A 144,179-nucleotide genomic window follows, 5' to 3' on the forward strand; every position below is an offset into this window, starting at 1 on the left:
TTCTCTCCTCCTCCCATTACTTCACACTCATACACATTCTTCCTTTCAATTGAATTTATGTCAGAAGAAGACCCTCCTATAATTATTTCACACATAGACGTCGTGGCCAACCTGGCCATAACCAACCTGGTTCAAGCACGGTTGAAGATTCAAATGATGTATTTAACCTGTATGCATCTCAGCCTCCATGGGATCCCATCATCATAGTGAAAATACACAATACAATAGAGCCGCACTTTTCCTATATAAGTTTTTCTTATACTATGTTACATTGTTTTGTAACATGTGTTTGTCTTCTCTTTCAGTTGTTGTAATTCTCTCTATTATATTATATTATTATGTATTATATATTTTTTTGTCTTCCTGTTATTGTAATCCTTCTTACTATGTTATATTTCTTTTTTATTTCTGTTAATATTTTTTATAATATATAACAACAGCTCATCAATCTCTCTAAAATTTTTTATCACTCAATGATTTTTTTTTTCCTCTTTTCTAAGTCCTCCTCTTTGAAGGCAATTGAATAATTTGGCTTACATATATTATTATTGTCTACTACGATTTTTTAATCAATAAACACATAATAAAATTATGTATACTAATAATGAGTATTAATATATATATATATATTAATGATATGTCATCATGTGATTTAATAATTTTAAATTAACGATAAAATAATAACGTCCAAAATTATATATATCATGTGTTACAAAGTTTTATCTCAATCTTGGACGACAAAAAGAGTGTACAAAATCGATAAAGTAGATAATCACATAGAAAAGAAAAAAAATGTGATTTTTTGGCTCGCTAAAAAATGTGGTTATATATGGCGAAATCAATATTATTTTAATAACTTCTCACCCATTACAATGAATGTATTTTCTAATGAATTGTTATATCACTCATACAAAAGAATAATGTATTTTAAGCATTTTATCCTTAAACCAAATCCTATTAGTATTATTATTCTTAAGAAAACTCGTATACTAAAGTTCTACATGGATTAAACAAGACCCAGTGTGAATATGTGTCACGTCTTATAAACAAAATGGTCATAAATTTCAACAAACCCTCTTCATGAAAAAAAAAAATTATATCAAATTTTTTCTCTTTTTTAATATGACCAAAATTTTTGTTTTCTTTACATAGAATATGTCTTTAAAAAAAGGATAGAAATATACTAATGTTTTTACAACGGAATCAGTAATCGAGCTAGTTATCTTACTGGTTTATGATTCGATTTATTCAATTAGATGGTTCAATCGATTCCTAGATTATAATAAGTTTCTTGAATACTATTAAATATTTATCAAATTTTTTAAATATAAATAATATGTATTTAAACATAATGATCTAATGTCACTTATCTAGTTTTCTCCTATTAAAAACACTTGTATAAATAATTAACTTATTTCAACCTATCAAAATCAATTTAATTCGATTATTCTCTCTAATTAATGTTTGTTTATTTTTAATAATTACTATTTAATTTTCAACCAATTAGTTAATGATACTCTTTTAATGTTATCTGCTATCACTTTGATTTTTTTAATAAATATATATATAAAAGATAAAAATCAATCTTTTTTAAAATAAATCAAATTAAACTAAGAGCTGATTTATAGTTGAACTGACTGGCCCGATTTGAATACCACTAAAATATACAAAAGAGATTCTTTTATATGTACTTGAGTGTGAGAGTAAAAAGATAACAAAAATAGTAGAAAAGTCACATCAAATAGACCAATTCTGCATTTTAATTTATCCACCTTCGCAAGATTATTACTCATTTGCAAGTCTTTTAGATCTAAATGGAGAAGTGTTTGCCACAGGTGAAAAAATGTAATTTACTCTTCCAGTAACAAGTAAGAACATGTATAATCTTACGCTCACTTGTTCATTCACTTTGTATCAAATTAATATTTATCCGACTTCCATTAACCATTATCATGTTTTATATGAACTTATAGTATTATTGATACCATATTTCAATTTTCGTATCTCATTAATTGGTTTACCCTAATTAATCTTTTTTAAGAAATCTTCCAAATGAGAGCTAACATTAAGAATTATTTTTGTTTAATAAAATTAAATAATCAAATAATCAAATGAATGAGTTTAAAGTAATCAATAAAGATAAGTATAATATAATACACCTAAAGATTTTGATTTAGGTAGAAAACATCAATGTCAACGTATTTATTAAACATTTAAAGGGGTTAAATACCCTACTATATTAGCTAGGTCCCTTGTTTGAATACTAGCAGAACAGTTATACCCATTAAAAAATAATCATTCAAGAATGTTTTAGAGTCACTCTTAATGAATCTAGAAAATATGGCACTTCAGATATTCATGTAACCTTAATCTAATTTAATTTAATATTTTATAATGTGTGTGTATGGTGAATTGGTCGATTTTAATTTGTTAATGTAAATTAAATCTTACATCTTTACCTATTAGTCTAAGTTTTTGAGTCGTTGGAGTACTTAACAGAAGAAAGGTGTTTTAACATTATCAAAGTGCATCTTGATAAAACTGTTCAGACTTGACTTTTTTGAGAAAAAAGGGATTTGCATGGACAAAAATGACATGTTTTTTGAGATTTAAGAAGCATAACAGTAGCTGTGTCGGAAGCCGGCTTCAGTTTGAATTAAACCTTTAATATTTAATTCAAACTAATTTAAATTTATATAATATCATTAAAAGATTATTATCAAGACAAATAATACTATCAGAAAGATTAATAATATCATTAGTTTGATAGATAATACTATTAGATGAATAAACAAATCGATCTTGAGTCGAATTGAAATTTAATTAATTTGAGGTTAACAATATTATTGATAGGATGGATAATATCACATCAATTGTTTAACCGAATCATAAATCATCACGTTAATTTATACAAATAAATCAGTAAAAAATCTTTGTATATATAACTTTATTCTATACTACCCATCAAAAGTAAAATAACTAGTGAGGGCTCAAACGCAATTTGGCACTTTTGCAAATGTATTGGAATGCACACTGTACTGCAGTGTGGGGCTCTAATATTGGGTAATTGAGAAATTATCGGTTTTGTGTCAAGCCCTACCCCAAAAGGGTGAAATGGATTTGTCGTAAGAAAATAATTATAATAAACCTATTATTTGATTGAAACTTTGGATTCAAATAACAATGTTTTGATTCTTTATAAGATTAAGGGTAGAATTCTAAAATTCGGATATCAAGTTAATATATATATATATATATATATATATATATATATATATATAGCAATGTGTTAATTATAAGATAATGTGACAAATGATTTATTTTGAATATTTTTTTCTAATATTAATTTTTAAAACTAGGATCAAATAGATGGTCTAATCTGTTTGATTGAGACCTAGAGGTATTTACGATTCGAATTAATGAATAAAATTACTTTAAAATATGTATCACTTTGAATTGTGGTTGAATTAGGCAAACTACATTAGGTTACAATTTAACCGTTGGTTCAATCTCAGTCCAAAAATCATTACATTGTTATGTCACCCTTACTCGCAATATTGATCGAGTGTGACTTGGTTGGATCTCTTTGATTTCATCAAGTCAAGAAATTTGGTCTCGCTAACACATGACATCGAGAGGAGAAGTTGTTGAGGGTCTTGGTTGTGCAATGACTCATACATTTGTTACCCTTATTGCTTGACGATGCATCCTGTCACCGCCTATGCAAGCCTTGAATACAAACAATCATCAAACAGTAAACTTCCCAAATCTGACCTACATCCTCATATGGAAGTTGCCACTGTCAGATCGCCAACTCCCTCTCAATGCAACCTATGCAACATCTACCTAGTTGAGGGAGAGTCGACCTTAGCCATTGTTGCAAGGTTCCAACTGTTGGAGGCACCAATAGATGCCATTAGACTTTTTTCTTTAACCCCAACCTTCTAGTTGATTACAATTTCCCCTGTCATTTTTCATCCAACTACACCTCCTACGATGATTGGGATTTGAATCTAATTTGACCACTTAAATCGAGAGTTGACTCAAACTTAGCCTTTGCTCAAGTTAAGGTCTAGTTCAATTATTAACATTGAATTTAGTATCACACCATTGAAATATCAGTTTAGCATTCATAATATTACAGTTTCATAAATAGGTTTTGATTTTTTATAGAGCAATATTAGAAATATTAAACTAATATCTCAAGCTTAAAAATCTTGATAAATATGAAACGCAAATTATAAAATAATGTGATAAATAATTTATCTTTCAATATTTTGATAGTTGATAACACAGTTTCGTATAAATTATATAACTGTTATATAAATAATATATTTTATCAACCATAATATCATTAAGCATAATCAAACAATCAATTTCATTATGTAAATTATTAAAAAATTGTCACCCAAAATAGGATTACATTATTTGGATTATGCAATAATATAGTGGACCAATGGACGATTTTTCACCTAATGATTGATAAATCAATAGAGTCATATCTTCTGAGTTTGAACATGTTATTTTTCTACCTATTTGTCAAAATCAATCATAATTTTAACGTTTAAATAGTATTTATATCATTTTGCCTAATGAATTGTTTTTTTGTCCTGGATATTTAAAATATAATAACACATTTGTCAAACTAGAATATGAATATAATGTGGAGCTATAAATGTAATTTTTTAGAACTTACGTGGGTCAAATGAACATTTTCCCTATATTATTTTAGAAATTAATACTCACCCAATATATTTTGAAAATATTTTATAATCTCAATAGTTTATAATATGATATTTACACTACAAATTGTTGTGTTAATTTAGTTATTTGGGGTGTAATTATCTTTTTTGAAACTATCAAGGGGCATATTAAAAGTTAAATTTTTTTAAAAACCTCAATTTTTTTTGAAATTTCGAAAACTCTTGAAAATTTTCATTAATATTCTTAACATTTTCAAAAATTATAATGTACACTCAAACATATGATTATACATCATTGATACTCTTATTTATATTTATACTAGTAAAATTTTTAATTATTTTTACTTAAACTTAAATATAAATTAAGGATACAAAAATTATTTAATAAAAAACTTGGGACAAAGTGTAATTTTTTTTCTTTTCAACAATTTTTTAAACAAATTAGCAGTTTTTTTTTAAACAAATTTAATATATAATAAAATTATACATATAAATAAATCATATAAACTTATTTATACAAACTGATATGATAATTTGTGATTAAGTAATATGATTATTTACTTTTTTATCACTTCAAAATTATCTAATCAAATACTATCACGTCATATTATATGAATAAATTATACAATTTATTTGTACATATATATTACTTTAACATATAGATGGGAAATAGTTTTTTTCAAATTTAAAAGATAGAAAAATGTTTTTTTACCAAACCTTATATCGGACATGGTCATTTGGCCAATATAAAATTACAAAGGCAGATATTCAAAATTCCCACAAACTCAAGCCCCCAGTCTTAGGCTCCTTGGAAAGACACAATCAAAAACATAATTATTAATATTTTATGATATATGATATGTATCCTAAAATACAATATAATATAAGTAAAAATTGATATGTTTCCTAAGGTATAGCAAAATTATACAATAACATATTACTGATACAAACTGATACACCTTTTAAAAACAATAAAAATATGAGTACACAGTTTGTGTACATAGATAATATATATAAAGTAACACTCAGTCATATGATAACACATCATCTATGAACTTAATTTGTATACTCAAAGTGTATACATATAATATTATTCTTTTGAAAAAGTGATGACATAGTGAGGTATATATAAGAAATTTTAAAATATTAGAAGTGTTTGTAATAAATTTTAAAGTATTGATGTGATAATTATATTTTTTATTATTATTTATAAAAAACATATATTTTACGATATAATATGATATATAATATGAAAAATTAAGTGTGTATATATATATATAAAATAGAAAAAATATATTTTATCCTCGATACCATATGGTTTGAGTACTATGATGAAGTAATGTGCAAAGCTGGAACAACCACAAAAGCTGCAGCCTTCAAAGAGGCCTTGGTCTCTTCCTAGATGACTCCAATTCTAGACCAGTCTCTAGACTCTCCATTGTACTTGTACAAAAACACGAAATTCTACACCCTAACAAACAAAGAGAAGATTGATTGAAACTACTTGGATTGATCAAAAGCAAGCTCAGAAGAGCACCCAACATCAATAAAACTTAATCTGAAAACTGCACAATGGCTGCCCTGGGAAGAAGTCAAATTGAAAGTCAAATTGAAAAATTTTTTTGTTGTTGAGGTGCTGGAGTTTCAAAGAAGCCATTTCTTTTTCTTCTTCTTCTTCCTCTTTTTTTTTTTTTTTTGAAGTAATTTGAGTAATAAAGATGAAGTGTTCAAATATGAGAGTATGGATTCAAAACTCAGTTATGATATTTTAAAATTAAACTCTTGAGATATCTAATGCAATAGTTGTGATGTTGGTTATTGAACTCAAGATGATTATAATCTTATACTTGAACAGAGTTTGAGCTTATTGTTTGGGTTGATGAGCTCATGACTAAACTTAAATATAATTTTATAAAACTTTAAAAATTTAAAATCTTGTACCCTTAAAATCTTATATTTACCCTATTAAAATTTTATTATTCGACTTTGAATATGAAAATATTTGATAAATATATAAATTACAAATTTATTTATAATTTTTTAAGTCGAGTTTGAGTTCATATTCAAACCTTAGGTGAACTGTGTTGAATTAAACTTGAGTCAACCAGAAGTGTAAGAAGTTAATTTATTTGAAACTTCTTTAATTTATGAAAAGTTTGTTGTGATATGGGAGAAATTTACAAGTTATTTGTTGGATTGACTTGACTGGTGAAAGGATATTTCTAACGAAGGAGAGTAAAATCTAGGTTGTTAAGCTTAACGACAATTTTACCCCTGAGCTATGACATTAATTGCAAAATGGGTGACAATGACATTTTCTTTCTAAAGTAGAAAGGGTGATTCGGTATTAAACTCATGGTGGTTTTGGGTCCAAAAGACTATTTTCCATCCATGGTTTGCTAAAATGATAAATTTTAATTGTTAAATTTGAAAATGTTTAAAATATATATTTTTTAATTTCTTAATAGATTATTGGATTAATGAAGGACTTTCAGATGAATTTAATGAACAAACGATACTCTTTTAACAAGAATCTTATGTATATGTGTTTATTTGAAGAGGAAAGTGATGATGTAAAGATGCATAATGAGATTTATTTCATGAATTACTTAATTATGTTGATATATTGTAGTAAGTTTTTGGTGATACTTTGATTTTGCATATGAATACCCCACCGTAGGAAAAGAAGGTTAAGATTTTGGTGTCGCAAATGAGCATCCCACCGTAGGAAAAACAGAGTAAGTTGTTTTTAGTGTTAACTTTGATTCCGCAGATGAGTATCCCACCTTAGGAAAAGAAGATTAAGTTTTTGGTGCTATTTTGGTTTTTGCAGTTGATTACCCCACTGTAGGAAAAAAAGATTAAAATTTTGGTACTACTTTGATTTTGCAAATGAATACCCCACCTTAGGAAAAGAATATTAAGTTTTGTGTACTATTTTGTTTTTGCAGATGAGTACCCCACCTTAGAAAAAGAAGATTCAGTTTTTGGTTCGCATCAATAGTGAATCAAAAACTGAATCTTCTTTTTCTAAGGTGGGGTACTCACCCGCACATTATTAATACTATTGATGCGAACGAGAAACTTAATCTTCTTTTTCTGTAGGTGATGACCAAAAGCTTAAACTACTTTTCCTAAAGCTACAAATTCTTCCATTCTCTTGAACTTCAGTATAAAGAAGCTCCACACTTATACATAGTATCCAACCCAATTATTACCAAGATGGTTCAAGCACAATTGAAGATTCGAATAATGTATTAAACATATATTCGAGCTTCGTGATGAAGATACAAATTCACTTTTCTTATATAAATTTTACTTATACTATATTATATTTATTGTTATATTATATATATGGTTGTCTTATCTTCCTGTTGTTATAATCAATCAAATCATACTTTATACTTTTATTTTTAATAATATATGTTAATAAGACTTATTAGAGTTTGGATTAAATAAGTTAAATATGAACTAATTCAAATCTAAAATTAAATTGTTTTTTAGTTAAATTCTAATCTTAACTAATCAATTATAAATTGAATTTTTTATATTTTGAATCGATCTTAAATTGTGTTTTATTCTAATTTGTCCCGAGTACCCTATTCATGGGTTTATACCTCATAAAGCTTAAAATCTGAACCATACGTAATGGTTATATTGACTTTTATATCCTATTCGGTCTGAGTGGCCTATCTTCAAAAATCATTGGCCAAAGGACTATTTCCCACCTAAGGTTTACTGTTTTTTCAAGTTTTTCTTCGTTAATTTTGAAAATCTAATTTGCCCACTTATGAACTGTTAAAATTAACTGTTTATAAGGAAAATCGTCATTTTATCTGTAATATTAAAAATAAATTAAAATTTAATCAAGTTTTCTCCTCTATCCCCTAAAAACTAATCATTTCCTCCTAGGCCAAGTTTTGAAAAATATATTCCCCCTCTAGGGTTTAGTTTTCAATCTCTGACATTAAATCTGGTGTCATTGCTGACGATGAAGCTTTATCGATGCACCACCATGCTTCAATAGCCTCTCTTCTCTTTTCTGGGATATCGATGGGCCCAGATCTGATGTCATCTTCGCCTGAAAAATTGAAGAACTTATTATTATTTGGTTTGATGAGTTAGTGGCTTGATTGAATATAATATTATAAATCTTTAAAAATTTAAAATCATCTATAGGAGCTTTTAAAATTTTATTATTTAAACTTAACTATAAAAATAATTACTAAATATATAATTTCAGGAATGTTGAGATCTTTGGGTTTACCCTATCGGCTTTTGCTCAAATAAAGTAATATTTGGTTGGGCTCCACTTTTTTGCCTCCGCTTTTCAAAGAAAGAGGTCTTTTGTGGTTTGATCATTATTTCCATAAAATTTCCAGCAAAATGTTGATCTCCCTTATCAGGACTTTAACGACTTCGCAACAGTTTTGTCAAACTTTTTAATATATAAAATGTTTGATGTGATATGAGGGGAATTTGATAGCTTATTTATAGGATTGATTTACGAGCAAAAGGATATTTCTAAGAAGGACAGTATGTTCTGGCTTGCTAAGGTTAATGGCATTATTACCCCTAAGGTATGACATTAATTGCAAAAGACAAATGGGTGACAAGGCATGCTGTTTCTGAAGGGCCAAGGGACTATTTCCCACCCAAAATATGCCTTTTTTTTTTTTTAATTTCTTTTCGTAAACTTTAAAAACTTATTTATTCGCCCATAGATTATTAAAAAAAATAGTTTTAAAGGTAAAATTATTATTTTATTTATAATATTAAAAATAAACTTAAATTTTATTTTATTTTTTTCTTCAAACCCTAAAAATTAACAATTTTTTTCGAACCCAAATTTTCAAAAATAACATTTTTTCCCCTAGAGTTTCCAAACTTTCAGATTAAATTTTTCGGCAGCGACCGACAAACTCTAGGTAATGCCTCTTCCTCCCCGAGATCTCCTCTTTCTGATCATGCGACGTCTTTCCCTCTTAGGCATCGTCGTCGACGAAAATAACACGTCTTCATTCAGAGAAGAAAAGACGTCTTCGTCTTCGTCAATGACAACACCACATGACATCGGAAGATGTACGATCAAAAGGAGGGGTCGTCGAATAGGAAGAGTAGATGCTTAGAGATCACTGGTCGTCATCAAGAAAATTAGATCTAAAGGTTTGGAAACCCTAAGGAGAAAATACAGTTTTCGAAAACTTGAATTGAAGAAAAATTGTTAGTTTTTAAAATTTGGAGAGAAAAATAATATAACTAATAGATTCAGTTAATTTTAATAGTCTATGAGTGAGTAAATGAGATTTTCAAAATTAAGAGAGAGAAGTTAGAAAAAACGCATACTATAGATAGGAAATAGTCCTTTGGCCTTTCCAAAGTAGAAAATAGTGATTTGAAATTGAACTCCCGGCCGTTTTTGGTTCCAACAGAGAGATGGGTGAAATATTAATTCTAGGCCAAATGACTATTTTTTAACCAAGCTGAAAAAAATAATAAATTTTTATCTATTAAATTTAAAAAGTTAAACACCCACAAATAAAATGTTTCCATTAATAAATTCTGTTAAAGATGAAAATACAATCATTATTATACTTAATATTAAAAAGTTTGGTTTTAAAATTATTTATAATTAATAAATATTATTTTATATATCATGTTGGGGTTAGAAATGAATGTTTAGTTTGAAATGGCAATGAAATAATAAATATAGTTTTAACATAGACCAATTGTATTTAAACACGTTATTAAATAAATGAATTTTATGCGATTTGAAATGGGTTTAAGTGAATTTATAATTTCAATTAGTGCATTTTTCCAAAATATAAGAGTTAAGCATATTTAATATAAGATATTAGTTAATATTAAATCAACGGTAAAAAGATTAATGGTCTCAAATTAACGGTATAAATTTATTCGATAATATAAATAAATGTAAAACTGACACATAAAAGATGAGATTATCATCTAATATATGACAAAACATATATTTAAATAAAATGATCAAATATTTTGGAATTCTTTTTGGATTCCATTGCATATTTTATTTCTTAATATTAAATAATTAAAAACTAATATTTTTTTCAAATTTCTTAATGGGTTATTAGATTAATGAAGGATTTTCAATAAATTTAATGAACAAAGGATACTTTTTTAACCGGAATCTTGTGTTTGCATGTTTATTTGAAGATGAAAATGATGATGTAAAGATGCATAATGAGATTTATTTCATGAATTATTTAATTATGATGATATATTCTAGTAAATTTGGTTAATTAGATTGATAAATTACCCTTAATCATATTGATAAAATTTCTTTTTTTTAAATAAAAAAGGATAATTTTCCACATTCAATTAAACAAAGTATAAATATGTAATTTAAATGTATATTAAATTATAAGGATGTTTTTACCAAGAGCAAATCCATAATTTATTTTGAAAATTATCAAAAGACGTGAAAAAAAAATTATATGATAAGTGGGCATTTGATTTTTTCAAAAGCAGATGGGTACAATTTTGTAATTTCAGAAAACTTTGGGTAGGAAATAGTATTTTGGCCTCACTTCTAAAATAAAAATAGAAGACATAATGTTCCAAAGCAGAAAGGGTGATTTTTTAACCAAGGGCAATTTTGGAACTCAACTCATGTCTCTTACAGACATGCTACTTTGCGTTTTTTTCCAACTTTTCACCTTTAGAAATACGAGTTCTATTTTTAGCGCGCAAAGTTCCGCAGAGTTCTTCTTTACACCTTTTTTCTGTCTTACTTTTGTCTTCTTTTCTCCAAAAAGTTTATCTTCTTGTGGTAATAATGAATATTCTTCACCACTTTCTCTCTGTTATATAATGGCAAGCCCCTCTGCATCTGCTAAACAAGAAACAATTTTTGAGCAACAATGCCTACTACTACTACTACTAGTAGGAGATTTGGTTTTCTTCTAGTATTTACATTGCTCCTTGCCTTTGTGTTAATGTTTTTCTCTCCTCCTCCAGTTACTTCATACTCTCACAAATTCTTCCTTTCATTTAAACTTCAGTATGAAGAAGCTCCATACTCACATACAGTATCCAACCTAACAATTATCAAAATGGTTCGAGCACAGTTGAAGATCCGAATGATGTATTAGACCTGTGTTCAAGCTTCATGATGAATATACAAACGTACTTTTCCTATATAAATTTTATTTATACTATGTTATTTTTCTTGTTATGTAATATAAAAGTTTGTTTTTTTTTCTTGTTGTTATAATCAATCAAATCATATTTTGTACTTTTATTTTTAATAATATAAGTTGATATGAGTTATTCGAGCTTGAATTGAATGAGTTAAATATGAATTAATTTAAATTTAAAATAAATTATTTCTGATTAAATTTAAATCTTAACTAATCAATTATTAACTGAATTTGTTATATTTTAAATCAATCTCAAATTGTGTTTTATTCTAATATGGCCCGGGTACCCTATTTATGGGTTTTTACCTTGTAGAGCTTAAATTTTGGACCGTACATAATGGTTGTATTGACTTTTATCGACCCGGCCCGGCCCGGTCTGACTGACCTATTTACAAAAATCATTTTGTTCTTTACTCTCTGTTTTTTATTATTATTATTTTTTTATGACCTTCTTGAAAAGACTACATCTATGGCGATATCGACGCCGTGAAGTGACTCACTACGCTCCCCCAAGCCGCTCATATCGACGCCGTGAAGTGACTCACTACGCTCTCGCCTCTCTGGAAACTCTTCGCTGTCACCCCAACCCCCTCCGTTCAATCCTTCTCTTCTCCCACTCGCTCTGGACCCCACCTTCTGGAATCTCCTCTCTCGCCTCCTCCAGCTAGTCCCCAATCCTCGTTGCGGCGACTCTCTCTAGCTCCCTTCACCTGCTCTCTGCGGGCCCCTCGGGGTTCGAGTTGCTGCACGCGGTGGACGGTATGGGTTTTCACGAGGGATCCATTTGGGGAAGACGGAGGGTCTTTGATGGGGAGGGTTTGGTGGGGTTTAACGGCGTTAAATGGGCGTCTCCGAGTGAGTTTATGACTGTTGGGTGTGGATTTGGACTTCAATAGTGGGATCTGAGACGCCCTGGTGAGCCGCTTTCGCAGTTTAAAGGAAACTGGTGAGCTTTGATCTTTGTTTTATATATATATATATATATATATATATAGTTTGCGATCATTTGCTATAATAAAGTTTACTCTTTTATATGTTAAATGATTTTTGTTAAATTTAGTGTAAGTTAATGGCAATGGAATTGTTCAATGAGGGTTATTTTTATTAACTTTTGCTGCTTAAAAGATGAGTTTTAAATGTTGCGTTAGTTTTAGCATAATTTATATGTTTGAGTTCATAAACTGGGTGGGAAGAAATGTTTGGGCTGTGAATGATCTAATGAACCTTTGCTTGTTGGTTTTTGTTTGTTACTTACATAAGCTTTCGATGGTTTTCGTTGATTGCTGTGGATTATGGGCTTTTCGTGGTGATTTTTGCACAGGTCTTAAGGAAAATCTTCTGGTATGGTACATTCAGTTGATATTCATCCACCAAGAAAACACACTTGTCTGGTAAGAACTTTTGCCTCTTTGAGTTTTCAAACTTTCAAAGCTTGTGTAAACATTGTAGTTATAGTCGGCTCAACTGTTGCCTCTGCCCTCTCTCTTATTTTATTCATGTGAAATCTCTGCTGTTTCCTGCTCTTTAGTTGTTAGAATGTTTCTGCTAGTACCCCTCCTGTTGCTCTTTGTAGATGCTAAAATATGCTGCAAGGATTGCCGTGAAGTCTAAAATGAATAATGAGACATGGCCTGGGGACATTTAAATGATCCTTCTGATCATAATATTGAAATATATATGTACCTGCTAAAATCCTGTATAATTTAGGTGCAACTGAATTACTAAAAATATTGAAATAAATATTTAACTGCTAGAGTCTTGTATGCTCGTATTACCAGTGGCTAAGCTTTAGTATGGTTTTATTATAGGAACTAAGGACAACCGTTGGTTTCCTTTGATTTTATTTTGGATCATGCAATGAGCTGGAACATTTGAAATAGAAATAATTGGTTGGTTGATGATGTATTCCTTTTAGTGTTTGCAAGAGAAGAGGCATTCTATAGTGAAAAACCAAGGAATTCTATGGTAGCATAAGTTATTACTTTTTTCGAGTCGAATTGTAATATCTTCATTCAAACTCTGGTTTTATAGCTTGATAAACATACTGATGTGAAGCCTTAATAGGTTGCCTTTTACAGCCCAGTTAATACAGTAAATGGGGACATCCAATTGATTTACTTGATGATTTTTATAGCATGAATCAGCTTTCTTAATGTGACCTAGTATGACAGGTATCCCTTATTTGCTTGAATCTTAAGGCTGGTTTATTAATTCTCTAGTATTTGTAGGCTGGAAGCTCATCAGGTACAATATTTGCCTGGGATCTACGATGAGAGCAACAACCGCTTGATCTTTCTTGTGTTGGGACTGGAGTGGCTGCTGTCCCTTCAATATCTGAAAGTGAGGCTTGGGAGGTTCAGTATGATTGCTATACAAAATCCTCAAGCATTTCATCTGCACAAATATTAACTGACATGTTCTGCTCAAGAGGATGGTCTCCTTGCTGTGGTTGAACAAGGTATAGTGTTCGTGATCCAGCCATTGCTTACTATCCGCGTCATTTCTGGCAACAATAAGCTCAGTTAGGCAAGTCAAAATCTTCATTATCCCTTTGCTGGATTGGATAACTATTTCTTTAAATACGTTTTGACTGATTATATATAAATGTCTAACTGTATAGGTGAAGAATCCACCAAGCTTATGGCCGAGCCTTGTGCAGTTAACAGTTTTGACATTGACCAGCAAAACCCCTCGGTAAGTACTTAACAAGATTTATTTATTATTTATTTTTGCATTTGGGAAGACTAGATAAAAGCCTTTTACTGAACTAACAAATATACATACTTTGGAGTGGGAATCTCTAGCAATTGTGATAAGACTGTGATGTTTAGTTTAGAATCAATTGTAAAGGGGGGTTAACCCCTCAGCTTTTAATCTGTTTCACATTCTTCCTTCTCAGCAATGTACCTAAGAATTAGAGAAATTCCCAGCATCTTGGTGTGATGTACTCCATTTTGGCCTTGGACAATGAGCGGAGCAAGTCCCTAACAGATAACAACTATGATGTCCTTGAAATGCAAAGTTGGAGCAATGTTATTGATAACTTCACATCCAGTTTATTCATGAAGGTAGTTTATATCGCAATTGAATCGCTAACAAGCTGTGGCTGTGGGTAATTTGATTATTCGTTTAACAGCATGTACTATTCTAACCATTTGATCATGCTTTAGTGAATGAGAAACTTTAACAAAAGTTCTTAAAAATGGCCGCATTGTTAATTTGGACTTGCAAATAATTGTTGCTCTTGAGCTGAGTTTTGTTTCTGTTTTCTATCATTTGGGTATTGTTTTGTGCAATTGCTATAAAAATCACGAATCTGAAAGATGAAAATCACATAATTGAGTTATATATTTTAAAGCGTTCTTCAACCAAGAAGTTCTTTAATCGAAATTGTCAAGATGGGTTTCACAACAAGTAATATTAACAATTAAGGTTGAATTCTACCTTAATTGAATTCAAGCAAGGATCTGTTTGAATTCTAATTTGAATAATTGTAGAAGATGAAAAAAATTGTCAGCAAAGTGAGTTTTGGTGTTAGATTGATTTTGAGTCAAGTTTGAATTCAACAAGTTAAAATTATTTTAGTTTGATTTTAGCTCATTTGAACCAAATATGGATTCAAGCTAGAGTAAACTCAATATCTTTCCACCTGTAATAACTACGGGTGTAAATTTTGTGTCACTTTATAATTGAATGTTATTTTATTTTTAATTCAACATTAGTCAATCATACAAAGACACCATGTCAAAGTTTATATTTGTGTTATTATCTTACACTTATTTTGTCACACTCGTAGGTACGTTCAAAAGTATTTTTATCTTTTTGCATTGATTATTGTGTTGATATGTTAAAAGTGTGTAAACAATGCTTGAGGGTTGGAATGTACATTTGTGTTTGAGAAAAGGCAAATCTATCATTTCGCATTGATTACATGAAAATAACTGTGGAATGATGAATGAGCATTCATAATAAGATGCACACTTGTTCATTAGTTTTCCAAATTCGAAATTGGATAAAGGCTTGTTTCGTGGTGATTTCGGAATTTGCATTTGAGTGAAAAATGTTGGAACGACCACTTCTGGAGGCAGACGATTGTTCGTGACATTATTTCTGAAAAAATAAAAGGATATTCGTAGTTGTTTGGCTCACATTCGCACATTACAATTCTAGAGCACAAAAAAGGTCAGTGAGAGGGAGATTTTAGAGTACCAAGACTTTGAAAAACTTGAAGCCACGTGAAGAACTTACTTTCGTTAGAAGAGAGGTAAGTAGATGATCTTCTCTTTACAACTTTAACTTAACAATTCACAAAACGTGTTTTGGTCCTTGATCTTAAGTATTTTGCATGATCGTGATTGAGGCATGCCCAATATTATATAACCTATATAATGGAGATGGTATGTGTGTGTGTGTGTGTGTGTATTGTGTTAATTTAGTCTGTTGGAAGAAATTGATATTCAGTTTACGATCCGGGATATAAATGTATGTTTGGTGGTTATTTTGAGATAGAAACATGTTTAGGTTTGCTTACTATTAATTCTAGGCTTGGACTTGTTGTGGTTGGTAGAAATGGTAAGGAACAGGTCAATCGACAATTTGTAAATAACAATGAATGGTCGTTCAAGTGTATGGTGACATCCATTCATCCCCTAAGTTACAGACAATAAACTTTATTCACCCTGGGAACCTGCATTAGGTAGAGAGACCACCAACGTCGTATGGGACAAACGTATGTTCATGGTGATCCATAATGAATGAGTAGTGTAGGGGCGAACGAATGTGACTAACACATTAGTCAAAAGTCTAGGTGAACAACCGTTCAAGCTAATGAGATGATGCCTATTCATGAGCAATATGAATTGAACATGAAGTAAGGGCAATGGACACATGTTCATCATAATGAAAATTGACAATTTTATCGCTATGAGTTGTGAATAAGGGGAATATAGTGATCTAAACCCTAAACTTTGTTTGTAACTATAGATTTGGATGAGGATATTATTTTTAATAATTATACATTTTTGTGATTGTGAGAATTTATTGTATAACCATGCAATTGTTATCTGTTGTTTGTGATTGGAGAAAAGTTTAAGTTAACACGTCTCTTCGGGTGCATATTCTAAGTAATGGTATATATCTGAAGAGGGGTATTACACTGCATTTTTCAAGCTTTGCCCATTTTGTAATGTTTTAACACTTACACCTTCCTTTGACATATTAATAATTCTAATTTAGATTTTTATCATTATAAAAACACAATGGAGTCCAATAGAAATCAACTTTTAATGCAAGTAAATGCATGCTAGAAAATAGGTGATATAACTTACATCCTAACATGGCGAGACGATTATGTGTATGAAAGATTAGGTGGTAATTGAATTTAAATTACATAATCGAATAACAAATGATATATTTGAAGAATTTAAGAATTTGGACATTTAATATGACTAGAAATTATATGATTCGAACTTATATTTGTATATTATGTATATAAATTGATTTGTATTATTTTAGATTTTTTTCCATATTGTATTATAATATTCCTCTCTCACAAGAGATTATCAATAAATTTTTCAAGCACATATCTTTGGTTCTATTAATTTAAAAATGAATTATATTTAATTTTATATAATTATTAAATAAAAAATATTTTATTATTTAATTAAGTCTGTGGGTCGGCCCATTAAGACTCCCACATGGCATGGCCTACTAAAATGTAGGTTGTGTCACAGGCCTTCAATGAATGGCAAGTTGATCAAACTAATTGACATGATAGGCTAGGCCAAGGCTGACATGGCATAACTTGACTTGACCTGTTGACACCTCTAAGTTAGCATCATTGAATAGTTTAAGTGATAAAGGTAAGATACTCAAGCATAAGAATATGAGTTTGAAACCCACAAATGATATATTAAGAGTAAACTTTTACTTATCTCGTGTATTAATTGTGGGATTGGTTACTAAACTTAGAGTCATTAGAATCTTGTACTTGAAATGAGTTTGATCTTATTGTTTGGTTTGATGTGCTAGAGACTTGAATATAATATTATTAGAGCAATGTAATATGTACTCATTTTTAATACATAATTTGTGTACACAGAAGATATGTCATTGTGTGATTGAATGTTGTTTTATCTTTAAGTTAAGATCATCAAATCACATTATGATATACTATCTGTGTACACAAATTATATACTACAAGTGTGCATATATAATTTTATTGATATTATAAACCCTTGAAAATTTAAAATCTTGCATCCCTAAAATCGCATGAATATATATTATAAATCCCTCAAAATTTAATAAATTATATTCACATCGTTAAAATCTTTTTACTTGTTTTAAATATGACAATAATTGATAAATATATAAATTGTGAATTTACTTATAATTTTTTTACTTGAATTTGAGTTCAAATTTGAGCCTTAAGTGGACTCTATCAAGCTAAGCCCTAATCAAGTAATGCCCAAGTTGGCTCAACTTTTATGCGTCTCAAGCAAAGGTAAAAGTATTTTGTATGATCATTACTTCTTATCAAATGTTAACTTCCCTTGGGATTTTGATGACTTATTAAACTGGAATGGCGCCATTGGTTTAAATAATGTTTTATTACTAAATATAAAATATTATCACAAAGATAAATTATTTTCAAGCGTATTAAATATAAATTATTATTATATTTAATAAAAATTAGTAGGTATAAATAATTATTGTATTTAGTTAGAGGTAATAAAAGAATAATATTATTTTACTTAAATATTCTTAGATATAATTATTTTAAAATATATTTCATATTATTTGTTATATTAATTAAAGAGAAATTAAAATAATTATCCATTTTTTTGGATAATATAAAATTTACCTCAAATTTTGGGGCTTAAGCAAAAATACTTTTATATTAAAGTATTTAAACAAAAATACCCCAAATATTTTCTTAAATATCAAAACTACACATCTTAATTAAATTATTATTTTTAAGGGTAATAAACAAATTTATCCCTAATGTTGGGGTTTAAACCAAAATACCTTTAATTTAAGGTATTTAAACAAAAATGTCTCAAAATAATACCAAAACTATCCTTCTTTTATTTCTATATAAACCACATATGTTCTTTCATTTTTAACATATCTGAGAGAGATTTCTAAAAAGAGAAAAAAAGTTCATGTTCAGGATTTCGGGCGAGAAAAGAAAAGTTCGTTATTTCGAGGTATTTATCCTTGCTATTATTTCAATCGTTATTATTTGATTAATAATGCAATTATATGTGATATTTTATATAATAAATTATAATTGTGTGTAATAAGTAAAATAATAAAAATTAGATAAACTATGTTGTAAATATTATAGTAGTATAGGATAAAATGATATTTGTTAATAAAAGGTGTTAGAGAATAGTTTTGAATAGATAATAATAGAAGGTAAAATGATATTTTACAATGAAGGGTGTTAGAGATATGTTAGATAATATTTAAGAAAATATGATATTATACAATGTAAAGATAAAGTGATATTTCCACAAATTAGTATAACATTAATTAAAATATTTAAATACTCATAATATATAATTAAATTATGGAATAGGTATAATTGTGCAATATATATCTGTAAATAGTATTTTCAGTCATATTATTTATGTTAATTATACATTTTATTATAGGATTAATCTAAATGGCTGGATACGCTTCAATTAGATATGAAGGAAATAGATAGAAAATGGTGACAATATTATAAAATATGTTAGAGATAATAGAAAATTGATTAAAATTTCAGAATACACATCATTCAAAGAATTAATCCAAATAGTGAGCGACAAGTGTAATATAGATCGAAGGATATTTAACATTCAGTTAAGCATGAAACTAAAGCATCTCGACGACGACATTCCTGTAGAAATTTTGAATGATAAAGATGTTGAGTAGGGGTGGATACGAGCCGAGCCGAGCCCGAACACTGTTTAGCTCGTTTTCGGCTCGTTTTTAATCAGCTCGTTTTTCGGCTCGCTTCGGGCTCGCCGAGCTCGTCAAAACTTATGTTCGTGTTCGGCTCGCTTTATAATTTAAGTGTTCGTGCTCGGCTCGCACCTAACTCGGGCTCGTCTCTAATAGCTCGGGTTCGCTCGGCTCGGGTTTGGGCTTGTATTCTAAGCTCGTCAGCAGTTAAAATACATATAAATTTATAATAGGAGCAAATATTTTCAGTGAAACAAAAAAATAGAATGAGTGTAATATATTTGCTGTTAAGTGACCACCAATATCCAGACTTCCGATCCATTTCCTCCTTCAATCAACAAAATTTTGATAATCTGAGTACACTTTATAAACATCTGCAAAAAAAAAAATAATAATAATAATAACACTGTTTGCAGTATTTTAATAATTGCCGTTTTATTTCTAAAAGCAGAATTTTATTTTCAAACTTAGCAACTCAAAGCAATAATAAATAAAATAAGAACTACTCAGATATAAACAAAATATACCAAGGAAAGTAAGGAGATTCAAATAAATTCTCACCTGAGCTATATACTCAGCAAGGGCATGAGTCTGCAATACAAATTAAAAAAAATAATGTCAAACTTAGCCGCCAGCATCATAACATAAATTGAAAAATTCAGAAATTAATTGTCTTAGCTACCACGGGATAGAGCAAACATAAAATCATAAGTGAACATAAACTATAAAAATTCCAAGCCATAAATCCAAATTTTTGTTGCAGACAGCCTTAAACACTCAGGCTCTTTACATTTTGCAGCTTATTATTACATTTTATAGAGTTTTCACCAAGAACACACTGACACACTTTATGCTCTATTAAAGAATTCTTTCAAGTTAATTATTATGTGGTTACAAAAAATTAAATTGGAAGATGTGACAGCAGAGAGTCAGAGCCAAGTTCACAAGAGCTTGACCATTTATTAGAACAAAATATCATACTTCTGGCCAAAAAAAATATATAAAGGTGGGGAGAAAAGAAATCTCTCTATATATATATAAGGTGCTGCTCTCCAACTACAATACATATATCTCCATTTATATATGGCAGCAAAAGAGATTGGAATGTCAATTTGAACACAAAAGCTTGAAAAAATAAAATTTAATATTAAAATGAGTGTAATGTTAACCCATATAGAGGAAGATATAACAAACATAAATGTTCAAATCATTATTGATGTTACACAACATGCTTGGAAGCAAATGGCAACAATAAAAAATAAGAAAATGAAAGACATATATATATCTGCTAAGTACACATATATGTGAGTCAAATGGGAATTTTCCAAAACAACCTGGATTCTTGAAAAAAAAAACAATATATTGCTTCAGTAAGCGTAAAAGAAAATCGCTTCTTATTTGTATACGGGAAATACTATCAGAGCACATCACGGTCTAGTAACATTACTTGAGTTCTCATACAAATAGCATCTAAAAGCAATTACATATTTTTAATCATGAGACATATATGAACATAATTTGCTCTTATTTGTATGAGAACATTGCATTACCTCCGATACGTGACTGTTTAAATGTCTAGCAATATGTCAATCTCAGTCTCTTCGTCCTCAATCTTCAAGAAAGCACATCACATCGTTTATTAAATCGATTGTAAAAGTCATAAATAAATAAGTATATGAAGTTAAAGTTATACCTGTATTGATTTTTTCACTCAATGTTTGGCTCGAATCCAATCACCTCCACACATAAGCATACTTACAGTTTTTGGTGCTAGAGATGCCCTATATGAGTCAATCACTCTACCCCCAGCACTAAAAGCACTTTCTGAAGCAACAGTAGAGATCGGAACTGCAAGAATCTCAGCCGCCATACGTGACAAGATTGGAAACTTGGTTTGATTAACAGACCACCAATGAAGTACATTAAATTTTTTTGTCTTTGCACCCTCTGATGTCTCAAACTCAAAGACATCGGATTCAAGGTACATTGTCAACTCTGACTTTCCGGCCGCTTCAGCTTGACTTTTCTTACGGTGTGCTTGCCATTGCAACACAATATCAGAATCATCTATCATTCCATGTGAAGATATGAAACTGGAATGTATTCCTACAATATTTTTTTATTAAAAACATGTGATTATAAATTAATCTAAAACTTTAAGAATTATGATATGACAATTAATATTAATATATAATGAAATTATATACCTGAGGTAGATGATTCCATCTGTGATATAGGGGTGAGGGATGGGTTGTCTGTTGATAAAAGTTCCACATACTCATGATATAACTCTTCCAATGTATGGCGTAGGTTGTCAAGCTCAATCTCCGCATCATATTCCCCATATAAAATGGGATAAGCAAACTTTATAAACTCTAATTTATACCTACAATAACAAAAAATTTACTTAGATCATTAATAATAACAATATATTAATAATCAAGATAATTACCTTGGATCCATAACGATTGCGACTGCCATGAGTAGGTTAACCTCTCCCCAATATTTGTCAAACTTTACTATCATCGATCTAACCATTGAGGCCACAACAGGATCAAATTCTTTATCCTTTAACAACTTTTTTACTTTGAAAACCTCCATAAAATACAAGTTAGCTGTTGGATAGTCAGTTCCTGATACAATCTTACTTACATTATTAAAAACTCTCAAAAAGTCACAAACTCTAGCCAATTTTTTCCATTCAATCTCATTTGGTAAATACTGCAAATAGTTTCCATCTTTAGCTCCGTATCGCGGCCATACTTCTCGAAATATCAATGCCACATTCAACATATTATATGTGCTATTCCATCTAGTGGGACAATCCAAGACCAATTTCCTTTCTTTAATCCCACAAATTTTAGCAGTGCTTGCAAAGTCTCGTTGTCTAACCTCACTTGCACGCACATATTTCACACTGTCCCTTACTTTATCAATAATATCCTTAATTTCATTAATACCATCTTGAACAAGAAGATTGATGATATGAGCCGTGCATCTAATGTGAAATAAATTTCCTCCAGAAACTAGAGATCTATCCATCTTAAAATTTTTCTTCAATGATTTGATACACTTGTCATTCATTGATGCATTGTCTACAGTGATAGTGAACACCTGTTAACATAGCATTAAGACACATATAAATTTAAGTGTTGTCATTTTTCATTGATAAGCAAAATAAACAAATTTCACCTTACCTTATTCTGAATACCCCAATCTTCGAAGCAATTGTACAAAGCCTGCGCAATAGTTTCCCCATTTCTTGGAAGAGGCACATGGACAAAGCTGATTATGCGTTTATTTAATGTCCATTCTTGATCCACCCAATGTGCAGTTATAACCATATATTCAATGTTTTGTGCATCTGACTTCCATAAATCAGTTGTCACACTTATCTTTCTTAACTCTTTAAAAAATTTCCTCAATTGTTTGGCTTCAGCTTGTACAACTCGATCACAGTCAAATTTTACTTGTTTTCTGCCTATTCTCTCATATAATGGTTGTAGAATACTACAAAAATAATTGAAGCCAATATGTTCCACAAAGGAGAATGGCAATTCATCAATCAGAATCATGTGAGCTAATGCCTCACGGATCTGCATATTGAATCACGATAATAGTTAATTATTTTAATAAAAATTAGTATGAAATCAATAGAAAATAACCAAACAAGTTACTTAAATATTTAAAACATACCATATCGTGATTATACTTTGCATTCGATCTCACAATGGGTGGAGTGAGGAGGCCTGGTTCTTCTATTGGTTGAAAGTTCAACAACATTTGTCCCTTCGAAGAACTCTGTTTCCCCATTGCCTTTTTTCGCTCGACACATTGTCCCATATGACGACAAAGGTGTGTTGTTGAATGTGTTTTCTGTAGTTTTAACCTTTTTTTACAAAACTTACATACAGCAAATCGTACATCCCCTACCATTATAATCATGTCTTCAGGAAAACACTCCCAAACAACTGAGGTCTTTTTTTTCTTGCTAGGCGGGATAACTGGAGGACTAGGTGAGCTAGATTTTCCTTCAGACATTATATCTTCCCGCTCACCAACATCTTCTTCAGACTTTTCATAATCTTCTATAAATGTAGTTTCTACTTCTTGATTCTCAACAGAATCACGCAAATGAGATCCCTGAATTGCTATTCCCTTCCCTTTTACCGACCTTGATGAATGGGAACGTTTCTTTCCAGTTGCAGTTGATAAATAAGAGGAACCTCGACTAATATTTTTTTGGTGCATCTACATTCAAGACATAGATAATTTAATAGCAAAAACAATTATATCACAATGAATAATATAATGAGTACCATAAGAAGTTCAATTGAGCTAAGATAAATTAAATTTGCAAGGAATTTGGCATGTTGAACAATAAACTTCATTTAATCCTTGCTGTATAGTGAATATAGAAGTGTAAAGTGAATAAGATCAATTACATTTTGTTTTTGATGTGTGTGTGTGTGTGTGTATATATATATATATATATTTGATTTTGTTGTATTACTAACAACCAAATGTAAAAAAAAGAAACAATCAAATTCCCAAGGTTTGTATGTGCTTCTGTAAATTACTCTCCAATTAATTTGCCTTTCATAAATTGATCTCCAATTAATTCCTAAGCCATTAATTTATATAAATAAAAAAAAAAACCCAAATGTTAGAAAAAGAAAAAAGCAAATTCCCAAGGTTTATATGTGCTTCTGTAAATTACTCTCTAGTTAATCTGCCTTTCATAAATTCATCTCCAATTAATTCCTAAGCCATTAATTTATATAAATAAAAAAAGAAAAAAAACCCAAATGTTAAAAAAAGGAAAAAGCAAATTCCCAAGGTTTATATGTGCTTCTGTAAATTACTCTCTAGTTAATTTGTCTTTCATAAATTCATCTCCAATTAATTCCTAAGCCATTAATTTATATAAATAAAAAAAGAAAAAAGCAAATTCCCAAGGTTTATATGTGCTTCTGTAAATTACTCTCTAGTTAATTTGTCTTTCATAAATTCATCTCCAATTAATTCCTAAGCCATTAATTTATATAAATAAAACTTTAAAAAATCAATAAAAAATAAAACTTATTATCGTCATGCATTTTTTAGGAATAATAAAATAATTATATGACTTAAAGTCGGTTCGAAATCTAGCAAGCCTAACTTGTTTTATAGGACACATCAGAATGTAAATTACTCTTGTTTGATAAATAATTAAATAGAGCAGCAGAGAAGAAAGGTGGAAAACCTTGTCGGCGGCTGAATAACAAAGAAGAAAGGTGGAAAACCTTGTCGGCGGCGGCTGAACAACAGAGAAGAAAGGTGGAAAACCTTGTCGGCGGATGAACAGCAGAGAAGAACAGCAGAGAAGAAAGGTGGAATGGAAAACCTTGTTGTCGGCGTATTTTAGTTTTGGCTAAATATTCTCGGCAGAGAAGAATGAAGAGCAGCAGAAAAAATATTAGGTTTGCTGCTTTAATTTCTTTAATTGTTTCCAACAGCCAATACGACAACGTTTTTTTCTTTTAATAGGAGCCAACCAGCAAAGCAAAACAAAGTCAACATAGAATAAGCCAAATATAATAAATACCGCCAGGCTCCAGGTCTCCAACCAACAATATTAATGACGAGCTTAACTTGGCTCGCCGAGCCAGCCGAGCCGAGCATTCCCCTGTTCGGGTTCGGGCTCGGGTTCGTTTTTTGGTTTTTGCTTCGGCTCGTGTTCGTGTTCGCGTTCACTTATAACAGGCTTGTTTCGGGCTCGTTCGAGCTAAGCTCGTTTCGAGCCCGAAAAAGCTCGCCTCGAATCCAGCCCTAATGTTGAGGTTCTTAACATTTTATCTAACTTTTTCAAAAAATGTGTTTTAATTTTTGTTATAATTACAGTTAATGATGATAGTTATGAGGCTCAATAAGCAGATGAAGATTTATAAGGTGGTGAACCTAGTAGTTATCTAGAAAATCAAACTATTGGTGTAGAAGATATTCAAAATATCGAGATCAATCCGAAACAAGAATTTTTAAAGGATGATTTTGCGTATATAAAATAAAGTTGATGTTGATGCATTGTATCGTACGAAAGAATTTCTTAATGGCTTAATAGCTATGAAAAAACTTTTCCAGAGTAGAGTGAATTTGACGGAAAGGTTGTACATAATATTCCAATCGAGGAATCGGAAGTTGAACAGAAGACCTACGTTAATAAAGATATTAGAGATACAAGTAGTTTTTCAAGAACAAATCCTACTAGTGGGAATGTTCGTACTGATGTATTTCATTGGTTACCACATTTTTCTGATCAACCATCTACATCCAGAAGCTCAAAAGTATCGACCGATAGTGATTCCCCAAAAATCGGTACATTATTTTCAAGTAAATAACATGTCATTGATGCGATATATCAAGACACACTTCGGAGGGAATATCAATTTTTGGTGAATAAATCAGACACGCTTAGATGAGTGGTTAAATGTTGTAACGAAAAATGTAAATGGCATGCACGAGCAGTTAGGGTGGGAGAAAGTGATAGTTTTGAATTACGTCATTTGGATAGTCGTCACACATGTTACAGAGATCAGATATTACCTCATCATAGGCAAGCAGGTGCCCAAGCTTTAGGACAAATTGTGAGGACCAAATTCATATTAGTTGATCGTGTTTATCGACCAAAGGAGATCATTGTTGATATCGCTGATCGATATAAAATTGATATATCATACGCACAAACATGGCGGGAGAGAAATTGGGCGCTTCAATCATTGAGGGGGACACCAGAAGAGTCGTTTATGTTACTGTCAGAATATTGCTAACTTAAAAATTCTTACACAAATTTGTGCGATAATCTATGCATTGACAAACGCACAAATCAATTCGACAATGTCACACATATGTGGCCAATGTATGTGCAACACCATCAGACCGATCTGTGTGTCTACGGATGCATAGATCGTTACACGGATCTATATGATTTTTACACAAATTTGCACACAAGAATCTGGATATTTTGATTAGATTTTCAATGGTTTTTGCACTAAAAAACTATCAAGGAAGGGGGAGATGTTACAGAAGAGAAATATCAAGAAGAACGGTAGTCGAAAAGATAGAATAAAGTTTTGGAAGTAAGTGCAATGTTTCAAAGTTTGAGAAGACAATTGTTCATTTTAAAATATAAAACTCTAAAACGCATATATGGTGGGGGTGATAGATTAACTTTTAAAATTAAGCTAAAAAAATGATTAGTTTTTAAATTAAAGGAGAAAAAAAATAACTTTTTTTATTTAAATAAAAATTCTAAATAATGATTTTACATTTACTCCTAATTGTAATAACCAAAATTAACGAATGAGTATATATTTGGATTTTTAAAAATTAGCAAAAATTACTTTAAATTTTCATTATATTTTTAGTGAAAATAAGTCTTTTGGCTGATAAATAATTTTAAAATTAGATTTTTTTAAGTTAGAGATAAACTCGTTATTTAAAATTTGTATTTAAACAAAAAAAATATTTTTTGATATATCAATACTTTGACAGCAACATAAACTACTCTTATAGTGTTTCCCTCAATGATTGAAGCCCCCAATTTCTCGCTTGTCATGCTTGTGCGTATGATATATCAATTTTATATCGGTTAGCGATATTAGCAATGATCTCCTTTGGTCGATAAACACAATCAACTAATATGAATTTGGTTCTCAAAACTTGTCTAAAAGCTCGGGCACCTGCTTGTCTATGATGAGGTAATATTTGATCTCTGCAACATGTGTGACAACTATCCAAACGACGTAATTCAAAACTATCACTTTCTCCCACCCTAATTACCCGTGCACGTCATTTATATTCTTCGTTACAACATTTAACCACTTATCTAAGCGTGTCTGATTTGTTCACCAAAAATTGATATCTCTTCCGAAACGTGTCTTGATATATTGCATCAATGACATGTTATTTACTTAGAAATAAATGTACCGATTTTTGGGAAATCACTATCGATCAATACTTTTGAGCTTCTAGATGTAGATGGTTGATCAGGAAAATGTGGTAACTAATGAAATGCACAGTACGAACATTCCCACCAGCATGATTTGTTTCCGAAAAACTACTTGTACCTCTGATATCTTTATTAACGTTGGTCTTCTCTTCAACCTCTGATTCCTCGATTGGAATATCATGTACAATTTTCCGTCAAATTCACTCCACTCTATAAAAGTTTCTTCGTAGCGATTAAGAAATTCTTCCGCACGATATAATGCATCAACATCAACTTTATTTATATACGCAAAATCTTCCTCTAAAAATTCTTGTTTCGGATTTATCTCGATATTTTGAATCTCTTCTACACCAATAGTTTTATTTTTTGGATAACTACTCGGCTCACCACCTTGTAAATCTTCATCTGTTTGTTGAGTCTCATAACTATTATCATTAACTATAGTTATAACAAAAACTGGAACACATTTTTTGAAAAGGTTAGTAGACTGTTAAGAACCTCAACATCTTCATCATTCGAAATTTCTACAGGAATGTCGTCGTCGAGATGTTTTGGTTTCATGTTTAACTTAATTATTACACTTGTCGCTTATTATTTGGATTAATTCTTCGAATAACATGTGTTTTGGAATTAATCAATTTTTTATTACCTTCAACATGTTTTATAATATTGTCATCATTTTCAATCCATTTCCTCTCATATCTAATTGAAGTATATCTAGCCATTTAGATTAATCCTATAATAAAATATATAATCAACATAAATAATATAACTGAAAATACTATTTACAGATGTGCATTACACAATTATACATATTTCATAATTCAATTATATATTGTGACTATTAAAATATTTTAATTAATGTTATACTAATTTATGAAAATATCACTTTACTTTTACATTGTATAATATCATGTTTTCCTAAATATTATCTAACATATCTCTAACACCCTTCATTGTAAAATATCATTTTACCTTCTAATATTATTATCTATTCACAACTATCCTCTAACACTTTTTATTAACAAATATCATTTTATCTTATACTACTATAATATTTATAACATAACCTATCTAATTTTTATTATTTTACTTATTACACACAACTATAATTTATTATATAAAATATCACATATAATTGCATTATTAGTAAAATAATAATGATTGAAGTAATAGTAGGGATAAATATCTTAAAATAACGAACTTTTTTCTTCTCGTCTGAAATCCTGAACACAAACTTCTTTTCTCTTTTAAAAAATCTCTCTCAAATATGTTAAAAATGAAGGAAGATATGTGGTTTATATAGAAATAAAGGAATGATAGTTTTGATATTATTTTGAGGCATTTTTGTTTAAATGTCTTAAATTAAGAGTATTTTGGTTTAAACCGCAACATTATAAGTAAATTTGTTTATTACCTTTAGAAAAATAATAATTTAATTAAGAAAGATAGTTTTGGTATTTAAAGAGATATTTGGGGTATTTTTATTTAAATATTTTAATATAAGGATATTTTTACTTAACCCCAAAATTGCCCCCAAAAAAAAGGGTAATTATTTTAATTTCCCATTTTAATATCTGCTAATTGTACTTGGAAGTGGTTAAACAAATGAGTTTTTATGCAATTTGAAATGAAATCTTAGTTAATTCTTAATTTTGGCTAGCATAGTTCATTTGTGTATTAACACAAAACATGTGAAAATACATAAAATAAAAAATCAACATGTCATTCTAAAAATATAAAAGTCAAACATATTTAATGCAATATATTATTCAATATTAAATCAATAACAAAAAATTAATAAGGGATATTGAATTTTTCACCATTTTTTTAAATTGTATATACATATTTGTCACCCATATCAAATTCTAAATAAAAGTATCACAACAGTAATATATTTTTCTAAAATATCTTCATCGATGAAATTCATGCAGAAATAAAGAAGTAATCTCTCTCTTTTTCCTTAACCTTTCAACAAAGAATCTCTACAATATGAAAAAAAAAAATTCTTCAATAAATAAGACTTTGTGATTGAATAATAAAACCCATGAGAGAACGTCATTGTAAAGGATTTAACTTAGATACAAGGGAGGGAGAAACGAAAATTGTCAAATTTTTTTAGAGAATTCACATATAAAATATAATAATATTGTGATTTCATATTTTTAGATTGTTTAATGTTATGATTTCATATTGTTGTATTAATAGTTAAAAAATACGAAAATTCAAGTTTAGATAAAAACCAGATGAAGAACAGGTTGGCAGCAACGTCGAGGGTTGGAGTTGCCGCCAACCTGTTCTTTGTCTGGTTTTTATCCAGAACTGAATTTTTATATTTTTTTTAACCATTAATACAATATTAAACAACATTAAATAATACAACAACGTGAAATCACAACATTAAATAATATAAACAATATAAAATTACAACAAAATTATATTTTACATGAATTAATAAACATGCATCTATTTTTAAATATTTGATTTTTAATTGTTGAAGAAGAAAACACAAAATATAAGGGTTTGAATTAAGACTGACTTGAATTTGGATGATTTTGTTATGAAATTTTTGTAAGAAATGTGAATTCTTTAAAGAAATTTTACAATTTTCATATCTTTCTCCGTTATGTTTATATAAATCTTTTATAATGGCTAACAATTTCTTTCTCTAAATTTCTTTCACAAGATTTATTGTTTAATCATATATGTTTGTTTCAATTATTTTTTAAAATTGTGAAAATTCTTTCCTTTGCTGAAAGGAGGATGAAAAAGAGAGAGAATCTCTCTGTATAGGTAATGTCAATGGGGGCATTTTAGAAACAGAAAATACTATTATGGTATTTTTGTTAAGTGAATGAATTGTGTGATATATATGTATATACTATTAAAAAAAGGTTAAAATATTTAATATCTCAATTAATAATCATAAATTGATAATGTAGATTTGTTTAGATAATATAAGTAAATGTAAAACTAACACGTAGAGGGTGGAATTGTCATTTAACACATAACAAAAATAAATTCAAAATAAAAGAATCAATATTTTGGAATTTATATTTGGATCGTATTGCATGTTTTATTTTTAATAGTAAATATTTAATAACCAATATTTCTTCAAATTTCTTAATAGATTGTTGGAGTAATGAAGAATTTTCCAATGAATTTAATAAACAAAGGATAGTCCATTATCACGGATGAATATGATGATGATATAAAGATGCATAATAAGATTTTTGTGGTGGGTTACTTAATTATGTTGATAAATTATAATAAATTAGTAAATTAAATTGATAAATTAACCATATATATATTGATTCAATAAAATTATGTATATCTATTTTTGATACACAATTTATGTACACAGATGAGATGTTATCATATGATTAGATGTTTCTTTATTATATAATGACACATATTTTAAAATCACCTAATTATATGATGACACATCACTGTATACATAAATTGTGTATAAAAAATAAGTACACATAACATTGCTCATATTGATTATAGAAATTAAAAACTGTTGCTGCACGCGGTGGACGGTGAGAGGCTTCAGGAGGGACCCATCTGGGGAATTGATGTGGGGGAGAGTGCTGGGGTCGTGACTGTGGGGGAAGACAGAGGGTCAATTTGGCAAATTTTGATCGTGGCGGTGAGACATGGCCTACATTTATTATAAGATTTTTGTTAAATTTAGGTGCGTTAAAGCTAATGGAATTGTTCGATGAGGGGTTTTTTTTTTTTTAAATTAACATTTTCTGATTAAAGATGTTAATTTTTTGCCTTCTTTTGAAGTATTTTTGGCATAATTTATATGTTTTTGAGTGCATAAACTCGGTGGGAAGAAATGTTTGTTTTTGATTGTTACTTACATTAGCTTCCGACCGTTGATTGCCGTGGTTTAACGATTTTTCATGTTGCTATTCACAGGTCTCAAAGTAAGCCTTCCGGGATGGTGCATTCTATTGATTTTTCATGGTGCTATTTACCGGTGCGATCCTGGTTATTTTTCCGGCAACTCTCAAGACACAATTCAGAATAAACTCTCAGAACAGAATTTGCAGAAAAAGACAGAATATAAATGGCTGCAATGGAGTAGTAAACCAAGAAAAATTAGACGAATAGGAGAAGTAATGGAACTCAAAACGTCATTACTCATAAACCATCCTTACATCCATTCATTCCTGAAATCCTAAGAAAACTGGAAAATATTCAAAAGGTAGTCACTCAAAAACTGGCTAATATGAGAGGCCAGTACTCTCGCAAAATATAACACTCAATCAATAGAAATTTTTTCACAAAACTCTTGCTTCTCCACTCTGCCTCAACACCCTCCTTTTAGACATGCTTTTGAAACAGAATTTGTGGTCCTCTCTATTCAAAGTTTGCCTCTTGTCAAATATTTGGGCTGCTGTGGATTCTTCTGGACCATTCTTCCCTCCAGTTACCATTCCCTTGCCCTCCCTTACCCTCAATCCTGCCAATGCTGGGTTCCTATCATCTTCCATCAAGAAAACACACTTGTCTGTAAGAACTTTTGCCTCTCTGTGTTGTACAACTTTCGAAGTGTGTGTATGAAATTGGACATTGTACTAAATACATGTGAAATCTCTGCTGTTTCCTGCATTAGTTGTTAGAATGTTTCTGCTACTACCCTCCTGTTGCTGTTCTTAGGTGCCAAAATATGCTGCAAGGATTGCAGTGAAGTGTAAAATGAATAATGAGACATGGCCTAGGGACATTTATACAATGCTTCTGATGATAATATTGAAATTTATATGTACCCACTACCTACTAAAGTTCGGTATGATTTAGGTGCTACTGAATTACTAAAAATATTGAAAAAGATGCGTACCTACTAAAGTCTTGTATGCTCTTATTACTTGTGGGGGGGGAAGCTCCAGTATGGTTTTATTATATCAACTAAGAACGATTGCTGCTTTCCTTTGATGTTATTTTGGGTCATACAGTGAGCTGGAACATTAGAAATAGAAATATTTGGTTGGTCAATGATGTTTTCCTTTTAGTGACGGCAAGAGAAGAGGCGTTCTATAGTGAAATCCAAGGAATTCTATGGTAGCATATTTTGTTACTTTTCTCAAGTCTAATCGTTATATCTTCATTGAAACTTTGAAAGCCCTGCTGATGTGATGCCTTAATGGGTTGCCTTTTACAGCCCATTTAATGCGTTAAATGGGGATGTCCAACTGATTGATTTACTTGATGATTTTTAAAGCCTGAATCAGCTTTCTTAATGTGACCTAGGATGACAGGTATCTCTTGTTAGCTTGAATCTTAAAGCAAATTTATTAATTCTCTAGTATTTGTAGGCTGGAGGCTCTTCAGGTACACTATTTGTTTGGGATCTACGATGGCAGCAACAACCACTCGTTCTCTCTGGTGTTGGGACTGGAGATGCTGCTATACCTTCAATATCTGAAAGTGAGGTTTGGCAGGTTCAGTATGGTTGCTATACAAAATCTTCAAACATTTCATCTTCACGAGTATTACCTGCCATGTTTGTGCTCAGAGGATGGTATCCTTGCTGTGGTTGAGCAAGGTATAGTGTTCTTGATCCAGGCATCCAGCCATTGCTTACCATCTCTGTCATTTCTGGCAAGAACATGCTCACTTTGATGAGTAAAAATCTTCATTGTCCCATTACCACATTGGATAACTATTTTGTAAAATAAATTTTGACCGATCATATATAAATGTGTTACTGTATAGGTGAAGAATCCACCAAGCTTATGGCTGAACCTTGTGCAATCAACAGTTTTGACATTGACCAGCGGAACCCCTCGATTGTAAGTACTTAATTTACAATTTTTTTTTAAAATCTATTTGCATTCGGGAAGTCTATATAAAAGCCTTTACTGAACACACAAACTTCGATGCAGGGTGTTGTTTGTAGTTTGGAGTGGGAATCTCTGGCGATCATGGTAAGACCATGATGTTTAGTTTATAATTGGATATCAAGGGGGGTTAGCCCCTCAGCTTTGAATCTGTTCACATTCTTTCTTCTCAGCTATATTAGACGTAAGAATCAGAGAAATACCCAGCCTTTTGGTTTAAGGTACTCCATTTTGGCCCTGGACAATGAATGGAGCAAGTTCCAGACAGATAACAACCATGATGTTCAAGAAATGTAACGTTGGAGAAGCAGTGTTATTGATAATTTCGCATCCGTTTTATTCATGAAGGCAGTTTATATGTCAATTGAATGGCAGACAAGCTGTTACTGTGGGTAATTTGATTATATGTTTAACGGCAAATACAATTCTAACCATTCAATTATGCTTACTGAATAGAAACTTGAACAAAAGTTCCGAAAGATGAAAGTCATGTAATTGAGTATTTTCAAGATTTGGTACCATTCAAGTAGCAATGAATTGAAACCTGTGCTGGATCAGTTGAATTGGTTGGAGCGAGGCCTGATGGTTAGTCCGGTCTATGTTAATGTTTAAACTTATATTACCCATTGAATTAAATTGACTAGTGATTGAATTAAACAGATCGTGTTGGGTTACCACTTGTCAGGAGACTTGAGCTTGAGTCTATTTGTATAATAATTTATTAATACCTAAGATAGGGATGGTAAGTGGTAATCAAATTACTCTTTATATTTTTTATCATATTTATTATTAGTAATATGATTTTACTGAAATTTTTTATTACATAATAAATCAAATAAGTAATATTAACAATTAAAGATAAATTACTAGAATAATTTTTTAAACACATCTAACCAAATGTAACTAAGGGGGAAAAAATAATTTATTCTTCAAGTAATAAGTGAGAACATATACTTTCTTACAAATTCTTGTTATTTGTATTGAATTTAATGACTACTTCATCCATAAGGTGTGACACAAGCATATATGGGTCTAGTTACTCGATCAATGGGTAGGGGCATTCTTTCTTGTGAGTAAGTGAGGACAGTGCCCCTATAAAAAGTCATTTTAAGATTTTTGTGAGAAATATGATTTTTTATAGAGTTTGTCTCAGAAATAAGAATTCTAATAAGTTTCTCTTAGGGTTAAAAATCTTTGTTTATAAACACATTAATATATTATATGTATGATATAACAATTTATTAGTAAATACATTCATTGTAACAAAAAAAATTATGAGATATTGAAATAATATTATGTTTGACAGATTAGCTCTCCTTTTGGTTATAAATCGCATGTATTCTTTCTCTCTACTATTTGTGTGTGAGATTGTTTACTTTATTGATATTTGACACTCACTTGTTCATCCACTTTGCATCAAATTAATATTTAACCAACTTCCATAAGTCCTTATCATGTTTTTTTTATGAACTTATTGTATCATTGTGATGTGGATTTTACCCATGATCAACAATTAAACTTCAACACTTCAAGCTTTACTAACTCAATCCAAACCTAATGAAATTACTTGTTTATTTAATTACATTTTAGTTAATCTTGTAGTAGATTAATCATGTGTTTTGTTATGCAAACCTTATTAGTTTTGTACTAGCTTAACATATGGAAGCTTAAATCAAGTCAAGTGTAGCAATTAATGGTGGAGGCCAAGGAAACAAGTGGGCGGCTCAAGAATTGCCCAAATCGGCAAAGACATGGATGGCTCCTTGTCCCTTATCTCTTCGAAAGATTTTTTAAATTATTATTTGTATTGCATTTTGAATTTGAAAATGTAATAGTTTAATAATATTTTGAGATCTATATAAGGACCTAATTTCTCCATGTAATATCAAAAGTTTGATTAATGAAATTGTTTGCTTTGTGTTTTTGAGCACAAGTTCTCCTTTATCCTTTCTCCCTTAGGCAAAGATTGGTGGTGGATTTGCCCTTGACCAATGGTTCTTTTCTAAGTCGTGGGTATGTCTTTATCCTTTCTCTTTTGACCAGAGTTAGGTGGTCGAATCCCTTGGTCAATGGTTCTTCTATAAGCCTTGGGTGTGTTTTGGTTATTTATCTCCTTATATTATCTTTTATTACTTGTGTACTTGTATCTTGAGTTAGTCAAACTTGACTACATATTTGTTTGAAATTTGCACTTATTAAACTCACCTTTAACTTAACACTTGGCACTTGGTTACATATCAACTGGTATCAACACTTTGGTTTTGTGAATGAGTTTGTTTGTGATTCCATTTTCATGATTGGCTAAAGTTACTGTTTACTCTTGATTTTACTATTCATTCACCGAAAAATTTCAACATATGTAGAAGATGAGAACCTCCTAGATTTAAGGACAAATCCTCCTCAACTTGGAGAGGATGATGTGGATTCGACCCATGATCAACAATCAAGCTCCAACACTTCAAGTTTCACTAACTCAATCCAAACCCAATGAAGTTACTTGTTTATTTAATTATTTTTTAGTTAATCTCATAGTAAATTAATTATGTGTTTTGTTATGCAAATCCTATTAGTTTTATACTAGTTCAATATAAGGAATCTCAAATCAAGTCAAATGTAACAATTAATAGTGGAGGCCAAGGAGATAAATAGGCGGCTCAAGAATTGCCCAAATCAGCAAAGACAAGGATGACACCATGAATGTCTCTTTGTTATCTATTTGAGAGATCTTTTAAATTATTATTTGTCTTGAATTTTGAATTTGAAAATATAATAGTTTAATAATATTTTGAGGTCTATATAAGGATTTAACTTCTTCATGTAATATCAAGAACTTAATTAATGAAATTATTTGCTTTATGTTTTTGAGCGTTAGTTCTCTTTTATTCGTCCTCCCTTGGTCGGAGATTGGTGGTGGATTTACCCTTGGCCGATGATTCTCCTTTATCCTTTCTCTCTTGACTAGAGTTAAGTGGTGGAATCCCTTGCTATTGGTTTTTTGTTAAGCCTTAGGTGTGTTTTTGATAATTTATTTTCTTATGTTATTTTTTATTACTTGTGTGCTTGTTTCTTGAGTTAGCTGTACTTGACTACATATTTACTTAAAATTCGTACTTGTTAAACTCACCCTTAATTTAATCAACACTTGACATTTGGTTATACATCACTTTGATACTATATTTTGATTTTCACATTGATTTAATTTGAATGATAAAGGTAAGATTTCCAAGCATGAAAGTGTAAGTTCAAAATCTATTAATCAAACTCTTGATTTTCTAATATAATAATTATGAGATTAGTTATTGAATTAAAGGTGATTAAAATCCTATACTTAAAGTGGATTTGGTGGGTTTAGCAACTTGACCGAGTATAATATTATAAATCCTTACCAATTTAAAAGCAAATAATATTCGGTTCGACTCAGTTCGACTCAACTATTTTGCATTCTTAGCAAAGATAAAGGTCTCTTGTGTGATCATTATTTCTATCAAATGTTGTCTCCCGTATCATGATTTTGACGACTTCGTCATGATTTTGTCAAACTTTTTAATAAATAAAATGTTCGACGTCATATGAGGGAATTTGACAAACGAGCAAAAGGCTATTTCTAGGAGGAACGGTTTGTCCTGGCTTGCTAAGGTTAATGGCATTATTACCCCTAAGGTATGACATTAATTGCTAAAGTAGAAAATAGTGATTTGAAATTGAACTCACGGTGGTTTTTTGGTTCCAACAGAGAAATGGGTGATATATTACCTCCAGGCCAAATGACTATTTTTTACCATGGTTGTAAAATATCTGTTAAATTTAAAGTTTTAAATATCCACAAATAAAATGTTTTTATTAATGAATTTTGTTAAAAATAAAAATACAATAGTTATTATACTTTATATTTAAAAAGTCTAATTTTAAAATTATTTATAATTAAAAATATTATTTTGTATATTGTGTTGGGGTCAGAAATGAATTTTTTTTTTTTGAAAGAGCAACGAAACAATAAAAATAGTTTTAAGATATACCAATTGTATTTAGACACGTGATTAAATAAATGAATTTTATGCAATTTGAAATAAAAATCTAAGTAAATTTATAATTTTAGTTACACGGTATATTTGCACATAAACATATAAAAGCTAAATATACTTAATATAAGACACTATTTAATATTAAATTGACAGTAAAAAGATTAATGGTCTCAAATTGACGGTGTAGATTTATTCAATAGTGTGAATAAATGTAAAACTGACATATGGAAGGTGGGATTATCATTTAATATATGATAAAACATATATTCAAATAAAATTATCGATATTCTGGTATTCTTTTTGAATTGCATTGTATATTTTATTTTTTAATATTAAATATTTAAAAACTAATATTTTTTTCAAATTTCTTAATGGATTATTGGATTAATGGAGGATTTTCAAATAAATTTAATGAACACAGGATACTCTTTTAATCGGATCTTGTGTCTGCATGTTCATTTGAAGATGAAAGTGATGATGTAAAGATGCATAATGAGATTTATTTCATGAATTATTTAATTATGTTGATATATTGTAGTAAATTTGATAAATTAACCTTAATTATATTGATAAAATTTATTTTTTTAAATAAAAAATGATAATTTTTCACATTCAATTTAACAAAGTATAAATATGTAACTTAAATGTATATTGATTTACAGGGATGTTTTTACCAAGAGTAAATTGATAATTTATTTTGAAAATTATCTAAAGACGTAAAAAAAAAATTAGGTCAAAAGACTATTTTCCATCCAAGGTATGTTACTTTCTCAAATTTTCTCTCTTTAACTTTGAAAATCTTAAATACTCACCCAAAAATAGTTAAAATTAATGAAACTAACATGTTAAAATTTTCTCTTTTTGCCCCCCTAAACTTTAAAACTTAAGAGTTTCTTCCAACCTAAATTTTAAAAAATGATAGTTTCCCCCTAAGGTTTCGTTTCTAAATCTTCAACGCCATTGTCGACGGTTTCTCCCTCCTAAAACTTTCTCTCTCTCCGACGGTCTCTCTCCACCTATTTAGAGGCTTGATCGACGTTGGAGGAGTCGGGGAAGACAAAGCTCTTTGTCTTCCACGACCCCTTCTGACATCGATCAGATACCCAAATGGGTGGAGAGAGACCGTAGGATGGGGAGGAAGCTTCGAGAGAGAGAGACCACCTGCAATAGAGCTGGAGATGGCGTTGAAGATATGAAAACGAAACCCTAGAGAGAAACTGTCAATTTTTAAAACTTAGGTTGGAGAAAACTTTTAGTTTTTAAAGTTTAGGAGAGGAAAAAGAGATTATATTTTAGTTTATTTTTAATATTATAGATAAAATGATGATTTTACCCTTACTATCATTAATTTTAACTGTTCATAGGTGGATATTTGAGATTTTTAAAATTAAAGGGAGGAAATTTCGGAGAATAGTATACCTTGGGTGGGAAATCGTCCTTTGGCCAAAAAATTGTATAATAAATGGGTATTTGATTTTTTCAAAAGTAATGGATAAAATTTTGTCATTTCAACAAACTTTCGGTAGGACATGGTATTTTAGCCTTAATTCAAAAGGAAAAATAGATGGCATGTAATGTTCCGAAGCAGAAAGGGTGATTTTTTAACCAAGGGCAATTTTGGAACTGAACTGATGTCTCATACAGACATGCTAGTTTACGTTTTCCACAGATGAGTACCCCACCTTTAGAAAAGAAGTTGAGTTTTTGGTGGGCAACGTTCCGCAAAGTTCTTCTCCAAAAATTTTCTCCTGTTATCCAAATGTTTTTATCTTCTTTTCTCGAAAAAGTTAGTCTTCTTTCCTCGAAAAAGTTGTGTCCAATTTTCTCCAAACTTTATTATTTTTGGTAATATTGAATAGTCCACCTTTCTATTTCTCTCTGTTATATAATGGCAAGTCCCTCTGCATTTGCTAAACTAGAAACAATTTTTGAGCAACAATGCCTACTACTACTACTACTAGGAGATTTGGTTTTCTTCTTGTTTTTACATTGCTCCTTGCCTTTGTGTTAAGGTCTTTCTCTCCTCCTCCAATTACTTCATACTTTTATAAATTCTTTCTTTCATTTGAACTTCAGTATGAAGAAGCCTCATACTCACATACAATGTCTAACCTAACTATTACCAAGATAGTTCGAGCCCAGCTGAAGATCCGAATGATATATTAAACTTGTATTCAAGCTTTATGATGAAGATGCGGACGCATGTTTCCTATGTAACTTTTATTTATATTATGTTATTTTTATTGTTATATAATATATATGTTTGTCTTCTCTTTCTATTATTGTAATCAATCAAATTATATTTTGTACTTTTATTTCTAATGGTATAAATTAATATGAGTTATTCGAGTTTGAATTGAATAAGTTAAATATGAATTAATTCAATTAAATTATTTTCTAATTAAATTTAAATCTTAACTAATCAATTATAAATTAAATTTTTTATATTTTAAATTAATCACAAATTGCGTTTTATTCTAATATGGCCCGAATACCCTATTTATGGGGTTTTACTTATAGAGCTTAAAATCTGGACCATACATAATGGTTGTATTGATTGACTATTGTCGACCCGACCCGGTCGACTGACCTATCTAGAAAAATCATTTTGCTCTTTGCTCTCCGTTTTTTTTTTTTTTTTTTTTTTTATGACCTTCTTTAAAAGACTGCATCTATGGCGATATCGACGCCGTGAAGTGACTCAGTACGCTCCCCCAAGCCGCTTATATCGACGCCGTGAAGTGACTCACTACGCTTTCGCCTCTTTCGAAACTCTTCGCTGTCGCCCCATCCCCCTCCCTCCAAACCTTCTCCTGTCCGACCCATCTTCTCCCGCTCTTTCCCCTTCCCACTCCCTCTGGACCCCACCTTCTGGAATCTCCTCTCTCGCCTCCTTCAGCCAGTCCCCAATCCTCGTTGCGGTGACTCTATCTGGCTCCCTCCACCTGCTCTCTACCGGCCCCTTGGGGCTCGGGTTGCTGCACGCGGTGGACGGTAAGGGGTTTCACGAGGAATCCATCTGGGGAAGACGGAGGGTCTGTGATGGGGAGGGTTTGGTGGGGTTTAACGCCGTTAAATGGGCGTCTCCGAGTGAGTTTGTGACTGTTGGGCGTGGATTCGGACTTCAATAGTGGGATCTGAGACGCCCTGGTGAGCCGGTTTCGCAGTTTAAAGGGAACTGGTGAGCTTCGATCTTTGTAATTTGAACATATATATATATATATATATATATATATATAGAGAGAGTTTGTGATCATTTGCTATAATAAAGTTTACTCTTTTATATGTTAAATGATTTTTGTTAAATTTAGTATAAGTTAATGGTAATGGAAACCTTTGCTTGTTGGTTTTTGTTTGTTCTCGATGGTTTTCGTTGATTGCTGTGGATTATGGGCTTTTCGTGGTGATTTTTGCACCGGTCTTAAGGAAAATCTTCTGGTATAGTACATTCAGTTGATATTCATCCACCAAGAAAACACACTTGTCTGGTAAGAACTTTTGCCTGTTTGAGTTTTTAAACTATCAAATTTTGTGCAAAAAATTGGACATTTTAGTTATAGTCGGCTTGACAGTAGCCTCTGCCCTCTCTCTTATTTTATAGATGTGAAATCTCTGCTGTTTCGTGCTCTTTAGTTGTTAGAATGTTTCTGCTAGTACCCCTCCTGTTGTTCTTTGTAGATGCTAAAATATGCTGCAAGGATTGCCGTGAAGTCTAAAATGAATAATGAGACATGGCCTGGGGACATTTAAATGATGCTTCTGATCATAATATTGAAATATATATGTACCTACTAAAATCCTGTATAATTTAGGTGCAACTGAATTTCTAAAAACATTGAAATAAATATTTAACTGCTAAAGTCTTGTATGCTCGTATTACCAGTGGCTAAGCTTTGGTATGGTTTTATTATATGAACTAAGGACAACCGTTGCTTTCCTTTGATTTTATTTTGGATCTTGCAATAAGCTGGAACATTTGAAATAGAAATATTTGGTTGGTTGATGATGTATTCCTTTTAGTGTCTGCAAGAGAAGAGGCATTCTATAATGAAAAACCAAGGAATTCTATGGTAGCATAAGTTATTACTTTTTTCGAGTTGAATTGTAATATCTTCATTCAAACTCTGGTTTTATAGCTTGATAAACATACTGATGTGAAGCCTTAATAGGTTGCCTTTTACAGCCCATTTAATAGAGTAAATGGGGACATCCAATTGATTTACTTGATGATTTTTAAAGCCTGAATCAGCTTTCTTAATGTGACCTAGTATGACAGGTATCCCTTGTTTGCTTGAATCTTAAGGCTGGTTTATTAATTCTCTAGTATTTGTAGGCTGGAGGCTCATCAGGTACAATATTTGCCTGGGATCTACGATGGCAGTAACAACCGCTTGTTCTTTCTTGTGTTGGGACTGGAGTGGCTGCTGTCCCTTTAATATCTGAAAGTGAGGCTTGGGAGGTTCAGTATGATTGCTATACGAAATCCTCAAGCATTTCATCTGCACAAATATTACCTGCCATGTTCTGCCGAGAGGATGGTCTCCTTGCTGTGATTGAACAAGGTATAATGTCCGTGATCCAGCCATTGCTTACTATCCGTGTCACTTCTGGCAACAACAAGCTCACTTAGACAAGTCAAAATCTTCGTTATCCCTTTGCTTATTGGATAACTATTTCTTTAAATACATTTTGACTGATTATATATAAATGTCTTACTGTATAGGTGAAGAATCCACCAAGCTTATGGCCGAACCTTGTGCAATTAACAGTTTTGACATTGACCAGCAAAACCCCTCGGTAATTACTTAACAAGATTTATTTATTAGTTAACAGTTTTGACAATGACAAGTTGTTTCTAATGTAGAAAGGGTGATTTGGAAATAAACGCATAGTTCTTTCCGGTCCAAAAGACTATTTTCCACCCAAGGTTTACTAAAATGATAAATTTTTATTGTTAAATTTGAAAATGTCAAATACTCATATATAAAGTGTTTTTGCTAATGAAATCCATTAGAGATAGAGACATAATAGTCATTAACACTTAATATTCAAAAGTCTAGTGTTAAAATTATTTATGATTATAAAGTATTATTTTATAAACCGTATGGGGCAAGAAATAAATAATTTTAAAAAAGGCAACAAAGTGATATATACAATTTTAACATTGACCAATTATATTTAGACACGTGGCTAAACAAATGAATTTTATGCTATTTGAAATGAAAATTTTAATGAATTTATAATTTCAATTAGTGCAGTTTAGGGATGGCAATGGGGAGGGGATATCAATCCCCGTCCCCGCCTTGTCCCCGTTAGGGGGATAAAAAATAATCCCCGTCCTCTCTCCGCGAAGGAAAATCCCCTCTATATCCCTTCCTCGTCCCTGCGAGGAAAAATCCCCTCCCCATCCCCGCTCCGTCCCCGCGGGAAATCCCCTCTTAATACCCGTAAATATAAATTTTAATTTTTTTATGTATTTCAATAAATAAAATAAATCATATTCTCCCAAAATATCACTTGCTACAAGAGCTACAAAATATTCATTATTATTTTAGTTCAAATACAAAGTTTTCATAAAATCTAACAATATGCAATAATCAATCTCTTCATTAGTAGCTCTTCATGTATGTGATTTAGGGTAATTTTATAATAACATTAAATTTAACACTTTACATTCACTTCAATTGATTTTATCAAGTTTATAATTTGTTTTTTTTTGTGTAAAACCTGGTGGATTGACTAACTAAGTTTTGAAGTTGAAATAAAATTAATTTGGTGTATTTGCATTTTATGATAATGAGATTCTGGGGTTTTTTTAATATATTAGATTAATAGTTTAGAAATTAATAAATGTTGATAATTGATAATTCAAAAATTAGTAAAATTAAAGTTATAGTTTTAATAAATCATAATATAAAATTTTCTAGAACTTAATAGTTTAGAAATTATTATATTAATATATTAGATTTAAGGGGTGGGGTGGGGTGGGGTGGGGTGGGGAGGGGAGGGGCGGGGCGGGGCGGGGCGGGGACATATGTATCCCCGTCCTCGACCCGTCCCCGACTACGGGGATTTTTTTCATTCCCATCCCCGTCCCTTTTTCTGTTTTTATAGGGGAATCTCCTCCCTGTTAGGGTCGAAACCCCTAAAATCAGGTTCAAATTATCATCTCTAGTGTAGTTTATTTGTACATTGACACATGATGTGTAGTTTATTTGGTGATACTTTGATTTTGCAGATGAACACCCCCTCCGTAGGAAAACCAGATTAAGATTTTGGTACTATTTTGGTTTTGCAAATGAGTACCCCACCTTAGGAAAAGAAGATTAAGTTTTTGGTTATTAATACTATTGGTGCGAACCAAAAACTTAATCATGTTTTTCTCAAAGTGATGGCCAAAAGGTCAAACTACTTTTCCTAAATGTGATGACCAAAGGCTCAATCATGTTTTGCTAAATGAATACCCCACCTTAGGAAAAAGAAGAATAATTTTTGGTGCTATTTTGTTTTTGCGGATGTGTACACCACCCTAGAAAAAGAAGATTAAGGGGTTGTTTGATTACGAGGATTTAAAGATTATCGTAGTAATTTTATTACTTATATTATCTTATTTAATTTATCAATAATAAAATATTATGATTATATTTTATTGCTAATGATAATGTGATAGGTAATATAAGTGATAATATGATTATTATATTTACTTTAGGTATTAAAAAATTATCAAAGTAATCTTAATTTTATTATAATTATCAAAATCATCATTGTCATTTCTTTTTTCTTCTCGTTCTGCTTCAATGGGATACATGTAACAAAAACTCAAATATATTTTTTGAAGTATTTAGACATGTCAATAAAACCCTCGACATCTTAATTATTTTCAATTTTTACAAGGTAATCTAGCTTGATACCTTTTAGCTTCATGCATAGTTAATTATCTTTATGATATAAAAAAAAAAAGTACATTAGGTTGTTGTTTTTTATGCAAGAATAGTAAGAACAAATATGATTCAACAATAAAATTCTATAGTAATCTGATCATTATGATTCTAAGATTAGCCCATAGCTTATAATATATTCTATAGTAATTTTAGTTAGTGCATTTATTTGCGCGTTAACATATGACATATAGGAACACACAAAACAAAAATCAATGTATTATTCCAAAATATAAAAGTTAAATATACTTAATAAAAGACATTATTCAATATTAAATTAACGGTAAAAAGATTAATAGTCTCAAAGTGACAGTATAGATTTATTTGATAGTATGAATAAATGTAAAACTAACACATGAAAAGTGAAATTATTATTTAATATATGATAAAAAGTATATTCAAATAAAATTATCAATATTTTGGAATTCCTTTTGGATTGAATTGCATATTTTATTTCTTAATATTAAATATTTAAAAACTAATATTTTTTTAAATTTCTTTATAGATTATTGGATTAATGAAGGGTTTTCAAATATATTTAATGAACAAAGGATACTCTTTTAACCGGAATTTTATGCATAATGGGATTTATTTCATGAATTATTTAAATATGTTGATATATTGTAGTAAATTTGGTAAATTAGATTGATAAATTAACCTTAGTTATATTGATAAAATTTCTTTTTTTAAAATAAAAAATGATAATTTTTCACATTCAATTAAACAAAGTATAAATATGTAATTTAAATGTAGATTAATTTACAGGGATGTTTTTATCAAGAGTACATCGATAATTTATCTAAAAAAGTAAAAAAAAAATTTATGATAAATGGGTATTTGATTTTTTCAAAAGTAATGGGTACAATTTTGCCACTCTTCAGCAAACTTTCTGTAGGACATAGTATTTTGGCCTTAATTCAAAAAGAAAAACAGATGGCATCTAATATTCCGAAGCAGAAAGGGTGATTTTTTAACCAAGGGCAATTTTGTAACTGAACTGTTATCCCATGCAGATAAGTACCCCACCTTTAGAAATTGCCTCCAGCCCTCGAAAAAGTCGTGTCCAATTTTCTCCAGACTTTATTATTTTTGGTAATATTAATAGACCCCCTTTCTATTTCTCTCTGTTAAATAATGGCAAGCCCCTCTGCCTTTGCTAAACAAGGAACAATTTTTGAGCACCAATGCCTACTACTACTACTACTACTACTGCTAGGAGATTTGGTTTTCTTCTTGTATTTACATTGCTCCTTACCTTTGTGTTAAGGTCTTTCTCTCCTCCTCCAATTACTTCATACTTTTATAAATTCTTCCTTTCATTTAAATTTCAGTACGAAGAAACGTCATACTCACATACAGTGGCTAACCTAACCATTATCAAGATAGTTCGAGCCCAGTTGAAGATCCGAATGATATATTAAACTTGTATTCAAGCTTTATGATGAAGATGCAGACACACGTTTCCTATATAACTTTTATTTATATTATGTTATTCTTATTGTTATATAATATATATGTTTGTCTTCTCTTTCTATTGTTGTAATCAATCAAATTATTTTTGTACTTTTATTTTTAATAGTATAAGTTAATATGAGTTATTCGAGTTTGAATTGAATAAGTTAAATATGAATTAATTCAATTAAATTATTTTCTAATTAAATTTAAATCTTAACTAATTGCGTTATATTCTAATATGACCCGAATACCCTATTTATGGGGTTTTACCTTACAGAGCTTAAAATCTGGACCATACAAAATGGTTGTATTGACTATTGTCGACCCGACCCGGTCGACTGACCTATCTACAAAAATCATTTTGTTCTTTGCTCTCTGTTTTTTTTTCTTTTTTATGACCTTCTTTAAAAGACTGCATCTATGGCGATATCGACGCCGTGAAGTGACTCACTACGCTTTCGCCTCTTTCGAAACTCTTCGCTGTCGCCCCATCCCCCTCCCTCCAAACCTTCTCCTTTTCCGACCCATCTTCTCCCACTCTTTCCCCTTCCCACTCCCTCTGGACCCCACCTTTTGGAATCTCCTCTCTCGCCTCCTCCAGCCAGTCCCCAATCCTAGTTGCGGCGACTCTATCTGGCTCCCTCCACCTGCTCTCTACCGGCCCCTTGGGGCTCGAGTTGCTGCACGCGGTGGACGGTAAGGGGTTTCACGAGGGATCCATGTGGGGAAGACGGAGGGTCTTTGATGGGGAGGGTTTGGTGGGGTTTAACGCCGTTAAATGGGCGTCTCCGAGTGAGTTTTTGTTTGTTACTTACATAAGCTTTGGATGGTTTTCGTTGATTGCTGTGGATTATGGGCTTTTCGTGGTGATTTTTGCACAGGTCTTAAGGAAAATCCTCTGCTAGTACCCCTCCTGTTGCTCTTTTTAGATGCTAAAATATGCTGCAATGATTGCCATGAAGTCTAAAATGAATAATGAGACATGGCCTGGGGACATTTAAATGATGCTTCTGATCATGATATTGAAATATATATGTACCTACTAAAATCCTGTATAATTTAGGTGCAACTAAATTACTAAAAATATTGAAATAAATATTTAACTGCTAAAGTCTTGTATGCTCGTATTACCAGTGGCTAAGCTTTAGTATGGTTTTATTATATCAACTAAGGAAAACCGTTGCTTTCCTTTGATTTTATTTTGGATCATGCAATGAGCTGGAACATTTGAAATAGAAATAATTGGTTGGTTGATGATGTATTTCTTTTAGTGTCTGCAAGAGAAGAGGCATTCTATAGGGAAATACCAAGAAATTCTATGGTAGCATAAGTTATTACTTTTTTTGAGTCTAATTGTAATATCTTCATTCAAACTCTGGTTTTATAGCTCGATAAACATACTGATGTGAAGCCTTAATAGGTTGCCTTTTACAGCCCATTTAATACAGTAAATGGGGGCATCCAATTGATTTACTTGATGATTTTTAAAGCCTGAATCAGCTTTCTTAATGTGACCTAGTATGTCAGGTATCCCTTATTTGCTTGAATCTTAAGGCTGGTTTATTAATTCTCTAGTATTTGTAGGCTGGAGGCTCATCAGGTACAATATTTGCCTGGGATCTACGATGGCAGTAACAACCGCTTGTTCTTTCTTGTGTTGGGACTGGAGTGGCTGCTGTCCCTTTAATATCTGAAAGTGAGGCTTGGGAGGTTCAGTATGATTGCTATACGAAATCCTCAAGCATTTCATCTGCACAAATATTACCTGCCATGTTCTGCCGAGAGGATGGTCTCCTTGCTGTGATTGAACAAGGTATAATGTCCGTGATCCAGCCATTGCTTACTATCCGTGTCACTTCTGGCAACAACAAGCTCACTTAGACAAGTCAAAATCTTCGTTATCCCTTTGCTTATTGGATAACTATTTCTTTAAATACATTTTGACTGATTATATATAAATGTCTAACTGTATAGGTGAAGAATCCACCAAGCTTATGGCCGAACCTTGTGCAATTTACAGTTTTGACATTGACCAGCAAAACCCCTCGGTAATTACTTAACAAGATTTATTTATTAGTTAACAGTTTTGACAATGACAAGTTGTTTCTAATGTAGAAAGGGTGATTTGGAAATAAACGCATAGTTCTTTCCGGTCCAAAAGACTATTTTCCACCCAAGGTTTACTAAAATGATAAATTTTTATTGTTAAATTTGAAAATGTCAAATACTCATATATAAAGTGTTTTTGCTAATGAAATCCATTAGAGATAGAGACATAATAGTCATTAACACTTAATATTCAAAAGTCTAGTGTTAAAATTATTTATGATTATAAAGTATTATTTTATAAACCGTATGGGGCAAGAAATAAATATTTTTAAAAAAAGCAACGAAGCCATAAATTTAATTTTAACATTGACCAATTATATTTAGACACGTGGCTAAGCAAATGAATTTATCACTAGTATTTGAAATGAAAATTTTAATGAATTTATGATTTCAATTAGTTTGGTTTATTTGTTCATTGACACATGATGTGTGGGAACACAGAATCGGTGCATCATTCTAAAATATAAAAGTCAAATATATTTAATAAAACATATTATTCAATATTAAATCAATTATAAAAATTAATGGTCTCCAATTGATCATGTAGATTTGTTCAATAGCGTGAGTAAATGCAAAGCTAACACCTTGAGGGTGAGATTGTCATTTAATACATAATTAAAAAATATATTCAAATAAAATAATCAATATTTTGGAATTCTTTTTGGTTTCTATTGCACATTTTATTTCTTAATATTAAATGTTTAAAAATTAATATTTTTTCAAATTTCTTAATGGATTATTGGATTAATGATGGATTTTCAAATGAATTTAATGAACAAATGATACTCTTTTAACTGGAATCCTGTGTGTGCATGTTTCTTTGAAGATGAAAGTGATGATGTAAAGATGCATATTGAGATTTATTTGATGAATTACTTAACTATGTTGATATATTGTAGTAAGCTTTTGGTGATACTTTGATTTTGCAGGTGAATACCCCACCGTAGGAAAAGAAGATTAAGATTTTGGTGCTATTTCGGTATTGCAAGTGAGTATCCCACTGTAGGAAAAAAAGAGTAAGTTTTTAGGAACGTTTGGTTCGACCAATATTTTATTATTAAAATTAAAAAATTAACTTAAAAATTATTAGATATAAATTATTATTATTATATTTATTAAAATTTAATAAATTGGATTGATATAAATAATTATTATGTTTGATTAGGATAATAAAATAATATTAATATATTATTTTATTTAAACATCTTTGAATATAATGTTATTAGTTATTTTAATTGAAAATAAGAGTATTTTTACACTAAAAAATTTAATAAATAACGATATAATTATAATAAAATAAAAATTACTTTTGTAATCTTTTAGTATTTAAGGTAGAGGTATTAATCAGATTATCTTTTATATTATTTGTCACATTTCACTTTAGGAAAAGAAGATTAAGTTTTTGGTGCTATTTTGTTTTTGTTGATGAGTACCCCACCGTAGGAAAATGAGATTAAGATTTTGGTACTATTTTGGTTTTGCGAATGAGTACCCCACCTCATAAAACGAAGATTAAGTTTTTGGTGTACACCAATTGTAAAAAACTTAATCTTTTTCCCCCCCAAAGGTAATGACGTTCATAATATTGAACAATCAGTCCACCTTCCTATTTCTCTCTATTATATTGAAGCTCCGAATGATGTATCCTTTCTTTCTTTCCTTTGAGCTTCAATACGAAAAAGATAAAAGTTTTTGGTGTACACCAATAGTATTAATATTATATATAATATTAATACTATTGACGCGAACCGAGAACTTAATCTAGTTTTCCCAAAGGTGATGATGACTGATAATATTGAATAATCAGTCCACGTTTTTATCTCTCTATTATATAAGGCAAGCCCCTCTGCATTTGCTTAACAAGAAACAATTTTTGAGCAACAATGGCCGCCACTACTTGGAGATTTGATTTTCTTCTAGTATTCACATTGCTTCTTGCCTTTGTGTTAATGTCTTCCTCTCCTCTAAATATTTCATACTCCTACGAATTCTTCCTTTCTTTTAAACTTCAATATGAACAAACTCCATAGTCACACATTATGTCCAACCTAACCACTATTAAGTTGGTTTGAGCACAGTTGAAAATCCAAATAATGTATTAAACACGTATATGATGTTCGTGATAAAGATACAATGCACTCTTTTTATATAAATTTTACTTATATTATGTTATATTGTTATTTAATATATGTTTCTCTTCTCTTTTTTTTGTTGTAATCAATCAAATCATACTTTATACTTTTATTTCTAAAAATATATATTGATATGAGTTATTCGAGTTTAGATTGAACGAATCAAATACAAACTAATTTAAATATAAAATTAAATTATTTTTAAATTAAATTCGAGTCTCAACAAATTAATCATAAACTAAATGTTTTATATTTTGAATCGATCACAAATTTAAAGCTGAACCCGAATTGCTTATTTATGAGTTTAGGGAGCTTTAAAATATGGACCATAAACATTGGTTGTATTAACTTTTATCGACTCGATCCAGTCTGACTGACCCATATTCAAAAAACATTTGTTCTTTACTCGTTTTTGTTTTTTTAATGCCTTTTTTTTACTCTGTTGCACCTCACAAAACCATGGTTTACAGAACCGGACCGGATCGGCCAGCTCATATAATCGGATCGTGAACCGGCCCATTAAACGGATATTATGATAAAAAACCGTTTTAAATTTATATTGGGATTGAACCGCAGCTAGACCAGCGGTTTATCACCGGTTCACGGTTTATCACCGTTCAAACAAATTCAGTTCATAGAATAAATATAAATTAAAGTGAAAAAAAATTTAGAAGACATTAAAACACAAAACGCATTCGATTTCTTTTTTCAGAATTGCAGTTGCGTCACATCGCCATTGCTCCTGCTGTGGCCTAAAGTAAACGAACCCAGACGACTTGCTGACGACTAGAAGCCTCAACTTCGACGAGGTTCGACTGTTCTCCCTCACCACGCATGAAGGCGAGTCGACAACAGAGGATAGCTTCTTCTTCAAGTTCAGTTGTTTCTTCGATAGACCGCTGTTTCAAGTTCGGCTATTCTTCCTCAGTCGACGACAACGTCTGTTGTTTCTTCTTCTGTTCTTCAAGGCGAGTTGACGTTTGGTATATCTGAATTTGTTTTGAACTTTTACTTTTCAATACTCATTCCATTACCCAATATTGCTTTATAGTTTATTATGTTTATTCCATTGCCCAATATAATTTCATTTACAGTTCACGAGCACCTTGTATTATTAATTTATTATATTTATAATTTATATTATATTATTAATAATAAATTTATTATAATTTATTAATGGCCAAAGACTATTTCCCACCCAAGTTTAATTTTATGTATGTTGTTATATTATGTCAGTAATTTGTTATGTTTGCTCCAGTTTTAAGCACATTCCAGTGTAAGTATAATTTGTTTGCGTTGTAATGATTGTGTTGTATAATTAATTTATAATAGTATTTTACACGTATTTTGTAGGATTTAAATAAAAAATTATGCATAGATTTAAATTAGTGTATAAAAAACATGTAATTAAATTAAAGTTTTTTTTTATTTTTATACAAAATAAAAAATTCGGTTGAACCGTCTGATCAAAACAGCATATCCGATTAAACCAAAACCAAACCTTAAAACGGTTCATGATCCGGTCCGATTTTTAAAACATTGCGCAAAACCCTCCAAAAAACTTCATCTATGGCGATAATGGGACTGGCTGTAGACGATAAGGGGTTTCACCGGGGACCTATTTTGGGAATTGACGCGACGGAGTGTGATGGGGTCCTGAGCGTGGGGGAAGACGGGAGGGTCAGTTTGGTAAATTTTGGTCGTGGCGGTGAGGTTTTTAGGAGGGTCTTTGATGGGGAGGGTTTGGTGGGCTTTAACGCCATTAAACGGGCGTCTCCGAGTGAGTTTGTGACTGGTGGGTATGGATTTGGACTTCAATCGTGGGATCTGAGACGCCGTGGAGGCCGGTTTCACAGTTTAAAGGGAACTGGTGAGCTTTGATCTTTATTTTTTGAATTAATTTCGTTTTGTGATCAATTGCTATAACAAAATTTACTGTTTTATATGTTATAAGATTTTTGTTAAATTTGGCGTATGTTAATCGTAATGGAATTGTTCAATGAGGGATTTTTGATTAACTTTTTTCGGATTAAAGATTATAATTTTATGCTAGCTGAGTAGTTTTTACTTGTTTTTAAAGTATTTTTGGCATAATTTATGTTTTGAGTGCATAAACGCTGTGGGAAGAAATGTTTGGGCTATGAATGGTTAATGAATCTTTGCTTGTTGGTTTTTGTTCATTACTTACATAAGCTTCCGATGATTTTCATTGATTGCTGTGGATTATGGGTTTTTCATGGTGATTTTTGCACAGGTCTCAAGGAAAATCTTCTGGGATGGTGCATTCAATTGATATTCAACCATCAAGAAAAAACACGTCTGGTAAGAACTTTTGCCTCTTTGTGTTGTGAAACTTTCGGAGTTTGTGCACAAAATTGGAATTGTAGTTATAGTCGGCTCGACTGTTGCCTCTGCCATTTCTCCTTTTTTATACATGTGAAATCTCTGTCGTTTCTTGTGCTTTAGTTGTTAGAATGTCTCTGCTAGTACCCCTCCTGTTTCTCTCCTTAGCTGCTAAAATATGCTGCAAGGATTGCAGTGAAGTCTAAGATGAATAATGAGACATGGCCTAGGGATATTTATATTCTAATGATAATATTGAAAGACATATGTACCTACTAAAGTCCTGTGCTGTATGATTTAGGTGCTACTGAATTACTAAAATATTGTTATATCTACGTACCTGCTAAAGTCCTGTATGCTTGTATTACTGGTGGCTTAGCTCTAGTATGGTTTTATTATATCAACTGAGAACAATTGTTGCTTCCCTTTGATTTTATGTTGGATCATACGATGAGCGGGAACATTTGAATCAGAAATTTTTGGTTGGTCGATGATCTTTTCCTTTTAGTGTCAGCAAGAGAAGTAGCATTCTGTAGTGAAAAACCAAGGAATTCTATAGTTTAGTGAAAAACCTAGGAATTCTATAGTAGCATATATTATTAAATTTTTTTGGTCAACAGTAATAGCTTCATTCAAACTCTGGTTTATAGCTTGAAAAACATTCTGATGTAATGCCTTAATAGGTTGCCTTTTACAGATCATTTAATGGCGTTAAATGGGGAGTGTCAATTGTATTTCTGCAAGATTTTCAAAGCCTGAATCAGCTTTCTTAATGTGACCTAGTATGACAGGTATCTCCTATTTGCTTGAATCTTAGGGCCAGTATATTAATTCTCTAGTATTTGTTGGCAGGAGTCTCATCAGGTACAATATTTGCCTGGGATCTACGATAGCGGCAGCAACCACTAGTTCTCTCTAGTTTTTGGGACTGGAGAGGCTGCTGTCCCTTCAATATCTGAAAGTGAGGTTTGGGAGGTTCCATATGGTTGCTATACAAAATTCTCAGACATTTCATCTGCACAAGTATTACCTGCCATGTTCTGCTCAGAGGATGGTATCATTGCTGTGGTTGAACAAGGTATAGTGTTCTTGATCCAGCCATTGCTTACTATCTCTGTCATTTCTGGCAACAACAAGGTCACTCAGAAGAGTCAAAATCTTCATTGTCCCATTGCCGAATCGGATAACTATTTCTTAACATAAATTTTGATTGGTTATATAAAAATGTCTAACTGTATAGGTGAAGAAACCACCGAGCTTATGGCCGAACCTCATGCAATTAACAGTTTTGACATTGACCAACAGAACCCCTCAGCAAGTACTTAGCAAGATTTTTTTACTGAACACGCAAACTTGCATGCATGATATTATATGTTGTTTGGAGAGGGAATCTCTACCGATCGTGATAAGACCATGATGTTTATTTTATAATTGGATGTAAATGGGGGTTAACCCCTCAGCTTCGAATCTGTTCACGTTCTTCCTTCTTGACTATATACCTGAGAATCAGAGGTATACCCAGCCTCTTGGTTTAATGTACTCCATTTTGACCTTGGAAGATGAATGGAGCAAGTTAATGACAGATAACAACTATGATGCTCATGAAATGCAAAGTTGGAGAAGCACTCTTTACTCCGACGGATAGAAAATTTGGGATGAGCTGTTACAATGTAAGGATTAAATAATAATTTTATCATAGATTAATTTAAAAAAAAATGAAAAATAACTCATTTACAATAGACTTAAACATTTTAAACATGACAATTTAACATTTAAAAAGGTTGGAAAATGCATAAATCAATCCCTAAAATCTTTTGGAAATCTTATAGGACACTATCGCTGTTTCAAAATTTTCTATTCAACTCTATATATTTTGAAAGTACTATTATGAGCTCCATAATTTGTAATGTGACACATACACCTTTAATTATTGCATTCTATTCAAATCTTTGGAAGGGTAAATGTTATATTTGAAACTATTGAGGGGTATAAATTAATAATACTGATATATTATTTTACTTAATTGTTTTTGACATATTAGATTAAATTTATTAAAATGGGTAAACTTGTAACAAGATTAAAATTTTCTTAATAATTTTTTAATAAAAAAGGATGGTATAATAGTATTACATTTTATAGCACTTATTATGTCAATTTAGTTATAAAAAATTATTGTAATATTTTATTAAACAAATTAAATGATGCTAGTAATAAAATAATATCTCATCGGAGCTAATCTCTTATTGTCCTGAACCAAAGACACTCTTAAGTTTAACTTTTGGGCAACATTTTTAAAGTTGACCCGAATGTTGACCTGATAAAAGGAGTGGTTTGATCTAACAAGTGATCAAACAAGTTAATAGTTTAATAGTCAAAATAATTTTGTATAATTAATTATTAAATATATAATTTGAGTTATTTAAAGGTGAAAGGACAATTTCTCACCCAAGTTTTAATGTAAAGACAAATTTATACCCACGGGGTTTAAAAAACCCAAACAATCATTTATGAATCAACTGTTATTAAAATTTTCCCTTCACGTTAAAGGTAAAATCATCATTTTATCAATAATATTAAAATATACATAATTTTACCTTGTTTTCCTCATAGGGTTTAAAAATTCATATTTCAACCTCAATTTTGAAAAGTTACTTTTTCCTCTCATATCCCTAAGGTTTTCTCCCTTCTCCAGTGATAGCTACAGATGTCACCACCGTCTCCACGTTTATCTCCCTTCTTGGTAGATGATGTCGACAGAGATGAAGAACTATCTTTACAAGAAGGAGTGTACTAACGCTCCACTAGATCTTGTGTCTCATAAGTGAAGGAAGTGTCCAAAACATGTTCTTTCAAACAACCTCAACTACTATTGTGTCAATGTGGATTTTATTTTAGATATAGCATTTCACTAAACACACGATATCACCTAGGGCTGGATTCGAGCCGAGCCGAGCTCGGCTCGCAGCCAGCTCGGGCTCGGCTCGGCTTTTTAAGGGTCGGCTCGAGTTTGGCTCATTTTCAGCTCGGCTCGTTTATTATATCAAAACGACACCGTTTTGTATATATATATGGATCAAAACGGCGCCGTTTTGTATAAAAAAATTTTTTTAAAAATATACCGAGTTAACCCGAGCCAGCTCGGGCTCGGCTCGAGTTCGATCGAGCCGAGCTGAGCCCGGCTCGTTTCGAGCTCGAACCGAGCCGAGCCGAGCTCGAGCTCGAGCTGGCTCGGCTCGAATCCAGCCCTAATATCACCTATGCTTGGAAGTGTTGCATCTCATCAGGGATTCTTACTTCTCTCCTCGAGTTCTCACATTTTCTTTTTTGGGAAACTTTCTATAAAAAAGAATAATTATTATCATAATAAATTTGATAAGAATTTCATAAATACAGATATAAAATTTGAAATCAATATGAAATGCATATCTATAATATATCGATTTCTACAATAATTAGAAAAAATAAACCTCAAATTCAAATCAAACAAATGGAAAAACCTGCAGATTGGGAAAAATTAAAAAAAAAAAGACCAAAAATTCCAGAACTACCTATTAAAAAACCACTATAATGCAAAAAATTGAAAAAGCATATATAAAATTGGAAACCATATGTCGAAAAACCTCTGCAATAGGAAAAATTGAAAAAAAAAACAGTCCTAAAATTCATAGTTAATTGTAATATGGGTCGAGTCAACCTGTCATTGGTGGGTCTAAACCCAACACTAACTCCTAAAATTTCATTATTTGACTCTTAAATATAAAGACAATTAATAAATATATAAATTATAAGTTTATCTATAATTTTTTTAGCAGAGTTTGAGTTTGAATTTGAACCTTAGGTAAACACCATCGAACTAAGTTTGAGTCAAACAATACTCAATTCGAACCAACTTTTTTCAATCCTTATAAAGATAAGTCCAAAAAACTTTTTTGCACCAAAAGTTTAGTCTATTCTTAAACTTCCGTTCGTCAATTTTTAAAAACTCAAATATCTACTTATTAGCTATTAAAGTGAACAAAATTTATTAAATCTAAGAGTATAATTGTCATTTAACTAAAAATATTAAAAAAAATTAACTTATTTTTTAACCTTAATTTTAAAAATTCATAATTTTCTTTAATTTAGGTTTTAAAAAATTACATTTTTACTTTAGAATTTCATTCTTTTCCCTTCCTTCTCCGATGCCCGTTCTTTGGCCGACCTCTCATCTCTACCGGCGCTATGCCTCTTGGACAATCGACATACTTGTCAGCATAAATCGCGTAAATCTGTGCAACGGATGGGTTAGACAGGCTTCATTGCTTGGCTCTGATGAACCAAGGGGGAGACCACCGGCGCGAGTAAGCAGGCTCAAGATTATCTAACTATAAACAGCCATTCACAACGGGCAGTGATATAGAAAGACAGAGGGGTTTGTGTTTGTTCAGCCGTTTTTCATAATATTTTCGGCTTTGGACCCTCCTGTTTTTCTGAGAAAACGGACTTGAACTGCGAAAACAAAGACAGAGAATAGTGAAAAATTTTGGATTTTAGTTCGTATTCATCTTCTCCTCCTGTGCTATTATAAAGGCACACTTTAGCAACAAAAAAGACCAATCCTTAATGGAAAAATTCTTCTCTTTTTCGCTATTGTAAAGATTGGTCTTATTTTCTTAACAAATGAAACTTGAAGATTATGTTTCTTATAATCTGATATATATAAATAGCAGCAGAATAAGAAACATGGACAAGAAAACAGTGACTGCTATCAAATTTTGATGATGAATTTGGACCTTAGGGAGGGCTGTCTGTCAGCCAGCTCCTGTCACTGAAAAGTGAAGACAAAAAATACAAACCTTACTGGAAAAAAATTAAACCTTTTAAAATATAAATAGGAGAAAAATTATGAGTTTTAAAATTAATATAGAAAAATAAAATAAAATTTTATTTTTTTAATATTATAAATTAAATAATAATTATATTTTTAGATTTAATAGATTTTATTAATTTTAATAATTGACGTAAATAAATATTTAAGTTTCTAAAGGTGAGTATAAGAAGCTGGAAAATTAACTAAACCTTAAGTAGGCATAAGTCTTTCGGCCTGGACATAAAGGTCTTTTGTGTGATCAATGACCACCATTTCTTATCAAATGTTCACTTCCCTTAGGATCTTGATGAGTTGTTAAGCCGGAGGAGTAAGAAGATAGTTTATGTCAAAATTGTTTGATATATGAACAGTTTGATGTGACATTAGGGGAATTTGACAAGTTATGTGGAGGATTGACTTTAATGGTAAAAGCATTAATTACAACCGAAAAACAAACAAAGCACATGTTCTCTTTAAACCTTAATGACTTTTTTACCCCTAAGGCATGACATTAATTACAGGCTGAAGGCCTATTTTCCGTCTGATGAAATAACAAATATAAACGTATAATAGATAAATAATCTAAATGTCTGCCTAAACTTTAGTCCGTTAGGATACATCTGTAAAATTTTTGTTAAAGTTAAGAGATAAAATAGTTATTTTATCAATAATATTAAAATAATTAAAATTATATCTCTTTTTTTAAGTTAAGTTTTAAAAAATTATTTTTTTTTTAAGATATCAAACCTAAAATTTGACCACTTCCGTCGTGGAATAGTGGCCCTATAGTGGACGAAAGAGACATTGGATGATGGAGCATCGTTAGCAAATTTTGGGGCCTCCAACCATCGCTAGTAGCTGAAGAGAGAGGTGAAGAAAAAACTAGGGATTTGTCGAGGAGAGAGAGAGAGAGAGTTACTTTTCAAAATTGAGATTTAGAGGTGAAATATCAATTTTCAAACCTGAAGAAAAAAATTAGATAAAATTATATATTTTTTTAATATTATTGTTAAATAACGATTTTATTCTTATATTTTATGAAGATTTTAATAAAAGTTTAAAGATGAATAAGTGTTTGAATTTTTCATCTATTATAGATATATTTTTTGAAATTGAAGTAAAACTTAGATGGAAAATAGTTCTTTAGCCTTAATTGCAAAAGAGAAACAATAAAACTATGTGTACCCACTTTGGATACACAAATGTATACACATTTATATGTGTCATCATGTGATTGGATGATTTTGAATTAAAAATAAAACAATAACCAATCATATGATGACATATATTTGTGTACCTAAAATAGGTACATATAATATTGCTCAAAGAGAAATGGGTGACATGCTCGTTTCTAAAGCAGGAAGTGTGATTTGTGGGTTGTTTCTGTGTCCAACGGGGAAATGGGTGACATTTTAATTCTAGGCCGAAAAACTATTCCCATGCCCAAGGGTTGTTGAAATGACAAATTATTGCCCATTAATTTGAAAAATTATTCAAATATCCAAATCATAAAGTGTTCCCAATCAAATCCATTAGAAGGAGGAACACAATAATCATTAAATAATATTAAATAATCAAAGTTTAAAATCATTTATAAATAAAAATTATTATTATATAAATCAAGAGGAGCCATTAATAAATATATTATAAAAAATGATAAATAAAAAACAGTTTTAATTGTATTCTGACATGTGATTAAAAGGACAAATTTTAAATGATATTCTTTCCGAAAACCTTGCTAACATTAATGATATTTCTATTCCAACCAACCTAAATTCCTCCAATCACCGAAATGGATATTTTAATGTTTTAGTTGGGACCATTCCTTACCAACTGAGTCAGTATACAAAGGTCATTCAAGTGAATATGAACTAATTTAAATATATAAATTTGAATTAAATCAATCAAATGTAAAATTAAATTATTTTCAAATTAAATTCAAATCTTAGTAATCAATTATGAATTACATCTTTTATATTTTGAATCTATCTTGAATTGAGTCTTATTTGAACTTAACCCAAATCACCCATATATCGGTTTATAGAGCTTGAAAATCTAAACCAGCACATTTGTTGTATTGGGTTTTATTGAACCCAACTAACTTACATTCAAAATGGTTCTTTGTCCTTTATTCTCTCTTGGTGCTTGTAAAAGCCTTCAAAAACTTCATCTGTGGCTATAACATATTTAATATAAAATTCAATTGTAAAAAATTAATTGTCTCAAATTGACAATATAAATTTATTCAATAGTGTGAGTAAATATAAAACTGACACATAGAGCATTGGATTATCATTTAATATATAACAAAAAAATATATATTCAAATAAAATAATCAATATTTTAAAATTCTTTTTTGGATTCTATTGATTTTTTATTTCTTAATATTAAATATTTAAAAACTATTTTTTTTCAAATTTCTTAATAGATTATTCGATTAATGAAAGACTTTCTGATAAATTTAATAAACAAAGGATACTCCTTTAATGGAAATCTTGTGTGTGCATGTTTATTTGACGATGAAAATGATAATGTAAAGATGCATAATGAGATTTGTTTAATAAATTACTTAATTATGTTGATATATTGTAGTAAATTTGGTAAATTAGATTGATAAATTAACCTTAATTATATTGATAAAATTTCTTTTTTTTAATAAAAAAGGATAATTTTCCACATTCAATTAAACAAAGTATAAATATGTAATTTAAATGCATATTAATTTATAGGGATGTTTTTATCAAGAGTATATGAATGATTTATTTTGAAAATTATCAGAAGATGTGAAAAAAATTAGATGATAAGTGAGCATTTGACTTTTTCAAACGTAATAGGTGAAAACTGTCATTTGAGCAAACTTTGCGTAGGACACCACATGTAGGTGTTCCAAGGGAGAAAGGATGATTTTTTCAGGGCAATTTGGGAACTCAACTCATGTCTCACCTGCGCAATCATGCAACTTTTGTCCTGCATATGAACATCCCACCTTGGGGAAAGAAGATTAAGTTTTTGGCTGGGCCAAAAGACATGTTCCCACACAAGGTTTAGGGTAAGTTTAGTTCTCCCCCACTAACTTTCAAAAACTTAAATATTTATCTGTTAACCATTAAAATTAACAAAATAAGTTATTTACAAAGATAAAATCTTTATTTAATTAATAATATTAAAAATATAAAAGTATATATTATTTTTCTCTCTTAGTTTGAAAATCTAACAATTTTCTCTTAATTGATCTCAAACTGTCCACTATTGGAAAACCACTTATGAAATCTATTGACACCGACTCCCATGGCCTCTCTGAATTTGAAAGGGGTTACAACAAACCTGCTTGTCACTTTCTCTCGGTTTTATCTAATTGGCACACCAAACATGTGCGCACATAGAGTTCCACGTCCTCTTCTATCTTTGGCCAGTAATAGTGTCTCTTTAGCAACGCTAGCATCCTTTCCATGTCTGGATACCCTGTCCATTGTGGCTCATGTGTCTCCTTTAATAAGTCTTGCCTTAATCCCCCTCATTTAGGAACATAAAGTCTACCCCCTCTAGCACAGAGCAAACCGTTGTCACGCCGATACTTCCAAACTATTCCTTCCTCAACTTTACATTTCTTTCCTAGGGTTTGCATTTATTTTTTTCATCTCCAGCAACTAGAGATCCTGCCTCGAATTGATGGCACATGAAGACGATGATGGGATGAAAGACAAACATCCGACAATAGAAAAAGCCAACGGAATAAAAAAATTGACAGAAGACAAAACTTTGATACATTAAATCGAAGCTCCCATAAGTGTTTTCCATCAAAATGACTCCAAGGAAGACAAGTCACACGACTAACTCCTCGATCAATTTCTCATTTTCTATCGATCAACTTCGTGGAAGATGAATCGTGCAAATTGCGATTCATCGACTAGGTCTTTGCCGATTGGATTTTTTGATTTTTCACTTGCAATGTCATTCTCTTCATCGATTATCTAAGTTGACAAAATCAAGCCACTCTTCTTTGGTGTCTTCATTGGTTGAAATGTACGGAGAAGTTGCAAAAGATGAAGGGAGAAAATGGTGAAAAACAGGGGTACAATGTGATGTTTCTAAACTTTGGGGTAGTTGGAGTGAAAAATGTGAAAAAATGATGAAACCTAAAACAGGGGAAAATGCCATTTTTCTAAATAATATGCCCTTTCATAAAATTTTATTTTCTTTGGGTATGTATATAGAAATATTTAAAAGGGTAAAAAAGTAATTTAATTATAAAATTAACTTATTTTAATCATTGATGGGGGGATATTTAAATCTTTGAAAATTAGCTGATGGGACATGGAGTTGCACTAAACCTTCGGTGGCTTTGGTTTGTGTCCGCGTAATGTAATCACGTTCAATACCACAAAACTTAGTCTTCCAGTCCATTCAGGTGATGACGTTCATAATATTGAATAACCCTTCCATTTCTCTCTATTATATAATAGCAGGCCCCTTGCGTTTGCTTAACAAGAAACAATTTTTGAGCAACAATGCCTACTACTACTAGGACGTCTGGTATTCTTCGCATTGCTCCTTGCCGCCTTTGTGTCGATGTCTTTCTCTCCTCCGGTTCCCTTATAATCTTACAAATTCTTTCTTGCTTTTAAACTTCAGTGTGAAAAAAGAAGTTTCATACTCACATACAATGTCCAATCTAACCATTATCAAAATGGTTCAAGCATAATTGAAGTTTCGAATGATATATTAAATTTGTATTTGAGCTTCGTGATAAAGATACAGACACACTTTTTTTATATAAATTTTATTTATACTATTTTATAGTTATTGTTATATAATATATATATTTATCTTCTTTTTTTGTTGTTGTTGTAATCTGTCAAATCATACTTTATACTTTTATTTTTTATAATATATATTAATATGAGTTATGCATGTTTGGATTAAATGAGTTAAATATAAACTAATTTAAATTTAAAATTAAATTGTTTTTGAGTTAAATTCAAATTTTAATTAATCAATTATTAACCATATTTTTATATTTTGAATCCATCTCAAATAGTGTTTTATTCTACTCTGACCCGAGTGCCTTATTTATGGGTTTATACCTTATAGAGCTTAAAATCTGGATCGTATATAATGGTTGTATTGACTTTTATCGACCCGACCCGGTCCGACTGGCCTATCCTCAAAAATCAGTTTATTCTTTACTCTGGTTTTTATTTTTATTTTTTATTATGACCTTCTTCAAAAGACTTCATCTATGGCGATAACGGGGCTGGCTGCAATAACCACCTCTTCGCAAATCCATAACCTCCCCCAAGCCGCTTTTATCGTCGCCGTGAAGTGACTCACTTCGCTCTCGCCTCTCTCGAAACTCTTCGCTGTCGCCCCGACCCCCTCCATCCGAACCTTCTCCTTTTCCGACCCATCTTCTCCCACTTTTTCCCCTCAACACTCCCTCTGGACCTCACCTTCTCGAATATCCTATCTCGCTTCCTCTGGCCAGTCCCCAATCCTCGTCGCGGCGACTCTCTCCGGCTCCCTCCACCTGCTCTCTACGGGCCCCTCGAGGCTCGAGTCGCTGCACGCAGTGGACGGTAAGGGGCTTCACGAGGGACACATCCGGGGAATTGATGTGGCGGAGAGTGCTGGGTTCGTGAGTGTGGGGCAAGACAGGGGGTCAATTTGGTAAATTTTGATCGTGGCGGTGAGACATGCCCTACATTTATTATAAGATTTTTGCTAAATTTAGGTGAGTTAATGCTAATGGAATTGTTCAATGAGCGTTTTTTTTTTTTTAAATTGAGATTTTCTGATTAAAGATGATAATTTTTTGCCAGCTGAGTAGCCTTTAGATCTTTTGAAGTATTTTTGGCATAATTTATTTGTTTTTGAGTGCATAAACTCGGTGGGAAGAAATGTTTGTTTTTGTTTGTTACTTACATAAGCTTCCGATCGTTGATTGCTGTGGTTTAAGGATTTTTCATGGTGCTACTCACCGCTCTCAAAGTAAGCCTTCTGGGATTGTGCATTCTATTGATTTTTCATGGCGCTATTTACTGATGCGATCCTGGTTATTTTTCCGGCAATTCTTAAGACACAATTCAAAATAAACTCTCAGAACAGAATTTGCAGAAAAAGACAGAATATAAATGGCAGCAATGGAGCAGTAAACCAAGAAAAATGAAACGAATAGAAGAAGTAGTGGAACTCAAAACGTCATTACTCATAAACCATCCTTACACCCATTCATTCCTGAAAACCTAAGAAAACTGGAAAATATTCGAAAGGTAGTCACTCAAAACTGGCTAATATGAGAGGCCAGTACTCTCGCAAAATATAACACTCAATCAATAGAAATTTTTTCACAAAACTCTTGCTTCTCCACTCTGCCTCAACACCCTCCTTTTATACAGTCTTTTGAAACAGAATTTGTGGTCCTCTCCATTCAAAGTTTGCCACTTGTCAAATGTTTGGGCTGCCGTGGATTCTTCTGGACCATTCTTCCCTCCAGTTACCATTCCCTTGCCCTCTCTTTCCTTCAATCCTGCCAATGCTGGGTTCCTATCATCATCCATCAAGAAAACACACTTGTCTGTAAGAACTTTTGCCTCTCTGTGTTGTAGAACTTTCGAACTGTGTGTATGAAATCGGGCATTGTACTTAATACATGTGAAATCTCTGCTGTTTCCTGCATTAGTTGTTAGAATGTTTCTGCTACTACCCTCCTGTTGCTGTTCTTAGGTGCCAAAATATGCTGCAAGGATTGCAGTGAAGTGTAAAATGAATAATGAGACATGGCCTAGGGACATTTATACAATGCTTCTGATGATAATATTGAAATTTATATGTACCTACTACCTGCTAAAGTCCTGTATGATTCAGGTGCTACTGAATTAATAAAAATATTGAAAAAATGTGTACCTACTAAAGTCTTTTATGCTCTTATTACTTGTGGGTGAGCTCCAGTATGGTTTTATTATATCAACTAAGAATGATTGCTGCTTTCCTTTGATGTTATTTTGGATCATACAGTGAGCTGGAACATTAGAAATAGAAATATTTGGTTGGTCAATGATGTTTTCCTTCTAGTGACCGCAAGAGAAGAGGCATTCTATAGTGAAATCCAAGGAATTCTATAGTAGCATATTTTATTACTTTTCTCGAGTCTAATTGTTATATCTTCATTAAAACTTCGAAAGCCATACTGATGTGATGCCTTAATAGGTTGCCTTTTACAGCCCATTTAATGCGTTAAATGGGGATGTCCAATTGATTGATTTACTTGATGATTTTTAAAGCCTGAATCAGCTTTCTTAATGTGACCTAGGATGACAGGTATCTCTTGTTTGCTTGAATCTTAAAAGCAAATTTATTAATTCTCTAGTATTTGTAGGCTGGAGGCTCATCAGGTAAAATATTTGCTTGGGATCTACGATGGCAGCAACAACCACTCGTTTTCTCTGGTGTTGGGACTGGAGATGCTGCTATCTCTTCAATATCTGAAAGTGAGGTTTGGCAGGTTCAGTATGGTTGCTATACAAAATCTTCAAACATTTCATCTTCATGAGTATTACCTGCCATGTTTGTGCTGAGAGGATGGTATCCTTGCTGTGGTTGAGTGAGGTATAGTGTTCTTGATCCAGGCATCCAGCCATTGCTTACCATCTCTGCCATTTCTGGCAACAATGTGCTCACTTAGATGAGTGAAAATCTTCATTGTCCCATTACCACATTGGATAACTATTTTGTAAAATAAATTTTGACCGATCATATATAAAGGTGTTACTGTATAGGTGAAGAATCCGCCAAGCTTATGGCTGAACCTTGTGCAATCAACAGTTTTGACATTGTCCAGCGGAACCCCTCGATGGTAAGTACTTAATTTACAATTTTTTAAAAAAAATCCATTTGCATTTGGGAAGTCTATATAAAAGCCTTTACTGAACACACAAACTTGGATGCAGGATGTTGTATGTAGTTTGGAGTGGGAATCTCTGGCGATCATGGTAAGACCATGATGTTTAGTTTATAATTGGATATCAAGGGGGGTTAGCCCCTCAGTTTTGAATCTGTTCACATTCTTCTCAGCTATATTATACGTAAGAATCAGAGAAGTACCCAGCCTTTTGGTATAGGGTACTCCATTTTGGCCCTGGACAATGAATGGAGCAAGTTCCTGACAGATAACAACCTTGATGTTCATGAAATGTAACGTTGGAGAAGCAGTGTTATTGATAATTTCGCATCCGTTTTATTCGTGAAGGCAGTTTATATGTCAATTGAATTGCAGACAAGCTGTTACTGTGGGTAATTTGATTATATGTTTAACCGCAAGTACAATTCTAACCATTCAATTATGCTTACTGAATAGAAACTTGAACAAAAGTTCCGAAAGATGAAAATCATGTAATTGAGTATTATTAATGTGGTAACGGGTCTGAATCGAGAAAAGTGGCAGACGGCTGGATTGAGATTGAACCATAAAAAAATAGGGTTTTCAAAAAAACCACAAATGATAGTTTATTGATAAAAATAAGATGATTCCCTTAAAGTAGTCGTTAGAGGCTATTTATACTAAAATTACATTGCTTATTAAAACAAACCTTAACTTAAATTAAAAGTCACATGCCAGTCACATGAGTGTTTTATTTAAAAAATAAATAAGTAAATAAATTAAGAAAGGAATGCTCTTGCATCAATCTCCCCAGGTTGGAAAAGAATTTGGCTCGGATGAAGAAGCTTGAATAATCTCAGCATACAACTCTGGATCAACCCTTTTAAAGTCATCTTCAGCAAGTCATGTGCTTTCACTAGTAGATTTACCTAACCACTTCACCAAAAATCTTCTATATTGATTGCCCCTTCTTGATGTCATTTCTTTGACGTCCAACACATCTTCAACAACATATGCTGGCACTTTGGGCAATTGACCAGCTTGCTTAGAAACAGAATCTAACTCCCCATCAACCCCATCGAAAGAATACAAATCAGAAACATTGACGATGGGGCTGATATTTAAATTAGATGGTAGCTCAATAACATATGCGTTAGAGCTAATTTTCTTTAGCACTTTACAAGGTCCAAATTTCCTGGACTTAAGCTTGCCATAAGTGCCTCTAGGAAACCTTTCTCGCTGTAAGTGCACCAACACCAAGTCACCTTCCTTAAATTCTTGCAACCGTCGATGTTTTTTTGTAGCAACAGAATAAGCCTCATTGTTGGCTTTCAAGGCTGATTTCACCTCTTGATGAACCCGCTGGATATGGTCAGCAAAAGCCTCTCCATCATCACTCACTCTAGCCTCCTGTGGCAATGGTACTAAGTCAAGAACATGTTGTGGCTTCAACCCGTAGGCAGCTTCAAATGGCATCTTCTTTATAGTTCTATTTACTGAATTATTATAAGCAAATTCTGCTTGTGGTATTATGGAATCCCAAGTCTTCACATTGTTCCGAACAAGACATCTTAACATATTACCCAAGCTTTGATTTATGACCTCTGTTTGTCCATCCGTTTGGGGATGACACGTACTAGAATACTTCAATTCAGTCCCAAGTTTCCTCCATAGAGTCCTCCAAAAATGCCCCACAAATCTAACATCTCTATCCGATATAATAGAAGTAGGAACACCATGCAATCGCACTACTTTTTTAAAAAATAATTCAGCAATATATGTTGCATCTGAAGTTTTGGAACATGGGATAAAATGGGCCATTTTCGAAAATCGATCCACCATAACAAAAATGGAATCATACCCCTTAAAGGTCTTAGACAGTCCCAATACAAAATCCATGCTCAAATGGACCCAAGGTGCTTCTGGTTCAGGTAAAGGAGTGTACAACCTTGTGTTTTGCGAGCTTCCTTTGCCAAATTGGCAAGCTGAACACCGTTTCACCAACCTCTCCACATCCCTTGACATTTTTGGCCAATAATAACGCTCAGCCACCATTGCCAAAGTCTTATCTCACCCAAAATGTCCCCCTAAACAAGTACCATGAAGCTCTCGAATAATTTGTTCACGCAAAGACCCTTCAGACATGCACAATTGATTACCTTTAAACAAATAGTCATCATGCATTCTGAACGACAAGGTTGTTGCATTAGTTGAAACTTGCAATTCAGCTATTACACTACTGAAATATGGATCAGCTTTGTATTGTTCTTTTAGCTCTTCAAAACCCACCACTTGAGTACTCATTATGTTCAACAGCAAAGAGCGTTTACTCAACGCATCTAAAACAATATTTAACCTACCAGATTTGTACTTCAAGGAATAATTAAATTGATCAAGAAATGCACTTCATCTCACATGTCGATCAAGAAGCTTCTTTTGTGAATTTAAATAACGCAAGGCTTGATGATCAGAATAAACCATAAACTCCCTATAAGCCAAATAATATTGCTCTCACCAGTGTATAAACTCCAAGTCATAAGTGGAATATCGCCGTTTAGAATCAGATAATTTTTCACTGAAGAACTCTATTGGCTTTCCATCTTGACTCAGAATAGCTCCAATTCCAGCCTGTGATGCATCGCATTCCACCACAAATAATTTTTCAAAATCTGGTAGTGCAAGGACTGGCACTTCTGTCATCATAGTCTTGACACGTTCAAAGGCTTTTTGGGCAGTAGGTGACCAATCAAAACTATCATTTCTCAAGCATTCAGTTATAGGGCTCATAATGGAGTTGAAATTCTTGATAAATCTCCGATAAAATGAAGCTATTCCATGAAATCTTCGAATATCCTTAATGGATTGTGGCATTGGCCATTCTGTAATGGCACGTATTTTCTCTGAATCTGGTTTTAAACCTGCTGCAGAAACAACAAAGCCAAGAAATACCACTTCGGGGCACATAAAAGAACACTTTTTCAAGTTTATGTAAAGCTGCTCTTTATGAAGCACCTCAAAAACTTAACATACGTGCTTTAAATGTTCCTCTTTAGTCTTACTAAAGATCAATATGTCATCAAAATAAACCATAACAAAAGACTTCAAAAAAGGTTTTAGTACCTCTAGCATGACTTGCATAAAAGTGTTAGGCGCATTAGAGAGACCAAACGGCATTACCAACCATTCATAAAGCCCATCTGATGTTTTAAAGGCTGTCTTCCACTCATCACCGCTTTTTAATCTGATTTGATGATAACCACTCTTCAAATCAATTTTAGAAAATACTTTCGAGCCAGATAGTTGATCTAACATATCTTCTAAACGAGGAATAGGGAAACGATATTTGACCGTAATTTTGTTAATTGCGCGACTATTCACACAATCCTCCAAGAGCCATCTTTCTTGGGTGCAAGTAAAGTTAGACAAGCACATGGGCTCTTACTCTCTTGCACTAGCCTCTTTCGAAGTAACTCTTCCACTTGTCTTTGTATTTCAGCTCGCTGTATAGGAGGCATTCTATAAGCTAGTTGGTTTGGCAATGGTGCTCCTAGCACTAAGTCGATAACATGTTGTATGCTCCTCATAGGTGGTAAACCATGTGGCAAGTCTTATCTAACCAATTATGCATATTCATTAAGTAGTAATTTCACTTCAGGGGGAAATTGAATTAACTCTTCAACCTTATCACTGTTCACTAACTTGCTAACCAAAGCATACATAACCCCAAGTTTTTGGCTTTCAGCTTCAAACTTCTCAGTAGACAAGTACCCATTCACCTTACTGTTCATTGGAAGAGTATTTGTTTCCTTAGCTTATTCCTTAAGAGGGTGCAAAGTGTACCTTTTATCGGCTTTATAGAAGGAGTAGGAATTAGGCTTGGTACGATGTTCCATATCATGGTCGTATAACTAAGGTCGACCTAAAAGGATGTGACCAACATCTATAGGAACAACATCACATAAAGCCTCTTCATCCAGACTAGAACCCATGTTAAATTTGACCAAACACCGTTTCGTAACTGGAATCTCATTACCCTTCTTTAGCCATCTAACTTGATATGGATGCTGATGTTTCTTTATAGGTAGCTTTAATTTTTGTACTGCCTCAGTTGAAATAACATTCTCCATGCTTCCTTCGTCTATAATTAAGTTACACACCTTACCACCACATAGAACACGAGTTCGAAATATGTTACATCGCCTCTAATCTTCGCCCTCTTCCGTAGTTGTTGTCGTCATCACTCTTCTAACCACTAAGGACTCCCCTTGAACTGGATGAACATCAATCTCAGTCTCTTCATCAATATATTCATCATAAACAGGTTTAACATCCTCAATAGCATCATCAAACTCTGCAAGGTTCATCGTTCGTCGTGGACAAGAATAGGAATAATGTCCCCATTCTCCACATGTAAAACATGAAGGTTATGAATTGCTACCTGCCTTGGAACCACTAGAACCAGAATTATTTTGAACCCCATATCGCATAACACTCTTTCCTTTTTCGTTTCTATCCACGTTACTCACACCTCTACCTCTGGCTTTAATGGATGAAACAATCCCTCTGTTATTACGTTGAGCTGCTTAATCGCCCTAAAAAGTCTGATTAATGCTGGGATTGCTTGTTGTTCTGCCCAATAAAGGTCTTCTTGCACCATAGCGCAACACCCTCCTTTCGACCATTAGAGCATATTGATGAGCATCTTTAAGATTAAACAAGCGAACCACACCCATTTCATCTCTAATAGTTTTGTTCAACCCTGTAAGATAACGTGAAGTCATCTGTTCATTTGTCTCACTTAAATCAATATGAATAGACAAATTGTTAAACTTTGACGTATACTCTTCGACGGACATGCTGTTTTGCTTCAAGGAATGGAATTTCTCATATAATTCCATAGCATAATCAGCTGGCAAAAAATTTTGCCGCAACTTTTTCTTCATGTGCTCCCAAGTGCTGATTTTTGCCTTGCCTTGCCTTGCCTAGCACATTGCTTTTCAACTCTTTTCCACCATTGAAGTGCAGTGCCTTTTAATTTGAGCTTAACAAACAACATCTTCCTATTTTCAGCCATTGGTTTCCACTCACAATGTTTCCAAGCTAGCCTTCCAATCTAAATAGTCTTCGGCATGCGTCTTCCCATAAAAATCAGTAACTTCCACCTTGACTCCCCCACTATTCAGATCAAGAGCATGGAGTAACCGATCTTTCAATCTGCCTCCCACCAGATTATTTACGGCTCTAACACATGAAAGGGGTTTTCATTTTCTACATCATCAAAATCATCCTCCAAGCCACCTTTCGGTATGTCAAAGGGGTCACGGTAATCTTCCGGAGTCTCCATACGGGCTACTGCAGGTTCTTGCCGCTGTAAAGCTTGTACAGCCTACGACAAATCTTCAATCATACGACGCATCTCAGCAAGCTCTGTTTGTTGTACTTGATTGCCTCTCCCATGACCTCTACCACGTCCAACCATTGTGAAGGAAACAAATAGAAACCCTGAACGACTAAGGATCTCAATAAGCTCTGTTGGCTCTGATACCAATTAATGTGATAACGGGTCTGAATCGAGAAAAGCAACAGAAATCTGTCCTGAGATGGCTGGATTGAGATTGAACCATAAAAAAATAAGGTTTTCAGAAAAACCACAAATGATAGTTTATTGATAAAAATAAGATGATCCCCTTAAAGTAGTAGTAAGAGGCTATTTATACTAAAATTACATTGCTTATTAAAACAAACCCTAACTTAAATTAAAAGTCACATGCCAGTCACATGAGTGTTTTATTTAAAAAATAAATAAGTAAATAAATTAGGAAAGGAATGCTCCTGCGTCAATTTTCAAGATTTGGTACCATTCAATTAGCAATGAATTGAAACATATATTGGATTAGTTGAATTGGTTGGAGTGAGGCCTGATGGTTAGTCCGGTCTATGTTAATGTTTAAACTTATATTAGCCATTGAATTAGATTGACTAGTGGTTTAATTAAACAAATCATGTTGGGTTACCACATGTCTGGAGACTTGAACTTGAGTCTATTTGTATAATAATTTTTTAATACCTAAGATAGAGATGGTAAGTGATAATCAAATTACTATTTATATTTTCTATCATATTAATATGATTTTATTGAAATCTTTTATTACCTAATAAACTAAATAAGTAATATTAGCAATTAAAAATAAATTACTAGAATAATCTTTTTAACACATCTAACTAAATGTAACCAAATGGGAAAAAAATAATTTATTCTTCAAGTAATACGTGAGAACATATACTTTCTTACAAATTCTTGTTATTTGTATTGAAATTAACGACTACTTCATCCATAAGGTGTGACACAAGCATATATAGGTCTAGTTACTCGATCAATGGGTAAGGGCCTTCTTTCTTGTGAGTAAGTGAGGGCAGTGCCCTTATAAAATGTCATTTTAAGATTTCTATGAGGAATATGATTTTTTTATAAAGTTTGTCTCAGAAATAAGAATCCTAATAAGTTTCTCTTAGGGTTAAAAAATCCTTGTTTATAAACACATTAATATATTATATGTATTATATAACAATTTATTAATAAATATATTCATGGTAACAAAAAAGATTATGAGATATTGAAATAATGTTATGTCTAATAGATTAGCTCTCTTTTTTATTATAAATCGCATGTATTCTTTCTCTCTACTATTTGTGTGTGAGATTGTTTACTTTATTGATATTTGGCACTCACTTGTTCATCCACTTTGCATCAAATTAATATTTATCCAACTTCCATAAGTCCTTATCATATTTTTTTAATGAACTTATTGTGTCATTGTGATGTGGATTTTACCCATTATCAACAATTAAACTCCAACACTTCAAGCTTTACTAACTCAATCCAAACCCAATGAAATTACTTGTTTATTTAATTATGTTTTAGTTAATCTTGTAGTAGATTAATCTTGTAGTAGATTAATCATGTGTTTTGTTATGCAAACCCTATTAGTTTTGTACTAGCTTAACATATGGAAGCTTAAATCAAGTCAAATGTAGCAATTAATGGTGAAGGCCAAGGAAACAAGTGGGCGGTTTAAGAATTGCCCAAATCGGCAAAGACAAGGATGACACCATGGATGACTCATTTTCCCTTATCTCTTTAAAAGATCTTTTAAACTATTATTTGTATTGCATTTTGAATTTGAAAATGTAATAGTTTAATAATATTTTGAAATCTATATAAGAACCTAATTTCTCCATGTAATATCAAGAGTTTGATTAATGAAATTGTTTGCTTTGTGTTTTTAAGCATAAGTTCTCCTTTATCCTTTCTCCCTTGGGCGAAGATTGGTGGTGGATTTACCCTTGACCAATAGTTCTTGTCTAAGTCATGGGTGTGTCTTTATCCTTTCCCTCTTGACTAGAGTTAGGTGGTCGAATCCCTTGGTCAATGGTTCTTCTATAAGCCTTGGGTGTGTTTTGGTTATTTATCTTCTTATATTATCCTTTATTACTTCTGTACTTGTATCTTGAGTTAGCTAAACTCAATTACATATTTGTTTGAAATTTGCATTTGTTAAACTCACCCTTAACTTAACACTTGACACTTGGTTACATACCAATTGGTATCAACACTTTGGTTTTGTGAATGAGTTTGTTTGTAATTTTATTTTCATGATTGGCTAAAGTTATTGTTCACTCGATTTTATTGTTCATTCACCGAAAAATTACAACATATGTAGAAGATGAAAACCTCCTAGATTTGAGGACAAATCCTCCTCAACCTGAAGAGGATGATGTGGATTCAACCCATGATCAACAATCAAGCTCCAACACTTCAAGTTTCACTAACTCAATCCAAACCCAATGAAGTTACTTGTTTATTTAATTATGTTTTAGTTAATTTTGTAGTAGATTAATTATGTGTTTTGTTATGCAAATCCTATTAGTTTTATACTAGTTCAATATAAGGAATCGCAAATCAAGTCAAATGTAACAATTAATAGTGGAGGCCAAAGAGATAAATGGACAGCTCAAGAATTGCCCAAATCAATGAAGGCAAGGATGCTACCTAGATGTCTTTTTGTTATCTCTTTGAGAGATCTTTTAAACTATTATTTGTCTTGAATTTTGAATTTAAAAATATAATAGTTTAATAATATCTTGAGGTCTATATAAGGATTTAACTTCTCCATGTAATATCAAAAACTTAATTAATGAAATTATTTGCTTTATGTTTTTTAGCGCTAGTTCTCTTTTATCCGTCCTCCATTGGTCAGAGATTGGTGGTGGATTTGCCCTTGGTCGATGGTTCTCCTTTAACCCGCAGGTGTGTTTTTATCCTTTCTCTCTTGACTAGAGTTAAGTGGTGGAATCTCTTGTCAGTGGTTCTTTGTTAAGCGTTAAATGTGTTTTTGATCATTTATCTTCTTATATTATTCTTTATTACTTGTGTGTTTGTATTTTAAGTTAGTTGAACTTGACTACATATTTACTTCAAATTTATACTTGTTAAAGTCACCCCTTGGCATTTGATTACGCATCACATTGATACTATATTTCAATTTTCATGTCTTATTAATTAGTTTAGTTTAAATGATAAAGGTGAGGTTTCCAAGCATAAACGTGTAAGTTCAAAATCTAATGATCAAACTCTTAATTTTTTAATATAATAATTATGAGATTACTCATTGCATTAAAAGTGATTAAAATCTTATACTTAGAGTGGATTTGAGTTTGTTGTCATTTGTCTTGGTGGGTTTAGCAACTTAACCAAATATAATATTGTAAATCCTTACCAATTTAAAAGCAAATAACATTCGGCTCGGCTGAACTATTTTGCCAGCTCGGCAAAGATAAAGGTCTCTTTGTGTGATCACTATTTCTATCAAAGATTTTGTCAAACTTTTTAAAAAATAAAATGTTCGACGTCTTATGAGGGAATTTGACAAACGAGCAAAAGGATACTTCTAGGAGGAACAGTTTGTTCTGGCTTGCTAAGGTTAATGGCATTATTACCCCTAAGGTATGACATTAATTGCTAAAGTAGAAAATAGTGATTTGAAATTGAACTCACGGTGGTTTTTTGGTTCCAACAGAGAAATGGGTGATACATTACCTCCAGGCCAAGGCCAAACGACTATTTCCCACCCAATGTTTGATATTTTCTCAAAAATCCCCTTTTTAATTATAGAAATACCAAATACCCACTAATGACTGGTTAGATTTAACTAAACCCTAATGTCTGAAAATTTTATCTTTTTTTACCCCCCTAAACTTTAAAAACTAAAATTTTTCCCCAGCCTAAGTTTTAAAAAATGACAGTTTCACCCTAGAGTTTGGTTTTGAAATCTTCGATGACCGTTCCGACTCCATTGCCGATGGCCTTTGCCTCCCGAAGCAGCCTCTCCTTCTGGTGAATGCTTTTCTTCCATTTGGAGGCTCGATCGGCGTCGAAAACGCCTTGGGAGACGAAGAACTTCATTGGATCTCAGGACTTTATATTATGAGACAACGGAAATCTTTTTCTTGCATCATTCTCTCTATGAAAAAAAACATATGACAATATCATGGCATACCTTTAGTTATGATCATGATATCCTGGTGATGAATGGTGGAATTATCTGTTGTGGCCATGCCCAGAGATTTGTTAATAAAACCATTCATATCAACTTTTAATCTTAGTCCCTCACGTCTTTCAGTCAATTCTAATTTCAAAGGTTTGTCTTAATATATGGTCACCATCGGGGCCAGTCGAAAGTTGCTTTGATTCATAGGATGTGACAATTATATGTAATTGAGGCTGTGCTTTTGTCGCATTTAGTAATTGATGAGGCTCTTTCTAACCAGGGGCCACAATTATCTCATATTTTATATGTTCTGCACAGTGCATTTATTGATAAATGACTTAATTTCTTTGCTGTCCCTAACGTTTGGTCTAAAACTGTTTCCCCCCTCAAATTTTAAAGTCATTTGTTCCAAAACAGCCAATCTAGCTATTCATTTAAAATTTTAATTTATTTAGTAAAAAACTTTTAAACTACCATTTATATCATTTTAAACAAATACATTTGAAAGAGCAATGAAACAATAAATATAGTTTTAAGATATACCAATTATATTTAGGCACGTGATTAAATAAATGAATTTTATATAATTTAAAATAAAAATCTAAATAAACTTATAATTTTAGTTAGTGCATTTATTTGCACGTTAACATATGACATATAGAAACACACAAAACAAAAATCAATGTATTATTCCAAAATATAAAAGTTAAATATACTTAATATAAGACATTATTCAATATTAAATTAACGGTAAAAAGATTAATGGTCTCAAATTGACAGTATAGATTTATTTGGTAGTATGAATAAATGTAAAACTAACACATGAAAAGTGAAATTATCATTTAATATATGATAAAAAGTATATTCAAATAAAATTATCAATATTTTGGAATTCCTTTTGGATTGCATTGCATATTTTATTTCTTAATATTAGATATTTAAAAACTAATATTTTTTTTAAAATTTCTTAATAGATTATTGGATTAATGAAGGATTTTCAAATATATTTAATGAACAAAGGATACTCTTTTAACTGGAATCTTGTATGGGCATGTTCATCTGAAGATGAAAGTGATGATGTAAAGATGCATAATGGGATTTATTTCATGAATTATTTAATTATGTTGATATATTGTAGTAAATTTGGTAAATTAGATTGATAAATTAACCTTAATTATATTGATAAAATTTCTTTTTTTTAATAAAAAATGATAATTTTTCACATTCAATTAAACAAAGTATAAATATGTAATTTAAATGTAGATTAATTTACAGGGATGTTTTTATCAAGAGTAAATCGATAATTTATTTTGAAATTTATCTAAAAACGTAAAAAAAAATTTTATGATAAATGGGTATTTGATTTTTTCAAAAGTAATGGGTACAATTTTGTCACTCTTCAGCAAACTTTCTGTAGGACATAGTATTTTGGCCTTAATTCAAAAAGAAAAACAGATGGCGTATAATGTTCCGAAGCAGAAAGGGTGATTTTTCAACCAAGGGCAATTTTGGAACTCAACTCATGTCTCTGACAGATGAGTACCCCACTTATAGAAAAAAAGCTGAATTTTTGGTGGGCAATGTTCTGCAAAGTCCTTCTCAAGTCCTTCTCTTTAAGATTTTTTCATCATTCCTCGAAAAAGTTTTGTTCCAGTTTTCTCCAAACTTTATTATTTTTTGGTAATATTGATTATCCGCCTTTCTATGTCTCTCTGTTATATATAGAATGGCAAGCCCCTCTGCATTTGCTAAACAAGAAACAATTTTTGAGCAACAATGCCTACTACTACTACTACTACTACTAGGAGATTTGGTTTTCTTCTAGTATTTACATTGCTCCTTGCCTTTGTGTTAATGTCTTTCTCTCCTCCTCCAATTACTTCATACTCTTATAAATTTGTCCTTCCATTTGAACTTCAACTTCAGCACGAAGAAGCCCCACACAGGTTCTTCCTTTCGTTCGAACTTCAACAGCGGCATGAAGAAGCCGCACGCAGGTTCTTCCTTTCGTTCGGACTTCAACAGCGGCATGAAGAAGCCGCGCGCGGGTTCTTCCTTTCGTTCGAACTTCAACAACGGCATGAAGAAGCCGCGCGCAAGTTCTTCCTTTCTTTCGAACTTCAACAGCGGCAGGAAGAAGCCGCGCGCAGGTTCTTCCTTTCGTTCGAACTTCAACTTCAGCATGCAGGTTCTTCCTTTCGTCCAACCTAACCATTATCAAGGTGGTTTAAGCACAGCTGAAGATCTGAATGATATATTAAACCTACATTGGAGCTCCACGATGAAGATAAAGACACTTTTCCTATATAAATTTCGTTTATATTATGTTTTCTTGTTATCATAATTAATTAAATCATATTTTGTAATTTTATTTTTAATAATAATAGTTAATGTAAGTTATTCAAATTTAAATTAAATTAGTTAAATATAAATTAATTGAATTATTTTTTAATTAAATTCAAGTGTTAACTAATCAATTATTAACTGAATTTGTTGTAATATGAATAGATCACAAATTGTGTTTTACTCAAATCTGACCCGAGTACCCTATTTATGGGTTTATACCACATAGAGCTTAAAATCTGTACCATACATATTGGTTGTATTGACTTTTACCGACCCCACCCGGTCTGACTGACCTTTTAAAAAACATTTTGTTTTTCACTTTCTGTTTGTTTTTTTTTTTCTAATTTATGACCTTCTTTAAAAGACTACATCTGCGGCGATAAGGGGGCTGGCTGCAACAGCCACCTCTTTGCAAATCCATAACCTCTCCCAAGCCGCTTATATCGACGCCATGAAGTGACTCACTACGCTCTCGCCTCTCTCGAAACTCTTCGCTGTCGCCCCAACCCCCTCCCTCCAAACCTTCTCCTTTTCCGACCCATCTTCTCCCAGTCTTTCCCCTTCCCGCTCCCTCTGGACCCCACCTTCTGGAATCTCCTCTCTCGCCTCCTCCAGCCAGTCCCCAATCCTCGTTGCGGCGACTCTCTCTGGCTCCGTCCACCTGCTTTCTGCCGGCCCCTGGGGGCTCGAGTTGCTGCACGCGGTGGACGGTAAGGGATTGCGCGAGGGATCCATTTGGGGAAGACGGAGGGTCTTTGATGGGGAGGGTTTGGTGGGGTTTAACGCCGTTAAATGGGCGTCTCCGAGTGAGTTTGTGACTGTTGGGTGTGGATTTGGACTTCACTAGTGGGATCTGAGACGCCCTGGTGAGCTGGTTTCGCATTTTAAAGGGAACTGGTGAGCTTTGATCTTTGTAATTAAAAATATATATATATATAGTTTGTGATCATTTGCTATAATAAAGTTTACTCTTTTATATGTTAAATGATTTTTGTTAAATTTAGTGTAAGTTAATGGTAATGGAATTGTTCAATGAGGGTTATTTTTATTAACTTTTGCTGGTTAAAAGATGATGATTTTATGCTAGCTGAATAGTTTTTAAATGTTTTGAGTTAGTTTTGGCATAATTTATATGTTTTGAGTTCATAAACTCGGTGGGAAGAAATGTTTGGGCTGTGAATGGTTTAATGAACCTTTGCTGTTGGTTTTTGTTTGTTCTCGATAGCTTTCGTTGATTGCTGTGGATTATGGGCTTTTCGTGGTGATTTGTGCACCTGTCTTAAGGAAAATCTTCTGGTAAAGCACATTCAGTTGATATTCATCCACCAAGAAAACACACTTGTCTGGTAAGAACTTTTGCCTCTTTTAGTTTTTAAACTTTCAAAGTTTGTGTAAAAAATTGGACATTGTAGTTATAGTCGGCTTGACAGTTGCCTCTGCCCTCTCTCTTATTTTATACATGTGAAATCTCTGCTGTTCCCTGCTCTTTAGTTGTTAGAATGTGTCTGCTAGTACCCCTCCTGTTGCTCTTTGTAGATGCTAAAATATGCTGCAAGGATTGCCGTGAAGTCTAAAATGAATTATGAGACATGGCCTGGGGACATTTAAATGATGCTTCTGATCATAATATTGAAGTATATATGTACCTACTAAAATCCTGTATAATTTAGGTGCAACTGAATTGCTAAAAATATTGAAATAAATATTTAACCGCTAAAGTCTTGTATGCTCATATTACCAGTGGCTAAGCTTTAGTATGGTTTTATTATATGAACTAAGGACAACCGTTGCTTTCCTTTGATTTTATTTTGGATCATGCAATAAGCTGGAACATTTGAAATAGAAATATTTGTTTGGTTGATGATGTATTCCTTTTAGTGTCTGCAAGAGAAGAGGCATTCTATAGTGAAAAACCAAGGAATTCTATGGTAGCATAAGTTATTACTTTTTTCAATTCAAATTGTAATATCTTCATTCAAACTCTGGTTTTATAGCTCGATAAACATACTGATGTGAAGCCTTAATAGGTTGCCTTTTACAGCCCATTTAATAGAGTAAATGGGGACATCCAATTGATTTACTTGATGATTTTCAAAGCCTGAATCAGCTTTCTTAATGTGACCTAGTATGACAGGTATCCCTTATTTGCTTGAATCTTAAGGCTGGTTTATTAATTCTCTAGTATTTGTAGGCTCGAGGCCTCATCAGGTACAATATTTGCCTGGGATCTATGATGGCAGCAACAACCACTTGTTCTTTCTTGTGTTGGGACTGGAGCAGCTGCTGTCCCTTCGATATCTGAAAGTGAGGCTTGGGAGGTTCAATATTATTGCTATACAAAATCCTCGAGCATTTCATCTGCACAAATATTACCTGCCATGTTCTTCTTAGAGGATGGTCTCCTTGCTGTGGTTGAACAAGGTATAGTGTTCTTGATCCAGCCATTGCTTACTATCCGTGTCATTTCTGGCAACAACAAGCTCACTTAGAGAAGTCAAAATCTTCGTTATCCCTTTGCTGGATTGGATATCTATTTCTTTAAATAAATTTTGACTGATTATCTATATATATATATGTCTAATTGTATAGGTGAAGAATACACCAAGCTTATGGTCGAACCTTGTGCAATTAACAGTTTTACATTGACCAGCTCGGTAAGTACTTAAAAAGATTTATTTATTATTTATTTTTGCATTTGGGAAGTCTAGATAAAAGCCTTTTACTGAACTAACAAACTTGCATGCAGGATGTTATGTGTAGTTTGGAGTGGGAATCTCTGGCAATCGTGAGAAGACCAGGATTTTTAGTTTATAATCAATTGTAAAGGGGGGTTAACCCCTCAGCTTTGAATCTGTTTCACGTTCTTCCTGCTCGGCAATGTACCTAAGAATCAGAGAAATTCCCAGCATCTTGGTGCAGTGTACTCCATTTTGGCCTTGGACAATGAGCGGAGCAAGTTCCTGACAGATAACAACTATGATGTTCTTGAAATTCCAAGTTGGAGCAGTGTTGTTGATAATTTCACATCCGGTTTATTCATGAAGGCAGTTTGTATCGTGGTTGAATCGCTAACAAGCTGCTGCTGCGGGTAATTAGATTATTTGTTTGACAGCAGGTACTATTCTAACCATGTGATCATGCTTTACTGAATGAGAAATTTTGAATTTGAACAAAAGCTTTAAACAATGGCCACATTTTTAATTTCGACCTGCAAATGATTGTTGCACTTGAGCCGACTTTTGTTTCTGTTTTCTTCGACCAAGAAGTTTTTTCATCGATATTGTCAAGATGGGCTTTGCAACAAGTAATATTAATAATTAAGACTGAATTCAAGCTTAATGAATCTAAGCAAAGATTAGTTTAAGCTTTAATTTATTCGAAATGGTGATAAAGAACATTAAAAAAGAAAGAGCCGTTAAAGAAAAACAATTGTTTGAAAAAAAAATAATAGAAGATGAAAAAAATTGTTAACAAAATGAGCTTTGGTGCTAGATTGATTTTGACTCAAGTTTGTGTTTAATGAGTTGAAATTATTTTTGTTTGATTTTAACTCATTCAAACCGAATATTAATTCAAATTTGAGTTAACTTAATTTCATTTCGCCTCTAATAACTATAGGTATAAATTTGTTGTGCTATATTGTGATTAAGTATTATTTTATTTTTACTTTAATATTAATCAATCATACAAAGAAACCAAGTCAACATTCTCTTAGACTTATTTTGTGACATTTATAGGGACATTTAAGAGTATTTTTGTCATTTTGTATTGATTATTGTATTGATGCGCTATACTGAATGGACATTTCCCATAAAGGTGGGCGGCCATCAATGTGTTGAGAAGAGCAAATTTGTCATTTTGCATTGGTTATATGAAAATGGCTAAATGTGGAAAGATCAACAAGCTTTCATGATAAGATGCATGCTTGTTCATCAGTTTTCCAAATTCAAAATTGGATAAAGGTTAATTTCACGAGACTTTTGGAATTTACATTTAAGTGAGAAATGTTAGATCACAACAAATGGACATTCATCTTATATTGAACAGATATTTGTCTCATACTAAACAAACGTTTATGGTCTCTCTATCTAATGCACATTTCTAAGGTTAATAGAGTTCATTGTCCCTAACTTACAGGATGAATAGTCATCCAACAGACATCACAATACGCTTGGATGATTGTTCATTGTTATCTGCAAATTGTTGATCAACCTGTTTCTCACCATTTCCAGCCAACCACAGCAAGTCCAAATCCAAAATCAATAGTACGCAAACCTAAACATGTTTCTATCTCAAAATAACCACCAAACATATTCATATCTTATATCATAAATTGAATATCAATTTCTTTCAACACACTAAATCAACACAACTATATACATATACATCCCATCTTCGCTATATAGATTATGTAATATTGGGCATGCCTCCATCACAATCATGCAAAATACGTAAGATCAACACAAAGAATAGGACGAAAAGATGCTTTGTGAACTGTCAAGTTAAAGCTATAAAGAGAAAATCTTCTACTTATCTTTCTTCCTATGAAAGCAAGTACTTCACATGGCTTTGAGTTTTTTAACATCTTGATGCTCTAAAATCTCCCTCTCATTGCCCCTTTTTGTGCATTGGAATTGTAACATGCCAATGTAAGCCAAACAACCACGAATATTCTTTTATTTTTCAAAAATAACGTCACAAATGGCCATTTTCCTCCATAAACAATTGTTCTAGAATGAATGAGTAGTGTAAGGGCGAACAAACATGTGTGAAGTAACGATGTTAGTCAATTGTTAGTTAAAAGTTTAGGTGAACAACCGCTCAAGCTAATGAGATAACACCCGTTCATGGGAAATGTGAATTAAACATGAAGTAAGGCCAATGGACACTTGTTCATACATTATGGAAAACAACAATTTTACCCCTATGAGTTGTAAATAAGGGGAATATGGTGATCTAGACCTAACCAAGGCAAATTGAGTTAGCTAAACATTTTGGGGGTGTTCAACTAAATGGATGACAATATGAACCTTGACCAGAGTAGATTTGAGTTGAAAATAAAAAAATGATGTATGTCCTTTTTACCCATGAAGCTATGTCAAGCATTTTGGTTGTAACTATAAATTTCAAATACACTTTTTATGGATTTGGATGATAATGTTAATTTTTATAATTATACCTTTTTGTGGAAATTTATAGTATTACCATGCATTTATTTGGAAAAAGTTAAAATTAACAAGTCTTTTTAGGTATATATTTTGAGTAGGAATATGCATCTAGAGATAGATGTTATACTTCATTTTTCAAACTTTGTTCATTTTGTAACGTTTTAACTTAGATTTTTATGTTAGCAATTATATAACTTAGATGGTATATATAATTCCTTGGATTTGTTAGCAATTATAACTTAGATTTTTATCGTCATCAAAATAGATAAGGGTTCAACAAGAATTGATTTTTAGTGTAGGTGGATGCATATTGGACGACAAATGATCGAACTTACACTCTAACATGGTCAAGACGATCATGTGTATGGAAGATTAAATGACAGCTAAATTCAAATTACATAATCGAGTAGCATAGGATATATTTGAAGAATTCAAGAATTTGGGCATGTAAGATGATTATAAATTATATCATTCGAACTTATATTTGTATATTATGTAAATGAATTTATTTGTATTATTTTAATTTTTTTTATCATGTAACCACGATATTCCTTCATTACAAATGAGAGATTATCAATAAAATTTTCAAACACTTATTCTTGTTTTTATTAATTTGAAAATAAATTTTATTTAATTTTATATAATTATTAAATAAAAATATTTTTTATTTAATTAATAACCCGCTAAAAGCCAATGGGTCAACTCATTAAAGTCAAGACTCACAAAAATGCCAACTGTGTTGCAGGCCTTCAATGAATGGCAAGACAAGCTAAGTCCATAGAGTGGCTTAAGTAATAAAAGTGAGGTAATCAATCATTAGAGTATTGATTCAAAATTTATTGATGATATATTAAAATTAAATTTTTGAATTACCTAATATAATAATTATGAAAACGGTTATTGAGTGTGTTAGAATTTTATACTTGAAATGAGTTTGATCTTATTGTTTGGTTTGATGAGCTAAAGACTTGAATATGATATTATAAACTTCTAAAAATTTAAAATTTTGCACCCGTAAAATCTCATGAACATATATTATAAATTTTTAAAAATTTAAAATATTATATTTATATTTTTAAAATCTTATTATTTAATTTTGAACATAAAGATAATAAATAAATATATAAATTATGAGTTTATCTATAATTTTTTTAACTAAATTTGAATTTAAATTTAAAGCTTAGGTGAATTCTATCAAGTCAAGCTTAAATCAAACGATACTTAACTCGACTCAACTTTGCATCTCAAGTAAAGATAAAAGGTCTTTTGTGTGATCACTATTTCTTAGCAAACGTTAACTTCCCTTAGGATTTTGGTCCGGAAGGGTAAGAAGATAATAATTTATTTCAAACTTTTTTAATATATGAAAAGTTAGACGTGATGTGGGGCGAATCTGACAAGTTATACCGGTAAAAGGATACCGATTGAAAATTTGATGACATTTTTACCCCTAAGGGTTGACATTAATTTCAAAAGAGAAATAGTTAGACGTGCTGTTCTACGTGTTTAATGACATTTGTACCGCTATTGTATACCATTAATTGCAACAGAGGAATGGTTGGACTTGGACGTGCTGTTTTCAAGAAGATTAATGACATTTATACCCCTAAGGTGCAACATTAATTGCAAACAAGTTGTTTATAAAGTAGAGAGAGTGATTTGCGGTGGATTTTGTTTCCAAAGGAGAGATTGGTAGGGCCAAAAGCACTATATCCCACCCAAGGTTTCCTGAAATGACAATTCCCACCCATTAAGTTTGAAAAAAATTAAATACCCATCTATAAAGTACTTCCGTTAATAAAATCCTTTAGAAATAGCTACATAATAATCACTGTACTTAACATTAAAAAAAATCTAATTTTAAAATTATTTATAAGTAAAAACTGTATTATTTTATAAATCATGTGGGATCAAAAATATATTTTTCTTAAAAAGTGATTGAGCAATAAAATAGAGTTTTAATATCAACATATTGTATTTAAACATGTGAATAAACAGTCGAGTTTTTATATGATTTGAAATAAAAATCTTAGTGAATTCATAATTTCGGCTAGCATAGTTCATTTGAGCTACAAATAAAATAAAAAATTAGCGTGTTATTCTAAAAATATAAAAGTCAAACGTTTTTAATATAATACATTATTCAATATTAAATCGGTAACAAAAAATTAATAATCACAAATTGACAATGTAGATTTTTCTAGATAGCATAAGTAAATATAAAATTAACACGTGGAGAGTGGAATTTTTACTTAAAACATAGCAAAAATAAATTCAAAATAAAAGAATCAACATTTTGTAATTCATGTTTGGAAGCAAATCTTGATATTTTGTGAACCCTTGCAGTTGATTTGGACGTTCAGATTTAATTTTTGAATTCTGCTTTCGTCATTTCACGTGTCCACACTTAGTCAGCATCACAAAATTTTCATATTAATAGGTCTGCTCCAATTTTTCATCTTTTTGACCTAACTTACTCCAAAAATGCTCAAAACTTTCTAAATACAAAAAGATAAGTAATTTCATTAGATTGAATTAAATTTTCACACAACATATATATATATATATATATATATATATATATATATATATATATATATATATATATATATCTTTATCTTTTTGTAATTATAGTATATAACACATACACATACATTTCAACATATACATTTAAAACTGGAAATTGTGGTCGATGTGTCCTCAAACAAAAACATCATTGCCAGTAGTCGAGAGGGTAAGAAAATAAATTCTAAGTTGTGAGGGGAAAATGTTTCTTTTTAAAATTAGAAAACTTTAAACAAAAATAAAATTATTAGTTTTTAAAACCTAATGAGAAAACTTAATGAAATTTATATTTTTTTAATATTATTAATAAAATGATGATTTTACCGTTATTTCTAATATAAAATTTTAACATAAGTTAGCTCATAGATAGGATTTTGGGTAAAACCATCTGTATTTTTTTTTTTTTTTACATTAAAACTTGGGTGGGAATAGTCCTTTGGCCTTTTACAAAAATCATTTTGTTCTTTGCTCTCTATTATTATTATTATTATTTAAAACTTGGTTAAGGTTAATGACATATTTTGATGTGTTTCAAGATCAATTGAAACTTATAGTTCAAGGTTTAGGTGAGTTTATGCAAGAATCAAGTTAGTTTCCAAGCTGAACAATTCGACCATGTGAGAAAAATGACTACAGATAAATAACATGCTCATAAATAATAAGCATATGAAAATCTCTTACATAAAACAACTATATAAATCATGAGTAAATCACTTAATCTGAAAATAATGATAGTCTTTTGGGCTACTGTCCTTTCGGCAAAGTGGCTGGATCATCTCTATTCTCAAAAGCCTTCTTGCTTACAACACGATAGATCTGGGTCACAGAAGTGAAGGCACTCTCAACATTCAGGGACTAGAGCGCAGGTGTCTCCATGAAGAAGGTGTTCTCCGGTTCTGCAAAAGCAGTAGCATCTTCGATAGATACTGCTCGAAGGTGTCGCAGGTTCTGCCTTGTTAACTGCAAGCGTGACCACAATGTTGGAATCTGTGTGATCTCTGAGCTCCCTAAGCCATCGTTCCACATTTCCAAATGTAACATGGCGTGTGACATCATAGAGTACCAAAGCACCCACAGCCCCTCGATAGCCTGCGCTTGTGATTGCACGGTATCTTTAGAAACAAACATAAAAATGAACATTTTCAGCATTAACTCCAGAGAGCCAAAAGTTGAAAACATTTCATAATATTGTTAAAAGATTTAAAAAAAAAAAAAAAAACTGTTTAGGATAAGAATTACAGTATTAAAAGAACAAGATACAACACAATGAGAAGGGAGAAAGGGAGAAAACTTCAGGGTCTGAATAGTGCTATAAGAGGGTGTACTGATACGCCAAAATGAAGGGGAACGATTGCGAAAAACCTCCCACAAAGTCTTACGGCCATTTTTTTTGGGCTACTGGCCAGGCCTATAGCCGTTGAAAATTGAATTTTTTTTTAAATTTTTTCTTCTTCTTCCTTTTTATATAAACTCACCTTCTGCCACTCTCCGAGCCACACACATCCAATCCAATTTCTTATTCACTCTACACATTCTCTTCTTTCGATCCTTTTAACATTCAACATTTTTTTTATTTAATTTTTATATTTCAATTTTTCTCTACTATCTATTCACTCAATTTTTGTATTAATTTTTTTGTCTTTAATTAAAAAATTTTAAATAATTATTTCAATTTACTAATAATATTAATTTTCTTTCAAATTAATACAACCAAAAAACTTAAATTGCAAGTCGATCTTCCAAATCATAGTTTATTAATATTTTCAAATTATGTAAAATCATTTTATATTATTAATTATCGTATCTAATTAAAAAAATTATTTAATTTGTCGATTTCACTACAATGAACTTACTTTTTGTAACTATGTTTTCATGGCTTACCCTATACTTGAGTCAGAATAACTATATTTCATACACTCCACTAACAAGAAGAATCAACTAACTCACACATTTGGCCTTTAGACAGTGTCACTTGTAATTTTTTTTATACCTGTTATTGTCACTATTTCCTTAATGTCTATTAACAACATAATTTCATTTTGTTTTCACAATTTTGTTAATTATTATTTTTCTTTAAACTATTATCATAACAAACAAACTTAATCTACTCTAAACAAAAAAAATGTGTGCAAGCAATTTGGAAAACTTAACTTTTGTAAACTTAGTTGATCGAGAATAAGTTCAATGTAAACACTGTGACAAAGAACATGTAAGGTTTATGTTACATAATCTTTGTTACAGTGTTTACACTGCATCCATTCTTAATAAATTGATTCTACAAAAATGAAGTCGTCTCAATCGTTTAAATACTTTTTTCGTTTAAAACATATTAAGTATTTTCATTATCAAAATATTTTAAAAAAAAATAATAATTAACAAAATTGTAAAAGAAAAATAAAAATTAAGTTGTTAATAAACATTAACAGAATGTTGACAATAACGGATATAGAAAAAATGCGAAAGACACTATCGAACGACCTCCCATGCAAGTTATTCGAGTCTTCTTGGTGGTTAGCATATGAAAAATAGTTGTCTCTACTTAAGTGTCTGGTAAGTCAAGAAGACATAATTAGAGAAAACAAATTCATTATGGCTCCATTGATAAAATAGAGAGTTTTATTTAATTAGATAAGACAATCTGTAATAGAAAATGATTTAACATTATTTAAAAATATAAACAAAATATGATTTAGGAGATTGACTTATAATTTGTGATCTTCAGTTGTATTAATTTGGAAGAAAATTTATATTATTAAATTTAAATAATTGTTTGTTTTTTTAAATTAATATATAAACAAGTTAGGCCAACCCTATATACATAGGGTCGTGTCATGAGCTTTATATATTTGTAGAGTTGCCCAACTCGAGAGCCCATAACTGTTTGGGTCTAAGGCCTAGCATAACTCCTAGGCCAAATAAGTCATGCCAAAGCCAACCCAAGCCAACCTGACCCATTGATGCCTCTACCCCAAGGGGTGATAAGACTTCGTATAAAAGAGAGTATGAATTCAAATCTCTTTTGAAAATATATCAATTTACCTGGTTTAGTCAGAACAAACAAAGTTTAAATATGGAATACTCAATCCACCACAAGTAATTCTTCTTTCTTCTTTAAGTGAATGACATTTTCCCACCCAAAGATTGGCTCAAAAACACTTTTCCAATGTTAGACGAGATAAATAACTCTCTCTTACCTGAAACATTCTTGGGCTTTTGAGTCCCTTCCTATATGAAGAAACTCAAATTTATTTAATAAAAAAGTTTGATCCACTATATTCATAAATTAGGTCAAAATAAGAGTTCAACATATACTTATAAAAAACACACTAAAGTTAGAATAAAGAGAAGAGAGAAAAACACTGTCTTGGGTTTTTGGAGCGCGTCTGTGGAAAATTTTCTTGTTCTCTCAATTTCACCGTTGGATCACTTTGGTTTTTAAACTGCTAATAGAAAACTCATTGTTATTCATTCTAAACGGTGAAAATCACCGTTTGATTTTCAAGTAGGCAGATATCTATGCTAAAACGTGACTGGTTGTGTTGTACAGTTTTGTTTAGATGACTCTTAGAAAAACTTCATTTCCTTTTTGCCTAATGTCATATTTTGGATAGTAGAGATTTGTTTTGTATGTCTGTAATGTGAGATATAGACTTTCAACTTTGTTGTGATATTCATTATTTTTCTGCAATTGTGTTTTTTTTTTTTTTTGCTTTAGAGAGTTGTCTACTCATTCGTAGGCTAAAAATAGTGTACTATTTTTTGGTATAGTGGATTGGTTTATTTGGGCAAGACTCCTTGGTTTTATCTTCACATTGAAAAGGTTTCTATATTAAATTGTGGTGTTTTTTTTTTCTACTATATTTACTTTTAATTTTTTAGTATGATAAAATCATATTTTGATTGATTATTTGTTATTGTATAGTTCAATCAAATAGGACAAAGTTTAATTTTGGTATTTCTAATTTAATTGTTTTCTTCCCAACAAACATTAACACTTGTAACTAAAAAACCTTTATCATAACTTCAAACAAATAAAATTACTAAATCATCCCATTTTCACTCTCCTCTGTTTCTTCTTTGTTTTTGCCCAGCCTCAATTTTGAGTTCAAATTATCACAGACCTGGTCAATCAGATTTGGATTTGACGATGCCCAATCTTTCTTACCATATGCTTCAGGAACCTCCTTACAAGAATTACTACATTCTTCATCTGTATGCAAAAATTTTAAAAAAATATATTCCTAAGGAATAGAAAGAAATTCTCTTGGATTAACATACAAAGGTTATCTTCACTCCATCTTTATAATTAACCATATGAAGAGACAATCGAGCAACATTCAACAAGACTCCCCACAAAGCCATCCATAGTGCAGCAATAAGAGGTGAAAGTTAAAAAAAAGAACATAATAAAATAGACGTAAAACGAGAACAAAAAATATTGCAAATCACACACAAATTATAAAAAATTTTAGGTTTGAGTTTATATCTCAATTTAGGTTTTTAATTCGGGATTTCAAGGTTTTTAATTATGGATTGGCCAAAGGACTTATTACCATCTAAAGATTACTCTTTTCTCACATTTTTATTTATTAACTTTAAAAAATTCAAACACTCATCCAAATGTTAATTTTGATTATTATTATTAATGATAAAATCACCATTTTAAAATTTTATTTAAAGAAAGAATAATTTATCTTCATTTCTCACCTTAATTTTGAAAATAAACAATTTTCTCATAACTTAATTTTAAAAAATTACTTTTTCACCACCATCAATTTGGGTTTCTAGGGTTTCCATTTTAAAACATTACATTTACATCCTCTAAAAATTCATTCCTTCTTTTCGACGACTATTTTCATAGTTATTCCCTCCACCATCAATAAGCTTTCTCTCTCCTCGGTGGTTTTTCGATGTAGAAACTATCAAAAAGCTAGATTTGTCGTGTGAATCTGTACAACAAAATCACATATATCTATGTGACAAAGATGTGTGTTAGCCGATGCGTAGCTCAGTTGGATAATGTCGCATAGAGCTTGAGGGAATTGTTGGGAAGAAAAATCGTCGAAAAGAGAGAATCAATTTTCGGCGATATAAATGCAATGTTTTGAATTTTGAAAAAGGATGATTGTTAACATCAAAATATAAAAACTCTAATTGGTGGGGATAAAAAAGTAATTTTTTAAAATTAAGTTAAGAAAAAATTATTAGTTTTCAAAACTAAAATGGGAAATGACAATAAATTATTATTATTTTAAATAAAATTTTAAAATAATAATTTTACCCTTAACAATAACAACCAAAATTAAAAGACAAATAAATATTTAAATTTTTTAAAGTTAATAAATAAAATTAAGAAAAAAATAATCTTTAGATAGGAATAAGTCCTCCCGCCTTCAAGACTTTGATAGTTAGAGTTTGACTTCAAATTTTATTAGAGAATTTTAATTTTAAGTTAGATTTAAATATGGATTTGACACAAATCAAATCTGATTCAAATTACTTTTAGGGGGCGTTTGATTTGGATAATGTTTGATTACTAAAATAGAAAGATTACCTTGAAGATAGATTACTTAGAAGATTACTGGATATAAATGATTACTATGTTTGATAAAATTTGATAGGTATAAATAATTATTGTGTTTGGTTAAAGGTAATAAAAAATTACTAGTAAATTATTTTGCTTAAATGCCTTTAAATATAATTATTTTAAAATATTTTTTATATTATTTGTCATATTAATTAAAAATAAATTTATTTTTATCTCAAAAAATTAATAAATAATAATTTTTCTATAATAAACTCAAGATTACCCCAGTAATCTTTAAATACCTAAGGTGAAGGTGGTAATCAGATTACCACCTATATTACCTGTCACGTCAGTATTGGTAATAGAAGATTACTGTAATCTTTTATTACTGATAAACCAAACAAGGGAATTTATTTTTATCTCAAAAAATTAATAAATAATAATTTTTCTATAATAAACTCAAGATTACCCTAGTAATCTTTAAATACCTAAGGTGAAGGTGGTAATCAGATTACCACCTATATTACCTGTCACGTCAGTATTGGTAATAGAAGATTACTGTAATCTTTTATTACTGATAAACCAAACAAGGGAATAAAAAATAGATTACCAAGGTAAACTTAAAAACCGTCACCCAAACGCACCCTTAGGTAAATCTAATATCACATTAGGACTGAGAAAACGTTTAAGTCTATGAATACCTACCCATTCTTAATACCTACCCAATCGGAATATGGTGGCTCTAGTCCTTTTTAAGTGCACCTGAACGAGGGAGAGAAGGGTTAAATTATTTTTGGTATGTGAAAAAGGTTACGCATGATGGCCAATTATATATATTAATTAAAGGCCAAAGGACTATTTTCACCCCCAAGTTTAGTTGTATTCAAAAGTTATACTTGTAGAGTTTAAAAATTCTAAAGTCTCACCTATTAACCAATTGGAGTTAAAATTTTCTGTTAAAAACAGGAATAAAATTGTTATTTTATTAATAATATTAAAAAAATAATAAAATTTGTTATATTTTCCCCCTAAAGTTTTAAAACTAATATTTCACATTTCTTAAAGTTTTTTAACTAAGAAAAGTCATATTTTCCCTGCAAAACATTAGAATTTTTTTCTTCTTCTCTAATTGCTATATCCGACGATCTAGAAAGGATGACAACAAAGTCTCTTCTTCAATGAAGAGATTCACAACCCAAATCTCTTCTTTCTTTTCACCTTTATCGTCAGATATCTATTCCAAATTTCTTCCTGTGCGTCGACCAATGGTTTAGGATGGAGAGAGGAGATTGTCGGCGTCGGAGAGGTAAAGAAACAATTTGGGGGCAAAATGTGATTCTTCAAAGTTACAAAACTTTAGGTAGGGTGAAATTGTTAGTTTTTAAAATATAAAAGAGAAAATATAATTAATTTTGTATTTTAAAAATATTATTAAAATAACAATTTTATCTTTATCTCTAATAGAAAATTTTACTGGCAATTACGTCATAGGTGAGATTTTAAATTTTTTAAGCTCTGCAGATGTGATTTTGTAAATGCACCTAAACTTGGGTGAGATATAGTCCCTAGGCTTAGTTAATTCACTGAAAGTTATACATTTGAGAATAATCAGTCCACTTCATTTCCCTTTATCTATATAAGACGACCAATTTTATATATATTTTAATGAAATCACTGAAAGTTACACATTTGAATAATTAGTCCACTTCTCCATTTCTCTTTATCTGCATGAGATGACCAATTATATATATATTAATTAAATCACTGAAAGCTACACATTTGAGTGAATAATCAGCCCACTTCTCCATTTCTCTTTATCTGCATGAGATGACCAATTATATATATATATTAATTAAATCACTGAAAGCTACACATTTGGACTGATTATTCTCAACTGTGTAGCTTTCAGTCAAATGTGTAGCTTTCAGTGATTACACATTTGAGAATAATCAATCCACTTTCTCCACTTCTCTTCCTCTATATAATGGAAATCTCCCTTTCTTAATTTCAGCAAGAAAACATTTCTTGAGTAACAATGGCTACTACTAGGAGATTTTGTGTGTTTCTAGTATTCACATTGTTCCTCTCCTTTGTGTTTATGCCTCCTTCTCCCGCTGTTACTTCACTCCCATACAGATTCTTCCTTTCAATTGAGTTTATCAGTGGAGAAGATGAAACCCCTTTTATAATTTCTCCACACATAGACATCAACAGTAATCTGATCATACCTAACATGGTTCGAGCATGACTGAAGATCCGAATGATGTATTGAATTGTATGTTAACCTCAATGGGATCCCATGATCCTGATGGACATACACAATGACACTCTTCTTATATAAATTTTACTTATACTATATTATATCATTATATAGTATGTGTTTGTTTTGTATTCCTTATGTAATCCTTGTTACTATGTTATCTTGTTGTTATCTTATATACGAAATATATGCTTATTTTATTTTCTTGCTGCTGTAATCCTCCCTTGGTGAATCAATAAAATCATATTTTCTATTTTTATTTCTAATAAGATATATGATACGAACTTTTTAAGTTCGAATCAAATAAATCGAATTTAAATATTATTAAAGTTTGAATTAATTTAATTAAATCTAAAGTTAAATTATATTTAAATCAAATTTTAGTATTAATTAGTGAACCTTAAACTAAACCTTTTATATTTTAAATCGATCTTGAACGAAGTCTTAACCGATCCGAATCAAATTAGGTCTACCTATAGATTTCTAAGGCTTTAAAACATGGGCCATGTACAATCTTTGTATTTGCTTTTATCGACCGACCCGACCCGACCCAACTGACCAATATTCAAATAGCATTTTCTGTCCTGTAAATCGACGCCGTGAAGTGGCTCCCTCCGCTTTCTCCTGTTTCGAAGCTCTTTGCTGTCGCCCTCTTTGACACCGACGCTTCCACCCCCTCCCTCAAAACCTTCTCCTTTTCCGACCCATCTTCTCCCACTCTTTCCCCTTCCCACTACATCCGGATCCCATCTTCTTGAATCTCCTCTCTGGCCTCCTACAGCCAGTCCCCGATCCTCGTCGCGGCGACTCTATCCGGATCCCTCCACCTGCTCTCTGTGTACCCCTCGGGGCTCGAGTTGCTGCACGCGGTGGACGATAAGTGGTTTCACGAGGGACCATTTTGGGAATTGTCGTGGCTGAGAGTTCTGGGATCGTGAGCGCGCGGAAAGACGGGAGGGTCAATTTGGTTCATTTCGGTCTTGTCGGTGAGAGTTTTAGGAGGGTCTTTGATGGGGAGGGTTTGGTGGGGTTGAACGCAGTTAAATGAGCGTCCCCGAGTGAGTTTGTGACCGGTGGTATGGATTTGGACTTCCATGGTAGGATCTGAGACGCCTGGTGGGCCGGTTTCGCAGTTTAAAGGGAACTGGTGAGCTTTGATCTTTAATTTGAATTAAATGTTTTTTTTGTGATCAATTTGCTATAATAAAGTTTACTCTTTTATATTTTATAAGATTTTTTTTTTAATTTAGTGTAAGTTAACGGTAATGGAATTGTTCAATGAGGTTTTTCTCTCTTATTAACATTTGCTGATTAAAGACGATAAGTTTTTGCTAGCCGAGTAGCCTTTAAATCTTTTGAAGTATTTTTGGCATTATTTATATGTTTTTGAGTGAATAAACTTGGTGGGAAGAAGTGTTTGGGCTATGAATGGTTAAATGAAGCTATGCTTGTTGGTTTTTGTTTGATACTTAGATAAGCTTCAATGGTTTTCGTTGATTGCTGTGGATTATGGACTTTTCATGGTGATTTTTGCACAGGTCTCCAGGAAAATCTTCTGGGATGTTACATTCAATTGGTGTTCATCCATCAAGAAAACACACTTGTCTGGTAAGAACTTTTGCCTTGCTGTGTTGTAGAACTCTAGGAGTTTGTGTGTGATATTGGACATTGCGGTTATAGTGTCTCTGCCCTTTCTTTTATATTATAGATGTGAAATCTCTGTTGTTTCCTGTGCTTTTGTTGTTAGAATGTTTCTGCTAATACCCATCCCGTTGCTTTTCTTCGCTTCTAAAATATACTGTAAGGATTTCAGTGAATTCTAAAATTAATGAGGCATGGCCCGGGGGACATTTGTATGATCCTTCTGATGATAATATTGAAATATATATGTACCTACTAAAGTCCTGTATGATTTAGGTGCTACTGAATAACTGAAAATATTGAAATATATGTGTACCTACTAAAGTCTTGTATGCTCGTATTACTAGTGGCTGAGCTCCAGTACGGTTTTATTATATCAACTAAGAACAATTACTGCTTTCCTTTGATGTTACTTTGGATCATACAGTGAGCTGGAACATTAGAAATAGGAATATTTGTTTGTTCAATGATGTTTGCCTTTTAGTAACCACAGGAGAAGAGGCATTCTATTGTGAAATCCAAGGAACTCTATAGTAGCATATTTTATTACTTTTTTCGAGTGTAATCGTAATAGCTTCATTTAACTCTGGTTTTATAGCTCAAAAACCATACTGATGGTAAGCCTTAATAGGTTGCCTTTTACAGCCCATTTAATGCTTTAAATGGGGACGGCCAATTGATTTACTTCATGATTTTTAAAGCCTTAATCAGCTTTCTTAATGCGACCTAGTATGACAATTATCTCTTGTTTGCTCGAATCTTAAAGCCAGTTCATTAATTCTCCAGTATCTGTAGGCTGAAGGCTCATCAGGTACAATATTTGCTTGGGCTCTATGATGGCAGCAACATCTGCTTGTTCTCTCTGGTATTGGGACCGGAGAGGCTGCTATCCCTTTACGATCTGAAAGTGAGGTTTGGGAGGTTCAGTATGATTGCTATACAAAATCCTCAAACATTTCGTCTGCAGAAGTGTTACCTGCCATGTTCTGCTCAGAAGATGGTATCCTTGCTGTTGTTGAACAAGGTATAGTATTCTTGATCCAGCCATTGCTTTCTATCTGTCATTTCTGGCAACAACATGCTCACTTAGACAAGTCAAAATCTTCGTTGTCCCATTGCTGGATTGGATAACTATGTCTTAACATATGTCTAACTGTATAGGTGAAGAACCCACCGAGCTTATGGCTGAACCTTGTGCAAATAACAGTTTTGACATTGACCAGCAGAACCCCTCAGTAAGTACTTTACAAGATTTTTTTTTTTTTAAATCTATTTGCATTTGGGAATTCTAATATAAAAACCTTCACTGAACTCACAAACTTGCATGCAGGACGTTATATGTAGTTTGGATTGGGAATCTCTAGCAATCATGATAAGACCATGATGTTTAGTTTATAATTGGATTTAAAGTGGGGTTAACCCCTCAGCTTCAGATCTGATCACGTTCCTCCTCCTTAGCAATTTACCTAAGAATCAGAGAGATACCCTGCCTCTTGATGTAAGGCACTCCATTTTGGACTTGGACGATGAATGGAGCAAGTTCCTCACAGATAACAACTATGATATTCTTGAAGTGCAAGTAGGATGAGCAGCGTTTTGATAATTTTACATCTGGTTTATTCATGAAGGCGGTTTATAAGTTGATTGAGTCGCAGACAAGCTGTTGCTGTGGGTAATTTGATTATATGTTTAATGGCAATTACAGTTCTAACCATTTGATTATGGTTACTGAATCAGAAACTTAAACAGAAGTTCCAAAAGATGGAAATCATGTAATTGAGTTCTGTATTTTCAAGATTTGATACCATTCAAGAAGCAATGAATTAAAACTTATACCGGATCAGTTGATTGGATTGGTTGGAACAAGGTCTGGTGGTTAGTTCGGTTTATGTTAATGGTTAAACTTATATTAGCTATTGAACTAGATTGACTAAAGGTTGGATTAGACAAATCATGTTGGGCTACCACTTGCCCGAAACTTGAACTTAAGAGTCAATTTGCTTAGTGATAAATCTGTTAAAAGGTTAAATTCCTTTTCTGTTGTATTAATTTTGTATAATATATATGGAAAATTTTAATTATTTTGTTAAAGTTATACTGACATCATCACTTAGACTGATTGGATCATCCAAGACTAGAACTTGCCTTTTAACGAAGTGAACTTCTAGGTCTGAGTTTGCCACGAAGAAGTTCTTTAATGATGTTGTGAAATTGGGTTTTGCAATTGCACCTGAAATATATTAAATGTTACGCTTCATTATAATTTTGAACTTTTTATTCACTTCTACACTCTTAAAAAATTTTAACATAAAATTATTAATTCTTGAGTAGAGATGGTGGTGGACCGTGTTGCGTTGGTTGGCTTTGGCATGATGCACTGTGCCTAGAGATCTTTATGGCAGGTCTAACGGGTTGGGCTAACGCATTAAGATTGAAGGGCTTGTGACATGACTTAAGATCTCTTAGATAATGGCTTCACAGGCCCTTAGTGGACGGTCCACATGCTTTTATAAATTAACCTATTAATTTATAATATTTTAATTTTATATTAATATTTAATTTTTTAATTTTTTAATAATTTTTGTAGGTCATGTCAAGTTAACTCGTGAGCCTCATCCCAAGGCCTCGGCACAACCCACTCCCTTGTAGGCTATGCCAAAAAAAGGTATCAGGGGTTGTACTGTAGACCCTTTTAATATGTCAATACCTGAGTAAGCGAGTGTTAAAATCAATAAGAAAATTTTTTTATATATTAAAAATTTGAAAAAAATATTATTTTGGAGCAAAGATTAAATATCCAAGACTAAAGAGAGAACTTCGAAAGTGGTCACTATGTCAATTTTCATATATTCGGTTGAGATTCTGATAGTCTTGGATTGAGGTAAAGATAATTTGGGTTTGAATAAAGAAAGAAATTAAATTCGATTGAGAGATGGTAGAATTGAAATTATTCATATTTTGTATTTTATATTCATTCTGGTCTTTTACATTTTACGGTTAATAGAATTAAAAATGATGATGGGGAGGCGGCGAATCAGTAATAGAGTATAGTATGAACAATAGACTCATAAGCATAAGTTATTACTAAAATTGAGGGGGTGTTTGGTTTTGAAAACACTTTATTACTAAAATTGAGAATTACCTTGAAGGTAAATTATTTTGATAATTATTATATGTAAATTATTATTATATTTTATAAAATTTAATAAATTGGGTAAATATAAATAATTATTATATGTACTTAGAGATAATAAAAGAATACTAATATATTATTTTATTTAAATATTCTTAGATATAATTATTCTAAAATATTTTTTATATTATTTATTCGATTAATTAAAAATAAAATTATTTTTGTTATAAAAAAATTAATGAATAAAGATATAGTTAAAATAAAATATAGTAATCTTTTAATACTTAAGATAAAGAGGATAATTAGATTACTTATTGTATTATTTATTATATCATTATTAATAATATAATATTATTAAAATATTTTATTATTTATAAATTAAATTAAATAATATAAATAATAAAAAATAAATTATTTTTAATATCCCTAATCCAACACAACCTTGTTATTATTTTATTATTTAAAAGGTTGGCGGTTAGCAATTCTAGTGTGCTTTAGGATATTATTATTCTATTATGTTGAGATTGGCGGTTAGCAATTTTAATGGGCTTTAGGATATTGATAAGACTTTGGTTTTATTATTTTTATTAATAAAGATTTACGAGGAATTATTCAGACATGACATAAATGCATGCATGTTGACTGGTAACACTTCATACAGAAAGATAAAATATTCCTCGTAAAATGTGATAGTAATAGTATAATAATTTTATCATATATTAATTTTGAAAAAAAAATTAAAATAATCCTTTTATATATCACATTTAAACAATTTAAATATAATAATTTAATATTTAAAAAAAATTAAAAAACTCATGGATTAATTTTTAAAATTTTTTGAAAATCCTGGACAATAGTGTTGCTTCTTCATAAATTTTATTCACCATCATATATTTTAAAAATGTTATTATGACTTCAATAGTTTGTAATGTCACATTTACACCCTAATTTGTTGTACTCTATTCAATTCTTAGGGAGGGTAAATGTCATATTTAAAACTATTAAGAGACATATTAAAATTTTAAAAATTAAAAAAAAAAACCCAAGCTTTTTTTAATTTCCAAAGACCCACTAAAGATTTCATTAATGCCTTTAGCATTTAAAAAAAGTATATTTTGCTTCAAATATACAATTATATGTCATTGACAACCCATTTATACTTATAATAATACAATTACTATTATCACTTGTTGTTATTCTTGACTTGGATACGAAAATAGGGGAAGAAGGAAAAAAGGGAGTGAGGGTAAAAATCAAAGGAAAGTAAATGTGTTTTTATGTTATTTAGATATTTAAATGATTTATTTTTAATTTTTGTTATTTAGGGTTATATGATAATTTTGAAAACAAATAGTAATGACAAAATGGTACTTACTTTCTAACGGTGTGTTAGAGTTTTTTTTTTATTAACAGAGTTTGATTTTAGGTGAAAAATATTATAATAAATTTATGTATATATTTTTGACATACAATTTAGATATACAGATAATATATCATCATATGATTATATAATTTTAAATTAAAAATAAAAATAATATTTAATTACATAATGACATATTATTTGTATACTCAAATCATATATAAAAAATGTGTACATAAAGTATTACTCAAAATATTATTCATCATGCCACTTATATATGGAAAAAGTTATTCATAAGATTGACCTTCCTAGTAAAAAAATATTAAAAACAAAGGAAAGTCTATTCTCCTTAATGGTTAATGACATTTTTACCCCAAGGTATGACATTAATTCCGAAAGAGAAATGGTTGACACATTGGTTAAAAAAAAGAGTAAATTGTATTTTCCAACCAAAGGTTTGGTTTAAAAACATTATCACTTCTGGATGGCATAAATAACACTTTTTACATTAAATTAAACTCTATTTATAAAAAATAAAACCTGACACAATGTTAAGAAGTAAAATTATTATTTTACCTTTATTATTTTATTTTACAAAATTATTATATTATCACAAATTGAAAATAAACTCTTTAATTATTCAAATTATATAAGAACTCACTTATATATATATTTTTTTACCATTACTTCCATTCTTCCTCTATTCTTGATCCCATGAATGATGACAAGTGATAATGATAATAATTGTCCTCATTGAAGTATAGAGGTGTAAATGACATATAATACTATGTTTGGAGTACAACTTGTGATTTTCAAAAATCTTATGAGTGTTAATGAAAAGTTTTAGGGACTTTTTTGGAAATTTGAAAAAATTAGGGTTTTTTGAAATTTTAAAAATCTTTAATATATATCTAGATAATTTCATAAATAACAATTATATCGCAAATAATTAAACAAAATACAATAAATCAAGAGTGTATATGTTATATTATAAACTATTACGACTGTAATAGTATTTTCAAAATATATAAAAATAAAAATGATCATTTTCACAAAAGTGTTGTTGCACATAAAGTTTTTCAAAAATTTATAAGATTAATTTATAAATTTTTAAAATTATTTTAAGAATTAAATTATTATATTTAAAAAGGAGAGTTATTTTTTAATTTTTTGAAATTTAGAGATGGCGCATTAATTATTTTTTTTAAATTTTGGTGGAAGTGTTTTATATATTCCATCCAGGATGAAAAAGTATTTTTAATCCAAACGGGAGAAATGTGTTGAGGAAATAACCCAGGACGTGTTACGTGGCCACTGAGGAGGCTGCTGTGTTGGCTCTGCTGAGCTGGCGCCGACCATACTGAAAAAACCTGAAAATAAAGATGGCGCTCGACCCCACATGCCTCCCCAGAACCCTGCCGGCGCTCGACCCCACATGCCTCCCCAGAACCCTGCATCCCCAGACCCACAGGGCCAGGCCTTAATCTATAAATACTCCCACTCACGCAATTTCCTTAATGTCAACAATAGAGGATTTGTTTTTTGGAACAACAGTGCCTACTGGTAGACCGGGTGTGTTTCTAGTATTCACATTCATCCTTTCCTTTGTGTTTATGTCGTTCCCTCCTCCTCCATTTGCTTCACACCCATACTCGTTCTTCCTTTCATTTGAGTTTTTGGGTAAAGAAGAAGTTCTTTTTATCAATACTCGATAAATACACATCATCACCAACTTAATTATAGCTAATTTGATTGAAGAGACACAGTTGAAGAACGAAATAATGAGTAAAGAAGAAACTCTTTCTATCAATACTCGACAAATACACATCAAGGCTAACTTGACCATAACCAATTTGATTGAGATACGGTTGAAGATCGAAATGATGGATGAAGGAGAAGCTCTTTTTATCAATACTCAGCAAATATACATCGTGGGCAATTTGACCATAACCAACTTGATTAAGACATGGTTGAAGATTGAAATTATGGGTGAAAAGAAAGCTATTTCTATCAATACTTGACAAATACACACCGTGGCCAACTTGACCATAACCAATCTAGTTGAGGCACGATTAAAGATCCGAATGATGTATTGAATTTGTATGTCAACCTTTATGGGAGCCAAACTAATCATCGTGATAAACATGCAGGGTTGAATATCTGAATGATATATTAAATCCGTGTGTCAACCTTCATGGGAGCCAAGCCCATTATCTTGATGAACATGCATGGTTGAAGATCCGAATGATATATTAAATCCGTATATCAGCATTCATGGGAGTCAAGCCAATCATTTTGATGAACATGTGCAGTACAGCGAGGCACTTCCATCTTCTTGTATTACGTCATATTATTATGTAATATAATATGTGTTTATCTTGTATGTCTATTGTTGTAATTTTTCCTTATTTTTCAAGATGAAGAATCAATCAAATTGTACTTTTTATTTTTATTTTTAATAATCTAAGTTGCTACTAATGATTTGTGTTTGAATTAAATGAATCAAATATAGATTAATTTAAATATTTAAATTTGAATTGATTCAATTAAATTTAAATTTAAATTAGTTTTACAGTAAATTCAAGCTTTAAATAATTAATTTTAATCTGAATCTTTTATATTTTGAATTGGACATGGACATTCTTTGTGTTGACCTCTAAGATCCGGCCGGAACAACTTTTTCTGTCCTTAAATCTCTCTCTTGCACCTGACAAAACCCCTTCAGAAACTTCATCAGTGGCGATAACGGAGCTGGCTGCAACAACCACCGCTTCACAGATCCATAAGGTCCCCCAAGCCGCCTATATCGACGCTGTGAAGTGCCTCCCTCTGCTCGCGCCTTTCTCAAAGCTCTTTGCAGTCGCCCTCTTCGACACTGACGCTTCCAACCCGTCTATCCAAACCTTCAACTTTTCCGACCCATCTTCTCCCACACTTTCCCCTCCCCACTCCATCTGGATCCCACCTTCTCTCTGGCCTCCTCCAGCCAGTCCTTAATCCTCGTCGCGACGACTCTCTCCGGATCCGTCCACCTGCTCTCTGCGCCCCCTCGGGGCTCGAGTTGCTGCACGCCGTAGACGATATGGGGTTTCACGAGGGACCCATTTAGGAATTGACGTGGCTGAGAGTGCTCGGGTCGTGACCCTGGGGGAAGACGGGAGGGTCAATTTGGTAAATTTCGGTCGTGTCGGTGAGAGTTTTAGTAGGGTCTTTGATGGGGAGGGTTTGGTGGGGTTTAACGCCGTTGAATGGGCTTCTCCGAGTGCGTTTGTGACTGGTGGTTATGGACTTGGACTTCAATGGTAGGATCTGAGACGTCCTGGCTGTCCGGTTTCGCAGTTTAAAGGGAACTGGTGAGCTTTGATATTTGTTATTCGAATTTTGTGATCAATTGCTATAATAAAGTTTACTCTTTTATATATTATAAGTTTTTTTTCTTTTTTATTAACATTTGCTGATTAAAGAGGATAATTTTTTGCTAGCCGAGTAGCCTTTAAATATAATTTATATGTTTTTGAGTGCATAAACGCGGTGGGAAGAAATATTTGGGCTATGATTGGTTAAATGAACCTTTGCTTGTTGGTTTTTGTTTGTTACTTACATAAGCCTTATGGTTTTCGTTGATTGCTGTGGATTATGGGCTTTTCATGGTGAATTTTGCACAGGTTTCAAGGAAAATCTTCTGGGATGGTACATTCACTTGATATTCATCCATCTAGAAAACACACTTGTGTGGTAAGAAATTTGGCCTCTTTGTGTTGTAAAATTTGCAGAGTTTGTGTACGAAATTGGATATTGTAGTTATAGTCGTCCGTTGCCTCTTCCATTTCTCTTATTTTGTACATGTGAAATCTCTGTTGTTTCCTGCATTTTAGTTGTTAGAATGTTTCCGCTGGTACCCCTAGGGACATTCATACATTGCTTCTGGTGATAATATTGAAATTTATATGTACTTACTAAAGTCCTGTATGATTTAGATGTTATTGAATTACTAAAATATGCTAAAGTCTTTTATGCTCGTATTACTAGCGGCTTAGCTCCATTATGGTTTTATTATATCAAATAAGGGCAATTGTTGCTTTTCTCCAATTTTATTTTGGATCATACAATGGTATAGACCATTTGAAATAGATGTTTTCCTTTTAGTGTCTGCAAGAGAAGAGGCATTCTATGTTGAAGAACCAAGGAATTCTATAGTAGCATAGGTTATTACTTTTTTTGAGTCTAATTGTCATATTTTCATTCAATCTCTGGTTCTATAGTTAGAAAACCATACTGATGTGAAGCCTTAATATGTTGCCTTTTACAGCCCATTTAATGCATTAAATGGGGAAGTCCAGTTGGTTTACTTCTTGATTTTTAAAGCAATAGTCAGCTTTCTTAATGTAACCTGGTATGACAGGTCTCTCTTGTTTGCTTGAATCTTAGAGCCAGTTTATTAATTCTCTAGTATTTGTAGGTGGGAGGCTCATTAGGTACAATATTTGCCTGGGATCTATGATGGCAGCAACAACCACTCGTTCTCTCTGGTGTTGGGACTGGAGATGCTGCTATCCCTTCAATATCTGAAAGTGAGGTTTGGGAGGTTCAGTATGATTGCTATACAAAATCCTCAAACGGTTCATCTGCACAAGTATTACCTGCCATCTTCTGCTCAGAGGATGTTATATGTAGTTTGGAGTGGTTGGGAGGTACGATATTTGCCTAGGATCTATGATGGCAGTATGATTGCTATACATTGACCAGCAGAACCCCTCTGTAAGTACTTTACGGAGATCGACCAACCCAACCCAACTGACCAATATTCAAATAGCATTTTCTGTCCTGTACTCTGGGTTGCACCTCTCAAAACCCTTCAAAAACTTCATCCACAGCGATAACAGGACTGGCTGCAACAACCAATTCCTCACAAATCTATAAGCTCCCCCAGGCCGCCTATATCAACGCTGTGAAGTGGCTCCCTGTGCTCTCTCCTCTTTCGAAGCTCTTCGTTGTCGCCCTCTTTGACACCGACGCTGCCACCTCCTCCCTCCAAACCTTCTCCATTGCCGACCCATCTTCTCCCACTCTTTCCCCTCCCAACTCCATCTATATCCCACCTTCTCGAATCTTCCTGTTAGCCTTTCTCCAGCCAGTCTCTGATCCTCGTCGCAGCGACTTTATCCGGATCCCTCCACCTGCTCTATGTGGGCCTCTCGGGGATCGAGTTGATGCACGCATTGGATGATAAGTGGTTTCACGAGGGACCATTTTGGGAATTGTTGTGATTGAGAGTTCTGGGATCGTGAGCGTGGGAGAAGACGGAAGGGTCAATTTGGTTAATTTCGGTCGTGTCAGTGAGAGTTTTATAGGGGTCTTTCATGGGGAGGGTTTGGTGGGGTTTAACGTTGTTAAATGGGCATCTCCCAGTGAGTTTGTGACTGGTGGGTATGGATTTGGACTTCAATGGTAGGATCTGAGATGCCCTGGTGGGCCGTTTTCGCAGTTTAAAGGGAACTGGTGAACTTTGATCTTTATTTGAATTAAAAAAAAAATTTGTGATCGATTGCTATAATAAAGTTTACTCCTTTATATGTTATAAGATTTTTTTTTTTAATTTAGTGTAAGTTAATGGTAATGGAATTGTTCAATGAGGTTTTTCTTTCTTATTAACATTTGCTGATTAAAGATGATAAATTTTTGCTAGCCGAGTAGCCTTTAAATCTTTTGAAGTATTTTTGGCATTATTTATATGTTTTTGAGTGCATAAACTCAGTGGGAAGAAATGTTTGGGCTATGAATGGTTAAATGAATCTATGCTTGTTGGTTTTTGTTTGATACTTACATAAGCTTCGATGGTTTTCGTTGATTGCTGTGGATTATGGACTTTTCATGGTGATTTTGCACAGGTCTTCAGGAAAATCTTCTGGGATGTTACATTCAATTGGTATTCATCCATCAAGAAAACACACTTGTCTGGCAAGAACTTTTACCTTGCTGTGTTGTAGAACTCTAGGGAGTTTGTGTGTGAAATTGGACATTGTAGTTATAGTGCCTCTGCCCTTTCTTTTATATTATACGTGTGAAATCTCTGCTGTTTCCTGCGCTTTTGTTGTTAGAATGTTTCTGCTGATACCCATCCTGTTGCTCTTCTTAGCTGCTAAAATATGCTGCAAGGATTGCAGTGAATTCTGAACTGAATGAGACATGGCCGGGGGGACATTTGCATGATGCTTCTGATGATAATATTGAAATATATATGTACCTACTAAAGTCCTGTGTGTGATTTAGGTGCTGCTGAATAACTGAAAATATTGAAATATATGTGTACCTACTAAAGTCTTGTGTGCTCGTATTACTAGTGGCTGAGGTCCAGTATGGTTTTATTATATCAACTGAGAACAATTACTGCTTTCCTTTGATGTTATTTTGGATGATACAGTGAGCTGGAACATTAGAAATAGAAATATTTGTTTGTTCGATGATGTTTTCCTTTTAGTAACCAAAGGAGAAGAGGCATTCTATAGTGAAATCCAAGGGATTCTATAGTAGCATATTTTATTACTTTTTTTGAGTGTAATCGTAATAGCTTCATTTAACTCTGGTTTTATATCTCAAAAACCATACTGATGGTAAGCCTTAATAGGTTGCCTTTTACAGCCCATTTAATGCATTAAATGGGGATGGCCAATTGATTTACTTAGTGATTTTTAAAGCCTTAATCAGCTTTCTTAATGTGACCTAGTGTGACCATTATCTCTTGTCTGCTTGAATCTTAAAGCCAGTTCATTAATTCTCCAGTATTTGTAGCTGGCGGCTCATCAGGTACAATATTTGCTTGGGATCTATGATGGCAGCAACATCTGCTTGTTCTCTCTGGTGTTGGGACCGGATAGGCTGCTGTCCCTTCAGTATCTGAAAGTGAGGTTTGGGAGGTTCAGTATGATTGCTATACAAAATCCTCAAACATTTCGTCTGCACGAGTATTACCTGCCATGTTCTGCTCAGAAGATGGTATCCTTGCTGTTGTTGAACAAGGTATAGTATTCTTGATCCAGCCATTGCTTTCTATCTCTGTCATTTCTGGCAACGACATGCTCACTTATACAAGTCAAAATGTTCATTGTCCCATTGCTGGATTGGATAACTGTCATAACATATGTCCAACTGTATAGGTGAAGAACCCACCGAGCTTATGGCCAAACCTTGTGCAATTAACAGTTTTTACGTTGAGCAGCGGAACTCCTCGGTAAGTACTTTACAAGATTTTCTTTTATCTATTTGCATTTGGAAAGTCTAATATAAAAACCTTCACCGAACTCACAAACTTGCATGCAGGATGTTATATGTAGTTTGGAGTGGGAATCTCTAGCAATCATGATAAGACCATGATGTTTAGTTTATAATTGGATTTAAAGGGGGGTTTAACCCCTCAGCTTCTAATCTGATCACGTTCCTCCTTCTCAGCAATTTGCCTAAGAGTCAGAGAGATACCCTGCCTCTTGATGTAATGTACTCCATTTTGGCCTTGGATGATGAATGGAGCAAGTTCCTGACAGATAACAACTATGATATTCTTGAAATGCAAGTAGGATAAGCAGTGTTTTGATAATTTTACATCTGGCTTATTCATGAAGGTGGTTTATACGTTGATTGAGTTGCAGACAGGCTGTTGCTGTGGGTAATTTGATTATATGTTTATATGGCAAATACAATTATAACAATTTGATTATGGTTACTGAATGAGAAACTTGAACAGAAGTTCCAAAAGATGAAAATCATGTAATTGAGTTCTGTATTTTCAAGATTTGGTACCATTCAAGAATTGGTTGGAGCGAGGTCCGGTGGTTCGTCTGGTTTATGTTAATGTTATTGACTAGTGGTTGGATTAGACAAATCATGTTGGGCTACCACTTGCTGGAGAGTCTATTTGTATAGTGATAAATCTGTTAAAAAGGTTTAATTCCTTTCCTGTTATCTTAATTATGTATAATATATATGGAAAATTTTAATTATGTTGTTAAAGTTATACTGACATCATCAGTTAGACTGACTGGATCATTCAAGACTCACAACTTGCCTTTTAACCAAGTGGACTTCTAGGTCTGAGTTTGTAACCAAGAAGTTCTTTAATGTTGTTGTGAAATTCGGTTTTGTGATTGCACCTGAAAAATCTTAAATGTTACACTTCATTATAATTTCGAACTTTTTATTCACTTCTATATCTTTTAAAAATTTTTAACATAAAATCATTAACACTTGAGTAGAGATGAGGGTGGACTGTATTGCGTTGGTTGGCTTTGGTTTGATGCACCGTGTCTAGGGATCGTTATGGCAGGCCTAGCAGGTTGGGGTAGCCCCTTAGGGTTGAAGGACTTGTGACATGACCCAAGACCTGTTAGATCATGCCTTCATGGGTCTTTAGTGGACAGCCTGTATGGTTTTACAGATCAACTTATCAAATTATAATATTTTAATTTTATATTAACATTTAATTATTTTTAATTTTTTAATAATTTTTATCAATCATATCGAGTTAACCCGTGAGCCTCATACTGAGGCCTCGGCACAGCCCGCTCCCTTGTAGGCTATGCCAAAAAAGGGTGCTATGGGTTGCACCTTAGACCCTTTTGACATGCCCATACCTGAGTAAGTGAAAATGTTAAAATCAATGAGAAATTTTTTTTTATATATTAAAAATTTGAAAAAAAAATATTATTTTGGAGCAGAGATTAAATATCCAGGACTAGAGAGAGAACTTTGAGAGTGGTCACCATGTCAATTTTCTTATATTCGGTTGAGATTTTGATAGCTTTGGATTAGGGTCGGAATAATCTAGGTTAGAATAAAGAAAGAAATTAAATGCAATTGAAAGATTGTAAAATTGATTATTCTTATTTTGTGTTTTATATTCATTCTCTTCCTTTACATTTTATAGTCTATTGAATTGAAAATGATATTAATTGCTATAATATATAGTCATTATTACCCCTAAGGTATGACATTAATTGCTAAAGTCGAAAATAGTGATTTGAAATTGAACTCACGGTGGTTTTTTGGTTCCAACAGAGAAATGGGTGATACATTACCTCCAGGCCAAATGACTATTTTTTACCATGTTCGTAAAATATCTGTTAAATTTAAAGTTCTAAATACCCACAAATAAAATTTTTTTATTAATGAATTTTATTAAAAATAAAAATACAATAGTTATTATACTTAATATTTAAAAAGTCTAGTTTTAAAAGTATTTATAATTAAAAATATTATTATATATATCGTGTTGGGGTCAGAAATGATTTTTTTATTTTTAAAGAGCAGCGAAACAATAAATATAGTTTTAAGATATACCAATTGTATTTAAACACGTGATTAAATAAATGGATTTTATGTAATTTAAAATAAAATTCTAAGTAAATTTATAATTTTAGTTAGTGTAGTTTATTTGTACATTAACATATGGCATATGAGAACGCACAAAACAAAAGTCAATGTATTATTTCAAAATATAAAAGTTAAATATAATTAATATAAGACATTTTTCAATATTAAATCAGCGGTAAAAAGATTAATGTTCTCAAATTGACAATATAGATTTATTTGATAGTATGAATAAATGTAAAATTGGTACATAAAAGATGAGATTATCATTTAATATATGATAAAAAGTGTATTCAAATAAAATTATCAATATTTTAAAATTCTTTTTTGGATTCTATTGATTTTTTATTTCTTAATATTAAATATTTAAAAACTTTTTTTTTTTCAAATTTCTTAATGGATTATTCGATTAATGAAACACTTTCCGATAAATTTAATAAACAAAGGATACTCCTTTAATGGAAATCTTGTGTGTGCATGTTTATTTGAAGATGAAAATGATAATTGTAAAGATGCATAATGAGATTTGTTTCATAAATTACTTAATTATGTTAATATATTGTAGTAAATTTGGTAAATTAGATTGATAAATTAACCTTAATTATATAGATAAAATTTCTTTTTTTAAAATAAAAAATGATAATTTTTCACATTCAATTAAACAAAGTATAAATATGTAATTTAAATGTATATTTGTTTATAGGGATGTTTTTATCAAGAGTAAATCGATAATTTATTTTGAAAATTATCTAAAGACGTAAAAAAAATTATATGATAAATGGGTATTTGATTTTTTTTCAAAAGTAATGGGTACAATTATGTCATTTCAGCAAACTTTCGGTAGGACATAGTATTTTAGCCTTAACTTAAAAAGAAAAATAGATGGCATATAATGTTACGAAGCAGAAAGGGTGATTTTTTAACCAAGGGCAATTTTGGAACTCAACTCATGTCTCGTACAGGTGAGTACCCCACCTTTAGAAAAGAAGCTCAATTTTTGGTGGGCAATGTTCCGCAAAGTTCTTCTCCAAAAGTTTTTGTCTTCTTTCCTCGAAAAAGTTTTGTCCAGTTTTCTCCAAACTTTATTATTTTTTGGTAATATTGATTAGTCCGCCTTTCTATGTCTCTCTGTTATCTATATAATGGCAAGCCCCTCTGCGTTTGCTAAACAAGAAACAATTTTTGAGCAACAATGCCTACTACTACTACTAGGAGATTTGGTTTTCTTCTAGTATTTACATTGCTCCTTGCCTTTGTGTTAATGTCTTTCTCTCCTCCTCCAATTACTTCATACTCTTACAAACTCTTCATTTCATTTGAACTTCAGTATGAAGAAGTCTCATATTCACGTACAGTGTCTAACCTAACCATTACCAAGATAGTTCAAACCCAATAGAAAATCTGAATAATACATTAAACTTGTATTCAAGCTTTGTGATAAAGATGCAAACGCACGTTTCTTATATAAATTTTATTTATACTATGTAATTTTTATTGTTATGTAATATATATGTTTGTCTTCTTTTTCTGTTGTTGTGATCAATCAAATCATATTTTATAATTTTATTTCTAATAGTATAAGTTGATATGAGTTATTCGAGTTTGAATTGAATAAGTTAAATATGAATTAATTCAAATTTAAAATTAAATTGTCCGCTAATTAAATTTAAATCTTAACTAACCAATTATAAATTGAATTTTTTTATATTTTAAATTACTCTCAAATTGCGTTTTATTCTAATCTGACCCGAATACCCTATTTATGGGGTTTTACCTTATAGAGCTTAAAATCTGGACTATACATAATGGTTGTATTGACAATTGTCGACCCGACCCGGTCTGACTGACCTATTGCGATGTCGACGCCGTGAAGTGACTCAGTACGCTCCCCCAAACCGCTTATATCGAATCCGTGAAGTGACTCACTACACTTTCGCCTCCTTCGAAACTCTTCGCTGTCGCCCCATCCCCCTCCCTCCAAACCTTCTCCTTTTTTTTTATGATCCTCTCCCACTCTTTTCCCTTCCCACTCCCTCTGGACCCCACCTGCTGGAATCTCCTCTCTCGCCTCCTCCAGCCAGTCCCTAATCCTCGTTGCGGCGACTCTCTCTGGCTCCCTCCAACTGCTCTCTGCCGGCCCTTTCGGGCTCGAGTTGCTGCACGCGGTGGACGGTAAGGGGTTTCACGAGGGATCCATTTGGGGAAGACGGAGGGTCTTCGATGGGGAGGGTTTGGTGGGGTTTAACGCCGTTAAATGGGCGTCTCCGAGTGAGTTTGTGACTGTTGGTGTGGATTTGGACTTCAATAGTGGGATCTGAGAAGCCCTGGTGAGCCGGTTTCGCAGTTTAAAGGGAACTGGTGTGCTTCGATCTTTTTAATTTGAATATATATATATATATATATATATATATATATATATATAGATATATATAGTTTGTGATCATTTGCTATAATAAAGTTTACTTTTTTATATGTTAAATGATTTTTGTTAAATTTAGTATAAGTTAATGGTAATGGAATTGTTCAATGAGGGTTATTTTTATTAACTTTTGCTGGTTAAAAGATGATGATTTTATGCTAGCTGAGTAGTTTTTAAATGTTTTGAGTTAGTTTTATGTTTGAGTTCATAAACTCGGTGGGAAGAAATGTTTGGGCTGTGAATGGTTTAATGAACCTTTGCTTGTTGGTTTTTGTTGCTTGTTAAATTTCTTTTTTTTAATATATTTGCATTTGGGAAGTCTAACATAAAAACCTTCACTGCACACACAAACTTGCATGCAGGATGTTATATGTAGTTTGGAGTGGGAATATCTAGCAATCATGATAAGACCATGATGTTTCGTTTATAATTGGATTTAAAGGGGGTTAACCCCTCAGCTTCTAATCTGGTCATGTTCCTCCTTCTCAGCAATTTACCTAAGAATCAGAGAGATGCCCTGCCTCTTGATGTAATGTACTCCATTTTGGCCTTGGACGATGAATGGAGCAAGTTCCTGACAGATAACAACTATGATATTCTTGAAATGCAAGTAGGATAAGCAGTGTTTTGATAATTTTATATCTGGTTTATTCATGAAGGCAGTTTATGCGTTGATTGAGTCGCAGACAGGCTGTTGCTGTGGGTAATTTGATTATATGTTTAATGATAAGTACAATTCTAACCATTTGATTATGGTTACTGAATGAGAAACTTGAATAGAAGTTCCAAAAGATGAAAGTCATGTAATTGAGTTCTGTATTTTCAAGATTTGGTACCATTCAAGAAGCAATGAATTAAAACCTATACCGGATCAGTTGATTGAATTGGTTGGAGCGAGGTCCGGTGGTTCATTTGGTTTATGTTAATGTTAATTGACTAGTGATTGGATTAGACAGATCATGTTGGGCTACCATTTGCTGGAGAGTCTCTTTGTATGGTGATAAATCTGTTAAAAGGTTAAATTCCTTTCCTGTTATATTAATTATGTATAATATACATGGAAAATTTTAATTATGTTGTTAAAGTTATACTGACATCATCAGTTAGACTGATTGGATCATTCAAGACTCAGAACTTGCCTTTTAACCAAGTGAACTTCTAGGTCTGAGTTTGTCACCAAGAAGTTCTTTAATGTTGTTGCAAATGTTACACTTCATTATAATTTCGAACTTTTTAATCACTTCTACACTCTTAACAAATTTTAACATAAAATCATTAATACTTGAGTAGAGTTGGTTGTGGACTGTACTGCGTTGGTTGGCTTTGGTGTGATACACTGTGCCTAGAGGTCGTTATGGCGGGCCTAGCAGGTTGGGGTAGCCCCTTAGGATTGAAGGACTTGTGACATGACCCAAGACCTATTAGATCATGCCTTCACAGGTCTTTAGTGGATGGTCTGCATGTTTTTACAGGTCATCTTACCAAATTATAATATTTTAATTTTATATTATTTTTTAATTATTTTTAATATAATAAAACTATGCATATATATATTTTTGTACATAATTTGTATACACAGATGAGGTGTTATTATATGATTCGATATTTTTTTATCATATGATGACACATATTTTAAAATCATCTAATTATATGATGATATATTACTATGTACATAAATTATGTACCAAAAATAGATACACATAATATTACTCTTTTTAATATTATACCGAGTTAGCTCGCGAGTCTCATCCAAAGGCTTGGATAGAGATAAAGGTAATCTGCGTTGGAATAAAGAAAGAAATTAAATTTGATTCAGAGATTGTATAATTGATCATTCATACTTAGTACTTTGTATTCATTCTCTTCCTTTACATTTGGCAGGTGACAGAATTAAAGATGAAGATGGTGAGACGGCGGATTAGTAATAGAGCAGCGTGTGAACAATAGATTCAGAAGCATAAGTTACCTTAATTTGAGATTTGATTTATGATAGGTTTTAAAAGGTGTTTGATATGAGGAATATTTTATTATTAAAATTAAAAAATTAGTTTAAAGATAAATTATTTTAATAATTATTGGATATAAAGTATTATTATGTTTGATAAAATTTAATAAATTAAATAAATATAAATAATTATTATGTCTGATTAGAAATAATAAAAGAATACTAGTATATTATTTTATTTAAATATCTTTTGGTATAATTATTCTAAAATATTTTTTATATTACTTATTATATTAATTATAAATACGATTATTTTTACTCTAAAAAAATTAATGAATAAGAATATAGTTATAATAAAATAATGGTTACTTTAGTAATTTTTTAATAAAATATTAATATAGTTATAAAAAAATTCATGCATGCATGTTGACTATAGAATATTTGATTTTATTTTGAGATAAAACACACACATATTAGATTATAGTAGCATTTTATATAGAAAGATAAAATATTCATAGTGGAGTGTTATAAGGTAAAATAATAATTTTATTATATACTAATTTTTATAAAAATTTGAGAGAATTCTTTCATATATCATACTTAAACAATTTAAATATAACAATTTAACTTTTAAAAAACTTACCAATTATTTTCTAAAATTTTTTGAAAATCCTGGACAATAGTGTTGCTCCTTCAAAAATTTTATTCACCCTCATATATTTTAAAAATATTATTATGATTTTAATAGTTTGTAATGTCACATTTACACCCTAATTTGTTGTACTTTATTCAACTTTTGGGGAGAGTAAATGTCATATTTGAAAATTATTAAGAGACATATTAAAATTTTAAAATTTTTTTAAAAAAACCCCAAATGTTTTTTTAATTTTCAAAGACCCACTAAAGATTTCATTAATGCCCTTAACATTTTAAAAAATTATAGTTTGCTTCAAATATACAATTATATGTCATTGACAACCCATTTATACTTATAATAATACAATTACTATTATCACTTGTCATTATTCTTGACTTGAATACAAAAATAGGGGAAGAAGGAAAAAAGGGAGTGAGGGTAAAAAGAAAGGAAATCAAATAATTGAATAAAATACAATAAATTAAGAGTATACATGTTATATTACAAACTATTATGACTATAATAGTATTTTCAAAATATATAAAAATAAATATGATCATTTTCACAAAAGTGCTGTTGCACATAAAGTTTTTCAAAAATTTATAAGATTAATTTATAAATTTTTAAAATTATTTTAAAAATTAAATATTATATTTAAAACGTTTAACTCATTTATAGAAAAGTTATTTTTTAATTTTTTAAAATTTAGGGATGGAGCATTACTTTTTTTTTAAATTTTTGGTGAAAGTGTTTCATATATTCTATCCAGGATGAAAAAGTATTTTTAATCCAAACGGGAGAAAATGTGTTGAGGAAATAACCCAGGACGTGTTACGTGGCCACTGAGGAGGCTGCTGTGTTGGCTCTGCTGAGCTGGCGCCGACCATACTGAAAAAACATGAAAATAAAGATGGCGCTCGGCTCGACCCCACATGCCTCCCCATAACCCTCATGCCTGCCCAGAACCCGGCATCCCCAGACCCACAGGGCCAGGCCTCAACCTATAAATACTCCCACTCACGTAATTTCCTTAAGATCAACAATAGAGCACTTGTTTTTTTGGAACAACAGTGCCTACCGGTAGACTGGGTGTGTTTCTAGTATTCACATTCATCCTTTCCTTTGTGTTTGTGTCTTTCCCTCCTCCTCCATTTGCTTCACACCCATACACGTTCTTCCTTTCATTTGAGTTTATGGGGGAAGAAGAAGCTCTTTTTATCAATACTCAATAAATACACATTATAGCTAACTTGATCATAACTAATCTGATTGAGATACAGTTGAAGATTGAAATGATGGATGAAAAAGAAGCTATTTCTATTAATACTCGACAAATACACATCGTGACCGATTTGACCATAACCAACCTGATTGAGACATGGTTGAAGATCAAAATGATGGGTGAAGAGGAAGCTCTTTTTATCAATACTCGACAAATACACATCGTGGCCAACTTGACCATAACCAATCTGGTTGAGGCACGGTTGAAGATCCGAATGATGTATTGAATCTGTATATCAACCTTCATGGGAGTCAAACTAATCATCGTGATGAACATGCAGGGTTGAAGATCCAAATGATATATTAAATCCATGTGCCAATCTTCATGGGAGCCAAGCCCATCATCTTGATGAACATGCACGTTTGAAGATCCAAATGATATATTAAATCTGTATATCAGCCTTCATGGGAGCCAAGCCAATCATTTTGATGAACATGTGCAGTACAGCAAGGCACTTCCATCTTCCTATATAAGTTTTATTTGTATTACGATTATATTATTATGTAATATAATATGTGTTTATCTTGTGTTTTTGTTGTTGTAATCTTTCCTTATTTTTCAAAGTGAAGAATCAATAAAATTGTATTTTTTATTTTTATTTCTAATAATCTAAGTTGATACTAATGATTTGTGTTTGAATCAAATGAATCAAATATAAATTAATTTAAACATTTAAATTTGAATTGATTCAATTAAATTTAAATTTAAATTAGTTTTACGGTAAATTCAAGCTTTAAATAATTAATTTTAATCTTAATCTTTTATATTTTGAATTGGACATGGACATTCTTTGTGTTGACCTCTCTCTCTTGCACCTGGCAATTGAGTTGGTATTCTATAAACATTTTGTGGCATGTTTTATCTGTAATGTTCTAAATAAATAAATGCTTTTAGAATTATAGTATTATGATAAAAAGAATAATACATTTAAGCTGATAATAAAAATCTTATATTAGTATTAGCTTTAAAAATTATATATAGCCCACCTATCTTACCCAAAAAACTTTGCCTTCGGTTTTTTTTAATCTTCTTTTCACTCCTACCACTTTTACTAGAAGAAATTTTAAAATTTTGAATTCAGATATTGAAAAAAAGGAAAAATACAATGTAATGAGATATTTATTTATTTGGATTAAGATGAATTTGTTAATAGATTTAATTGATTTTTAACTAAAATTTAGATGAAATTGTAGATAAAAAATTGTTTGAGGATTAGAAATCTTAAAGTTAGAGATGAAGGTAAAATGAATATTAATTTAGACTCTTGGCTATATTTATATAATCCTACAAATATTAGATAGTATCATTTAGACCCTTAAAATTTGTTATTTTAATTTATTTCCTTTTAAATTTGTTAAATCATAGCCCAAATTTTGACAACTTAATTCATAATAGAACATGAAAGAAAGAGGTCAGAGGTCCTGAAAACCCTCTGTTTACTCGTGAAGAAGGTTCACTTGAATTTTTCCCTTTTGCAAAACTATCTCCTGAAAACGCCATAATTCTCTCTTTTAGAAGCTTCTTTTTAAAAAATAATAGCTTTGCAGTTGAAAATTCTTGAATACTGGCTCAAGGATAGGAGAAGCTGAGGTCAGAATCCCTGACCTTTTGCACTTGGATCCCTGCCACCAAAGAAAATGGACCAATTTTTGTCTTGTAGGTTAAATTATGCATAGAAAAACCTACTCTATGTTGTGATTAGGGCGAACATGATCAGAGTTGTATCAATGTTTGGATTAAATGAATAAAGTTTGTACAGAGATATTTTAGATTTTAAATTCAAGATAAATCCATATTTTTTAACAATTTTTCATCTTCTTCCATCAATCTTTTATCGCCTCCTACTTTTTCATTCTCTCTAATAACTTTTTCAATGAATTCATTGTGAGTTGAATAAATTGAATTTAACCTCAAATTGAATGACAAAACCAGCTCTTGAACCTGTAACCTTTCAGATGTGCTAAAAGGTTGAATACCGCCAAGATAAATTCTAAGAGCTAACTTACTCTATCTTGTGATTAGGGAGAACATAACCAGAGTCGTTTTAATGTTTGGATTGAACAAACTAGACTCCAACAAAAGTAATGTGGACTCTAGATCAAGATCAAGGTAAATCCATTTTTTTAATCATTTTTCATCTTCTTCAATCAATCTTTATCTCCTCCTACTTATTCATCTTCTCCAATAATTATTTTGATGAATTTATTATCAATTAAATAAGTCAAATTTAATTTTAAATTGACTTTTCTATACTCAAATTGAGCTCAAATCAATCCTTAGTTGAGCTCCACTTGAAATGTGTCATTTACGGACACAACAACTAAGGACATTATTTCTACATCATACGTTTGTATGGCATGTACATAAATAGTATTTCTCAAACCAATGAAGCCAATAGAATAGTCCTGGCCATGGGACGGTTTGGCCTGTGAACCAGATCGAAACTATCAAAATCGGAACCAGTATGAACCGAAATCAAAACCAGATTTTGACGGTTCGATTCTGGTTTTAATATTTGCAAACCATAGAACCGTCGGTTCATAGCTAGTTTATGAACCGACGGTTCAAAAAATTCATAAACCGGCTTTTTTATTTTTTAAATTTAAAAAAATTTACATGCCCCTGCAAATGTTTAAAAATGGCTACTGTTTGGCTTTTTTTTTTGAATTCTTTAATATAAAATTTTACTTATAAATATTATTCAATCTTTCAACTCTCTTATTTCTCATTCTCTCCATTCTTAATACCCTCTCAATCCTTCAATCAAATTATCTCAAATTTAATTAAATTATCTCATTATTTTTATCAATTCTAACTTTAATTTCTATAATTTAATAATTTTTTTATTATACAATTTCATAATTAATTATTACTCTTGAGATTTGGAAGAATCAAAGACTATGTAGTTCTATTTACTATTTTTTTATAATGAATAAAATAAATTATATAATTAATTATAAAAGATATTAAAAAAATAATAATAATAGATGATAAATAAAATTAATTATAAAAATAATAAATAGAACTATATAAACTTTAATTCTTTCAAATCTCAAGAGGATATGTAAAAAACTTAATTGAAAAATTAAGTCTAAGCTTTTTTTAAAATTTTTTATTCTTAATTATTATAATTATTAATTAAAAAAATAAATCGGAGTCATGAATCAGAACTGACAATTTAATGTCAGTTTCAAATCAGGGTTATGAATCGGAATTGTTAGTTCCAAACCAATTACGAACCGTCCTATAATGGTTCCGATTTAGGATTCTTATTTTTTTGAATCGTGAACTGACAATTTTAAATCGAAATCATCGATTCATGAACTGTGATAGGTCTACATTAGAATGATTTTTCTTTCCTTCTACTGAAGCCCAGTCTAATTTTGTTCATGATGGAAGTCGTTCCACATGTTATAAAAAGTGGTTTCATCAAATTTAAAAATTCCATATACCCACAGGTGAAGTGTTTCCGTGGAAGAGGCACAATAGTCGTTATACTTAATATTTAAAAAAAATCAATTTTAAAATTATTTATAAATAAAAATATTATTTTATAAATTGTGTGCGGCCAAAAATAAATGTTTCCTTAAAAAAAGCAGTACAACAATAACATACAGTTTTAATATCAACCAGTTATAATTAGACACGTGACTGAACTAAAAGGACAAATTTTATGCAACTTGACAGGAAAATCCCAATGAATTTGTAATTTTTTTTTAGGACAAATGAAAATGGAAAACACATAAAAGGAAGATTCATTGCATGATTCCAGACTGTCAAAGTGAAAGGTATTTAATGGAATATATTATTTAATGAAATGAATTATTCCGAGCAGTAGAGACAGACTTATAAGGAGTGTGAAGGGAGACATTTTGAGGGCCTATTTATAGGCGGCTAAGCCCTATTTGTAGGCGACTTGAAAGGTGGGTTTTCCATCCATGTGCATATTAAATTAAAGTACGAGACTCTAACTATAGGCTATTGGATTAGTTAATGATTTTTTTTTTTAAACGAAAATTTTATCCGAGGGAAAATTAAATACATGGAATGGAACAGATTAAATTTTAAATATTATAATTAATTTTATAATGATTAAACTAATTTTAAATATTCAAAATTTTCAAATATCTGATCTTTAATTTAAATCTCTTCAAAAGAGAGCACTCAAATTTCACGTTGAGGTTTTAAATCAGTACAAAGTAACAGTTAAAAGAGGATGATGCCATTGTTCTGGAAGATGTCTGCTTGAGAGAATCTCTCCCAAGACCTGTGGATCCAATCAGCGTTTAAAGTTAGCGCTTGACCTCAGCATAGCTTAAACTGTATATGTGGAGACCTCAAGTGGTCCCGCTTAGCTTGCTTTAGGCAAGTGGCATCACTAAAAAGCATTTTAAAAATTTCCGAAAGTGGCGTTGACTGATGTTGGATTACTTGTTAGCTACCTTCAATTAGAATAGCCTTTTTTGTTTTTTCCAAATAATAAAGGCAGTCGTCGAAGATTGTGAGACTTTTTTCCTCGTTGATGGCTACATACAAGTTTTTGTACTCCGGATAAGTGTTTAGGTTAAATAATATTTTATTATTAAAATAAAAAAATTATTTTAAAGATAAATTATTTAAAAAATTATTAGATATAAATGATAAAATTTGATAAGTATAAATAATTATTATGTTTGATTAAAGGTAATAAAAAATTACTAGTAAATTATTTTACGTAAATATATTTGAATATAATTATTTTTAAATATTTTTTATATTATTTATCATATTAATTAAAAATAAATTTATTTTTGTCTCAAAAAATTAATAGATAATAATATAATTATAATAAAATCAAGATTATCTTGATAATCTTTAAATATCTAAGATGAAAGTGGTAATCAGATTACCACCTATATTACCTGTCACGTCAGCATTGGTAATAGAAGATTATTGTAATTTTTTATTACTGACAAATCAAATAAGAGAATAAAAAATAGATTACCAAGGTAATCTTCAAAAACTGGAACCAAACAACCCCCGAATCCTTTTATTTCTTTTAAAAGTATCTTCAAAGCTATGTTCCATGGTGCAACTGAAATTTATTAAAAATCTAGGAGGGTAACTGTATTAGAAAAAAAATAAGAGTTTAAAATATTTCAGTTTTTAAACTTAAAAAATATAAAATAAAAATAAAAATAAAAATTTTAAAATTTTACAATAATCTAAAATATGAGTTTAAATAAAATTTTTAAATAACGATTTTATATTTAACAGTAATAATAAAATTTAAAAGACAAATAAATATTTAAATATTTAATAATTAGTAAGTAAAAAATTAGGTTTACATTAAATCTTAAGTAAGAAATAGTCATTTGGCCTTTTCATTATAAGAAAAGTTTGATGTTGGATGGTTTCCGGCCCCTCTTTGACGTGGGATGATTTTGTAATTTGGTTTGTTTTGCTAGGCTGCATGTCTTTTGGTTTTTTCATCCTTCGATCTTGAGTTAACTTCCCATGGGATGACTTTGTTGTTTTGTTTGTTTTGTTAGACTGCATTTCTTTCGGTTTTTTCGTGCTTGGATAACTTCCCACCTTTGTAAGGACTTTGATAAACATTTAAGGGGAGAAGACTTTTTATCCTTCACCTAAACACACTGACGGTGACTCTGATTTTATTTTTGTTGAGATCCAATTCCCCTTGGATTGACTTTATTGTTTAAAATAATGTTACTTCTGAAAATGACAAAACTGGCAAAGGATATCGAAGTGTTTTTACAAACTGTTATGATATCTTTGTTTAAATTTTAAAATGAGTGATATATATATAAAAGACTAAAAATTTCAATTTTTCTTTATTATTTCTTGACCAAATGATGGTTGTCGATTTACAATTTGCATTTAGTAAGTTTGACGGATGAATTTTATGTGATTTGAAATGAAAATCTCTAGTGAATTTATAATATTAGCTTGCATAGTTCATTTGGGCATTTATACATGATAAGTGGAAACACATAAAACAAAGAAATCAAACATATTTAGGAGACATTTGGTTAGAGTAATATTTTATTACTAAAATAGAAAGATTATTTTGAAGATAGATTATTTAAAACATTACTGAGTATAAATAATTACTATATTTGATAAAATTTGGTAAGTATAAATAATTATTGTGTTTGGTTAAAGGTAATAAAAGATTATTAATAAATTATTTTACTTAAATACCCTTGAATATAATTATTTTTAAATATTTTTATATTATTTATCATATTAATTAAAAATAAATTTATTTTTGTCTCAAAAAATTAATAAATAATAATATAATTATAATAAAATCAAGAGTACCTTTGTAATTTTTAAATATCTAAGGTGAAGGTGGTAATCAGATTACCACCTATATTACCTGTCACGTCAATATTGGTAATAAAATATTATTGTAATATTTTATTACTGATAAATCAAACAATAAAATAAAAGATAAATTACCAAAATAATCTTTAAATACAGAAACCAAACGCCCCCTTAATGTAATACATTATTCAATATTAAATTAATGGTTACAATTTAACATTATAGATTTGTTTAGATAGTATAAATTAATATAAAACTAACATATGAAGGTTGGATTTTGAAGTAAATGTAAAAACTAACATATGATATATCATTGTGTGATTAAATAAAACTAATTAAAATTAATTTTTGTTTTGCAATATCTAAAAGGGTTCGATTGTAACATTTAAAAGAGTTGTTTTTTAAATATTTTTTAATTTTAAAATGATAAAATTGCTATTCTATTCTTATAGTCTTTTTAAAATATAGTTAAATTACGGAGAAAAATATATTATTTACATCATATAAGGTGGAAAGTGTTGTATGTATCATTTTCAGCACTTATTAACGCTTCTACCTTAATTGAACTTCATTTATTTGTAAATACACCCCAATCTTCTCCTATTTAAACCCTCAACTCACAAGCCACAGCACGCAGGCGCTCATTTCTCGTTTCTCATTTCTTCTTTCCTATAAACCATCAAATTTGCCCTTCACCGGCGAATTTATCCAGTATAAATCAAAATCCATTTCAATTTTCGCCTACTTAGTCTGCCCTACATATTATTTTCACTTGGCCCTTGCAGGTCCTACTTCTTTTTCAAGTTTCTTTACTGGGAGAGTCAGTTCTCTGTGCGTGTGTTTGCTATATGAGCGCAGACACCCTTCCCTTTTTTAAGATCAACAAGAAGGCTTTACTGTTTATAAGCGAAAAATGCCTACCGGGAGATTCGGTGTATTTCTGGTATTCTCATTTATCCTACCCTTGGTGTTACTGTATCTGTCTCCTCCTCCTCCAGTTACTTCATACAGAGTCTTTCTTTCATTTGAGTTTCCGTACACAGACATAATTATTACTCTAATCATACCTAACTTAGGTCAAGTACAACTGAAGATCCCAATGATGTATTAAGCTCACATGCATGTCACCTTCCATGAGAGCCAAGCTGATCATCCTGATGAAGAAGATATGTAGCAGCACAATGATACTCTTTCTACATAAATTTTACTTACCCAGTGTCATATTGTATGTAACATATGTTTGTTTTATCTTTTTACTATTGTAATCCTTTTTTGACCTTTTTTAATAAAATTATATTTTCTGCTTTTATTTTTAATAATCTAAATGATTATGAGTTATTCAAATCTTGATTAAAATATTTAAATTTGAATTAATTCAATTGGATCTAAAATTAAATTATATTCAGATCTCAACTAGACAATCTTTAACTAACTATTTCTAATTATTGAAATGTTTCTTCATAATTTTGAATCAATCTTTGAATTGATTCTTGACTGGGGCACAACCCAGATCAGCTTTGGCTCATGGGTGGTTTCCTAGGGCAAGAAAATCTTGACCATCCAATGATCTTTGTATTGGCTTTAATTTTCATGGCCAAATGACTATTTCCCTCCCAAACTATGCTGAACTCTCAAAGTTCTCCCCAATAACTATAGAAATATCGTTTATCCACCCATAAACAATTAAAATAAACAGCAGTAAGGATAAAATCGTTATTTTATATTTAATATTAAAAATAAACTTAAATATGATTTCATTTCCCCCTCTTAATTTAAAAAACTAACTTTTCTTCCCTAAGTCAAGTTTGAAAAGATCACATTCCCTCCCCTAAGGTTTAGTTTCCAAACCCCTTCACTTTCTCCTACGTTATCGCCGGTTGTCTCTCTCTCCTGACGGTTTCTCTTCCACCGACGACCCCCCTCAACTCCACCCTAACCCATCCGACGTCGAGAGATGACGTTTCGGAAGAGAAATAGTCTTCTCAGATGATGAAGATGAGATCGATCTCGTCTTCATCATCTGGGATCGTCTTCATTTGGGAAGACGATTCCTCTTCCCAAACGTGTTATTTCGACATCGGATGGGTTGGGGTGAAGTTGAGGGGGGTCGTCAGTGGAAGAGAAACTGTCGGGAGGGAGAGACGGTTGGTGATGACGCCGGAGAAAGTGAAGGGGTTTGGAAACTAAACCCTAAGGGGGGAAATGCGATCTTTTCAAACTTAGCTTAGGAAAAAAATGTTAATTTTTAAACTTTTAGGGGGGGAAAATGAAATTAAATTTTCAGGGGTTAGGGTTCCGTTAAATTTAACCGGCCGTAGATGGGTAAACGGTATTTTCATAGTTAATGGGGGAAACTTTGAGTTTTCAACATAGTTTGAGTGGGAATAGTGCTTTGGCCTAACTTTCATTGACCCGACCCTATTAATTGACCTGACCCGATTGATTTGTCTTCTAAAAGGCTGTTTCTGTCCCTGTATTCTCTTTTTTCTCGCCAAACCCTTCAAAAACATCAGCAATGGCGATAACGGGGCTAGCTGCAACAACCACCTTTTCGCAAATCCATAAGCTCCCCCAAGCAGCCTATATTGACGCCGTGAAGTGGTTCCCTCCGCTCTCACCTCTCTCGAAACTCTTCGCTGTCGCCCTCTTTGACACCGACGCTTCCACCAAACTCTTCGCTCGAGCTTCTGCACACGGTGGACGATGAGGGGTTTCACGAGGGACCCATTTTGGGAATTGACCCGGTGGAGAGTTCTGGGGTCATGAGCGTGGGGAAGACGGGAGGGTCAATTTGGTTAATTTCGGTGGTGTCGGTGAGAGTTTCAGGAGGGTCTTTGATGGGGAGGGTTTGGTGGGGTTTAACGCCGTTAAATGGGCGTCTCCGAGTGAGTTTGTGACTGGTGGTTATGGACATGGACTTCAATGGTGGGATCTGAGACGCCCTGGCGGTCCGGTTTCGCATTTTAAAGGGAACTGGTGAGCTTTGATATTTGTTATTTGCTAGCCGAGTTGCCTTTAAATCTTTTGAAGTATTTTTGGCATGATTTATATGTTTTTGAGTGCGTAAACGAGGTGGGAAGAAATGTTTGGGCTATGATTAATTAAATGAACCTTTGCTTGTTGGTTTTTGTTTGATACTTACATAAGCTTCGATGGTTTTCGTTTATTGCTGTGGATTATGGGCTTTTCATGGTGATTTTTGCACAGGTCTCAAGGAAAATCTTCTTGGATGGTTCATTCAATTGATATTCATCCATCAAGAAAACACACTCTTCTGGTGAGAACTTTTGCCTCATTGTGTTGTAAAACTTTCTGAGTCTGTGTACGAAATTGGACATGGTAGTTTTAGTCGTCTGTTGCCTCTTCCATTTCTCTTATTTTGTACATGTGAAATCTCTGCTGTTTCCTGCACTTTCGTTGTTAGAATGTTTCCGCTAGTGCCCCTCCTGTTGCTCTTCTTAGATGCATAAATATGCTGCATGGATTGCATTAAAGTCTAAAATAAACAATGTGACATGGCCTTGGGACATTCATACAATGCTTCTGATGATAATAATGAAATTTATATGTGCTTACTAAAGTCTTGTATGATTAAATGTTATTGAATTACTAAAATATACTAAAGTCTTGTATGCTCATATTACTAGCGGCTTAGCTCCATTATGGTTTTATTATATCAACTAAGAACAGTTGTTCCTTTCCTTTGATTTTATTTTGGATCATACAATGAGATGAACCATTTTAAATAGATGTTTTCCTTTTATTGACTGCAAGAGAAGAGGTATTCTATTGTGAAATCCAAGGAATTCTATAGTAGCATATTTTATTACTTTTCTCGAGTCTAATCATTATATCTTCATTCAAACTCTGGTTTTATAGTTCAAGAACCATGCTGATGTGATGCCTTAATAGGTTGCCTTTTACAGCCCATTTAATGTGTTAAATGGGGACCTCCAATTGATTGATTTACTTGATGATTTTTAAAGCCTGAATCAGTTTTCTTAATGTGATCTAGTATGACAGGTATCTCTTGTTTGCTTGAATCTTAAAGCCAGTTTATTGATCTAGTATTTGTAGGCTGGAAGCTCAGCAGGTACAAATCTATGATGGCAGCAACAACCACTCGTTCTCTCTGGTGTTGGGACTGGAGATGCTGCTATTCCTTCAATTTCTGAAAGTGACATTTGGGAGGTTCAGTATGATTGCTATACAAAATCCTCAAACGGTTCATCTGCACAAGTATTATGTGCCATCTTCTGCTCAGAGGATGGTATCCTTGCTGTGGTTGAACCATGTATAATGTTCTTGATCCAGCCATTGCTTACTGTCTCTGTAATTTCTGGCAACAACATGCTCACTTAGACGAGTCAAAATCTTCTTTGTCCCGTTGCCAGATTGGATAACTATTTCTTAACATAAATTTTGACTGATTATATGTAAATGTGAAGAACCCCCTGAGCTTATGGCCAAACCCTGAGCAATTAACAGTTTTGACATTGACCAGCAGAACCCCTCCATAAGTACTTTACAAGAATTTTTTTTGATCTATTTGCATTTGGGAAGTCTATATAAAAGCCTTTACTGAACACACAAACTTGCATGCAGAATGCCATATGTAGTTTGGAGTGGAAATCTCTGGCGATCATGATAAGACGATGATGTCTAACAAAATAGTTTTATCCCTTGAAAATTATCATTCAGAAATGTTTTAAACTCTCTCTTTATGAATCTAGAAAATGTGGTGTTTTAGGAATTCATGTAACGTTAATGTAATTTAATTAAGCATTTTATAATATGTGCAGAAATCCGGTAATGTGGTTGTATTTTTTTGTTCAGGTAAATTAAATCTTACATCTTCACCTACTGGTCTGAGTTTTTGAGTCCATAGAGTACTTAATAGATTAGGTGTTTTAACATGATCAAAGTGCATGCAGATGAGAACTGTTCAGACTTAACTTTTTTGAAAAAAAAAAAAAAATTCATTGAACTTTTCTTAAGTGGAACCCATTAAAGGAAAAGTGATGAATTAGCCGCTGCTGACAAGAGTGGTAGGAGGATAGTTATCTGATTTTCCTCGTAATTACATATGCTTAATTAGTAGTTAAGCTAACTTTAAGCCTTGCATGATCAACTGATTATCCGTGAGATCAGAGATGAAGAAAGAGTAGAAAATGCTAGTGTACTTAGAAAGTGTGCATTGGAAACCAACAGAGTCGGTAGCCATTCTAGAATACACGGATGAGGCCTGGAAATATAATCCTATCATGCCTGAAGATCCTTATGACATAGCCATGGCTCGCTTTTGGGCTAAACCCATTGATGAGAAGGTAAATTAACTATATAATTAAGAAATGTTTAATATTTAACATTTGCAGCGGTTAATAAAAATCATTTGCCTGTTGATTGGAGCTGCTATGGAAAGTGTTTTGAGGTTTTTACAAGCAAAGAGAGTGAGCAGGCGAAGGCGATTGATGAAACTTCTCTGCAGTTGAAAATTCTTGAATCCTAGCTCAAGGATCGGAGAAGCTGAGATCAGAATCCTTGACCTTTTGCACTCGGATCCATGCCACCAAAGAAAGTGGACCAAATTTTTTTCTTATAGGTTAAATTATGCATATAAAAACCCACATGACCAGAGTCGATTCAATATTTGGATTAAACGAATAAAGTTTGGACAAAGGTATTTTAGATTTTAGATTTAAGATAAATCCATATTTTTTAACAGTTTTTCATCTTCTTCCATCAATCTTTATCTCTTTTTACTTTTTCATTCTCTCTAATAATTTTTTCAATGAATTCATTGTCAGTTGAATAAATTGAATTTAATCTCAAATTGAATGACAATACCAGCTCTTGAACCTGTAACCTTTTAACTGTGCTAAAAGGTTGAATACTACCAAGGTAAATTCTAAAAGTTAACCTACTTTGTCTTGTGATTAGGGAGAACATGACCAGAGTCGTTTCAATATTTGGATTGAACAAGTCAGACTCCAACAGAGGTAATGTAGACTCTAGATCAAGATCAAGGTAAATCCATTTTTTTTTAACCATTTTTCATCTTCTTCAGTCAATCTTTATCTTCTCCTACTTGTTCATCCTCTCCAATAATTATTTTGATGAATTCATTATCAATTAAATAAATCAAATTTAATTTTAAATTAACTTCTCTTTACTCAAATTGAGCTTAAATCAGTCCTTAGTTCAGCTCAACTCGAAATGTGTCACTTGTGGACACAGCAACTAAGGACATTATTTCTACATCATACATTTGTATGGCATGTACATAAATAGTATTTCTCAAGTCAATGAAGCCATTAGAATGATTTTTATTTCCTTCTACAGAAGCCCAGTCCAATTTTGTTCATGGTGGAAGTCGTTCCACGTGTCATAAAAAGTGGTTGCATTAAATTTGAAAAATCCATATGCCCACATGTGAAGCGTTTTCGTGGAAGAGAGACAATAGCCATTATACTTAATATTAAAAAAAATTAATTTTTATTTGATGGCATGATTCTAAAATGTCAAAGGTATTTAATGTAACATTTATTTGATGAAATGACTGTAACCCTGATTAATTATTTCCATGGTAAATAATTGTAACACAGTATACAAAACATTATCTACTTCAAGAAAGTTAACCACCCCAGCTAGTAAATTATTCAGAGTAGAAGAGATGGACAGGTTGCCCATTTACAAGATTAATTAATTTGGAAAAATAAAAAAATAAAGGAAATGCCATTATTAGGCTTTATCAAATTATACTAAAGTTTTGGATAGTCTGAGTATATACATAATTTGGGGAGGGAAAATGATGATCAGTAGTATGATTGAAATTAATTTCTCTTCATTCTAAGGGCAAGTGCTTGAAGCTCACCCAAATCAGTACTATTACACGGCCTCTTCTTATTTGGAAAAGCTTGAAATGAAAATTCTTCTCTGCAGCTCTCTACTTCTTGCATATTCATCCCATCGTTGTTGCCATCTGCTGATTCGAATGAGCTTTGTGGCGATATTGAATTCATGTAAGTTGGATAATTAGCAGGAAACGATGACACCCCACCTGTGTTTCCCAGCCAATATTGATTCTCCATGTTTCTCGGATCCATTATATTCTGACCCAGTTGAGCCTTCAGTGGCATCAATTGAGCTTGCAAAATTGCCACCTACGAGAACATTGAAGGTTCAGTAGCAAGAATCTAACATCAATGAAAACAGAAAAATAACTTAATATTATATGAGAAATATTTTTAGAACTCAAAGCAGAAAAAGATAATTGATAATATATGAGAAATATTTTTTAGAGATAAAATAACTAGATATGGTTGAAAATTTGAGTAATTACCTGTTGTTGCAAGGCGAAGATGTGTGCAACACAACCATAAGCAGGATCTCTAATCGGAGCTTGAGCTTCATAGGCAATTGTGAAAACAACCTCATAACGATCAGCCACAGGAACATGCAACAACAATTTAGACACATAACTGGCACCAAAAACTTTATGAATGGCAGCGAACCGTGCAGGGCCTTGTTCGGAGCAAAAATACAATCTGATGTGCATTTTCGCCTGAGAAATTTACATGCACCACAAGGAGAGCCACCGCCATTCCCAGACGATGCCATATGGTAATTAAGAGACAGAAGAAGCAAAGTAGCACAGAAACTCATAATGGGGTGTGTTTTCACATTTTGGAAATGTTTTTGTTTTCGAAAGTCTCCAAAAATTGTACAAAACATTTTGGGTCATTTTGAAATTTTTGAAAATTTTTTAAACGTATTTCATTTAAAAGAAAAATCGTAAAATTGATTAAATAGACATATTTCATATTTTCAAACCTGAAATGTCTTTAAATCTCATATTAAATTCATCTCCTCTCCACTCTTTGATGTGTTACTCATCTCCTCCTTAACATATTATATTAGTGTGTATTGTTGTGTTTTTTTTTAATATCTACATGTGTTTACTTAAAAAAACAATTTATAATAAGTTTTATGATTCTATTTTATAATATTCTTTCCTTTCTTTCTTCTTTTATTATTTATTATTTATTTTATACTATACAAGTTTATATATTTTTGCTTTTCAAAATTTGATATTTATTTTAAAAAAATTCATATTTTTCATATTTATAAGTTTTCTCATATTTTTATTTCTTATATTTTTAAAAAAATGTGTTTTTACATTCTATGTTTCTGTGTTTTCGTTTCTATTCTACGTAGAGAAGAAAGGGGGAGAATCTAAAAAATGGAAAATAATTTAAGGGCACACGAGCACACTAGGAAATGGTGCACATAAATCAAAGACTTCAAGGTGAGCGTGGGTAGGGGAGAGTGGGGCTTCTGAGAGTTGGGTTCTTCTCATAAGCAGTGTGAAAGGGGGACTTCTTTGAGGGCCTATTTGTAGACTTTTAAGGGAGCATGCTTGATGGTTAAGGCAATATGGGTCGTTTATTTATGCTTTTATTATTTCTAACTTGGTTTCATTTTCCGCCGAATGCCTCACCTGGGAACCGTTGTTGCTTGTCGTTTTATGGATGCTACTGTATTAGTTTCCTCTTCTTCAACGACACCTGCAGGTGAAAGTCCGCCGACGTAGACTCTATACTTAGTCAGTGATTTATGTATAGGTCCCACCCAAGGTTTGGCTAAAGACAATGCACCTGCAAAAGTTTAAAAATCTAAACAAATTCCCATTCCTACTAAAATTTGGTTAAATTTGTCATCAAATATAAGAGTAAAATCGTTATTTTAATAATAATATTAAAAAAATATAATTTTATCTTATTTTTCTTAATTTTAAAAATAATAACTTCATCTTTGTCTAAAGTTTTTAACTTTTAAGAAATTATATTTTTTCTCTCAAACTTTTTTCTTTATTTTTCTGACCACCAACAACCTGGTTTTCACCCTAAAATTGATCATCATCTCTGTCATTGTCTCTCTTTTCTTCTAAGGATACGAATGACCACTATCCCAAGCCTAGGGATGACGCTTCTTCTAAATGATAAAACATTGTCTCGTCTAGAGAGTACCGTCTTGGAGAAAGAGCCATCGAGAGAGTGTCGTTAGGAGATAAACACTAGAGAGGGAGGTTGCTATTCATTGGATTAGTTGGCCGAATTTTAGGATATCAAATCTTAAGAAAAAAAATGAATTTTTTAAAATTTTATTATAAAGGAAAATTATTAGTTTTTCAAATTAATAGAGAGAAATTAGATATAATTTTATTTATTTTAATATTTTTGATAAAATAAATATTTTACTTTTAATACTGACAAAAAATTTCACTTTTATACACTTAATTTTTTTTTTGAATATAGATGAGTTCGGTGGTGAAAATGTATTGCCATGCATGAAAATATACCCCTTAATTATCATTTAAAAAAATATTAAGAAAGGTAAAAAAAAAAACCTTATATGACGATGACAACGACGATGATGAATAGCCTCGGGGGTGCAATCACCACGGCTTAGGTGGAAATAAAAAATTAAAGATAAAGAAAGTTTGTTTTTTTTTTAGTGACATCACACATTGAAAAAAGAGGAAATCACATCATCCCACCTAATGTTGGATTAAAACCTTGTTCACCCCTAGATGACATCAATAACACTTTTCACCCAAAATAAAACTATATTTATATATGATAAAACTTAACAAATATTAAAAATAAAATTATCATTTTATCTTTGTTATTTTATTTTAAAAAATTATTATATAACCATAAATTAAAAATAATTTTTTTTAAATCAAATTATATAAAAATGTATTTATTTCTTTTTCTTTTCATTCTCATTTCCTTTTTTCTTCTATTTCTAATTTTAGACAAGGAATGATAACAAATAATAATAGTAATTGTATTAGTATAAATATAAATAAAAATATCAATGATATATAATTATATATTTAGACGTAAATTATAATTTTTAAATATATTAAAAGTATTTATAAATTTGAATGACTAATCTATGAGTTTTTAAAAATTAAACTGTGATATCTAAAATGTTTGACTCTAATCTATAAAAAGTTGATTTTTAATTTTCTTTTCTAATTTATAGATAATAAAATTACTATTCTACTTTCATACCATTAGTTTTTTTAAATATAATTAAATTTTAGGTAAAAATGGATTATTAATGTTAGATAAGGGTGGAAAGTGTTTTTAAATCAAACCTTGAGTCTCCAGAAACAATTTTCACTTGTTCATATATCATTGTAGTTTTGCGTACTTAGTCAACTAACTAGCTTTTGTATTTATTTTGTCTAATTTCAATTTGGAAATTTCTTTTTTTATGAAATTCACCCAATCTATTATCTTCTTCATAGTTTTAGCAACATGCTTTCATCAAATAAACAAATATTTGAAATAAAACAAAATATTGCAATAATTTCTATCATTTAAAATTAAAAAATTATGTAAATTTGTCATAAAAAATATGGGGATACTAGTAAATCAGTTTCTTTAAGAAATAGGCGCAGTCAGTGAAAAATGTGGGTGCATCAAAACCACATTGGGTTTCTACGTTTTTAAGGCCCAAGCCACCCTCAAGCCCAGACTACCACTAACAGAGGCCCAATCCAGTGCTCCTACTTACATAAAATAAAATGTTGGAAATTATAAATACATTTAAAAAAAAAACTAAGCAAAATTTATTTCATCCAATAATGTATACTTAAGGTGTAATAATATTAATTAAAATTTATTGTGTTTAGTTGTCTCTTAATTGGAAGAATTGAAATGTTTTACAATGTCGGAAGTTAGTTGATTTTCATCTTGTTGACCTCAAAAGTGGAATTTTTGTGTTTAATTTTGGATGTTTTGTTGCCTTTATATGAATTTTATAAACTTTTGAGACAAAATGTTATTTAACTAAATGACTTTTTTGCTTTTGAATATTTTAATAAAAAAAATCTTACACATGTTTTAAATAAATCTAAGAAATTAACTTTTTTAAATTTAAAAAATAAAAATTTATCATTTTATCAAATTTTGGGAATGGAGACAGTCATTTTGCCAAAATAATTTAATCATTATTTTCTTGTCTTGATTATTTGTCTTTTCAATCTCTCTTCATACCAGACACTTGTAATTACTTATTTTGAGTAGAGGTGTCAAATAGGTCGGATTAGATTGGACATTTTTGGCAAAAAAGTAAGGCGCGATAAATCCTACCACTGTATTATAGCTGTCAAGCCTAGCCTATGGGCTCTAAGGGTTGGGTTGGGCCTTGCCTAACGATAAAACCTAGCTCAATACTATAATGGGTCAAGTCCATGCCATGGACCATAAGGGTCGGGTCATGGGCCTACACAACAGATGCAGCAGCTGACCCAACCCATTTTGTAGCTATATAATTAAAAAAAAAAAAAACATATATATATATATAAAGGCAAAAGCCAAAGCTGGCAAAAATAACTTGGCAAGGCTGTGCTTATTTAAAAAAAAAAAAAATTCCTATTTATCTATTATCATATAAACCCAACAACCCCCGTTGTCAAATCTCATACATTCAAATCTCAATCTCTCAGTCATATATTATTTTTAATCTCATTTTCTCTTATCAATTTACATTCTAAAAATTGTCTAAATTATATAAAATATAAATTAATTAATTTATATTATATTATAACATTTTTTCATGATATAATCATAATATTCTTTTACTACAAAAAAAAGAATATTAATAAAATATTCGAGACATTTTTTTATTTTAATAATTAAAAAATAATTTAAAAAACATAATTTAAAAATTAATTAAAATTTTGGGCAAACATGGTACTATAGGGCTTAGTCCACCCTATATATATAAGGTTAAATTGTCAACTTTATATTTCTCATAAATCAACTAGACCTATAAGGCCAGCCACTATACAAGCCTTAGACTTGGTTCAACCCATGGATCCAATGGGTTTGAAGAGAGCCAACCTGGCCACCTTAATTTTTAGAAATTAGAATAAATTTTAGAGTTAATAAAATTAAATTTGATAAAATATGATATAATAATAAAATTCTTTTAGAAGTATAAAAAAATTATTGAAATCCCCCTATAATAAAGTTTAATTATTAAAATAAATTATAGAGATAATTTGATCTTATCCACTAACTTGAATTTTAACAACTCACACTTACCATTCTTTAACCACAGAAAATTAAAACCTAAAAAGATTTTTTTTGTTAATATTTGTACCTCCAGGGTGCATTTGATTATGAGACATTAAATATTACTCTGGTAATTATTTATATTATTTTATTTAGTTTATAAGTAATAAAATATTCTGATAATATTCTATTACTAATAATAATATAGTAGATAATATAAACCCAGACTATCACTAACAGAGGCCCAATCCAGTGCTCACACTTACATGAAATAAAATGTTGGAAATTATAAATACATAAAAAAAAAACTACACAAAATTTGTTTCATCTAATAATGTATACTTAAGGTGTAATAATATTAATTAAAATTTATTGTATTTAGTTGTCTTTTAATTGGAAGAATTGAAATGTTTTACAATGTCGGAAGTTAGTTGATTTTTATTTTGTTGATCTCAAAAGTGGAATTTTTATGTTTAATTTTGGATGTTTTGTTGCCTTTATATGAATTTTATAAACTTTTGAGACACAATGTTATTTAACTAAATGACTTTTTTGCTTTTGAATATTTTAATTAAAAGAATTTAACATATATTTTAAATAAATCTAAAAAATAAATTTTTTCAAATTTAAAGAGTAAAAACTATTATTTCATCAAATATTAGGAATGAAAACAGTCATTTTGCCGAAATAATTTAATCATTATTTTCTTGTCTTCATCATTTGTCTTCTCAATCTCTCTTCATACTGGGTATTTATAATTTTGCTTATTTTGAGTAGAGGCATCAAATATGCTAGATTGGGTTGACCCTTGTTTAGCAAAAAACCTTAGCATGATAAAGTCTAACACGGTAACCGATCATGTCTGACCAATAGGCTGTAAAGGCCGGGTCATGGGCTAGACAATAGACTTATAAGTCTACTCAGCCTGATCCACTGTAGCTATATAATTTAAAAAAATATATTTTTGACGATAGAGGCGAACCAGCGTTTTTTGCCCTTCTGCTGGCAGAAATAAGCACAGCAAGCCTGTTCAACGGCCTCCTTTAATTTGGGTTTTATTTATAAAAAAGTTATTTATAATTTTTGTTCAAATTTATAAACGATTAAATTATAATTTTACTTTTATGAAATTAATTTTTTTAAATATAATTAAATTTTGAGTAAAAATGTATTATATATATATCATTTAAAGGTGAAAAAAATTTTTTAAACCCAACAATGGCAAAGATTTGTTATTTAAGCCGGTTCAGCGGCCTCCTTATTTTTCTTCCAAAAAAGGAAAAAGAAATTTTAAAAAATCACACCAGTGATTAGATGATATATAATAAAATATAATTAATTCATGGTGGAAAAAAGACAAAAAAAGAAAGAAAGAGAACAACCATATTTATTGATAGTGAATAGGATTAGATTCAAATTAAATTAAATTTAAATTTAAGTTTGATTCAATTTATATATAATTAAATTTGAGTTTGAATTCAAACTCATTAAGCTTGTAAAAATCAAATTTTAATTCTGTTTGAATTTAATTTAATTTATTTTTTATTATTAAAATAATATTATTTTAAATATATTAATCAAAATGGGGGTTTTCCAAAGACAAAAGACATATTATTTTAATATATATTAATATATATCACCGAATTAAAAAAAACATACAAGAAGACAAAAGACAAAAGATTGGAAAGCATACCGTTGAAGGCCGTTCCTGTGATCACTCTTTCTGATCAGATGTTGACTTTCCCTACGAAACTAATGATGACTTGGTAAACCGGTTTGGTTTCATCTCACCGTAACCTCAAAAAACATAACATCTAACAGAAATTTCACATGCTTAAACTGGAGATCTCTAGTGGTCCAACTTAGCTTGCTTTTAGGCAAATGGCATCACTAAACAGCATTATAAAAATTTAGGAAAGTGAATATCCTTTTTCAGAGATTGATTCATGCATATATGCTAATAAACTATGTAACCTTAATCCTAATTAGTAAATTTCCGAATTATTCTCATATTATTTGTATTTTTATATTATTTACATATTAAATACGTTTAAAAGAATTTTTAAACCTAAAATATATTAAACACATATTTTACATATTTTTTGTATTAAACATAAATTATACGTCATATTTTTGAATTTTTTTCTAAACTTAAAATACAAAATTGTCATTTCTATTTTCAATTATTTACGAAAATATCACTATTATTTAAAAAAAAAAACCTAACAATATTTTTTTCTTAATTTTCAACTCTAATTTTTCGTATTTCTCCCCTATGACTTGTACAAAGATTCATTTTGATATAAGTTTAAAATTTAAACTGATTAATTTGCTTGTTTTTTCCAATGACTAGTGTATTACTTATTTTATAAAGAATTTTGATTATATATTATATTAAATTAGGTATAATAGTTAATTAAATATTTTACATTTCAATTGTGATATTGATTTTTAATAGGAGATTTGTGAAAAATACTAAAATTATTATAATATTGTCATATTTTTAAAAACGTATTATTGACGATGTGTCATATTAAACTCGTATATATACGTTTCATACTTTTTCAATGTAAAAATTTTAAAAATATTTTTTTACAAACGTATTTTTCATTTTTCGTTATATTATACTCGTATAATTCACGTTCCCTTTTTTTCTATTCCGTATTTACTAACTAGGACCTTAATATAGTATTATCCAAAAATAAATAAATAAGAAGATTGATTGATGTGGGATTACTTGTTAGATACCTTCAGTCAGAATAATATTTCTTTTAAAATAAAAAATATTATTTTAGTATTATTGAGTATAAATTATTATTGTATTTGATTAAATTAACATATTTTATGTTAAATATTTATTTTGTATATTTTTAAAAATATTGTTCATCTTAATAGTATATTAGTTTTCTATGTTGTTAAATTATAAAATTAATTAATTAAATTATTATTTTTTAAATTGTTAATATATTTTTTCTAAAATAATCTCTAGTTTGCAAGTTAATTTAATTAAAAGCTAAGATATTTTATTATAAAAATTAAATAAATAAAAATATAATTATAATTAAATTAAGATTAACTAAATACTCTATTAAAATCTAAAATAATTTTAACAATTTGATTATTTGAAAAAGTAAATAAGATAATATCCATAATTAAAAACAAATTCTCATGAGTCAAATGCCTTGCTAGTGATATTACAAAGAAGATAATAGAACACATCCAGGACTTTTAGTCAAAATGGACTGCTCCAGATTCTTCTATTTAGCACGAATTAAGATTTAAAAAGATTGTCTCCATCTCCACAAAAGCGCTTGTAAATCACCTACGAATGGAATACATTTCCAAGTTTATTTTTGCACCATGGAACACAGCTTTGAAAATACTATTAAGAGAAAGAAAAGTATTCGGAGTACACCTAATTCCAGGGGAAAAATTAATTTTTAAACTTAAAATTATAAAAATAGAGGGAAAAATAACTATTTTAAAATTTTAGGGTAATATAAAATATGTATATAAATAAAATTTTTAAATGACAATCGTCTTTTCACACTTCTCAATTTTAATAGATGGCAATTGGAGGTCTAGATAAAAAGAAAAAAATTGCCAGAGGGAGAGGAAGAGTTGGGAGAGATAGGTCACCAATGATGACATTGAAGTTTAAAAACTAAATCTTAAGAAGAGAAATATCATTTTTTAAAACTTAGTCTAGGAGTAAAATAGTTAATTTTTAAGATTTAGAAAAAAATAAAATAAAATTTTAAAAAGTTAGAGTTTTATTAACTTTAGTTATTAATAGATGAATAAATGAGATTTTTAAAATTAAATAGACCGGAAAAAAATATACTTTGGGTGGGTATAAGTTCTTTGACCGAAGAAAAACCCATAGAGCTTTTCTTCAGTGGAACCCATTAAAAGGAAAGGTGAAGGAATTGGCCTCTGCTCTGATTTTCCTCATAATTACATATGCTTTAATTAGTGGTTAAGTAATCAATTGTTAGCATCCTTCAGAATTTAGATGAGACCCTCATGCATCCTTAAGCCAATCTAGAGGCAAACGGAGGATAAAAAGAGAGTGTGTTCTCTTTAAAATTAGTTATCATATCTGATTTGATTAGTATGATTTAAAAAAAAAAAAAAAACAGCAAAGAGGAATACCCACAAAAGTTACCGCCTTTAATTAGGCCTCAGTCTCTTAACTTTTCACTATATTGATACAAATACACGAAATTTTACAACGTAACATGGCTGAAAAATAAAGAAACTACTTGGATTGATCAAAAGCAAGACCAGAAAAGTACCGAATATCAATCAAACCTAATATGAAAACTACAAATTGAAAGTTTAATAAGAAAATATGGCTGTCGTTGAGGTGTTGGAGTTTTAGAGTAGTCTTTCTTTTTTGCGACTGTTCTACGTTTTTTCCAATGCTACAAAACTGGAATTACAAAAGTTAGAGTTGGGACCAACTTTCAATGCTACCGAAGTAGAATTACAAAAGTTAGAGGTGGGACCAACGTCCAATGCTACCGAAGTAGAATTACAAAAAGTTAGTGGTGGGACCAACGTCCAATGCTACAGAAGTGGAATTACAAAAGTTAGAGGTGGGACCAACGTCCAATGCTACAGAAGTGGAATTACAAAAAGTTAGAGGTGGGACCAACGTCCAATGCTACCGAAGTGGAATTACAAAAAGTTGAGGTGGGACCAACGTCCAATCCTACAGAAGTGGAATTACAAAAAGTTAAGGTGGGACCAATCTCAACCCAACCCAAGAGCGAAGGAGGTGCAGTCTCTATATAATCAGCTTTGTGTTATCAAGGATAAAAAACATTTCTTCAGCATCGCACCCAGCCTTGTGTTATCAATAAGAAAAGCATTTCTTTGTTATTGTTTAATAATGGCTACTGCGAGATTAGCTATGTTTCTAGCATTCATGTCGCTCCTTTCCTTGGTATTTATATCTTTCTCTCTTTCTCCAATTACTTCATACACATTTTTAATTTCATTTGAGTTTATATATGAAGAAGAAGCTTCTCTTATAATTACTTCACACATAGACATTGTCTCCAACATATCTATACCCAATTTTGGACAGACACAACTGAAGATTCAAATAATGTATTCGAATAATGTTAGTCTTCATGGGATCCCACCATCTTGATGAAGATGTACAATATAATACAACTGTACTCTTCTTATATAAATTTTACTTATACAATATTATAATCATTGTTATGTAATTTGTGTTTTTTTTTTTTCCTATTTGATGTTGTAATTCCCACTATTATGTGGTATTGTTATATAATATGAGTTTTCCTTATCGTATTGATGTTGTAATCCACTATTCCTTTTTTTAAGGGGAGGATATATAAAATTTTATTTTTTTATTTTTATCTCTAATCCTCAAGGAATTGAATAAATTAAATATAAATTAATTCAATTAGTTAAGTTTAGATTGGTTTGACCGACCCTAAAATTAAATTATATTTGAGTTTCAAGTAAACAAATTTTTAATTAATCTTGAATTGGGGTTGTTTTAGCACACCCCAAACCAGCTCATATGTGGTTTTGGACCATGCACGCTCTATGAAGTGGCTTTTATCGGCCCGACCCGATCGATTTGTATACAAAAATGCATTTTCTGTCCCTTTACTCTCGCTATAATCTCGCAAAACCCTTCAAAAACATCAGCAATGGCGAGAACGGGGCTAGCTGCAACGACCACGTCTTCGCAAATCCATAAGCTCCCCCAAGCCGCTTATATTGACGCCGTGAAGTGGCTCCCTCCGGTCTCGCCTCTCTCGAAACTCTTTGCTGTTGCCCTCTTTGACACCGACGCTTCCACTCCGTCCCTCCAAACCTTCTCCTTTTCCGACCCATCTTCTCCCACTCTTTCCCCTCCCCACTCCCTCTGGACCCACATTCTCGAATCTCCTCTCTCGCCTCCTCCGGCCAGTCCCTTATCCTCGTCGCGGCGACTCTCTCTGGATCCCTCCACCTGCTCTCTGCGGGCCCATTTTAGGAATTGACGTGGTGGAGAGTGCTGGGGTCGTGAGCGTGGGGGAAGACGGGAGGGTCAATTTGGTTAATTTCGGTCGTGTTGGTGAGAGTTTTAGGAGAGTCTTTGATGGGGAGGGTTTGGTGGGGTTTAACGCCGTTAAATGGGCGTCGCCGAGTGAGTATGTGACTGGTGGGTATGGATTTGGACTTCAATGGTGGGATCTGAGACGCCATGGCGGGCCGGTTTCTCAGTTTAAAGGGAACTGGTGAGCTTTGATATTTGTTATTTGAAAAGTTTTATTTTTTGTGATCAATTGTTATAATAAAGTTTACTCTTTTATATATTACAAGTTTTTTGTTAAATTAAGCGTAAGTTAAAAGGTAATGGAATTGTTCGATGAGGGTTTTATTAACATTTGCTGATTAAAGATGATAATTTTTTGCTAACCGAGTAGCCTTTAAATTTTTTGAAGCATTTTTGGCATAATTTATATGTTTTTGAGTGCATAAACGCAGTCGGAAGAAATGTTTGGGCTATGATTGGTTAAATGAACCTTTGCTTGTTGGTTTTTGTTGATTGCTGTGGATTATGGGTTTTTGGGGTGATTTTTGCACAGGTCTCAAGGAAAATCTTCTGGGATGGTACATTCAATTGATAATCATCCATCAAGAAAACACACTTGCCTGGTAAGAACTTTTGCCTCTTTGTGTTGTAGAACTTTCGAAGTGTGTGTATGAAATTGGACATTGTACTTATAGTCGATTCAACTGTTGCCGCTGCCCTTTCTTTTATTTTATACATGTGAAATCTCTGCTGTTTCCTGCACTTTAGTTGTTAGAATGTTTCTGCTACTACCTTCCAGTTGCTTATCTTAGCTGTTAAAATATGCTGCAAGGATTGCAGTGAAGTCTAAAATGAATAATGAGACATGGCCTAGGGACATTTATACAATGCTTCTGATGATAATATTGAAATTTATATGTACCTACTAAAGTCCTGTGTGAGTTAGGTGCTACTGATGTACTAAAAATATTGAAATATATGTGTACCTACTAAAGTCTTGTATGCTTATATAACTAGTGGCTGAGCTCCAGCATGGTTTTATTATTTCAACTAAGAACAATTGCTGATTTCCTTTGATGTTATTTGGAATCATACAGTGAGCTGGAATATTAGAAAAAGAAATATTTGGTTGGTCGATGATGTTTTCCTTTTAGTGACCGCAAGAGGCATTTTATAGTGAAAAACCTAGGAATTCTATAGTAGCATAAGTTATTACTTTTTTCGAGTCTAATCGTTATATCTTCATTCAAACTATGGTTCTATAGTTTGAAAACCATACTGATGAGAAGCCTTAATAGGTTGCCATTTACGGCCCATTTAATGCGTTAAACGGGGATGTCCAATTGATTTACTGGATGATTCTTAAAGCCAGAATCAGCTTTCTTAATGTAACCTAGTATGACAGGTATATCTTGTTTGCTTGAATCTTAAACCCAGTTTTTTGATTTTCTAGTATTTGTAGGCTGGAGGCTCATCTGGTACAATATTTGCCTGGGATCTATGATGGCAGCAACAATCACTCGTTCTCTCTGTTGTTGGGACTGGAGATGCTGCTGTCCCTTCAATATCGGAAAGTGAGGTTTGGGAGGTTCAGTATGATTGCTATACAAAATCCTCAAACATTTTATCTGCACGAGTATATCCTGCCATGTTCTGCTCAGAGGATGGTATCCTTGCTGTGGTTGAACAAGCTATAGTGTTCTTGATCCAGCCATTGCTTTCTATCTCTGTCGTTTCTGGCAACAACATGCTCACTTGGATGAGTCAAAATCTTTGTTGTCCCATTGCTGGATTGGATAACTATGTCTTAATATAAATTTTGACAGATCATATATATATGTCTAACTGTATAGGTGAAGAACCCACCGAGCTTATGGCCGAACCTTGTGCAATTAACAGTTTTGACATTGACCAGCAAAACCCCTCGGTAAGTACTTAATTTACAAGATTTTTTTTTTCTATTTGCATTTGGGAAGTCTATATAAAAGCCTTTAGTGAACACACAAACTTTCATGCAGGATGTTATATGTAGTATGGACTGGGAATCTCTGGCGATCAGGATAAGACCATGATGTTTAGTTTATGATTGGATGTAAAGGGGGGTTAACCCCTCAGCTTCGAATCTGTTCACATTCTTCCTTCTCGACAATTTTCCCAAGAATCAGAGATATACCAAGCCTCTTGGTGTAATGTACTCCATTTTGGCCTTGGACAATGAATGGAGTAAGTTCCTGACAGATGACAACTATGATGTCCTTGAAATGCTTGTAGGAGAAGCAGTGTTTTGATAATGTCACGTCCAGTTTATTATGAAGGCAATTTATATGTTGATTGAATCGCAGACAAGCTGTTGCTGTGGGTAATTTGATTATGTCTTAGCTGCAAATACAATTCTAACCATTTGATCATTCTGACTGAATGAGAAACTTGAACAAAAGCTCCGAATGATGAAAATCATTTGAGTGAGTTCTGTATTTTCAAGATTTGGTACCATTCAAGAAGCAATGTTTTAAAAGCTATACTGGACTGGCTTGTTGAACTGGTTCAAGTGAGGCTTGGTGGTCAATCTGGTCTATGTTAATGTTTAAACTTGGAACTGGATTAATCTGTAGTTGAATTGGAGGAATCACGTTGGATCGAGACTCACCATGAGACTTGCACTCAACTTTATTTATATGGTGACAAATATGTTATCAAGCTAAAATTGATTTTTGTTGGATTGATTAAGTATAATATATATGTAAAATTGTAATTGTATTGTTAATGTCATAACTGACATTGTCAGATCATTCAAGACTCGGGCTTGCCCTCTAAATGGGTCAACGTCTAGATCCCAAGTTTGCCATCAAAACGTGCATTAATCCATGTTGAAAATTGGGTTTCGCAATTGCACGTAAGAAATCTCGAGTGCTACGTTTCATGATAATTTTGAGCCTTTTGATCACTTCTGCACTACTAATAATTTTAATATAAAATCATATGATATGTGAGATTTCGAGTAAGTGTTTACATAATCTTCTTTTGTCTAAAGAAATGACTCATCGAAATAATGAGTTATCATTGATATCGACACATATAAGATGGCCAAATGTTCGGGAGTTCCTCTATTCAATCTTTTTCCTTTTTTTTTATAGCTTGGATATCTTGTATTTACGCTTCTTCTCTTTGTTTCCCAAGCCTATAGTAAATTACAGATTGAGTTCGAAAAGGTCAAATCTTTGATGATTCCATCATACATGATTGAGTTACGAAAACCTCTAGATAGGTATCCCACATTTAAATTGAATTCTTTCTAATTAAATAATCTCTTTCTAGTTGCTTTGGAACAATTAGGTAATGTAATAAAAGAAATATGAGGTTCTGCTGGCAATATGTTATGGGGTGATGGCCTCACTGATGGGGTTAAATTAATACATTTTAAAACAAAAAATTTGAATATCAATCTCATCGATGTCATCAACCTCACTAGTATCATAATTTAATTGAATCAATTGAATCACTTTTAAAAAAATACGAGAAATCTAAGTCGTATAAGTAAAGAGATTTATTAATTGATAAGAAAAAGAATTCCTTAATATTTGAGTAAGTAAAAAATATAATGAAAGAAAGAGGAAAAAAAATCTTAGAATCTATAAAGAACATTATTATACATATTTCAAATTTTGAAATAAATATTATTTCGGAACATAATTCCTCAAATATTATCATGAAATTCAAAAAAATAATCATAAATTTGTTCATAATTGGCAGGGGAATGGATTCAAATTGAGATGAGTCAGGTTTGGTTTAATATTCAATTCGAACAAGTCTAAACTTGGATTGTATTACCTTATCTTGAGTTTGAATTTAGTTAGTTTAAATAGATCAAATCATTTACAAATCTATTTTTTTCAAAAATTTTTTATTAATGATGGTGATAGATTCACCTTCTCTAGTTTCTTTAACGATTATTCATCATCATATTATGGCCTTCATTTATTTGATAGAGTTTTGGCAACTCAACAAGATGGACTTCTTGAATTTAAATTAAATAATCTCTTATTCAGGCTCGATTCAGCTTGAGTCCTCCCCAGTTGACAAAAGTTGTTTCGATTTAGGGTAGTACAAAAAAAAAACCTCAGGTTCTGTCAATCTCAAATCACTCCCATATGTTTCTAGAAATACAGAAATCACTACCCGTGGCGGAGCATTATGGTTGATGAGCAAGCAACGTCCTCTGCCGTAAAAACATTACAAAAGATGGCGGTCCACATTTGCCCTCTCTTTAATCTTTATCCACGCGTCGCCAGTCCTTTCTTCTTCTTCTTCTTCTCTTTAACTCTTCGTAATCGGAAAACCCAAATTCAAAAATGGTTTCTTTAAGCTATTCGATGTTATCTTTCAGTTTAAAGTCTTCTCACTTTTCCCCTATTGGCCCCCCTCGTTTCTCCTATTCTCCCCTTCAACTCACTTCAAAGCTTCACAACTCGCTCAAACTCGCCTCCACTCGTCACATTTCTCCCTCTTCTTCTCTTCTTCTTCGTAGCAACAAGCTCTCCGAATTAACATTTGTCTCGCAAACTCGGCCCCGAACTGTCACTGTTTTCGCTGTTAAGGCTACAAAATGAAGACCCAGAAGGTCGTCTCTCTTTCTCACTTTACTTTCGCTTATCTGTTTCTTCTCTGAATTGGGTGTTGAAAAAGTCCCCAAAAAAATAATAATAATAAAAAAAAAACTTCTAAGAAGTTACAGTCATTTTAGTCATATGCCAGCCATATTTAGCGTGAATTGGCTACAAAATTGATGTTAATGTAGGCAATTTGTTACAACTGTTGTTGTATGTTACCGCGGTCATAATGTGCAGCCAAAAATACTGTAATTTTGGTTGGGAAAAGGACTATGTCCCATCCAAATTTTAGGCTTTCCTCAAGTTATACCCATGGGACATGAAAAACCCCAATTCCATCCATAGCCAAACTTATGTTAAAAGGAAGGATAAAATAGTTATTTTATTGTTTATATTAAAAAGTTTAAAGTTTATTACTCCTGCCCCTTAGGTATTAGAAACTAACATTTCATCCTTATCTAAAGTTTTCAAATTTTGAAAAATAATATTTTCACCCCT

The 144,179-nt window shown here is 31.5% G+C and overlaps 2 protein-coding genes, 4 long non-coding RNA genes and 8 pseudogenes across 17 annotated transcripts; 12 read left to right on the forward strand and 2 right to left on the reverse strand.

Annotated features, from left to right (window-relative positions):
• Positions 1 to 12,334: 12,334 nt before the first annotated feature.
• LOC123200496 lies at positions 12,335 to 80,463 on the forward strand. Of its 10 annotated transcripts, none has more exons than XR_006498590.1 (5): positions 12,335 to 12,793; positions 13,200 to 13,269; positions 14,098 to 14,336; positions 14,499 to 14,572; positions 14,778 to 15,131. XR_006498590.1 is itself a non-coding variant. In XM_044615687.1 (4 exons), the coding sequence occupies exons 2-4, from the start codon at positions 14,310 to 14,312 to the stop codon at positions 80,378 to 80,380; spliced, it is 318 nt and encodes a 105-aa protein (XP_044471622.1). In that variant the 5' UTR covers positions 12,338 to 12,824; positions 14,107 to 14,309; the 3' UTR covers positions 80,381 to 80,463. The 10 variants fall into 10 exon arrangements, 1 of the variants encoding a protein (XP_044471622.1); XR_006498589.1 differs by having other exon boundaries at positions 12,336 to 12,824; positions 13,208 to 13,269; XR_006498588.1 differs by having other exon boundaries at positions 12,338 to 12,824; positions 13,208 to 13,269; positions 14,107 to 14,336.
• Positions 31,344 to 33,625, forward strand: LOC123200500. Its single transcript, XR_006498597.1, has 3 exons — positions 31,344 to 31,512; positions 31,746 to 33,375; positions 33,546 to 33,625. It is a non-coding gene; the product is annotated as an uncharacterized LOC123200500 (long non-coding RNA).
• LOC123200497 lies at positions 40,235 to 44,230 on the forward strand (annotated as a pseudogene).
• On the forward strand, positions 46,528 to 48,085 carry LOC123200498. 2 transcript variants are annotated; one of them, XR_006498593.1, is made up of 2 exons: positions 46,528 to 46,877; positions 47,670 to 48,085. It is a non-coding gene; the product is annotated as an uncharacterized LOC123200498 (long non-coding RNA). The 2 variants fall into 2 exon arrangements; XR_006498594.1 differs by lacking the exon at positions 46,528 to 46,877 and adding an exon at positions 46,878 to 46,966.
• On the forward strand, positions 51,733 to 54,251 carry LOC123200492 (annotated as a pseudogene).
• Positions 64,916 to 65,849, forward strand: LOC123200501. Its single transcript, XR_006498598.1, has 2 exons — positions 64,916 to 65,370; positions 65,465 to 65,849. It is a non-coding gene; the product is annotated as an uncharacterized LOC123200501 (long non-coding RNA).
• A 5,302-nt stretch (positions 80,464 to 85,765) lies between the features above and the next one.
• On the reverse strand, positions 85,766 to 86,406 carry LOC123200249 (annotated as a pseudogene).
• Positions 86,407 to 92,583: 6,177 nt separating this feature from the next.
• Positions 92,584 to 96,540, forward strand: LOC123200251 (annotated as a pseudogene).
• Positions 96,541 to 101,543: 5,003 nt separating this feature from the next.
• Positions 101,544 to 104,538, forward strand: LOC123200493 (annotated as a pseudogene).
• Positions 103,659 to 106,774, forward strand: LOC123200252 (annotated as a pseudogene).
• Positions 106,775 to 110,077: 3,303 nt separating this feature from the next.
• LOC123200499 lies at positions 110,078 to 111,795 on the forward strand. Of its 2 annotated transcripts, none has more exons than XR_006498595.1 (2): positions 110,078 to 110,660; positions 111,084 to 111,795. It is a non-coding gene; the product is annotated as an uncharacterized LOC123200499 (long non-coding RNA). The 2 variants fall into 2 exon arrangements; XR_006498596.1 differs by having other exon boundaries at positions 110,078 to 110,629.
• Positions 111,796 to 123,430: 11,635 nt separating this feature from the next.
• On the forward strand, positions 123,431 to 125,343 carry LOC123200253 (annotated as a pseudogene).
• Positions 125,344 to 127,748: 2,405 nt separating this feature from the next.
• On the reverse strand, positions 127,749 to 128,473 carry LOC123200254 (LOB domain-containing protein 16-like). Its single transcript, XM_044615399.1, has 2 exons — positions 128,258 to 128,473; positions 127,749 to 128,078 (listed from the first exon to the last, which is right to left on the reverse strand). The coding sequence occupies exons 1-2, from the start codon at positions 128,471 to 128,473 to the stop codon at positions 127,749 to 127,751; spliced, it is 546 nt and encodes a 181-aa protein (XP_044471334.1).
• A 10,105-nt stretch (positions 128,474 to 138,578) lies between these two features.
• LOC123200489 lies at positions 138,579 to 141,714 on the forward strand (annotated as a pseudogene).
• Positions 141,715 to 144,179: the final 2,465 nt, after the last annotated feature.

Source organism: Mangifera indica, chromosome 17 (assembly GCF_011075055.1).
Source record: "Mangifera indica cultivar Alphonso chromosome 17, CATAS_Mindica_2.1, whole genome shotgun sequence".
NCBI classification, from domain to species: domain Eukaryota; kingdom Viridiplantae; phylum Streptophyta; class Magnoliopsida; order Sapindales; family Anacardiaceae; genus Mangifera; species Mangifera indica.

Coding starts and splice junctions, on each gene's coding strand:
- LOC123200496 (XM_044615687.1), top strand. CDS start 14,310: ATGGTCTCCTTGCTGTGGTTGAACAAG. Junction 14,337..14,498: donor CCTTGCTGTGGTTGAACAAG/GTATAGTGTTCG, acceptor CTAACTGTATAG/GTGAAGAATCCACCAAGCTT. Junction 14,573..80,163: donor TTGACCAGCAAAACCCCTCG/GTAAGTACTTAA, acceptor CTTCCTGCTCGG/CAATGTACCTAAGAATCAGA.
- LOC123200254 (XM_044615399.1), bottom strand. CDS start 128,473: ATGCACATCAGATTGTATTTTTGCTCCGAACAAGGCCCTGCACGGTTC. Junction 128,079..128,257: donor TCTTCGCCTTGCAACAACAG/GTAATTACTCAA, acceptor ATGTTCTCGTAG/GTGGCAATTTTGCAAGCTCA.